The sequence below is a fragment of the Mirounga leonina genome, unplaced genomic scaffold (genome assembly GCF_011800145.1).
Source record: "Mirounga leonina isolate KUSES-001 unplaced genomic scaffold, KU_Mleo_1.0 Mir_101664, whole genome shotgun sequence".
Lineage (NCBI taxonomy): Eukaryota > Metazoa > Chordata > Mammalia > Carnivora > Phocidae > Mirounga > Mirounga leonina.
The window spans coordinates 5,507,567-5,650,353 of NW_023270175.1; the positions used below are offsets into that span (position 1 = coordinate 5,507,567).

General features: G+C 43.5%; 1 protein-coding gene across 4 annotated transcripts; it reads right to left on the minus strand.

Moving 5' to 3' along the window:
* Positions 1–45,901: 45,901 nt before the first annotated feature.
* AMOT (angiomotin) lies at positions 45,902–117,223 on the minus strand. Of its 4 annotated transcripts, XM_035007397.1 has the most exons (15): positions 116,833–117,223; positions 109,100–109,177; positions 108,735–108,741; positions 102,502–102,650; positions 99,577–100,510; positions 92,753–93,233; positions 88,002–88,146; positions 87,043–87,135; positions 84,384–84,529; positions 62,087–62,236; positions 60,927–61,117; positions 52,753–52,875; positions 51,767–51,999; positions 50,044–50,697; positions 45,902–49,680 (listed from the first exon to the last, which is right to left on the minus strand). In XM_035007397.1, exons 5-15 carry the CDS (start codon positions 100,446–100,448, stop codon positions 49,583–49,585), a joined length of 3,186 nt encoding a protein of 1,061 aa, XP_034863288.1. In that variant the 5' UTR covers positions 100,449–100,510; positions 102,502–102,650; positions 108,735–108,741; positions 109,100–109,177; positions 116,833–117,223; the 3' UTR covers positions 45,902–49,582. The 4 variants fall into 4 exon arrangements, with proteins under 4 accessions (XP_034863288.1, XP_034863278.1, XP_034863305.1 ...); XM_035007387.1 differs by lacking the exon at positions 108,735–108,741; XM_035007414.1 differs by lacking the exon at positions 108,735–108,741 and having other exon boundaries at positions 116,751–116,837.
* Between the last annotated feature and the right edge of the window lie 25,564 nt (positions 117,224–142,787).

Sequence of the window (142,787 nt, forward strand, 5' to 3'; positions counted from 1 at the left end):
TGCCATCAGAAAATGGAATAGCATATTTAGAATACTCAAGGAAAGAACATGTGAACCAAAAATTTTATACCTAGGCTGATTTTCACATAAAAAGCCACAAAACAAATTTGTCAACATGTGAGAATTCAGGGAATGTTGTTCCCACAAGTCCCTCCTTATTTTAGAGAATGAGCTTCTAACAACCAAAACACCTGGAGAAATTTCATCAACCTAAAGACTGATGGCATTGATCATTAATAGCAGAAAAAAAGGCAACCAAACGTTACATGCCTCCAAATAGAACACACTACCACCTATGAAGCCAAAAGAAAAAAAATAAATAAACCCAAATCTGATCCTATAGATCAGCCTGTAGAACCAGCTACCCATTTATAGGAAATTCAGGACAGAGCAACATATTAAACTACAACAGAGGATACCACCAAGCAAAATCAAGACTGTGGGAAACTCTAGAGGACAAGATGCCATTTCTTCAACAAATAAATTACAAAGACAAGCAGGAAAGTCTCTAGATTAAAAGAGATATATGGAGAAAGGGAAAGCATAACTAAACTAGTGCTTAGGAAGGAACATTTGAGTGATAAGTTTATAAAGAAAATTAAAAATTCACTACCATAAAGGTCCGTACTGTGATTACTTTTGAGGAGAGAGAAGGCTTTGTGATTAGGATAGGTGGACGGCAAAATTCTTTTAACCTACATTTGTGGTATAAAGCTGTTTGCCTCATAAAAACTGATTAATCTATACATTAATTTTTAAGGGGTTTCTTATAGCTGTTAGATTTTACAATAAAAATTTTTTTAGAAAATACTATGTGTTCTTTTGTATCTGTTATCCTTTTATTTTATAGCAATGAAGCATTAAGACCCAGCCCCAAATACACATAATTTTATATAGTAGGGCAAGTCTAGAATGGTCTAGTTGCTTAGGAAATAAAGAACTACTCAGGGTTTATTCAGATTGCTGCAGTGAAAAAGTAGTAGTAGTAGTAGAAGAAGAAGAAGAAGAGAAGGAGGAGGTGATAAAGAGAGGGAGAGAGAGGGAAAGGGAGGGAGAGGGAAGGAGGGAGGGAGAGGAGATAAACATCATAAAATACATTCCTCTGCTTTTGTCTGTGAGAAGTATCATCACTTCCATTATTTCTATTATAAGTTGTGTTTCCTCATGCTTTCAACAAAGTAATCAACATAGAATTGTTTAAGAGAACATTTATGCACAAAGACTTAACCAAATGTTGGCAGTTGATGCCATTACCTACAGAAGACCAAGTCCAACAAAAGCCATACATAGAAAACTCCTAATATTCTGCTCAAGTTGAAATTTCCCACGTTATAGTCGTACTTATACTGCCAGTTACCACCAGTGCTTATGGAAGACCAAAGCCAACAAAATCAACAACTCTGGACACTTTGTAATATCTTACTAAACTTTAAGTTTGCACTGTAAGGGCTGTACTTTAAAGTTCAATTCATCCATATGAATAACAGGAGAATTTACCTGGAAGCAAGATTTGGGCTAGCCCCAGATATGCTCTAGATGAAATCACTTAAAACTTTGAACCTGTCTCCTCACAGGATGAGTGATACCAAAATTTCCTTGAAGCTCTATATCTTTAATTGTTTAACAAATTGATTTTGAGTAGTGCTATTTTTCTATGGAGCTAGAAAATAACGCCTAAAAGCTCTTCCCAACGAGTTACCTCTAGTTGAAAAATGCTTTAAGAAAAATTAGGTTAGGCTATATTAGCACTTTAAGAAATATTTTAAAGATAAGTTTTAGCTAAATATACAATCGCTGGTATTCTGAGGAGCTACTATTCCTGAGACTTTTCTTCTAGCATAATTTTGGAAATACAAAGAGAGATTTTTCTCTAAAGAGCTGGAAAAGCATTGCCTGGCTATATAATGCAATACTCAACTAAGAAGTGTGTGGAAATAAAAAAGAAGAAGCACTTTAAACCAGGATTCTGTTTCAGATATATTTCAGAGCCAAATTTTTACCCTGATCTTAACCTCTGGAAATGATCATGTTTACACTCAAAATATGGTTAGCATTGTCATTTCTAGAAAAATATTGAATGTGAAAAATGCTTCCTGATAGGAAAAGTAATCTTTGGATTGAAAATGCTTGTTAACCATTAGTTGGGATTATTAGTGCTCCAAACCCATCCTCCTACCACCACGAAAAAAGCCTAGAGTATGGCATGACTGAGCACATTCTGAATGTTGTCCTTTAGCACATTGCAAACTGTCATGTCATAGGACCATGCTCCTCAGAACAATGAGACACAACTCCTAATCCCCTCCAAATACTCACTAAAATCATTGTAATAAAGTCAAATTACTTTCTGATATCTTACCCATGTAGAGAAAGGCTTCAGCTTTCGTTTTTTTGTTGTTGTTGTTTTAATTTTATTATGTTATGTTAGTTGCCATGCAATACATCATTAATTTTTGATGTGGGATCCACGATTCATTGTTTCGTGTAACACCCAGTGCTCCATGCAGTACGTGCCCTCCTTAATACCCATCACCAGGCTAACCCATCCCCTCTAAAACCCTCAGTTTAAGGCTTCAGCTTTCAATTCCAATTCTGATCCTTCTGTGGCTGCTCTTAACTGGGAGTGGGGGTGGAAGGTTCGACAACTCACTGGCACTTCTCTCAAAAGTCCAGCAGTCCAGTTTCCAAGATCTCTGCTTCTATGTTGCTGACCTAGCAGATCATGGTTGGCTGGCCACTCTCTGCACACATCTCTATCCACTTGAAGACCTGATCAATGATTCCTGACTACCTGGGATTCTCTGTCCTCTCCTCTTTGCCCACGTTCCTTTCCACTGTAATATTTCTGGCTGTTCATCCACAGTCGGGATTCCCTGGCTGTGCAGTTGCCCACTTTCCTTTCCACTAAGAAAACAGATTTGCTTTCTACTGTAGTTGGAATTTCCTATCCATTGACAGATTTCTCATCTGCTGCCACTGTAGCTGGAGTTTCCTGCCCATGTTAGCTGTCCACTTTCTTTTCTACCATGACCCAGGACAATGTTGCCACTATTCTAGAGTTCCCTGCCCACTCTGAGATAAGACTTCCACCATGATATGTCTATCATAGCTTGCCTCTACCATGTTCTGGTGTTTTCCTCTTGCTAGGAGACTCTCTCATGCTCCTACCTATTTTTCTTCACCAAAATTACACTTTGGGATAAAAACCAATGCCAGTTACATCCACATAGTCTTTTTGATAAACAAGTGGCATATAATTCAGCTTATCTAGCCATGTATTTGGTGGTGACTTTTGCCCCCCTCTTTCTTTAGATAAGATTTACTTATATGCATCAGGCAAAACTAGTAACTAGTCCAGAAACAAACATCACTGCAATTAATTTGAGATGACACTTTTTCTCCTCTTTCTTCAAATAAGCATTCACTTATATTGATCAGACCCTATGACTAACTTGCCCAGGATCCTAGGTCGCTGGAACCCTTTTTGGTATTAGCATTTGTCTCCCTCCTCTTTCACATAAGCATTTCCTTATAATGATTAGACAACACACATAACTCATCTAGAAACAAACATCACTTCATGTAATTTGGGGAGTGGCTTTTTTCTTTCTCCCTCTTCAGAGAAGGGGTTACTTATATGGATTAGACCCCATGACTAATTCATCCAGAATCCTGTATCACTTGGATTGATTTTGGTGGTGACAGTTTTGCCCCTCCTCCTTCAAATAAGCATTTACTTCTGTGGATCAGACAACATAGTAGAGAAACAAACATTGCTGGATGTTATTTTGGTAATGACTTCTTTACCCCCTCTTGCTTCTGATAATCATTTAAATACATTCTCCAGACCCCACAACTATCTCAGCCAGCCTCAAACATCAGTGGGATTCATTTCAGTGTTCACCTAGAGCCTAAGATTTCCCCTGGATTTTTTCAGCTTCTTTGCCCAGTCCCAGCCTCAAGCCTTGCCCTTTTCCTAGTACTATTCCTATTCTTTTTACACTATTTAGCGCTGTATGTCACTTTTCTTCCCCACAAGAGTAAAAGATTCTCCAACTCGGCATCTCTAAAGTACATGGCTATCTGGTTTAAGGAGTGTCTGAGGCTGACATACTCAAGCCCTGGAATTGGATATCCAGAGTCCATATTTAAAGATAAAAGAGGGAGAAAGGAGGGGCAGAAGAAGATCAAGATTAATACAAAGAAGCTGGTCCCATAATATGACTTATAATCAGAGAGAGCTAGAAAGTGCCAGCTTTGATAAAAAGAAAGAAAAGCTACATAATAAAAGAAGTTGGTCCACTGTCTATTTAGAATCTTGAGAGTCATGATCATATATCATGATCAGTCTCCCTATCCAAAAACAGCCTCTGCTAAGCTCTGCCTTTTATCACATAGCTCTTTTCCAGAAAGTTCTCCCTTCATTCTTCCACCTTCAGAGAAACACCCAGGAGAGGGGGCTTAGTGCAGTGGTTCCTCAACCAAACACATCTGACCTCACACCCCACCATTTGCTTCTTCCAGAATGCGTGTCTTTGGATCTCTGCCCTTGCAGAAATTTCTTGGGAAGGAGTCCTACTCAGCTCTCCTTGAATCAATCCTGAGCCCACCTGTGATATTTTCAACTAGCACTCACAAGCACTCCTGCTCAGTCTTTTCCTTGTCCCATAGTCCAACTTGTCTGGCCTCTCCTTCAGAGCCCTGGGCCCAGACAAGGCCCTGAAGGCATTCTCTCGGGGGCTATAGCAATGGCAACAGAGGGCTGGTTTGGAGCAAGAGGCCTTGTGGATACTGTCTGCCCTGCTACCAACATGCAGTCAGCCCTCCCCTCAGAACACACATGTGGCTAGATATGCAGGTCCTGGGGAGTGAGCCATGGATACAGCTCCTCAGAGGGAGCTGCTGAGAAGAGGCATGCCTGAAGCCTGAGCTCTAGTGACTTTCTTCAGCTTTTCCTCACTTCCCCATCAGTCCAGCTCAAGAGTTCTGCCCACTCATCCAGACCATACACTAGCTTCTTAAATACTACCCTAATGAAATTTATAAATAATGATGAATGGTTTTATCCTCTTCCAGCAAAATAGTCCCATTCCCAGTATGTACAGTGATGGTATTTTCATGAAGCAAAAATAAGGCATGTTTTAGGGCATAAGGACTTCGTGCCAGTCAGAGATTTTGGAATTGAGGCTACCTTGGGGCGATCCAGGGTTCTTGCTTCCTGGGGAGTAGGTATAGACTAGTCTTTTGAAAGAATCTGAAGTCCACTTCACTAAAATGAACATAACTCAGTCAGCTGGACTTTATGAGGTGCTCTTGTGGTCAATGTTGTGTGCTATCAGATCAGACCTTCAACCATTTCTTTCCTCAAGAGAATGACAGAGATTGTTCCAGTTCCAAAATATTAGAAGGGGCACAAGGTTCTCCTTAAACGTGAACATATATAATAGCTGGATCTGCAGGGATTCTGATGGCTGAACAGTGTGAACACCCAGTAAACATGCTCAGAGTGATTATTTATAAGATGTAAGTTTGTTCATATACCACTGACTGACAGTACATATTGCAAATATTTCCAAATAATGCCTTTCACAGGTACATTGATGGGTGACAAGAGCTATGAACCAGTCATCAGAACCCCAGGCATTACCATTCACTAGGTTGTTACCTTAAGCCAGTATAAGTTGCTTGAAGCAGGTTACTTAAAAATCTCTGCCAACAATGGATCAGAGTCTGGACCTTTTCAGTTTTCAGGATCCAAAAGAAAGGAGAATAGTAGCAATTTGGATCAATAAATTCTTGGCTCTGTAGGCTCTCTTCAAGTCTAGGTGTACCTGGAAATTAGCAAAGGCATCTCAAAGGAGGACTAACTCCTCTCTTTCTCCAGACTAAGAAAGATGCTGTGGTCTACATTGCTACATTTGCTCAAACACACTGCTATATTTACTCCAGAATAAGGTTCAGGCATTTCTCTCTTTCATCCAGAACCAGACACGTGCTGATAAATGTGTAACCACTAGCTCTCTAGGGGGAAAGGGGTCTTGATTTGTAGCATCTATGTATTTCTGTGGTATAAAAATCTCCAACTATGGCCTATATCAAGTCACCGAGGTGATGTCACTGAATCATTGAATCAGTGAAGGGAGAGATATACAGAATTAGCTCTGATAAAATGATGTGATTGGCTCCAGTTCTGTGACCAAAAATATAATCCATCCAGAAGAGAAGATCAAATTAAAAGGATAAAGAGCAGAAGCTTCCAGTGGTGAAGGGTTATCATAAAAAATGGTGTTTATTCATGGGCGCCTGGGTGGCTCAGTTGGTTAAGCGACTGCCTTCGGCTCAGGTCATGATCCTGGAGTCCCGGGATCGAGTCCCGCATCGGGCTCCCTGCTCGGCAGGGAGCCTGCTTCTCCCTCTGACCCTCCCCCCCCCTCATGTGCTCTCTGTCTCTCTCATTCTCTCTGTCTCAAATAAATAAATAAAATCTTTAAAAAAAAAAGGTGTTTATTCATTCTTTACTTCAATGGTGCACAAAACAGTGAAACAGTCTATTGCAGGAAGATGAGTAATTGATATAGAACACAGAAATTAGAGCCAATATGGATCCAAATCCTGGTTCTGTCATTACCAACTTGGTCAGTTAATCTTATGAGACTTTAGAATCCTCATCTAGAATAATTCAATATGGTAGTGCTTGCAGGGTTCTAAGAACAATACATGGCATACTCAATAAAATATTAGCTTTCATCAACATAATCATCATCACCACCATTATCTGCAGAGTTGGTATAACAACCAGCCTGCTTTTCTCAAAAAGATATTACAGGGGTGCCTGGGTGGCTCAGTTGGTTAATCTCTGACTTTTGATTTCTGCTCAGGTCATGATCTCATGGTCATGAGATTGAGCCCCACGTCAGGCTCCACTTTGGGCATGGAGCCTGCTTAAGATTCTGTCCCCCTCCCTCTCTAAAAAAAAGGTATTACAAACTGAAATATTGCATGTGAAAATAATTTGTAATCTACAAACACTATTCCAATCATTTCCATGATGATTTGCTGACCTCAGAGATGTAAGTAAACTAAAGGTATTCTTAAGAGAAATGCATGAGTTCTCCAGAAAGCTCTAAAAATAAGAGAATCTCATTGTCTATGAAGAATCCTGTCATAGTCACAGTCACAGGCAATTTCCTTAGACTTTGGCGATCATCTGATCCAACACCCTCATTGTATAGATGTGAAAATAGTTGCTGAAAGTTTAGGAAACTTAACTAAGAGTTAGCATCAGAATTAGGATTAGCATATGGGGCATTTGACTCCATATTCTTGCCACCAAAGGCACATCAATATTGGACCCTTTTGGGAAAGAAACTTCTTAAGAAAGGGAGTTGATTTGAGTCAGACACTGTGCTAAGTCCTGGAGTGAGAACCCAGGGTGATCTGGTTCCATAGGTCAATTAGACTTGCAGGTTCTGCTGTCTAGCCAGCCAAAGAGGGATAATAATTTTTTTTTTTAATTTGACAGAGAGAGACACAGCGAGAGAGGGAACACAAGCAGGGGGAGTGGGAGAGGGAGAAGCAGGCTCCCCGCTGAGCAGGGAGCCTGATGCGGGGCTCGATCCCAGGACCCTGGGATCATGACCTGAGCCGAAGGCAAACGCTTAACGACTGAGCCACCCAGGCACCCCGAGGGATAATAAATTTTTAAAAATTAACCAACATCCTGAGATCAGAAATTAGTGGAAGTTTTGTTACAGGTTATATGTTTAATTTGGTATCAGGTTTGGGATTTACTCTCATTATATTTTCACACAAAGTGGAAAAACTGAAGGATTTAGGTTAATCTAAGTTCTACTTCCAGTTATAGTAGAATTCTGGGGTCACTTTTTGCCTATTCTTTCCAGGCGCAAGAAAAAAAAAACAATCCTGGTCCACTGGGATCCAAAGTGTGATCTTGTCCAAAAAGTGCCATCAGTTCCCTGAGATTCAATGTCTTCAGTTCGTTTGATTAGATAATTATTTTCAGTCTGGGAAACATTTATTGAGTGCCTATTACGTGGCAAATGTTGTGCCAGACTCTGGAGATACAAGGAGGAAGTAGATAAGCCCCTATCCCTATTGACTTTAAGAGTCTAATGGAGGAAACAAAGTATGCTACAGTGTAATTATACTACAATTTGTGTAATAATAGCAATAATATGTACACAGTGCCACGGAAGAGAAAATGACTCCTGGTAATAAGGAAGGCTTCAAACAGAAGGTGATATTTAAGCTAAGTCCTAAAGGATGAGGAGGAGCTTAATAGGTGAAGAACTTAAGGTAGAGCACTCTAAGTGGGAGAAACAGCCTTCACAAAAGTAGAGAAGCATCAAAGTGCCTGGTCAGTTTTGATAACATCAAGAAATTTGGGATGACCAGAAGTGAGTGTCTTATAACAGCATCTAACATGTATTGAGCACATCATATGGACCAGGAGCTCTTCTGGAATCAATATAAAATTACTGATGAGATACTTTGCTTTCTTTTAAATTTGATACGCATTTTATGTCTGCTTACATCTCAGTTCAAACCAGCCACATCTCAGGTGCTCAGGAGCCACTTGTGACTAGCCACTGCTCAGCTCTAAGTGGCTCTGTTTGTTGTGCTGTAGTGTGTAGAGGGGTTTTGTTGTTGTTGCTTTGTTTTTTCTTCTGTTTCAACAATATTGCAGTTCATATGGTCATCCAGGGTGATCCCCTGTAGATCCTGAAAACCTAGAGACTCCCTTAACCAACCTGTTCTGTAGTCTTCAAATTTACGACCCCTTGGTTCAGACCAGTTCATCTTCCTCTGGGCAGCTTTTGTATTCTTGGGCTTGTCCAGTAGCTAAGCGATTGTGCATACCTGTACCTCAGCATAGACTAGACTTATAGCAGGAGGTATGCATGGTGACTTATTCATCAGCACATAATGGGAGTTGAAGCCATGAGAATGAGTGAAGTCAGCCAAGGAAAGTATGTATATTTGGCAGAATGAGAAGACAAGATGGCTGAGGGGCTCAGAAAAGCACCCACACTGAAGGGGAGAGCAAAGGACAAGAAATGGTTTAAAAGTTACAGACAGAGCCAGGGACAGAGTGGTGTTTCAGCAACAAAGGAAGGAGAACCTTTAAGGAAAGGAGTAAGCAAACATATCAACCACTGGAGAGAGGTCACCATAATTAAGGAGCCTGTTGGCTCTACCGTTATATGATTCCATGATCAGTTAACTAGTATGTTTTCAAAGATAACAAAGTTCAATTTTTAATGAAAAGAAAATAAAGATGGCAGAGCCTACATTAAATTGCCTTTATTTTCATTTTAGCTAAAAGCTCCCTCTTGTGTTCAGAATGGGCATTTCCTTGACAGCTCAGGAAAAGGTTTGAAGAACAGCATCTGCTGGCTTATATTTATTTTCCTAATATTCTTCCATAATATTCATTTTTGCCAATCCATATGTATTAATGTTATAATCAAACAGAAACATTATGATAAAAAGAAAAAAACAAGACTATTTTTTCTCTAGATTTAAAGCTGCATTGGAAGGAAAGTCATCATGTAAACACAAAAAATTCCATTGAGTGGTATGCCTTTCTCAAAGGGGTAGAGGGTTCATTGAAATTTAGTAACAGCTGGGCAAGACTGACATGTTTAACAATCAGCTCAGGTGAACCAGATCACTTTGGAATTTGAAAACTATCTCTCTGGGCCCCAAAACTATCACGTCTCCAATAAAAGGAGAAAAGAGGGATAAAAACCTCCCTTTTAGGGACCCAGGAGATCTCTAAGACTCAAGAGTCCAGACACAGGGAATAGAATAGCAGTGGAAGGTGCCAGAAGCAGAGGTCCTAGCCTCATTTGTTCCACTGGTGGATGTGCTGGGGAATTGAGGGAAAAACACTGTTCTAGAAAGCTGGAGGCCTAGGGACTAACATCACAACTCTGCCTCTAAATGGCTGTGTGTGTGTGTGTGTGTGTGTGTGTGTGTGTGTGTCTGTAACTTTGGACTGGCCTTTCCTTTCCTGGACCAGATTTTAGATCCTTCTCTGATGAGACCTTTCCAATCCATGGTCTAAGTAAGTGTCATACCACGAGGGAGGCCAGATTATAAAGCAGGTGATGTTTCCCATCTTCTTCTCTCACCTGTTTTCAGGGCTATTATCCCTCATGAGAGTCCAAGGCCCCAGGACCCTCTATTTCAGCACCTGAGCAAACCAGGAGCACCTTGGACCACCTTCTTCTCCACGGTACAGTTTACCTATCGGACAAGTTAACAGTAGTTTGGCAATGGTTACATTTGCAAGATGAACTGAGGGTTGCTGTGCAAGGAGTAGAGCTTTTGCTGTATACCTTTTGTTAGGCTTGGATTGTTTACCATGTACACACTGTGTGGGTGCAAGTGTGTGTTCCCGTATGTACATTAAGCCACACCCTACTTTGCTGGACAATTGGAATCTGGTTTCCTCATAGCCAAACACATGTGAGAACAGTGGATTCCCAGTGAAAGATTACCGGCACCCTGCAATGATAGAAAAAAACTGTACAGCCCAGGAGTGTTGGCATTGCTGCAGGGGGTACTCCAATAGAAACTTCTTAAGAAAGGGAGTTGATTTGAGTCAGACACTGTGCTAGGTCCTGGAGCGAGGACCCAGGGCAATCTGATTCCAGTGCCTCTCCTCCCTCCATCATATCATGTACTTTGCTTGACCCCACAATAAGGACTGGAAAAGCTGTAGCTCAAAGAAATATTCTTTGTTTAATGAAGTCCTGAGCAGCAAAGGGGGGACAGCCACACGAGCTATGTGTGGAACCTGGAGATAGTTGTTTCAGGGCTTTGCTCTTTTTCCTTTCCTTTCTTTCCACTCCATTCTCCTTTCCCGTTCTTTCCTTTCTTTACCTTACCTGACTTGCCTTTTCTTTTTGTGCCAAAGGCTGCAAAAACACCTCCCTTCTTCTCACCTCCTGGAGACAGAGGTCAATAGAGTGGCAGCAGTGACAAGGACTTGGTGATGGTGAAGGCTGATGTGTTGGGTGTGGTAGCTGTAGCCTGACAAGGGATTAACAAGCCCACTTCGACTGATCAGTGCAAGTCTTGCCTTGGATGAGAGCACAGCTGACCCGTGGAGCAGCAAAGAACAGCAGTTTTGTAGGGGAGGCAGGGAGGAGCAGTCTATTGGAACATTGACTAGGGCTGGGCTTTTTTTTTTTTTTTAACTCAAAACTGTACTAAAAAAAAGGTATGTAGGAAACAAAGGATTCTATCCTCTTCTCATGAAAAAATCAAGGGTTACATTTGGATTGGATTGTTACTACTAGTCACTGGGAAGGAAATAGCTTTGTGGGATTTAGGACACATCTGGGTATTAACCATTACCAATACAAATCACACACAGAAAAGTGGTGCATGTCAGGGGCAATGCATATTCTCTCCTCTCTGTCTCCCCTTCCCTCCTCCTCCTCTTCCCTTTTTCTTTTTCTTCTTTTCTCTCTCTGTGTCTCTCCTCTCTCTGTCTCCCTCTCTCTCTCCCCCTTTCTCTCTCCCTGTCCTCCTCCTCCCCCCTCCCCTTTCCTCTCCTTTCCTTCTCCTTCTTCTTCTTCTTCTTCTTTTCTCTCCCCCTTTCTCTCTCTCTCTCTCGCTCTCTCTCTCCCTCTCCCTCTCCTTCTCCCTCTCTAACGTAATCCAACCAGGGAGTATCTTCAGAGATTTATTACAACTACGTTGAAAGAAAGCAGAGTAGTTTGGTTCTCTCCTATAAAACCCTATGCACAGATGGCAACTCAGTACTCACCAGGGAGTTCTCTAACTTCCCTTCTCCCTTAGGAGGGAGAGGATGTAAGCAGCTAGTCGGGCCCGCCTGCTGAATGGAGGCCAAGTGTGGTGGAAATGACTGAGTGCTACTCCTGTGCTGTCGAACGGAGTTTGCCTTGAGAGCCAAACCCACTAAAATGGGGTCTGGAAGCTATCAGAGAAGAAATCTGATACATGTATGTTTTTACCCACAGTCGTCCATCACCAAGGATTTTTGCATTTGAGGCATGTTGCATACTCAGGCAAGCTGCTGTATATCAACCGTGATCAATTTTTAACATGCTGTAATAATCTAAAGGGAAACAGCCCTTGGAATCTACATACCTTTTTGTTGTTGTTGTTCTTTTACTAATTTGCCCTTTAGTGCCAAAAAAAAAAAAAAATTTAAAACAAAAACCTGAAAGGCAAGATTTTTTTTAAAGATTTTACTTATTTATTTTAGAGAGAGATACAGAGATGGAGAGCACAAGTAGGGGGGGCAGAGGGAGAGGGAGAGAGAGAATCTCAAGCAGACTCCATGCTGGGCACAGAGCCAGACGCAGGGCTTGATCCAAGGACCCTGAGATCATGACCTGAGCTGAAACCAAGAGTTGAATGCTTAACTGACTGAGCCACCCAGTTGCCCCTGCAAGGCAAGATTTAAATTGAGCCATCACTATTTCAGAAAGACCTAACTTACTTGCATGTTTGTAGCTACAGGGTAGAGTGCGCATATTTAGGTAAACGAATTCAGATAATGCCATTTGAATTGTGTTGGCCACCTCCTATGTTTCTAAGCACTGTGTTTGGTGCTGAGTACTTTGCGTAGGTTAAAACAAAGAGGAGGAAACTCTAACTGGGTCAAAAGGGATATGACACTTCAAAGCATTTTAGGTCAATGAAACAAAGAAAATACATTCAATTTTCTGCTTAGAGAGGCTTTCAGGTAAGGAGCTCAGAAACCTTTATTGTGAACATTGTTGCAAAGCAATTTGCAACAATATTCAGAAAAAGGTACTATATGAGAAGTTGAAAATAGGCAGTCCTAAAGTTTGTTAATATCCTCAATTATATAGGCTACAAAACTTTTACAAAGTCCCAAGAAGGAAAGATTGAGGCTACTATATTGGGGTTTCTTACCCAATCCCACAGTCCCTACAATATACAGTCCAGACAAGCACCAACCTTTCCTGGACCCTCTCTGTCTTCCCCTCGAATTGTGATAGTCTTCCAAGTTTTTACCTTTGGCCCTCCTTTGTTCTCACTGTACATCTTCTCTCTAGGTGATCTCATCCTCTCTGGTGATTTTTACCATCATCCATCTGCTGATCCTTTCCAAATCTAAATCTTCCATCTTGACATCTCCCTGGAGCTCTAGACTCATATACTGAAAAACGTCCAGTGAACATCTCCAGTTGGATGCCTCCAAACCATCTGAAACTCAGGATGACCAAAACTAAACTCATCATTTTCTTCCAGATTCTATTCTCTATTCTTTATCTTGGTTGGTGAAACCCAAGTTCACTCATCATTTAGACCATAAATCTGGGAATCCTTCTCAACTCTTTTCCCTTCAACCAGCATATCAAACCAGTCACCAAGTCCTGCCACCTTTATTCCCCTGCCCCTACACCCCATCACTCCACTCCTCTCTGTCACTGCTGCCTGGCCTTAGTCAAGGCCCTCATCATCTCAAGTGTGAACTATTACAGTAGTTTCCTACTAGGTCTTCCTGCTTCTGTTCTTGCCTCTTTCATTCCCTCCTAACCCACCCTTCACTGCCAGTCTAATGGGTGCATCAGTACATCTGGTAAGCCCCTGGTTAGGTGATTTCAGTGACTCCCCTTCACCTACTAAATGAATCCAAACTCTGTGGCCTGGCATAGAAAGTCCCCTAAACTTGGCCTTTGCCTTTCTCCCTAGCCCCATCTCCTACCACTCTCTTGCCCCTTACCCTCGATGATGCACTTTCTACTCCATCAATACTGAAGCACTTGTGGCTCCTCCCACATTCCATGCTGTTGCATACCTCTGCATCTTTGCTTGTGTTAGTCCTGCAACTAGAGTGACAACCCTATTCTGACCTTTTCTTCACTTGGATAACTCTTTTCACCCCTCAAGACTTCATTCCAGAGGCCCCTCTTGTGAGAAGACTTTCCTGAAGCCCCTGCCCCCAAAGCATTGTTCTTTCTCTGTGCTTCTCCAACACCCTGTGTGTGTGTGTGTGTGTGTGTGTGTCACTGAATGTACCACATTGTATTGTAACTGTTGGTTTGCCTTTGATTTGGGGTCTGTCTTCTGCACTGTATTGTCAGCTCCTTGAGGTTAGAGTAGAGGCTGCATTGCAGTTGGACTTATCTCGCCATTGGCATGGCTGCTATGTTAGCGCAGACCCTCACTGTTGCTGGCTTGAACTCTCTCCCTGTATGCAACCTTTCCATGTCCTTGATGATTCTCTAGAGGGTAAAGTCCAAAATCCTTAGTGTGGCATACACAAACCAGTCTCGGCCAACCTCCAGGTCTATTTCCTGGCAATATGTATGCTGCTCACATCTGTAGTCCAACTATGCTCGACTACCATGCATCTGCCTCTGCATACTTTCATCCCTCTTGATGGACCACCTTAGATGTGCCACCCTCTGTGACGCCTTCCTAGATCTCCCCAGGCAGGATTGGACATGTCCATCTTTGTATTGCTATTGAACCTGTCTGTTGTAGCACCTTCTACACTCAATTATAATCATCATTTTAGCTTCTCTCAGCCTCGGTTTCCTCATCTGGAAAATGGAAGATTATTATAACTTCTACTTCATAGAGTAGTTGTAGTAAGTAAAGGAGTAGTTGTAGTAAGTAATGTAAAGCACAAAACACAGAGCCTGGCAAGTCATAAGCACTGAATACATAGTAGCTGACATGGGTTGAGCTCTCAGCCTGTGTGAACTCATTTCATCGTCCTCGTGAGGTACGTATAATTACTGCCTCCACTTTCCAAAAGAGGAGACAGTGACTCAGAGGGGGAAATGACTTGCCTAAGGTCACATGGCTGGCTGGTTAGCGGGAAATCTACTTGAATTCATGTGGCCTGGCACCAGGGCCATGCTCTTAACCATTATACATCTGAGTACACTTTTCTCATTCTGACTCCTCAGAAGAGAGGAACCCCTCTAGGAGAGGAATACTTTTGCTTCCATCCAAATGTCAGACCCACAGTCTCTAACTCTTTCTGGTGTGTTCTCAAGAGGGGATGTGGATGCTGGTGGCCAGCCCTCAACTCTGCTTAGACAACCAGCACTTTGCCTCTGCTCCCTCACTTGCCCCCTGCACTTCAGCCGCATTGCCCTCAAACATCTCTTAAGTGTTTTACATCTCTAGGCCTGTCTCCGGCAGCTGCTTTGCTCCCTCCCACTGCCTCAATGCACTTAATGCATTCCAGATCTACCTGAGGAGCCCGAGTGCACTTCAGGTGAATAGCATAGGGTTCGACGCTGCATAAGGATTTCAATCAATGCTCATTAACTGTTTTATTGAGTATAGTTTTATAATGATTACAAACAGAACTGCAAATGCACCACAGAGGCTGCTATTCTGACTGATACGTCCAGGCCAAAATCTGGGCTCTATATACACCAGCTAAATTCAACAAACATGGTAATCTATCTCAAAGATGTTTAAAAGTTCGTATTGTTGAGCAGTCTTGAAAAAGGGAACAGCTTATAAAGTGAATGGCCAGCAGTAGCTCCAGAATTTCTTTCTTTTTTTTTAATGTTTTATTTATTTATTCATTAGAGTCAAAGAGAGAGAGAGAGGCAGAGGGAGAAGCAGGCTCCCCGCCTAGCAGGGAGCCCGATGCGGGACTCAGTCCCAGGACCCTGGGATCATGACCCGAGCCGAAGGCAGACGCTTAACCATCTGAGCCACCCAGGTGCCCCAGCTCCAGAATTTCTATACGGACATCTGTCCCCATACGTCTTCTACTGTTTGTGTTCACATTCTGTATGTGAGAAGGGGCTTGGGGAGGCTGCAGAAGAGTAAGGGGTTTGCCTTGAAGGTGCATTTGTAGAGCAAGCAAGCACACTTTTTGCAAGCTTATTTGGGGTAACTCGAGGGTGACTAATAGCCTCTTCCCCAAGCCAAGTGACACTGTCACTGAGAATGGCTCACGGTCACCTAGTGAGTCTTGGGTAAAAGACAGAAGTTTCCGCTTCTCGGCTCCAATTGCCGGGTTCCTGAAAACTTAGTTTCACCATCCTTTCCAGACATTTACTAATTTGGGAGAAGATGGAAACCCTTTGCTGGTGAGAAATCCCAATTAGAAAGATAAGAGAGTTGAGCCAGGACAGGAGGGAGTGGGGGGAAAGTGGGACAGGAGCCAGGAAGAAGGAAATCACACCCACACCAGAGTCAAGGCAAGGTTTGTAGTTTCCACTAAGAAACCAAGAAAGCTCGAAACAGGAAGAAAGAGGTGAGGTGCAATCCAAAAAGCAATCAGCTCACTGACATTTTATTTATTTTTACCTGGGGTAAAGGGGTGTGGGGAGGGGGTTGGGGCCCCAAGGCTGACCCAGCAGCTGCAGCTGCCATAAAGGAAGAGGGTGTTGGAGGAGGGGGAGAGGGGACCAGAGCGGGGGGTGGGGGGGGGGGGGGGGGGGGGGGGCAGGGACAGCCTGTTCCTTGCTCCCAACAGAGGCCTAGAGAATCTGAAGGAAAGAACCTGAGACTGTGTGAAGCCCAAGAGACTGAGATCTTTCCAAGCCCTGCAGAAAAGGAAGCTGCTCTCCAAGGATATGGAATTTATCCCAGTCCAGACCTGGAGACCCAGAGGAGACTTCCCTCCCGCATTGTCTTCAGACTGCACTGTTCTGTTCGCCTGGGCCATTTCAAGTCCAGGCGAAGTCAATGGAGGTGCAGAAGGGATGAAGAGAAACTGTGCCAATAAAATATACAAAATTAACTGAAAACAAGACTTTCCTGGGATTTTTCCCCTGGTCTTATAGCATCTGGTTTCATTTCTCTTCCCTGAAGGGAAAAAAGAAAAGAAAAAGAGAAAATGGGTGGGGGGGGGGGTTGGTGACCATCACACATGTGTTTTCAATGGAGTCCCTTTAAACCGTACACACAGGCAGCTGGGAGCTAGAGCCCCTGAGGTGGAGCTCATGTTGCTGTGAAGGCTAACACCACCCCTGCCAGGTGGGGATACAGGACTCTGAGTGGTCCTGAGTGAATCATTTCGCTCTCCATTCCAGCTGCTACCTCACAGAATGGGTAGTGAGACTTCCAAAAGAAGTACCGGAAGAAAACACGGTGAAAAGCACCATAACAATGGCACTAACATTTTCTAGAAGCCTTCTTGTGCTGACCTGCATCTTCTCCTTTAATTCCCACAAAACTCAACGTGATTATTATTCTTATTGTCCCCCTGTATAGGTGAGAAAACTGGATTATACTGAGGTTGACTTGTTAAGGTCAAACAGCCATTAATTAGAGGCATTTGAATCCAGCTCTGACTGACTTCTAAAGCTTTCCACTCCTTGATCATATAAGGTGAGATTTGGGGTATTCTCTCTAAATTGTACACTTCTGCATTTCGATATTTTGTCTGGAGCAAATGTACAATCAGAATAGGATGTTCTTTTTTTTTAAAAAAAGATTTTATTTATTTATTTATTAGAGAGCGAGCGAGAGAGAAACAGCATGAGAGAGGAGAGGGTCAGAGGGAGAAGCAGGCTCCCTGCTGAGCTGGGAGCCTGATGTGGGACTCGATCCCAGGACCCTGGGATCATGACCTGAGCCGAAGGCAGTCACTTAACCAACTGAGCCACCCAGGCGCCCCAGAATAGGATGTTCTTAACCAACTCTGAGAGATGAGGACTGGGGTACTTCTGTCTGGAGAGTGGGAATTGAGAGAAGGGCATTTGATGCCATGACCCAAATTCTGAAGTTATAACTGAAGCAAAGGACACCCCCCCATCAGGCATTCTAGACTCAGTACTGTCAGCCTGAGCTGGTCAAGGAATACTTCTGCTAAGTACTGAAGTCCCCAACCTCTCTGTAATTGTTTTCTCATCTATAAAATGGGGCAATAATAGTACTTAATGACGTCAGATTTTGTGAGAGTTAAGTGGGAAAAAATGCATGTAAAGCACAGGAAAGCTTCTAGAAAATGTTGGGGCTATTAGTGTATGTCTCCTGTCACTCAAGAGCACCATCCAGGAGTTACTTCCAACTGCACCCTCCTAAAATCCAGATCGCATTGGGGAAGGAGCATTTCCACTGGGTATGGAACTGTGGAAAGATCTCTGGAGCTAAGGATGAGATACCTAGGTTCTACCTCTGGCTTTGCTTTTCTCTTGCAGTATAACCATGGGGAAGTCACTTGCCTGTCGGTATATGGGGTTAATCATACTTGTCCAGTCTGCCTCCCAGAGCTGTAGCCTAAAAGAGAGTGAGTCATACAAATAGAGAGTTCTATAGTTGGTTCCATAGGCCATGTAATGACTATGCCTTGTAATATGAGAGACTGAAAAAGCATTCTGAGAAAGTGAAAGCAGCCTTTTCACAAAGTGACCCTATTACTATTCATTGGCATGTCACACCATTTTTTCAATGAAGAGATGAGATTTCGTCTTTGTCCACACTGAACAGGAACGGGCCCCCCTTCACTTCCTAAAGCTTCAACCTATACATGGGTGGCTGGGAGAGGATACGATGATCAGAGGCGGTCAGTAGAGGAGAATGTGACCAGCCAGGAAATCACCCTGGAGAGGAGAAAATACAGCTCTCTTTTCTGGCTATGACTTAGCAAGTAAAGATGAAAAGGGAGTCGGAGAAGTGGGAGACAAAATCCGATAAAGGAACAGAGAGGCAGGAGACAGAGCCGGGAGGCAGAGGGGAGGAAGGCAGGGTGAAGGACAGAGAATTGAAGAAATCCAGATGGGAGTCTTGGGCTTTAACACATCCAGCAGATGCTTGACCCTGGAGCAGACATGGAAGGGTGTATGGATTTTAATTTCCTCTGTGGAAAAAAAAAAATTACAAAAGAAGCCTTTGGCTCACATGAAGATAGCTTGTGATAATTCTTGAGTCACCGATGCTTGCCTGAGCGCAGACACTAAAGAGTGTTTCTGCTGTGAGCTGACTATACTCTTCCTCCAAGTCTTTCCCATTCCCTGAACTTTGGGCCTCTCAGCAAGTACTGGAAGCACTGGGGATGGAAGCAGAGGAGGAGAGAGGGATTCAGAACCGAGGTCAGCAGGATGAGGACGGGCTTCCTGGCCACTACAATGGTTCCCTGTGTGGCCAAGGATGCCAGTATAGTCTGGGCTTGAATCCTGATTCTGCCACGTACCAGATGTGTGTCCTTGAGCTAGTTGCTTCCAGCCTCTGTGCCTCTGTTTTCTCACAGGTAGTGTAAATAGAATACCAACTTCTGTCTTTCATGTAACCATGAGGATTAAGTGAGTTAGGACAAGTAAAGGACAAGTTTTGGGCCTGGCCCGGGGCCCAAAATGCATTTATAGGCACTCAACAAGTGTTTGACATGACCATAAGAATTTGGTACCAAAACAAGTGCCACCTGAGCCGTATTTTGCCGACGTGTCTTGTCTCATTCAGCGGGATTATCAGAACCAGACTAGCCCATAGCCTCCATGCTTTTTCAAAGGCTTTCTCAAAATCCTGAAAAGGTTTTTCTTTTATGGGTCTCTCTCCCGCCTTAGTGCCCTCCCCAGCTCTCTCACGCTCTCTTGTGCTCTCTGCCTCTCTCCCCGCACCCCTCCTCCCCCGCCATCACCAAAGAAGCCCCCAATGCTCCAAACAGATATAAAGATGTGGCGGTACACAGGCCTTGCTTCATTTGAAGCTGGATAGACTTGCCCAAAAGGGATGACAATATTGCTTTTGTTTCTCAGATCCTAGAATCTGCCACAAATCCTTAAGTGGACATTCCAGCGCCTCTTCAATCCACTCCTAGCTACTTCAGCCCAGGCTCTCAGGAATCCAACAGTGCCACCTTTAACGCCTCACTCACAATTCTGACACCTGCATCCTGGCTCCTATAGAAACGTTTTCTCTCTTCTCAATGTATGTGATGTTGAGAAAACTGCAGGATGAATGGGGAAGGCATAATCATAATGTTAATGGGACTTTAGACATGCAAATGTATGTTCTGAGCATGGGTGAGCTGAACAAAGTCGATGTGAGAGGCAGGAATGGACAAGTGCCATCAGAGCCCCAGATGTGCAATGCTGGGAAGAGAGGACCGAGAGATGATGAAAGGAAACACAGGGGTTATTTAGAAAAATAGGACATTTGAAGGACTCAATGAGAGGTGTGTAAATGGACGGACAGCATGAGAAAGTAGGAGAAAGAAGTCTGAGTGTCTGCAAGGAGCACAGATCAGAGAATTCTTGAAAGCCAGGGAGCAGGAGAGGAGGAGCCTGGGTGGGAAACTGCCTGCAGCTGGGGGCTTTGTGCTCAAAGCACTCCAGGATACAAGGCCATGGGAGCCTGTGCGAGCTGTTTCCACCTGGGACCAAAGGACCCACCTAGAAATGAGGCCGCAAGGATCTTGCTTCCCGCTGATGAGTTAAGCTAGACTGCATCTGGACTTTTCTTAGCTCTCTCTCCTTTGCACCTTGCATTTTTTCCCACTGCAATAATGCATTTCAAATGGTGATCCAAAACTCCTGGCTAAGAGAACCAGAAGAGGCCAAGAGGACACAGGGAGGGCCCGCTCTTGTGTCTAGCTCACATCAGTATCCATGCCCTGTTAAACTGCTCTTAAGTATTTTTCAGACTGTCCTCTGAGAGAATGCTGTGTCCTATGAAAACCAGACAAGCAAACAAAACAGAGTATTCTGTCACTAAAAATGAAACAAACTGAACTTTCAATGAAATGGAGGTCTTTCCCCCCAAATTTTTCAAGGAAAAGCAAAACATTGATGGATAGAGTGTTCCCATAAATTCTGTGGACATCCGGCTTCCATGGGCCCATACTAGAACATAAAAGTTAGCATCTGAGTTACTATGGAATTATACAGAGAGAAATTTTATGGTTCAAATATGAATATTTCATGATATCACTGTGATTTCCAGTGCTGTGTCACTGAAACAGGTTTAAAAGCACCAGAATCAAGGATTGGGATCATAATCTTTATCCCGCATGACAATTTTCTCCCTTTCATTTTTGCTCTGTTCCAGTTCATTCTCCATGCAGTGGCAAGAATGATCTTTCTCACATGTCCACCAGATCATGTCATTTCCTGGCTTTAACCTCTTTCCTGGTTTCTGGTCGGAATATCCTTTCTATGTGTGGTAGGCAGAATTTGGGCACCCATGACCTTCACTCCCTGGGGTCACACTCATTGTTATATAACATTACAGGGCAAAATGAATTATTCCAATGTAATTATGATTACTGGCAAAGCTCCCCTTAAGATTGAAAGGTTATCCTGGATGATCCAGATGGGCCCAGTGTGATCTCATGGGCCCTTAGAAGCCGAGAGATGCAGAAAAAAGGAAGTCAAAGAGATTGGAAGCATGAGAAGGACTCGAGTGACTCTTGCTGGCTTGAAGAGGGAGGGGGCCATGCGGAAAGCACGAAAAGGAGAAGAGCCCAGAAGTGGATTCTTTCCCAGAGTCTCCACTAAGGAATGCAGTCTGGCCTCCACCTTGATTTTGGCCTTGAGAGACCTTGAGCAGAGAACCTAGCTGGGCCACACTGTGCCTGGACAACTGACCCATGGAAACTGTGAGACAATAAATCAGTGTTGCTTTCACTGACTAGGTTTGTGGTAGTTTCTTCTAACAGCGATAAAGTACTAACACATCATCCTTCCCATTTCATGGTTATCTCCTCCACATCTTTTGGATCTCAACTGAAATGTCACCACGTCCGAGGGTCCTGTGCTGACCATCCTACTCAAAATGAGTCTACTCTCCCCATTGCCATTATTCTTCTCAGCTCCCATTGTTGGCTTCTTTTATGGCGCTTATCATCTTTTTAGCTGTTTTACTTATTTGACTTTTTTTTTTAACATAACCCCACGAGGACAAGGACTTTTGTTCAGTGCTGTAGTTCTGGAACACAGAAGAATGAATGGCCCAGAGTGGGCATATTTGTTGAATGAATAAATGAATTTTTTAAGATTTATTTATTTATTAGAGAGAGAAAGAGAGAGAGCATGAGCTGGGGGAGGGGCAGAGGGAGAAGCAGACTCCCCACTGAGCAGGGAGCCAGACATGGGACTCGGCCCCAGGACCCAGGGATCATGACCTGGGCCGAAGGCAGACACTTAACTCACTGAGCCACCCAGGTGCCCCTGAATAAATGAATATTTAGTAAGCACCTACTTTGTGCCGAGCACTATGTTCTGCACTGGATCTACCTTATTTCATTGCAACCTCACAATACCAGCTCAAGTTAGGCACTATTATTTTCCCTATTTTATAGATAGATGATGCTCAGAGTGGTGACATACATTGTTGAAGATCACACAGCTATTCAGTGGTGTAGCCAGAATTCAAAGCCGGGTCTTTCTGGCTCCAAAGCCTATTCCTTTCACTGTGTCACACTGACTCCCAAGTATTAACACAAAGGACTACACTCTGGCCCAATAAGAGCTTCACAAGGGGTAAAATTTTTTTTAAAAAATGCACATATGCACAGGTGCATGAAACTTTGCATACGATTGCAGGGAATTCAGAGAATCCACAATCCTCACGTTAATTTATATCCTACCTGCATCAAAGAGTGTTCATACTTTAATAGAGATTAGCTGGGCTGGATCAGATGCATCTCAGATGTCCTTCTAGTTTTTAGACGGGCATTCCTGAAGATGGGGAGAACAAGTTTCAAACCTTGGAAACTTTAAATGTCAATAGTGAGATGACAGGTATGGTGGCAGCTAGTATTTTAGGGACGAGGCTCTCTCTAATATTCTCTACAACTAAAAAACCATGTAAGTGCCCTACTGGTCAGACCCGTGGGGCTGTAGCAGTTCCTCTGATGGAACCTAATATTCCAAGTATTTGTGAAGTCACCAGAGATTTGAGAAGAGCCTAAAACAAAGCAAGTAACAAAAGCTCACCCGTGAGTATTGTGAACTTTGAGGTAGGTCAGGATACCTAACCACCCAGCTCCTGTGGTTCAAGGTCTGGGAGCTGTAACAGTTTCCCTTTCTTCAAAAGCTCCCACCCAGCCCTAGCTCTGAGGAGCTTTCCAATCCCCCTCTGAGCACTATTTCATCGAAACCAAGTATTTATGTTCCCTCTCAGCTTTGTGTAACACTTGAAATTCCTTCCAGATAAACAACAGGACTGTGGCCAAGAAGGAGCCAAGAAAGAAGCGAGAGATAAGACCTCGAGGCTTGATTTATGAAGTTGAGTTTCTGAAAGCTGCTCATAGCCCTCAGTGGCCAGACAGCCACGGGCAGACTTCTCTCTTCCAGCTTCGCGGGCGCTGCCCCGGTGCTTGCTGAGGTCCTTCTGGTGCCCGCAGCCTTGGAATGCTACTCTCCCTTTTCTCCCATCCCCTTCCTCACGGTGAGTCATTATGACAGCCCCACAGTCCCAGGCCGGGCTCCCTGAGTGCAACTGAAACCCCTCCGGGACAGACAGCAAGGAGAGCTTGCGTACAACCAGTTCACACGCAGGGGCTTGCTCATTCTCCATAGATAGGGGCCACCCCCAAACCTGCATTCTCTTAAGAGTCTGGACACTTTCCAGCTATATCCCCTTCACTTGGCTAAATGGCCTCCTCGCTCCCCAGAGGCTCCCCGCCCCGGGGTTTCTGCTTTGAATTTGCAAGGGCATAACATAGTGCTGAAGAGTCCAGGCTCTGGAGCCACACTGTCTAGGTTCGTATCCAGCTCGGCTACTGCTTGCTAGCTGGATTGTGTGGCCTGCAGCCAGTGACCCAACGTCTCTGGGCCTCTTTCCTCCTCAGGAGACTGGAGATAGGAATGATAGCCCTGAACTTGGCCGGGTTCATAGTTAGCACTCAGTGGACATTTTTTTTTTTTTTTTTTTTTACCTATTCTGGAAGGCAAGGGATTCTTTCGTGTATCCATAGCACAAGCGGATTCCTTTCCCGCTGCGTCCAATGCCATTACTACGTACCACCTAGAGCGATGTGTGATGGTTTAACGAGGGACCACGCAATGCCCCACTATGATAATAATAACAGATAGGACTCTTGAGCACTCACTATGTTTCGGGACCTGCCCTGTTAAATGCTCTCAAAGCGCATTTTTTTTATTGAATACTCACTGGAAACCTAAGAGGTGGATGCTGTTGTTTTCTTCATCTACCCCATCAAGGCACAGAGAAATTAAATAACTACGTAATGAAAAATCAAAGTAAGCTTTGCCTAAGGAGTAATTATCATGGGCTCGGGCAGGAAAGAGATGCTCTAGGGAGGAGATAGAACTTTGATTTTGAATCACGTACTAGAATTTGGCTAAGCAGAAGGGAAGAGGAGGGGGAAATTCAAGCAGAGGAAACCATGGAAATGGGAGGTGAAAAGTGAGCCTAATGTGCATGGAGTAAAGGGTGTACACTGTCCTGATTGTTCCAGAGGTCAGTGATGGAGAAAGGCACTAACCCTAACCTCACCTCATGGATGGAGCCTTGTCCGTAGAAAAGCACCACTCAGCACTCCGATCCTGCAGCAACCTTTTGCTCTCCTGCCCTACTCTATCCACTTTAGATCATCATGCTTTCTAGATCATCCCTCTGGGCTCCCCCCAAAATGACCACGTGGTATACCCTCTGTTTCCAAGGCCACAATCCCTCCTTCTTAGCACCCCACAGAGATTTGGCAAGGTGTGTGGGCTGGGTCAGGAGAGCGAGGCTCGTCAGCTCTGAGCTGAAGTTTATCCATTCCCTACCTCAGGATCCCAAAGCAATTTAAGTCCGAGACAGAACCTTGTCACACCCCCCAGACTTGTCCTCATTTAAATTTCTTGTTTCACTGCTGACCCTGACCCTTGGGTTTTGCTCCAGGTGGGGAGAGCCCTTTAGGAAATATAACATTTATTTTTGTTACAAAAGCTTGAGAATCTCTCAGCCATGTCAGACCATTGGTGGAATCCTATTGTATATGAAATCGGGAGAGAAGAGGTAGGGAGAGCTGGATTTCCAAGGAAGGACATAGAGCCAAAACAATTTTTTTCCAGGTTAGAAAGGGTTAATGGCAGCACAGTGTTTTTATATTGCAAGCAAAATACCAATGGGGAAAAAAAAAAAGCCTCTCCCCTTCCTCCCTCCCTCCCTTCTTCTCTCCCTCCCTCTCTTCCTCCCTCCAAACCTCCCTCCCTCTCTCCCTTCCTTCCTTTCCTCCCTCCCTTCACCTTCAAAACTGAGGACATTGCAAACAGGAAGAAAAGAGTGTCCACCTTCCCATCACCCTCTTCCTGCCCCCCCGCCCCCGCCACTTGACAGTTGGAGGTCCAGGCCCTTTGAGTGATGACTCCCATCTTGACAGGAATGAGAGGCCCGGCAGTATGTGAGAATTCTGTCTTCTCCTTGGAGCCTGAAATGCATGCCCAGATGTTGCCATGGTAACTCACTAGTCATCAGGCTCCGATCCACACAAGCATGATGCTTCTCTAGTGACCACCCAGCTCCATAGCTTTTATGTTTGTTTCCTCTTTTCTGGATATCAGGCACATGCTGGAGTCTTAGCAGATCACAGACTAGTCTGGGAAACAATCGTACCACCAGTAAACACAAAAGGAAGAAGAGGAGGCTAAAACTGGTCTGGGAGGTGGAGGACGGTTTTACTTGCAGCTCTGCATCAGAGCTATGCAAGCTAGCAAGACGCTTCACCTCTCCTGATCTCGCATTCCCTTTCTAGTATATAGCAGGGGTGGACTAGCTGATTTCCAAGGGCTCTTCTCTCCCCCCACATGATTCTGTGCATATCTTAAAAGCACACAGAAATGTCAGTGGTATCTGTTGCTAGAGCATCAACTGGGATCCTGAGAATTTTATTTTTTTTAAAGATTTTATTTATTTGTTTGACAGAGAGAACCAGCGAGAGTGGGAACACAAGCAGGGGGAGTGGGAGAGGGAGACACAGGCTTCCCACTGAGCAGGGAGCCCCATACGGGACTCGATTCCAGGACCCCGGGATCAGGACCTGAGCTGAAGGCAGACGCTTAATGACTGAGCCACCCAGTCACCCCGTCCTGAGGATTTTAAAAAGAGGCTATTTAACAAAAAGCCCATGAAGGGAGTGAGGAAAAGGGAATAAATGGGAGTTAGGGGTGGCTGGAAGCAGGAGATAAGCTGTAACGTCATACCCTCCAGTTTGGTGGAAAAACCGTCAGGGTCAAATATAAGTGGGAAATGGAGCCACCCTTCACTCTTCTGTCGCTTGCACCTTCTAGGTAGGTGGGATCCCTCACTTCACTTTGTCTCCCAAGGTCCCGATTACAGGAGCTCATGCTCACTTTCTGGCCTCTAAGTGGACCGACTTCCCCATCTGAACTCCCTATCAGTTCTACCAACCAAATCCAATGTGTGTGCAGAGTCTAGTGTAAGTCCCAGCACCCCCATGCAAGCTCTCCGTAGCTCTCTCAGGCTATAGGGATCACTCAGCTTCCGAAGGCGTGGGGCTCTTGGGATGAGCTCCTCCTAATTCTTACCACAGACAGCTCTCCTATTTGGGCTATTTTTATTTTTATTGCTATAAATGCATTTCTTTTCAAAATTTACTTACTGAATTTCATATCAATTTTCAATATGGAGAGATACAAAGAAGGAAACAAAAATGAGCCATAATCTTCCCCTTTCTAACTCTATTGGGGTTTTTTATATATAAAAGCAATAATACAGGGGTGCCTGGGTGGCCCAGTCAGTTAAGCATCTGCCTTCAGCTCAGGTCGTGATCCCTGGGGTCCTGGGATCGAGCCCCGCATCGGGCACCCTGCTCAGCAGGGAGTCTTCTTCTCCCTCTGCTGCTCCCCCTGCTTGTGCTCTTGCTCTTGTTTTCTCTCTCTCTGTCAAATAAATGAATAAATAAAATCTTCTTTAAAAAAGTAATAATACATCTAAAGGTGAGCAAATTCAAACTATGGAAAGGTACCAAATGAAAAGCAAAAGCATTTCCCTGCCATCCGGAGTCCCTTTCTCAAAGATCACTATAAAATATTTCAGGTGGTATCATCCAGAAAAGAAAGGAAAGTAATATATACTGACATACATATGTGTATCTGTATTCAGGTCATAATTGCTTATCTTAAACCCTTGAGGGCAGAAATATGTTGGAATTCAACGTTTGTAAGATTTTAACATGGTGATGTAGTACCTTTGATATTTCGTATGTCACTCCCTCAGCAGGGTTTGGGACAGCAAAGACATAAATTAAACATGTTCAGTATTAATCAAGCACATTAACATTTATGGAGCAAGGTGAAAATTCACACTACTTGGGATAAATGAAGATTACAAATAGCCACATGTCAGTTAATACCAGGATTTCCCCCAAATGAATCTAGGTCAAATTTGGGGGGGGGGAATGTTCAGTTTTCAGAGCTTTTGGGATTAAGGAAAAGTAGGTAAGGGATCGTCTTTATATTAATGTTCTCTTTCTCTCTCACACACACACATGCATGCACGCACACACACACACACACACAAAGAGGGTATAGTACTGTACCCACAGTTCTACCCTTGCTTCCCTTTCCCCTGAAAAACATATATTCTAGATCTTTTTGTATCAGCCCGTACGGTTCTAACTTATTCTTTTCAAGGCTATCCCCCAACATTCCGATGTATGGCTGTACCAATATCTACCTATTTACTTATTTATTTCTTGAGTCCCCTACTGGTGAATGTTTGGGTAATTTCCAGGTTTTTCATTGTGGTTTTTGTAGTTTGGGTGTGTTTTGGCTTGTTTTACTATTACAAAAGTTGCACTGAATATTTCTTCATACTTCCTGGTGAACTTTAGCAAGTCTACCTGTAAGGGAAATTCTTACCAGTAGAATTTGGTAATGTTTTATGTGTTTGGATAGACAGCAAGTTCCAAAGAACACAGTTTGTATCTTTAAATTCTTTGTATCCACCTGAGTTTTGACATACAATAAGTGGTAGTAAATGTTAAGTGACTAAAAATAATGAAGATTATGAAAAATATGAAGGTAATGAAAACCCTCATGAAGATCTTCATGTAGATCTTAAAATATGTAGCACAAATTTTGTCTATTCTGTAGACAAAAAGATGTAGCAAGAGCTTAAAAATATCATAACATTTGACCATGTAGTTCCACTTCTAGCTATATTTTTCCTAAATAAATCATTTTAAATGTAGAGATTTAAGAACGAAAATAACAGTTGGAGTAGCGTTCCTAATAGCAAAACTTTTGAGAATACCTAAATGCTCAACACTGCTGGGGTGTAGTGTGCATGTTTGCAAAACTTTTTTATGATATGGAGAAAACTTTAAGATCAAGTGGGGGTGGGGAAAATGAGCTAAAAATAACATATACAATTCTCACCTACATAGAGGTGTTTTAAAGGCGCTGGAAGAAAAGTGGACCAAAGCATGAACAGTGGCTGCATCTAGGTGGAAAGTAATAATACTTTTATCTGCTGTTTTACACTTTCCTGTACTATGCTTATTACATTTCCACACTAGGTTGTATTGTTTTGATAATTGGGACCCAGATTTTTTAAGTTAGCTAGAAGGAAAGTGTCATAGTCTATCTGAGCTGCTCTCACAAAATACCATAGATTGGGTGGCTTATAAACAACAGAAATCTATTTCTCACAGTTCTGGAAGATGGGAAGTCCAAGATCAAGGCACCAGTAGGTGTCAGTGTATGGTGAGGGCCTATTTCCCAGTTCATAGCTCCTTCTCTCTGTGTCCTCACATAATGGAGGGGATGAGGGATCTCTCTGGGTCCTCTTTTATAAGTCTTGAATCCTATTCATGAAGGCTCCACCCTCAGGACCTAATCAGCTCACAAAGGTTTTACCTCCTAATGCCATCATCTTGGGGGTTAGGATTTTGACATATGAATTTGGTCGGGGCCGGGCGGGGGATACAAACATTCAATCTATGGCAGAAAAGATTCTTATTTCCATCTCCACATAAAGGTAAGGGGACATCTTTTGGTACTTGCTCATACATTCCCCCACTTGGTACCCTCGTGGATTTTGACAAGTTCCCCAGGATGCATTGCTGCCCATAAGGTGTGCACTGTCATGTACCCATTTTATAAACTCCAGCCCAACTTGAACTACCTTCCTCAGAAAGCCCTTTTCTCCTTGTCCCCAACTCCAGACACAACTACCCTTTGGACCCGTTCTAATTCAGATCAGTCAGGTTGGCTACTTGATCATTTTAACAGCTTTTTCATTCTTGGTATTGTCTCCATAAGAGTTGGCTGGTTTCTCTTTCAGATGCTTGCCTACTTGAAGTCCCCTAAGACCTGGGGAATAGTCATACCATATATCAGAAGGACAAAATCCAAAGAGGTTAACGAGAGAGTCTGCCTGATATGGGTCACTATTTGGCACCAGCTCTCTTCTGCCTGATTGGTTTCAGATGGGTATTTTTTTCTGAGTATTTTCTTTGGGACTTGCATAGAGGGTGGAAGCTGTTTATAAAGCCAGATCTATGTAGTATCCTACCTGTATCCAACCAATATTTTGTCCTCAAGCCAGTCTTGTCTTTATCATAGCCATAACCATGTTTTCCCAACTTATATGCATGATCATATGTCCTAACTGGGGGAAGGTAGCCTCTGATCTACATGCTACCTACCATGTTAAACATATGGATTCTCTAGGCCAAGAATTAGCCAACTGCAGCCTATCAGTCAAATCTGCTCAAGCAGCCTATTTGGGGGGCCTATGAGCTGAGAATGTTTTTAGTTTTTACATTTTTTAATGTTTAAAAAATGAGAAGAGTAATATTTCATGACCATGGAAATTATATGAAATTCCAGTTTCAGAGTCCATATATAAAGTGTTTTGCCAAACCTGGTAGTTTACAGATACGTCTATGTCTGCTATTGCACTACAGTGCCAGGGTTGAGTAGGTGATACACAGACTGCATGCCCCACAAAGCCTATAGTATTTACTATCTGTCCTTGCTCTAGTGCACGCTCATCTATTAATTGCTAGTGTTCTCCCAGAGTCCTGTACTTGGGAAGTGCCAGGCTATTGACATAAATGAGTGAAGCAGCCTGGATATAAAGCACTAGGGAAGGATGTGGCAAACTAAAGAGCACACGTCTATCTAAAGATGACAACCATGACTGTGACCATTCATGGTGTAGGCTCAGCTTCGCCATATTTTCTTATTTTCCAAGAGAGGACAAAAATCCAGACTTTTATGTGAACTCTCCTGAGTTTTTATGTTGGCAAACACTGTTCAGGTCAAATAAATCATGTCTGCCAACTACCAGTTTACAACTCCTTCTCTACAGTTTCTAACAGTGAGGAGCCGGTTCAGGTTGTAAGTCAGAGCCCCACACTGCACCATCTTTGCAAACCAAGGGTGCAAGCAAAGGACAAGTAAGCTCATTATGATAGTCTGTTCTACTGCAAGTGCCACAGTGCTTGGCAGTATGAGCTAGAAATGAAAATGAGGAGAGAAGCCCGTCAGTTTCTTCTGCTGACTTAGCTATGGTGACTTCTCTGGTGGCTTTTCACACTAGTCACCACTCTCTTGAAACTTGCCACACTATGGGATTTTTCTCTTCCCTCTCTAGCTTGTTTTACTCTTTGTTTCTCTGGCTCCTCTTCTGCTCTCATCTATTTTCTGTCTTTGATTAAACTGGGGTCCTCTCTTCCCTATGGCCACTCTTTCAGGCACCAGAATTTTCCCTTGGCTCTGTTGTTCTTGCAGCTTCCTCCAGATCTACCCAGAAAGTGATAGAAGGAGATGGAAGCCCTACTTAGGCCTGTGACCTAAGCTATGTACACCAACCCAACTTTCCTAGAGAGCCATGCCCTGAGTTTTCAGCTTTTCTATTAAGTGATACTTTGTCCCCCAGTTGGCTACTGTTCTTTGCAAATCTTTCCCTAGGGAATCTCATGAGGGCAAAGACCTAATTGGCAGTGAAGGATTTGAACATGCCCAAGTACTGTGGACAAATGCCATCTAAATACTCATAAAATTTCACACCAGATCCCAACAGAAATCTTCCCTCTTTGTTCTCTTCTTTCCTTTCTGACTGTTCCATCCCAGGCTCCATTGCTAACCACTCTTCTTGTGCCCACCCCTTAAATGCTGCTGTGAGCCAGGGTTCTTTCCCTGCCCCTTTCTTTTTGCACTCTGTATACCTATCCTACACAGTCTCAACTGATCCTGTGGTCTTAAATACAACATACAAGTTGATGATTCTAAAGTCTTTATCTTCAGTCTACATCTCTCTCCTGAGCTTCAGATCCATATATTCATCTGTCTACTAGTCATCTCATCTCGGATGTCCCAAAGGCACCTCAAACTCAACATGTCCCAAACTAAATCAACTGTCTCTACTCCGTCCCCTCAAACTTTCTTCTCTTCCTGTGTACTCCTAGTGCATTGCCCCACTATTCCCCAAGACACACAGGCCAGAAACCTGGGAGTCATCTTAAATTCTCTCTCTACTTTCCCCTACCACATTCAATTACTCAGTACGTCCTGTAAATGCCACCTCCTAATTATCTCTGACATCCATCCCTCCTCTCCATTCTCATTGCTTCTGGTCACCCTAGTTTAGGCATTAATTATTACCTATTGAAAAAGGAAAAAAAAAAAAAAAAAACTATGGGAACAAGGTGCCTCAAGTCTGTCCCCTTACAATCCATCCACCAGGGTGCTGCCGAGTGATGCTCTTCCAAATGCAAAGCTGGTCACGTCCCTTTCCTGCTTAAAACTTTCTGTACCTCTGCAAAGGGCCAAGTCTAAAACTTTGTGCATGGCATGTGAGACTATATGACACAACTTCTGTTTGGACACTCTTCTTCAAATATGCCCTGCTCCAGTTGTCTTGAGACCCTTGCAGTCCTCAATTCCAAATACACCATGCTATTTCTGACCTTCATGCCTTTGCCTAGAATACCCTTCTCCATGCCACCTCTACCCCTTCCAAATCTGATAGCACTGCTTATCAGAGCTTTGCTAGCTGACAAGCTAGCTAATATCTCATAGACACTCATACTGAAATGTCTGGTGGCTACTTCTTGTCAGAGAACAATGCTAGTTACAGCCAATACTTACATGGTGCTTATCATGTAACAGGCGTTCTTCCAAGTATTTTCTTATATTAATCCATTTACTCCTGATCATAGCTCTATGAGATAGATACCACTAACATCCTCATTTTATAAATGAAAGCAATGATTCAGGGTCACAACAGCTTGAAAGTTGTAGAGCAAATTTAAACCCAGGCATTCTGGTTCCAGGGTGTGTGCTCTTAACTCCAGGTCTCTTGTTATTATGTTGCCTTGTGTTACCACTTTGTGGAAGGCAATATAGTATAGCAGTTAAGAATCTGGGCTCTAGGGTCACCTGGGTGCCTCAGTCAGTTAAGCATCTGCCATCAGCTCAGGTCATGAGCCTGGGGTCCTGGGATGAAGCCCTGAATCAGACTCTCTGCTCAGTGGGGAGTCTGCTTCTCCCTCTCCCTCTGCTGCTCCCCCTGCTTGTGCTGGCTCTCTCCCCACCACCACCACTGTCAAAAAAATAAATAAAATCTTTTTTAAAAAAAGAATGTGGGCTCTTCAGACAGAACTTGTTTCAAATCAAAGCTTTTTCACTTGCTCACTGTGCAACCTTGAGCAATGAACTAACCTCTTTGATTCTCAGCTTCCTCTTTCTGAAATGAAGATAGTTGTTGTAAAGTTTAAGTGATAAAGTCATATTTGTTAAATGCTTAGTACAGTACCTGATACATAGTAAGATTTTAATAAACATTACCATTGTTGACTGTTATAGTGAATGAAAACAATGACTCTCTGATGGTGGAGATTCCAGATATCAAAGAGAAGGGAATATAAGACAGCGGTTAAGAAAACGACTTTGACCCGTAACTCTGCTTCTTGACAACTTAGGCAAGTTACTTAATCTCTCTGTGTCTCAGTTTCTTCATCTATAAAAAAGGATAATAATAGTACTTATTTCTTGGGGTTATTTCGATGGTGAAATGAATTAATAGATGTAAAACATTTAGAACAGTGCCTGGTACTTAGCAAGTACTACATAACTGTTGGGTTATGGCAGTGAATAGATTTCTTTAAGGCTCTTGTCTCTTCTACCCATGTGTATGGTCTACCCTATAGTCAACTTTGTTTTGGTAACATTTGTGCCAGACAGCTACTGCTTCTTTTTTTTCATCATTAATGTCCTTAAAGGCAGATACTTAACTTCTTCATTGTATCTCCAAAGCCAGCACAGTATCTGGGACATGGTTTGATGAATGAATGAATAAATGAATGAATGGGTGTCAATCAAAACACCAATAAATACACAAAAGAATGAAAAATTTGGTTCAAGTTCTGGAACTGTTATAACCTTAGCAGGTAGGACCAATTTTTCTGACCAAACAGTAGAATGGAAAATTCCTTCCTGCCCACTCTGGGGATTTATTAAATATTTACTAAATGACACTGAAATAGCAATATGCACATGACATATTCCCATTCCATTTAGCTCAATGTGCTACTTCAGAGTTCTTCATTTGAAAGTAAGCACGACAGATCATTCACTTGCCTTACATATCAAGTATCAGCATGAAATAACTGCGTTTTTTCAAACCATGGTGGCCTGAGGGTCTGGAACTGATCTACCTAAGGAAAGCTGAGGTTGGCTCTTCTCCAGTTACATCCACCTCTTAATTTTGGAGACCCTCTAAAGGCAAGGGTTTTCAATCCTGACTATGCATCAGTTTATTCAATAGGTGGATACCCAGGTCTCGTAACCAACCTACCAAACCATATCCTCTGGGAACAGATTCTAGGACCCTGTGTTTTGAGAAATCTGCCCCAATGACTCTAAAGCAGTGCCTTACGGATAGTCAAGATTGGCCAGTAGATGTCACTGAATCCTTCCTAGCCTACATCACCCACCTGTCCTGTTGTCCTAAACCTTACACACTTACTGAGAAAATGGTCTATACCAAGTAGCTCTGACCATATCCCGGATGCATCCATAGCTTAGGTCACATAGACCATGAGAGAGAACAAGGGCCCTGTCATACATAGCATCTGGAAACCAAATGTTTTCCTGGGCATCTTGGTGAAGTAAACTTGGTGCAGCCTTTACAGGAAGCAGTCCTCAAGCTTGTGGGGGTTTTTTTGTTGTTGTTGTTCCATCTTGATGCATTGACTGCTAAGGTGATATAGTCTGAAGGAGCTACTGTTAGCTTTAGATGCCTGGAAATAAACAGATCTGTTAAACGGAGCACAGAATCAGAAGCGGCAATAGCAATACTTAAAAAAAAGAAAAGAAAAATAGTTTAATTTCTACATGGACTTCAATTTTGAATTTACTTCTAGTTCTAAAGAAACAGGGGAAAAAACATAGCAGAAGAAGGTACAGAAATAATCCCATCTGCTACAGAATGCCTCTACAGAACTTGACCACTAAAAAAAGAAACAGACTGTTTCTTGCTTCAGCAACTCAGCTTCTCATGGTTCAGTCGAGCCAGCCTTACTACAGAAGGTTTCAGCAATTTACTCAGAAATGTGGCTTTAGTTTAAAACACAAATGACCCCCTGCTGGAAAACAGTTGTTGATTCCACAAACCTACCACTGACTTTCAGTGATCCTTGTCTGGGAATATAGGCACCACTCATTCACACACCACACACCACTGCTCCCCATGTTTAAGGACCTCAAATCAGCGTGGAGCTTCCATTCCTCTTGATTTGTAGGCTTTTCCTCCACTGCTTCTGTGTACAAGTCTGCATGTGCCCAAAGTGTGATGAGAAGTGTCTTAGTCAGCTAGGGCTGCCATGACAAATACTGTCAACTGTCAGGCCTAAACGACAGGTATTTATTTTCCCTTGTTCTGGAGGCTGGGAAGTCCAAGATCAAGGTCTGGCAGGGTTCGGCTTCTGGTGAGTGCTCTCATCCTGGCTTGCAGACTGCCACCTACTCTTCGGTGTGTTGTGTTTGCATGGCCTTTCCTCATGGCTTGCTCATGGAGAGAAAGAGACATCTCTCTTCCTCTTCTTATAAAACCACAAATCCCATCAGATTAGGACTCCACCCTTATGACTTCATTCTACCACAATTACTTCCTTTTAGCCCCATCTCCTTTTAGTCACATTGGAGGTGAGGGCTCCACCATATGAATTCTGGGGGGCCACGATTTAGACAATAGCAAGAAGGAAATGTAGGAAGACAGAAAATAGACACTTAGCCCAGCTTGCAAACAGCTTCTGGAAAGACCAACCCAAGCAAGAGAAGCACACCACAGACAAAAGAAACAGCTTCCAAAAGGCCAATCAGCACTCGCTAACTCCCATCCTCCACCCCCACACCCACCCTGCTTTCCATCTCCAATGGTTGGATGTGTATGCTCTGCCAAGGAGTGCCTGCTTTAACCCACATTTCAAAAGGGACCCCAGACAGTAGATTTATGCTCCCTACAGCTCAATTTTCCTCCCTCCAAGGAGAAGGGGTAAGGGAAGTTGGATAAATTGGGTACCAGTGATCAGCATAAGTAATAAAAACAAATATTAACTATGTAGCATAAGAGCAAAGACATGAAATGCTTGTACAGAGATGATTACAATTGCATCTGTAGAGCATGTCTTACTTTGACTAAGTGCATTTTAGTCCATTACCCCATTTGGTCCTCAAAGTAAACCAGGAGTCATTGTTCCCGTTTGACAGATGAGGATAGAGATACAAATGAGCTATGACAGTGCCCAAGATCACAAACCAAGCTACTGTTAGAGTCAATACTGAAGTCCTAAGGAATGTCAGTAGTCATCAATAAATAGGGACACACTGGTTCCCTGAGCAGCAGAGGTGCTGTTATGTAGACAGCACTACACATTTAGTACTGAAGTCCTCTCCTATTATTTCACATATATTTATTCATTCTCCTTAGATTGTGAGCTTCTCAAAATCATGGACCTAGGTTTTTATATCATTTGACTGCCCGTGAGGTCTAGCACAGGGCTGGGCCAAGAGGATGAACTCACTAAAAATACTTAAATGTTGGTATAGTACTTCACAGCTTGCAAAGTGCTTTCACATATATTATTTTATTCCATTTTTATGGCAACCACCAGAATAGTGTTTTAGGGAAGGTCATGTTGTCTCCTCATCCTCTTGATGATTATTTTCATTCTTTCACAATGCGCTCATTTTATGAAACATTAACTGAGATCTTGCCATTATTTTTATCATTAATAACTAACACTGATTGAGCACCTACTATGTAGCAGGCATTGAACTAGGCATTATGCCAAATGCTGAGAATACAAACATAAATCTTATGTGTCCCTGCCCTGAAGGAGTCTTGTGAATAATTATGCAGTTTGATGAATACCTGTTAAGTGATCATTTGGCCTCTGGACTGTACTGTTCCAATGATGAGGATCTAATCATCCTCTAAGCAGCTCATTCCATTTTCAGATACTTCTGATAGAAAGATTTTCCTCACCTTGCCTAAATCTTCCTCGCTTTTGCTGCCACTTCTAGCTCCTAGATCTAGCCCTTGGGGCACAGAATGTAAATCTTCCTTTTCATTTGACAACCCTTCAAATATTCAAAGGCAACTATCCTCATCAGCCAGCCCCTCTTCAGCTTCCCTGTCTTTGCCTCTGCCTGTCCCAGCTCCCCACAGCTTGGCCTACTGATCTACCCCAAGGACTGAGTCCAGCCCGTTTCCAGAGCAAGTGAAGCTTGAGGTAGGAGGTGCTCAAGTGGCCACTCTCAGCCTCCTCCATTCCAAATTCCAATCACAGCTCACCCCCTCACCCCACATTAGGGCATTCTCCTTGTTCTTTTAGTTCCTTTGCCTTTGAACACCCGTCTAGCAAGAAGTTGCTGTCCAAGGTCAAAGAGGTTGCTGCCTGAGTTCCCCTCTAGAATTTTGATGGATTCGTGTCTCACATTTAGGTCTTTCAACCATTTTGAGTCTATTTTTGTGTATGGTGTAAGAAAATGGTCCAGTTTCATTCTTCTGCATGTGGCTGTCCAATTTGCCCAACACCATTTGTTGAAGAGACTGTCTTTTTTCCATTGGATATTCTTTCCTGCTTTGTCGAAGATTAGTTGATCATGGAGTTGAGGATCCATTTCTGGGTTCTCTATTCTGTTCCATCGATCTATGTGTCTGGTTTTGTGCCAGTACCGTACTGTCTTGATGATTACAGCTTTGTAATAGAGCTTGAAGTCTGGAATCGTGATGCCAACAGCTTTGGTTTTCTTTTTCAACATTCCTTTGACTATTCAAGGTCTTTTCTGGTTCCGTACAAATTTTAGGATTATTTGTTCCATTTCTTTGAAAAAAGTTGATGGTATTTTGATAGGGATTTCATTGAATGTGTAGATTGCTCTGGATAACATGATAGTCTATGTTGAAAACCCAAAAGACCACCTCAAAATTGCTAGAACTAATACAGAAATTGAGCAAAGTGGCAGGATATAAAATCAATACACAGAAATCAGTTGCATTTCTATACACTAACAATGAGATAGAAGAAAGAGAAATTAAGGAATCGATCCCATTTACAGTTGCACCAGAAACCATAAGACACCTAGGAATAAACCTAACCAAGGAGGTAAAGGATCTGTACTCTGAAAACTATAGAATACTTACAAAAGAAATTGAGGAAGACACAAAGAAGTGGAAAAACATCCCATGCTCATGGACTAGAAGAACAAATATTGTTAAAATGTGTGGAATACTTTCTGAAGGGAACAAGAAACTGGCCAAGGGCAAATACAGAAGTTCCCAGCTGAAATTGAAGCCTCTGAATGTGTAGTGGCACCAATTTATTCATCTTTCTCTAGGAACCACAATAGCTTAGATACAGGAGTGGAGAATGTAGTTTGCTCAATTGGAAAAAAAAAAGTTAGTGAGCAGTTACATTTTTTTTTTTTTTTAAGTAGGCTTCACAGCCAATGCGGTGGAGGGGGGCGGTTCAAACTCACAACCTTGAGATCAAGAGTCAAATGCTCAACCAACTGAGCCACCCAGGCACCCCAGTGAGCACCTACTTTTTAATCACGCACTATTCTAGGCTCTAAGGATATAATAATGAGCAAAAATAGGGTCATTTACAATATTAAAATAGGGCATGTGAGTATTTTCTCGTTCACTCCCTGGGAAATCATGCAAAGGTAACAAGGAGAACAAAAGAAACCTCACAAGCTTCATCTATCCACTAAGACAGATATATACAGGCTCAGAAATAAAATTACAGCTTCCAAAAGTATCTGAGATAGAGGAATAGGAAGAAGGGATGGGAAGTGAAGAACTGAGCATGTAGCAAGCATATAGCAGATCTTAGGAAGCTTCAACAAAAATATACTTCCTGTAACTGACTGGTACATCCTGAGTTGTAAAAGCTATGTCCCTAGTTTGCAGCAACAGGTCCAGGCACTGTGATGAGTAGAGCAGGGGCAGATGTCTTCCTGAACTAGGTTTGGCTCAGAGAGACTGATGACGTGGGACAAGCCAAAGAACCACACAGAGGAGCCACATTTGCAGTAAGATATCTGCCTCTCTGCCTGCAGAGGATAGAGCTTTTGGATAGTGAAGCATGGAAGACTACTCTGCCCCATTTTCCATAGCCAGAATCTTCTGCAAATAGCTGAGACCAGATAATCCAAATCATTCAAGGATGGGTAATAAAAAAGGAACTGACACAGTATTGACAAAAATACTATCTTTTAAAAAGTGGAAAATCGCAACAAAAACAAAACACCATAAAAAATTATACCACCGAGTAGATGAAAATTGTATGCAAATATTCCTCCATATAATTAAATAAATAGTGAGGTAGCCAACTCGGCAATACAAAGCAGACATGAAGAAATTGGAAGAGATGGTGATACAACAGAAGGCTAAACCAGCAGAACTCAGTGGGATCATCAGATTCTGGGTATATTTTGAAGGTGGAACTGATGAGATTTGCTGATGGATTGGATATGGGATGTGAATTGCATGGGCCCATTCCAATGCTGTGGGAGGGTCTCTGCTGTGATCGTTAACTCTGTGTGCCAACTTCACTAGGCTATGGTGCCCAATTGTTTGGCAAATACCACTGGAGGTGTTGCTATGAAGATATTTTTTAGATGCGATTAACATTTAAATCAGTAGCCTGTACAAAGCAGATTACCCTTCATAATATGGGTGGGCCCCATCCAATTAGTTGAATGCCTTAACAGCAAAGACTGAGGTTTCCCAGAGTAAAAGCAATTCTGCCTCAATATTTTGGACTTACCAGTTTCTCTCTCTCTCTCTCTCTCTGTATACATATACATATACATATACATATACATATACATATACATATACATATACATATGTATACTGTTGTCATTTCTCTGGAGAACCCCAATATAACTGCTGTCTCTTTCCACCTGATTTCCATCCATTACATTCTCTCTCATCTTTGAGATCTAACAAAGGGGAAGTTCAGTTGGAGATAGATTTAGTTTGTGTTCAGTGACATGTATTTAGTGGTTTACAGTCAGTCCTGTGTATAGATATATCATTGCTAAACCATCCTGGTAAAAGAATAGCATCCAGAAATACCCACAACTGCTCACTCTGCTGACCTATCCAGCATGGTAATACAAAGGTGCAAAGCCAGAGGTCTTACCACTATAAGAATGTGTCTTATGGTCCTTGACACTGAAAATATGTGGGTACCGAAGTAAGGTTTGAAATGTATGGATCCAAAATCTGATCCATGGAAAATGCCTTTGATCACAAGGGATGCAGAGTATTCAGATCTCACTAATGTATAAAGACAGAGGAAGTTTTCTTCTGTTAGGAATATACTCAATAATGTAGTGTATACAGCTATGCATAGTACTTTTATTCATTCTGTGATGGGAATTGCATACAATACATATTATGGAAACAGCCAAAGTGTCATCAACTGATGAATAGATAAAGAAGAGGGGGTATATATACACAATGGAATATCACTCAGCCATCAAAAGAATGAAAGGATGTGGATGCAACCAGAGGTTATTATGCTAAGTGAAGTAAGTCAGTCAGAGAAAGACAAATACCATATGATTTCACTTATATGTGGAATTTAAGAAACAAAACAAACGATCATAGGGGGAAAGAGAGACAAACCAAGAAACAGACTCTTAACTCTAGGGAACAAACTGATGGTCACCAAAAGGGAGGTGGGTGGGGGGATGGGTGAAACAAGTGGTGAGGATGAAGGAGGGCACTTGTTGTGATGACCATTGGGTGTTGTATGGAAGTGTTGAATCGCTAAATTCTACACCTGAAACTAATATTACACTCTGTTAACTAACTGAAATTTAAATAAAAACTTTAAAAAAATGTGTTGTTTTTCTTATTATCATGTTTGTGATATTTGTCACCTTTTAAAAATTATAATTAGCTGTGATTTCTCTTCCAAAATAAATACTTTAGTATCTAGTGTATGCATAACTTTTTAAGGTCCTTTTTTATTAAGAGGGTCTTCCGAATTGTCTAAACTTCAAGAATCACAGATTAGATCTCCCCCTGGGCGTGAGAGGAAGAAAAGAGTTTTAAAAAATACATGCTTTTAATTTTTTGGATCTTTTAGCTTTGGTCGTTGGGAAGAATACATACTTCTTTTAGATTTATTTATTTAATTGAGAGCGAGAGATAGCGAGAGAGGGCACAAACCGGGGGGGGGGGGGGGGTAGAGGGAGAAGCAGACTCCCCGCTGAGCAGGGAGCCTGATGTGGGGCTCGATCCCAGGACCCTGAGATCATGACCTGAGCTAAAGGCAGACGCTCATCCACTGAGCCACCCAGGTGCCCCGGAAGAATGCATATTTTATGTGTTTGTTGCGCAGCTGGTTTCTAACACCTAACGGGTTACAAAAAAAGTTATTTCCCTTTCCCTAGCCCCACTTAGTCCTATGGATGTAATGGTGGCTCAGCAACCATCATCGTTTTCTTGGCCATCTACTGCAGCGTGACACATGCCTTGATTACTTCCCTTCTACCCTCCCTTGCTTGTGCCACCCAGTCTCCTACAACTGGATAAATGCAAATTACCATTGACTCATGGCTTAAAAGAAATGTAAAGTACCCTGCTTTCCTCCTGTTTTGATCTCAGATTTTCCTGGGAAATTTATTCTTGTGGACATGTCTTCTTTGGAAAATGATAGGCCTAGTAGGAGAATGGAGTAGGTATAGCCAAGACTAAATAAAATGTCAAGCGTGGGCACAACCAGTGGGGAAAAAATTGAAGCTTGGTGAATAGATCTTAGGCCTGTAGAATATTTTCAGTATATTCAGATTTTAAAATGTCTTTTATCTGTGCCGCATAGCCAATTTTGGATGCATGTGAAAGAATTTATGACCTCAGAGGTAGTATTTAGTCTCATGGAATCAAGGAATGTAAGAGCCAGAAGGGACATTAGAGATCATAATCCTGTGACCTCATATTACAGAACGGTCACTGGGGCTAAATGAGCTGGCCAAGATGATAAATATGGTTGTGGTTGTTTCAAAGACTATACACCATGTAAACCCATAACAAAAGTAACCAACAACATGTCTTGTTTGATCAGAGCAGTAAATCCACCTACTTAAGAGTCATATCTGGGGAAGAAAAGACAGCCATTTTGCCATCAGTATTAAGGGTGAATGAAGAAAATAAAATGACTGCCGATTAAAGTAAGGTTATGTGTGATAGCTAATGTCCAAACTGGACTTATTCATTTAACTATGTGCAGCTGGGTGTCAATTATGTAGCAGGGGGACTGAAGAGGGGAAGGGAAGTAAGATATGCCAGGAAATTCTCAGCCAGTGTTCATCCAAGTATGTAGTCTCTGGATGAGCTACGTCAAAATCTCCCAGGAAGCTTGTTATAATGTAAATTCCAGGGGCTTATCCTAGAACTACAGGGTAAACTGCTCTGGGGGTAAGACCACGGGGTGTGCAGTGAATAAACACTTGAGGTGAGTCCAATACAGATGGTTTGGAGATGACTTCAAGATGTACTGTTTTAGGTTAACATCAGAGAAAATAATGACATCATGGCAGTAGTGTCCTATAAGCATGAGAACAGAAGATACTCAGAACAAAGCATGATGATGATCCTGCTGGAATAAGAGTCCAAGATATCTGGGTTTTAGTTTTAAATCTGTCAACAGTGAAACTTTGGGTTAGTTGTTTTACCTTTTGTGGCCCCATTTTATTCACTTTGCAATGGGAAGCTTTCAAAAGATTTTAAGCAGGAGAATGACATGATATGAATATTTGCTGCTGAATAAATATAAACACAAATACAAGTATAAATATAAATATTTGTTGCTTAATAAATATAATAAAGTAGTAGAACAAAAGTGGATGTGGCAAATAAGTTAGCATACTATTAAAATAGGCTAGGTGAGGGATGCCTGGGTGGCTCAGTCAGTTAAGTGTCTGCCTTTGGCTCAGGTCATGATCCCAGGGTCCTGGGATCAACCCCCACATCCCACTTCAGGCTCCCTGCTCAGTGGGGAGTCTGCTTCTCCCTCTCCCTCTGCTCCTCCCCTGGCCCATTGTCTCTCTCTCTCAAATAAATAAATGAATACATCTTTAAAAAAAAGAAAAGAAATAGGCTGGGTAAGAGATAATGGTAGCTTAAAATAGATTGTTGACTATAATTGGATAGTGGATGGATTTTGTTCATTTTGTTAGGATTAATGATAGATTGGATATCAGCCATGAGGAAGAGAGAGGTGTCAAGGATGACCCATGAGGTTCTGGCTTGCAATGAATGGTTGAGATTCTAAAGGCTATGTATGGTTTGAGGGTTCAGGTGATTGAACATGAAGTCCAGATTAAGTAGGTTGGGGCCAAAAGCCTAGGAAGAGATGGGGACATCAAATGATTTCAGGTCTCTTAGAAGTGAAAGGGCAGATAGAGTCAGAATAAGAGAACTGGGAGGATGGATGGGAGCCTGTGGACAGAGGGTGGGGTACTGGTGTATGTAGTTTCCATGGTGGATCAGTTCTACTTGATGACCAGGTCTGGGTTAGGCATGAGCAGAGCAGGCTGAGGTGGAGGGGATGTGGAGGTCAGTGGAGTTGGAAAGGACAGTGAGCTAATAGGCCAGGATGCTGATTGGGTAGTTTGGGCCTGGAGAGGACAACTATGACTTAGGGGCCAAAATCATCAGAGAGCTTGGGATAGTGACCAAATCAGTAGATGATGATAAATAAGGAACAGGTGGGTGACAGGGACTTTAACGAAGCTGGAGCTTTCTATATGAGTGGAGGAAAAATAATAGCTTAGAACCTGCACTGGGGAGCTTTTAAAGACACTGTATTCCCCTTTGATATTTGGATTGTGGGAGAATGAACCCCTCCATTTTTGAGAAAGTAGGTTTTGGTGTAAGGCAGGAGTTGTGGAAACAAAGAAGCTTTGTCAGTGCCAAAACACAAATGTGCTATCGTCTTGTTTGGTTATATATTTTGGTTCCAGGAGTAGCACTTTATACTTTTCATCATCAAAAATTTCATTTTTATGCGTACTGAAATACTTATGGATGCAGTGCTATGACGTCTGGGATGTGCTTCAACATAAGACAGGGCTGATGGGCACAGGTGATAAACGAAGCAAGATTCACCATGCGTTGATAATGCTAAAGCCCAGTAATGGACACATGGAGCTGCCTTGCCTATCTGTTTGGTGCGTGTTTGAATTTTTCTTTATAAAAAGTTACAGAAACCTCATCCTTATAGATTCGGCCCATTGTTTTTGACTGGCACTTTTATGTTCTCATTTTATGAAGCTCTCTTATTCCCTCTCCATGAGGTCCACAAGGACAGATACTTATCCCCATTTTACTGATAACCCTCTCTGATCCTGTTAAGGGACTTATCCAAAGGTAAATATCTGTTTAGCTGCAGATTTAGGACTAGAACTCCCATGTTATTTTGACTACTGGACCAGTACATTCTACCACCTAATCGAGGGAGCTTGTAAGTTTCCATTAAGAGGTGTTAAAATTCAGAGTAATTCTCTCGGGCCTTTGATCTTAGAAACAGTGATCTTCATTTGATTGCAGGTCCACCAAAGGGACATTGCCTTTGCACATGCTATTCCTTCTGCATGGAATGTTCATCCCCATCCCCTAGTTCATCAGTTTAATGCCAATACACCCCTCAAACCTCAACTTAGTCTTCCCCGCCCCCCCCACACACATACTCTGTGCCATCCCATCAATCATTCTGGACACCATGTACAACTCGTGCATGCCTGAAACCATTGGTAGAGGCATTCAGCAAATGAAAAAAACATGGGGGACTAAATAAATACTCTGGATTTAGCCAGTTCATGCATCTGAGGAGTATTTGTGACGTGGTATGAAATTTTGGTGCCGTTTTCTTTTGGGAAACTAAGTCCTGTCCCCTGGGGGTCTTCACTCAAGTATCAGGGTGATTGTCAAGCAAGGTAGAAAGTATTCTAAAACTAAATCACGCATTTTTTTTTTTAAGATTTTGTTTATTTATTTGACAGAGACACTGAGAGAGGAAACACAAGCAGGGGGAGTGAGAGAGGGAGAAGCAGGCTTCCCACGGAGCAGGGAGCTGATGCAGGGCTCGATCCCAGGACCCTGGAACCACAATCTGAGCAGAAGGCAGACGCTTAATGACTGAGCCACCCAGGCACCATCTAAACCACACACTTTTTTCCTTCCATAAAAAACTCCCTGCAGGAGAAGAGGGAGATGAAGAAGGTGGGAAGCAGCAGGTGTTTTTTTTTTTTTTTTTTTTTTTTTTTTTTTTTTTGCAACTGTGTAACTCATATAGCCTCACAGTAGGGGAGGCCCACCACAAGGGGAGATGAAGTGCTCACACAGATGATCAGATAGGTTATAATACCAGCTAATAGCTACAAAGCTCATACAAGGCAATCTCAGTCACTTTTGAAGGAACAGTTTTTCTCTCCCTATAAATGTTCATTAAGAACTGGGCACAATATACTTCTGAAAGAAATGCTTCAGAGAGCTTTGTAAGGTGTGGTTGAGGGCGCCTGCGTGGCTCAGTTGGTTAAGCATCTGCCTTCCGCTCAGGTCCTGATCCCAGGCTCCCGGGATCTAGCCCCACATCGGCCGCCCTGCTCCGCGGGCAGCCTGCTTCTCCCTCTCCCCACCACCCCTCTCTCTCAAATAAATAAATAAATAAATAAATAAATAAAATCTTAAAAAAAGCTGTGGTTGACTTAATGCCATCTTTGTCCTGAAAAAGAGGAGTGGGCTTTCATACCTCGTGTGAGTTTCCAACACACTCATCATACATATGGAGGGAATGTAGGCCGACTTCATCATAACAAATCAAACTTAGAGTTTAATGAAGTCTATCTCCTCTTCCCATCCATTTTGCAACACCCATCCAGCCAATTTCACTGTAAAAAGTGTCATTTCAAAGCCCGTGGGGGGCTCTTACCCTCCCCAGTCAGGGTGGGACCCAGTGGTAAACGGGAGGTGCAGGGAGGGCAGTGTAAAGGCGGCTTTAACATTTTCGGTGAAAAAAAGCCAACTTGTTTGCGGTTTTGATTTGCTTTTAATAACAAGCTCCTTCAACCAAAACTGATGAATTGGCATAAGAACAAGGGTACAAAAGAAACATCAAGGGGGCCTTCCAAATTGCTAACTAAAGGATGAATTCTCTGCTTTGGGTGGCCATCATTTTATCCCTCGGAAACAGGAGATAAAAAGATGCAAAGCTTTTAATATATGCTGCCTGAATATAGAAAGGAACCAATTAGAGCATGTGGCCTGTGGTGTTGTCTTAATACTTTATAATCACATTCCATACTTTAAGCAAATGCAAATTGTCTTGCGCGCTGCCCTTGAAAGGCAATTTCACTGCATACTAAATTTGAAGTAATCACCGATACAGTGTAAATAAAGCCTCTGTTGGGTAAACACCAAAGCATTTTCCACGCGGCACTGCATTTTAAAATAGCTAACTTTATTGTCAGTGAAAAGATAGGCACAAAGTGGATTCAAACCTGCTTAACTTTATTGGAACTAGCTCAGTCGATTACAGAATGGGGTCTCAATCATTACGGAGCCACATACATTCCAAACAGAAGGTGCTTCTTCTCTAGCCATCTGCCAATGCCAGCTATCCATTTTATAAACACATGCCATTAATCACAAGGGAGGCCAGAAGGAGGTTTGATGATTCCATGTAACCCATCGTTGCTACTGGGAAAAAATAAACTCCCACCACTTGTCCTACTGATGATGACTGACACTTGGGAGATCTCTTTCCAAGGATCATGGCGGGCTGAAATGGATGGCAATTAGCCCATAGCTGATGCCTTCCTTTGAAAATATGTTCAGGAAGAATGCACACATTTGAAGTAACCCATTCCATATGTGAAATGAGCAATTGAGATAACAGGAGATTGTATGGCTAACAGACATGAAAATACCATTTATAAAAGTTAGTCCATATGTATGCACTTTAAGCTGCCGCATTATGAGTGTTTAGGCTGTTCATAAAAAGTAGTCTGCACAGTCAGTTTGCTCGTTTTCCAACTGTTGTACCCACCCAACTGTGTAACAAGAGAACACTTGGTGTTTCCTACGGCAGATGATGGCAGATATTTCAGGTTCCTGCTATCCTGTCATCCTGAAACTCGAAAGCAGCATGGAAAATAAATCCTTCATTGAAACAACAATCCAGATACATGATTTTAAAAGAATATTCAAGCTACTTTTATTTAATAAAAAATCATTAATAGGAGTTTTATATCAAGTAAAGTTCATTCTAATGAAGTTTTTCTGTACATGGGACATTGGGGTACAACTGACTTAAAAGGTCCCTAGAGACCACCAGGCAGTACACGTTTAAGACAACAAGGTCACCCTCCTGTCCTGAGGTGCCGGTAAAATGCATAGATAAGTGGGAGTCCAGAAAGATCCCCCAAATGTTTCATATCCACACAACTGTGGAAAGGTGACTAACTTGATGTTCCTCCCATAAACCTGAAATTTTAAAAGGACACCTAGTAGAGATATTCTGAAAAGGCTGAATCTACCTTCTTCGTAAACATAATACACTGACATGGACTTCTTCCATCCCTTAGATGTACGATGTTACTTTAGCAAATTACCTGGGAGTAAAAACTGAGCCAAAAAGGACTGCCTCTGGTATGAGGGGGCAGAGATGCGGCAGAAAGTTCAAGGTAGCACTCAGCCAAGAACTTCCTCCTTTCCCAAAAATACATGAGTCTAAAGAGATGGCTGCCACACAGTGTGGAATGTATGACATTTGTCACCTTACAGAATGTGATTAAAATCATGGCTCCCAGAGCTAGCAAAAATTCTGGCAATGTGTTATAACCACAAAAGGAGTAGATGAAAGGTTTCAATTTATTTGGATTTATTTATTTGGCTAGAAAGCAGCAGTCCCGAAGTTCGCTACTTGTGGCTTCTACTAGTTCAGGACTTTCCCCTTATGACTAAAGGGTAGTATGAACGAGGATTAACACAACTGCGCTTTTAATTTCTATTTGGGATTCACTTGATGACCGAAGACTAATGCGTAGGATGATCACTTCATTACTGAAATGGCAAGACTGGCGGAAAATCACATCACTCTCCCTCTTGTCTCTCCCTCTGCCCCACTGAATGATCCCTCTGGAAGAGAATTAGGAATGGCGCAAAAATACTGTTAAATAGGCCGCCATTCCTGTGGTCACAGAGGAACCCTGTAAGATGATCTGAGGCAGCCAATCCCATAGCAACAGAAGAAGAGAGGTCGATTTCTTCGGGGGGAGTTTCATGTGACTCGGTGTTGAAATGAGGACCAGGACAGGGAAGACCTTGCAAAAGGCACTGCAGGAGAGGCAAGGTAGGAAATCAGAACCCTGGACAAACTATTACTCAAGCCAGGGACGTTTTACAAAATCCGCATGCCCTGGTCCGTGAAGATGCCTTTCCTTAAAACGAGGCTTGCTGTAGATAAGGGTTTCCTGAAAGAAGCATGGTAATTCGGCAAAATGGAAAGCTGTGTTGTGTGATCTTGAAAAAGTCCCGTAACCTCTCTGGGTCTCAGATGCCTCATCACTCAACTGAGGGGGTAGTTCTCTACTGCTACAGCTCCTTCCAGCCACTATGCCTCACAACGTAATATAGCAGGCCTACTCTTCTATTAATCTGGTTTCTAACTAACACATCCCCGAACTTCTACCCCCCACCCTTACCTAACACCCCCCCCACTCCCCTCACCCTCCCATACCCCTGAAACCTGATCTTAATGACATTGTCTGCGGATCTGTCACCTTAATGAAGGGCAGAGAGGTGACACAGAGCAGGGACCCGTGGCAAAAAGCAGTCCTTTTGTGTCCCTGGAGGCAGCCCCATGGCAAAGCTTGGAGCCCTGGCCTCCTTGGTCCCTGTCCACATGTGCATTTCCTGCTGCTCTCCAAAGGTATTCCGAGATGGAGTCACTGGCAGCCAGAAGGGGTAACTAAGGGTACACCTGCAGCGCCCCTCTCCCCCCGGCTGCAGCATAGTACTTTGGGCTTCTGATGCTATTCCCTTGGAGGTGATAGTCAACGATGCCTTTTAAGACGTATGCTAAGAATTGGGGAAAACAAAAGGAGTTACTTCCAAGTAGCCACCAGAAAGTCAAAGCATTCGGCCCGTCACCGAAAATGCTTCCTCGTTTTGCCAACGATTGGAAATTTGAGACTGGTGACACAGCCAGTGAGTTTGTGCTGGAGAAGAAATAAACACTAAGCAGATTGGTCTCAGGAAAGGCAAGCGAGCTGTGTTCGTGGCCACACACAGCACCTCATGCAACTCTCCGTCAAGGCCTCTGATGGTCTAACTCCCTAAGAAAGAGGAAGTTGTCCATCACACAGCTAATTTACTCTCCTAGCATCTGAAAGCAATATATTAATTATCCAAATGCATAAATTACTCCAGAGTATATATATGAATGTATGAACCTCCACGAGGGAACCAAAAGAATCCACTTCCAAAGCACCACTGAAATGAAGATAAACACAATCTCCTGGCACAGGGCAGCTGGGAAATTGGGAAGGAAAATTAGCTCCAGCACCCTTCCACACCCCAATATTCCCTGCCTTTTCTCCAGCTTACACAGCTCCCAAAACTATTATTCCCTTTTGTGAGCCCGAGACGAGAGCTCTCTCTCTCTGGATGCTTGTCTAGATGGTAAGTATACAAAACAGCACACGTGCAAATTCTCTCCGACTTCCCACTTCTGAACTACATGTTACACACTGTCTTCCAAACGTACTGTGCTCTTCAATCAAAATGATCTGGAATATGGAAATGCGAAATAAAATTACGCACGTTGAAAACATTCATGTATATCCAGCTATCAACAGTCCAAGGATTTGTATAAATCCACACAATAACTTTAGAGCACATTCTGATTAATCGGTCTTTAGAGGTACTCTCTAAGTGTGTACCAGAGTAAACTGGAGTTTGTATGGTATTACTTAAGTACTACATCGTTTCAATAAAAAGTCCCTTTAAAAAACATCCCCCCCCAACCCTTGTCCTCACCCTCAAAATAAGAACAAACAAAAGGGAAAAATGATTAAAAGCACTCTCGCTGATAAACTGCAGCTCTCGAGAACGCCGTTTAGATGAGATATTCCACCATCTCCGCATCAGGCTCTTGTCCCAGGATCTGAATGGGAGCTTTTCTTTCCAGAGTATTGGAGTGGAAAACAGGGCCATCTAAATGGAAACAGGGGGTTAGAAAGCACTCAGGCACAAGGTAAAGACGCAGATTCCTAGAAATCGACAGCTTGGGAGCCATGAAGCCGATGGCGGATGGAGACTTGCCCGCCCGCCACCCCCTCCCCTTGTTCACCTGAGCATTTACTTCTGCTGGAAGAATGGCCTTGGCTCATCCCTGTTCCCATCCTGGTGTCCCAAGGAGCCATTGACAGACTCTGCCCTTGTGTCTAGTGATGGCTCCCCTTTAGCACACGACCAGCTCTGGCCAAATGACCAACAGTGTCTACGCAGCAGGGTGCCAACAAACAACCTGTAATTGAGGGCAGAGCCCAAAGCTGCCCCGGCATGGAGAATCATTACCTGTCTTATCCGGACTGCAGGTCAAACTTGGTACAGACAAACGACGCGACCCAGAACCGGCAGCTGGACTTGCAGAAGCCTCAGCCGGAGCCACAGCCGGAGCCGGAGCTGGAGCTGGAGGAGCAGCCGCAGCCGGAGCTGGACTTGGCGCTTGAGTCTGAGCCGGATCAGAAGCCTGAGACGCTGTCGGAGCCGGAGCCGGAGCCGGAGCAGCTGGAGCAACCTGAACAGCCGCGGCGGGAGCAACAGCAGCCGCCGCCGCCGCGGCAACGGCAGAGGCCGCGGCTGGAAGCTGAGCAGCGGCGGCTGGAGAAACGGCAGCAGCGAGAGCAGCAGCAGCAGCAGTTGCCGGAGATGGGGCGGCGGCGGCGGCGGCGGCGGCTGGAGCGGCGGCTCCCATGGTGGTGCTGTTGGTGGCAGCGGCAGCGCTGTTGGCGGCAGCGTTGGCAGTGATGGCGGCGGCGGCGGCCGGCGCGGGAACCGACACTGGAGCGACAGCTGCGGTTTTGCTCGGTTCGGTTCCCCGTTCCGTTTGGGTGCTGCAGTCTCGGCTGCCTGTCTTGGAGTGAGCCGAGAGCAGGGGAGTGGACGGCGGCACCGGCGACGGTGTGGAAGGGACAGACTCAGCGCGGTAGTCTCCACCCAGGAGAATACCTAGGAGGCAGAGAGGGAAAAGAGGTGAGAGAGGTACAGGCTCTTCAAACGCAGACCTCTGGTCGCCTCTTCTTCCTTGCAGGAGGTTCAGGAGAAACTTCCCCGGTGCCTCCAGAGAGCCCAGGAATCGGCTGGGCAGGCACCGTCCCTCCTGGTCCTCGTTCTCTACCCGAGCACAAGCTATGAAACCTTGAAATGTCCTGCGAATCTGTTGTGACTCCTTTTTCCGATGGCGACTGACCTCCAAGGAGCTTTCAGAATGCTTCTACTTGGTTCCACTTATTGCCAACATCATCCGTTACCGGATGGCTGGAAAGGATTGGGGGAAGAAGTCTGTGGTCACGGATGAGTGTCATGGTAATCGTGTAACCTAAGGTTCTAATCAGGACCGTGATCCCCAGAATACCTCCTCTACCCAAAAGGACGCTGCAACTCAGAGGGCCAAGAAAGGTATTAGAAGCAACGAAAAGACCTAAAATTAAAATACAAAGGGGCCTCTCGCAGGCTCTAAAAATGCGCCTCGTGATATCCACGATATTTCTGGGCTTTTGATCCGAGGGGAAGGAATGGACAGGAATGGAATGAAAAAGTACACTCAGTTCTCATCTCAGAACATTCTGGTAACAAAACCCTGCCACCCAGCTCCATTCAGCTCAACTAGAACTCTGAGTCCTCCTATTCTATGGGGGCAAAGAACAGAGAAAAATCTGGAAGTCTGACATTTTGACTGACGTGGAGGTCACGTGGGCTCTGGACAAAGACAAAAGGTCTCACATGGCAAGGCCAGATCTGAGAATTTTTTTTAAAGGAAACTGAAGTTGTCTTCCTTCCCACCCAAACAGAACTCAGAATTCTTATCTTCTGAGGCCTTGGCTTCAACCAGTGTTCTCTCAGTGAGACGTCAAGAGTGTGGAGGAGCTCCTCTCAGGAGGACAGAAACCCAACCTGGTATATCATCCTCTCTCTAGATTCCGGACCCTCACTCCTTTTCCTTGCCGAGTGGGCACATATCTAAGTCGGGGCTCCCTTTAAACACGTCACTCGCATCTTCTTTATTTACTGTCATTACCTAGGCTCCCCTTCCAATTCTTGTCATCCCGCTTCTCCTCCATGATGGGGGTGCCGGTCAGGGCGGAAGAATGTGAGAGCAAGCCTGACCCGGCGTTGGAAATGGACATCAGAGACTTTGCAGGTCGCATGGATGACAGCTGCTCTGTCTTACTCGGCTCCTTCCGGGAACGCTGCTGGAGTACTTTGATCATGGCATCCTTCTCAATGATCTGGGCATGGAGGGTCTTAATCCTAGGAGCCAAAGACAGAGAACGTATAAAAACGTTGTCGCCACCTCCATGTTCTGGTCTCATGGCCTGCTTGGACTTGAGCTTCCAGTATCTTTTCGACTGAGGAGTGGTTTACTTATTTCTGGGGCGTAAAGCAAGGGGCGGTGTGCTACGTTTCTTAAAATGCCTTTCTCCACGCCCAGATGAGTAGAGCAGAGCATCCAGGAGTTGTTGCTTAAACCTCAGGAGGCCAAAGTAAGGTCATGGTGGAAAAGAAGGCTGCAGATGAGAGAGTAGACTGATGTAGTGGGTGCCGAAGTGAGGAATCAGAGTCATTGGAACGACGTATTTAGTGAGAAGATGAGAACTACGAATGGGCCACAACTGCAGCTAATAAGTAAATGATCATGAGTTCATAAGAGGTATCAGGGGCCCTACGTCCAAGTTGGAATGGATATTCTCTTACTGTGCACTCTGCTGTATCACAGGGTTGAAGTCCAATGCTAGAAAGAATACCCCAGAGTGCAAATGCCAGCAATACAGTTCTGGCAGAGGGAAGATGGAAAGCAATTACCAAGGCCAATGGGGAAAGCAAGGTAAAGGTCATTGCATTTCAAATCCCAAGTAACAGGCTGGCAGGGGTGCAGGGGTCGGGGGAAGCTGCATTATCGGGTTTCCCGGTTGTGAATGAAGATGCCGCCTGCCCTTCCCTTCTGACCTATCTGGTCTCGATACCTTCTTCTCAGATCTACCAGGGTCCAGATCGGTATTTTACCTGCCCTCCATGTCAAGGCAGCGCTTGTTGGCCATCAAGATTTCTTCCTCCTCTTTCTGGATGCGAGCTTCCAGGGCCGTGTCATAGCTGGTGTTGGGAGAGTGGCTGATTACTGTTGTGTCCCTGGAAGGAAGATGGCAGTGATGATGATGACAAGGCAGCAAAACCAACGAATCCTATCGTCTCCCTCCCAAGTCAAAGGTATTGCTGGAAGACAGTCAAACTCATTAGGAATGGTTGGTTTCTGGACGACTTATTGAAAAGAACCTCCAAGGGGCGCCTGGGTGGCTCAGTCGTTAGGTGTCTGCCTTCGGCTCGGGTCATAATCCCAGGGTCCTGGGATTGAGCCCCGCATCGGGCTCCCTGCTTAGCGGGGAGTCTGCTTCTCCCTCTCCCCCTGCTTGTGTTCCCTCTCTGGCAATATCTCTATCAAATAAATAAATAAAATCTTTAAAAAAAAAAGAACCTCCAAGATAGGAAGGTGCAGCTTTCAGAGCTAGAAGAGGTTTTTGGCATGAGTACAGTTGCAAAAGTCAACGAGGGATTCTACGAGAGGTGCACAGGCTTGCCTTCAGGACTAGACAGATGGCCTCCCAAAGCCTTCTGGCAGAGTTCCTTCGAGGTTTTAGATCATGGCCAGGTAATAGGAAGATATTTATATTTCCACCTCATATTGTTATTTATATTACACATAAGATAGTATCGATTTCCACTTTATTCTCATGACAGTTATAAACGGGAAAAGGCTAGACTTTGCTGAAAGACAGAGAATGTACTACTAGACAGCTCTTGCTATAGATGTAGAACAACTACACTGACTGCTAGACACAAACTATAGACACGTCAACATCGAAGGTCAGATAGAGCATGCGAGCTGAGTGAGAAGCAGGGCCTTTGAATCAGTGCCACTTCATTCCTATCTGACCTACATCAGAAACATTCTAGTGCCAAATCGAAAAGTCTCTTCCCCAACTACACGACTGTTCTCTTGCCAGAGTCCCAACTGCACGAGGCACCATCCTGTTTCATTTGAAAGTGTCTCAGGCCATTAACTCAAAGACTAATTAATAAGTAGTAAAGTGTGTGTGTGTGTGTGTGTGTGTGTGTGTGTGTGTGAGAGAGAGAGAGAGAGAGAGAGAGAGAGAGAGAGAGAGAAGGAGAAGGAGAGGAGGAGGAGGACATGGTGCTGGGGAGAGGGTCTAGCCCATGGGTGGCTGATGTCTAAACAGCACAAGTCAAAGATATATGGGAATCCTATATCGTCCTGATAAATGAGGTCATGCATCTTTCTTTAGTTTATTTAGAACTAGCGGTAGAAAAAAGAGGGAAAGGAATGAAGAAAACTGGATCTTCCTTGAATCACTTGGAGGGAAAAAAAAGGGATTAGGAAGAATATTGATGTAATTATATGGGTCTTCAAGGAAAGCCAACAATAGACCAAGAAAACAATGAACTGGCACAGCTTCATTATACTTCCTTTGAGAACGAGGATCTGTGGGAGAATTTTCTGCTGGCAGCTAGCTGTGTTCTCTTAGCTTAGAGATTGTGACCAGTGCAGATGGGAAGGAAAGGGCAGGGGAATGAAGAGGCAGAGAATTGGTATTAAAGTTAGGGAAATCGGGTGAGTTTTTACAAAACTACTGTTTCCCCAAATGCTTGCACTTTTATATGCAAGGCTGAAACAATGTATTTGAGTGGTGAAATAATTGGGAGAGCAAGAAGGACGAGGACTGCAGTGGCTCTCATCAGTTGCTAAATTCAAAATATTTTAGCATCTCAGAATTCCACACTTGACTCTGGTGAGTTCACCTGCTTCCGGTCCTACGAGGAATGGCTCTTGTGTTCCAAGGTACCCAAGGGGAAATGGCACTGTGTAATGTCTGACTATAGACCACACCAGGGTCAAATCTCACTTTCCCAAGTACTCTGCCACTAACAAATGCTATGAGCTCAGGAAATCAGTTAACTTCTCTAAAGCTCAGTCTCCTCATATGCAAGATAGAAATCATCATCATAACCTTTATCTCGTGGCATTCTGGGGGGATGATGTAAAAGACACAGTGCCAGGCACTGGCACTGTAAAAACACTCAACAAAGTTACCTGTTATTTAAGAAAGAAAAGTACCTAGGTAGAAGGAGGGTAATAAACAAGAGAGGATGACTTTAGAGAATTCCAGCTCAGGGATTCTATCGTGGAGCCAATTCCTGCAGTGCACAGTTCCAAGGGGAAGGCTGCTTCAGAGCCAGGCCTCTCTAAAGAGTGCACGGTGTCTATGGACACTGGGGACACGAGCGTACGGTTTGTCACTGGGGGAGCCGGGCCACTTTCGTTGCATAAAAGATCATTTCGGGGACTCAGAGCCCTGCCAGCTAATTGACATGGACACTGTGAGCTCCTAAGGAATGGAGACTGAAAATGTGGGGTGCTTAGTGAATTCCTACAGAGCTGCCAGGACGGCCTTCAACATCAATCTTCCTTCTAGAAGACTGGGGCTACTAAGCCAATGGCTCAGGCAAAAGCAAGCAAGCACAGTGTTGGAAGGAGCAACCTGACCTAACTTCCAATATTCCGAGATGACCCTTAGGCACATCTGGAGTGAGCTGCTGGCTTGAAAACACCACCTGTGTACTCCAAAATGTAGATCCCTGAATTTGACATCCTACATCTAAATTCTTAAGTAAAGGAGTTTCTGGCGACTCTCCCCCTCTGGTCATCTCTCTCCTTCCTTTGTCCGATGAAGTTATCCCCATCACACTGCTTACACTGCTTTCTCGAATGTCACCCCTGATTTCCTCATTAAAACATCTAGTGTTTTAAACTTTTAAACTTCAAATCCATCTTTTCCTATCGGTAGCATCTGTTTGTTTATTTAATATGTGAACTCGACCGTGAGTGGAGCACTGTGTTTGAAGTTACTGCGATGCTAAAAAGTGGCTAGACATGCATAAGACTAGTCCCTGATGGCAGGAGACTTGCAAGGCGAGGCACAAAAAAAAAAAAAAAAAAAAGACAGGTAAATAATTAATTATTACAGAAGCAAGTCTGAATTTTATTCCAATAGGCACTGAAAATCATTAGAGCTTTTTGAAGGGAGTGAAATGATCCAAGCTGTGCTTTAGAAAGACAGCATTATCTCTGGCCGAAATACAATGGACTTGGGCAAAGCAGTCAGAATGGTTATTGTAATAATCCCAGCCAGAGATACTGAAATCATGAACCAATGCAACAGCAAGGGGAATGGAACAGGCCATAGGAGGCAACTTGGAGACTGTTTAAATGTGGCTGTTGGAGAGAGGGAAGAATGCATGAGAACTTTGTTGTTTCTAAGTCAAATGACTAGAAAAGATGGCACACCACTCATTTTCTGTGCTAGGAAAGTAAGGAGAGATCTTTGGGAAAGCATTATAATGGGTCTTCATTTTAGTTACATCAGAGTTAACATGTCTTATGAATAGACATATGACAATATCCAAATTGTTGACAAGTCTAACTTTAATCTAAGGGATGTCAGACTTACTATTTGAAGCTGTAACAGAGAACAAGATAACTAAGACAGAAGGTAGAACGAAGAGACAGCTGAGGACGGAAACTGAGGAAAGCCTACCGAGGAGGAACAGGTAGGCATGTATAATGTGTGTGAGCAGCTTCTAACCTCTGCTTTCCCCTTCCTTCCTTCTTTCCCAGATTTACATCACCCAAAATAAAAGCAAAACATTGCACATTTGAAGAAGGGAAATGCAAACTTGTAAATGGCATGGCTGATCGGGTTTGTTACCTTTTTATATCCTTTTGCTGCTATTCAGAAATATATTCACCATTTGTGAACTTCAATCTGCATTGACAAATCCGTTCTTCTAGGATGAACTACTCGGTAATAATTTCCCTCATCTATATTAAGCATCTAGAGAATCTCTAGGAGCACAACAACATGGAGTTGTAATCTGGGCCATATTATTGTAATTATTTATAGTATTTTTTAAAAAAAATTATTTATTTGAGAGAGAGAGAAAGCATGAGAGAGGGGAGGGTCAGAGGGAGAAGCAGACTCCCCGCGGAGCAGGGAGCCCGATGTGGGACTCGATCCTGGGACTCCAGGATCATGACCTGAGCTGAAGGCAATGGCTTAACCAACTGAGCCACCCAGGCGCCCCTATTTATAGTATTTTTAAGAGACTAAATAATAAGCCTCAAATAGTACCTCTTGAACAGTTCATAATCCCTATTACACCATCTTGAAATCATCGTATCTGGGGCGCCTGGGTGGCTCAGTTGTTAAGTGTCTGCCTTCGGCTCAGGTCATGGTCCCGGAGTCCTGGGATCGAGCCCCTCATTGGGCTCCTTGCTCGCTGGGAAGCCTGCTTCTCCCTCTCCCACTCCCCCTGCTTGTGTTCCTGCTCTCGCTGTCTCTCTCTGTCAAATAAATAAAATCTTAAAAAAAAAAAAAAAAGAAAAAAAAAAAGAAATCATCTTATCTGGGAAGCAGCAGAGGATAGTGGTGGAAGTGTCAAAATGTCATTTTCAATCCCAGTTCTTCTTTTTAGTAACTGTGTGTGATCTTGGACAAATTATTTAACCTGTCTTTGCTTCAGTTTCCTCATCTGTACAATAGATAATAATACTTATCTCAAAGAATTATTGTGAGGATAAGCAATAATTGTAAAGTACTTAGCAGAGTACCTTATATAGAAAAGACTACATGTGGGCACCTGGGTGGCTCAGTTGGTTAAGCGACTGCCTTCGGCTCAGGTCATGATCCCCGAGTCCCGCGATCGAGTCCCACATCGGGCTTCCTGCTCCCTGGGGAGTCTGCTTCTCCCTCTGACCCTACCCCCTCTTGTGCTCTCTCTCACTCTCTCTCAAATAAATAAATAAAATCTTAAAAAAAAAAAAAAGAAAAGACTACATGTGATTTCTTGCATTGACCACTTTCCCTTTGACAAGGGGTGCTTCGTAGAATTCAAGTGCTAACAGGGGTAAAAATTGATCACCTAATAGGTTTTCTCACCTGAGAAAAGACAGTTGTCTGTTATTATATTCAAATCTGTATTTTATTATTCACAATGGCCAAAAAAGGGAAACAATCCAAATATCCATCATCAAGTGAATGGATAAGCACCTGTGGTATGACCCAAACTATGGAACACTACTCAGCAGCGAAAAGAAATAAAATACTGATACATGCATCAGCTTGTACAAATCTCAAAATAATGATGCCAGGTGAAGGAAATCAAACATAAAGAGTATACACTAGGGGCACCTGGATGGCTCAGTCATTAAGCGTCTGCCTTCGGCTCAGGTCATGATCCCAGGGTCCTGGGATGGAACCCCGCATCGGGCTCCCTGCTCAGCAGGAAGCCTGCTTCTCCCTCTCCCATTCCCCCTGCTTGTGTTCCCTCTCTTGCTGTGTCTCTCTCTGTCAAATACATAAAAAAAAAAAAAAAGAGTATACACTATATGAGTCCTTTTATACAACATTCTAGAAAAGGCAAAACTATAATGACCAAAAAACAGATGAACTGTTGTCTGGGGCCAGGTGGGGGAGGAAGGGATCAAGTTGAAGGGGCACAAGAGCACTTTAGAATGTGTCCTCTATCTTGACTGTGGTGGCGGCTCCATTATTGTATACACCTGCCAACATGCATCAACCCATACACTTGAACTAGGCGTTTTCTTGGTATGTAAATAATACCTTAATTGAAAAGATTCTACAACTACCATTGATACCACCCAAGCAACATCTCCTAAATGTGCAACCTGTTATCTCCCTATGAGATATTACACTGAGAATATATTAAAGTTTGAGATACTAGCGGAATACACAGGAACCAAGCAGGTCATTAAAATGTGGCACTAGATTTAGGGATTTTGTTATAGAGTTAGCAATCATTTCCCTCTCTTTCACTTCTTCTTTTCTCCTTCCTTCCTTTTTACTTCTTTCTCTCCTTCCTTACTCAAATACATGTTGAGCACATTCTATCTTCAGCCAATACCCTAGGCACTTAAAAATTATTTAGAAAGAAAACAATGTAAAGCTTTTACCACAGAAGGGGGCAAAGAGCAGAACCTTGGTCAAAGTTTTAGGGCTGAGAGGAGACAGAATGGACAGAAAAGGAATGGCAAGAGATGTTGGAAGGGAAGGTGGAAAAGCTCACAGGTTCTGAAAGAAAGTTTTCTGAATGCTCCCTTCCAAATTTGAAATCTCACTGAGGAAGGAGGAAAAGGAAACTAGTCTCTGTGGCCAAGCATAAGAGGCATTGTCTTTGAAAAAAATAGTATAGTCCTGGAAATAGAAGGTTCTAGAGGAATTGCCTAGTCCAATTTTCTCACTTTGCAGGAATTTGAACACAATCTCTCAATTTCTCCTGTGGGCTGGATTAATAGGCATGCAAAAAGTATACAGTCCCGATACACGATGCTTGCCTGAGGAACTAACATAAGGTATTTCTACTAGGTGGAAACTCGCTGCTTTTTATCATATGAAATGATAAGCATGCACATTTTACTAAAAACAGTGATTCCATGGAAACTTTCTACCTGGTGATTTAAAAGAATTTGACTTAAATCTACCTTACGGAAGGCAACAGATGCTGGAAAGAAATCTGTCTGAAAGGGGTTTTCCCCCAATACTCAAAACTTTCCAGGGAGGAAGGAAGAGGGGGTCGTTTCTTTATACAAGGACCCCGGGGACAACATTCTAGCTTTCCTGCCTTTCCTGACCTGAAGTCTATTCTGGAGTTCGTTTTAGCGTCGAACGTCCCAGCACCGAGAACCTTGGCTGTCCACCATTTTCTCACACGGCACACCTTCACGAGCGGTATCTGTCTCGGTTTCTGTGCAATGAGAATAGAAATCGTCCTGCATCTCCTTTACAGATTTAGGGTTGCCTGAATAACCTTTGTGAAATAAGCACAGGCCACAGGTGTTTCTCTTGGGAGGTAGCAGCCAAAATGACGCTTAATTGTGCTTCTAATCTGCCTACAAACTTCCTGACCATCTTCGAGAGCAGCTGGGGCTTCCGCACACTCTGCTACCGCCCTGGCATGTACTGAGCACACCGTTTGCAGAAAACAAAGACAGGTCAGCTTAAGCCCATGAGGACCTCAAAATTGGGGCAGAGGCGATTCCGATCCATTTAAGGTTTATAGAGGATACCTGGAGATGGGCGGAGTGTGTTAGAGAAACGTAAGATGTCTTCCTGGAGAACTGGGAGTAGGTTTTCAAACCACCAGCCCAGCTCTTCAGCACTGCCTTCCCTCTGATTTGGCATGAGAAGGAATCACAGATAAAATGTATTCGCCACCCCCTCCGCACAGCACACACATCCCAGCCTGCACTCTGGCAAGCGTTTCCAGATTCCTCCAGCTTACCATGTTTAGGAGAACATTAAAAACAGCACCGTGGTTCTTAATAACTTTCTGCGTAGAGACTCTATGGCCTCTCTCAGATACCCAACTGCAGACCCAGGCTCTGTCCATCTCTCCAACAAGCAAACATGAAAGGGGCAAGACAGCCAGACAAGGTAAGAGCACAGTTTCCTCCAAAGACCAATGTTTAATGTTTTCACATGAAAGGGGCAAGGAGGCAAAAAAAAAAAAAAAAAAAAAAATCCTCCTGCCACTTTCTCTCCCTGACCAAATGGAATGTGACCGTTTCCATGTGATGCACTCATGGCCGCAGAGAATGTGGCATACCTGGGGTGAGCCAGAGCTATCAAATGGCGGCACCACTCCTGAGTGACATTTAATTTCTGAGTGGCATTTCTCTGGCGAGGCCTCCACTCCAGTCCCGGGGCTCAACAAAGAAAGCTAGACACGTGGCTGCAAGAAGCCGTGGCTCTGGTGAAAAGAGGTGCGCGAACGTTCGGTTGATCCCACCTGCAATGTTTCTGGCTCCCGAGGAAAGCCGAGCTAGGATTCCAGTAAGTTCATAAGTCAACATTAATTTTCAAATTCTTGACCCTCTGCCCTCACAGTCCCTGCTTCACCAGATGAAAGAAAACACATTTAAGCAGAAATTGGGGAGGCGGGGGCGGGGAAGAGCATTACAGGAAAAACAAGAAAAAACACTGAAAAATCTTTTCATCAGTCACCTTTCTGTTTTGCCCCCCCCCCCCCGCGCCCCTCCCCCTACCCCTGGGCCCTTCAAGCAGTGACTCTGGCCGCCAGCTCCTTACCTCTGAGCAGCTACGGTCGCGGCAGCATCTAGAGCGAAATGTCTCATCACGTTCTCCTCCAAATACTTCTGCTCCCACTTAGTCATATCGGCTTCCAGGGCCAGGATCCTCTCCTCCTTCTCACGGAGGAGCTCCATCAACGCCGTGGCATTGTATTCAGAAACGTTGGTGGGCTGAGAGTTGCCCTGGCGCTGGTTGGGGAGATGAGGGAGACCCCTCAGGTTAGTGCAAGAAGCGTGGTGGCCGAGTCCCGTTCGAAGAGCCCCCCATTCTTGGAGAGGATTACTGCCCCAGCCACTTCAGTTTGGATTCTGATTCAGAAGCAAAGGAAATTCAGATTTCCTCCTAAGGCCCGGGACTCTCAACTTTGGGCTTGAATAGGAGACTCCTTTGATCAGGAAAGAAGCTTGTCATATCCAATGGTCATGCTGCTCAGAAAGCGGATCGGTGGCTGAAAAAAAAAATCGCTATCCCTGCCTGCCAGCATGGTACACAACAGAAAGGGACATTAAAAATCTAGGATTTGGGCCCTACCTTGCCCCTAACTTGTTGTGTAGCCTTAAGTGAGTCATGCAACCTTTTCTGAGTCTTGATTTTCTCCCATCTAAAAATGAGGAGGGGTACGGGGTGCCTGGGTGGCTCTGTCGGTTAAGTGGCTACCTTCGGATCAGGTCATGATCCCAGGGTCCTGGGATCGAGCCCCACATCAGGCTCCCTGCTCAGTGGGAGTCTGCTTCTCCCTCTCCCTCTGCCTGCTGCTCCCCCTGCTTGTGCTCTCTCTGTCAAATAGATAAATAAAATCTTTTTAAACAAATAAATAAATACATAAAAATGAGGACAGGCATGGTCAGATGATTCTAAAGACCACATCCAATTCTAAAATGTCTAAGAGTCTATTTGCACAGCATCTTCACTTCTTACAGGGTCTACTGCTCATCTGAAGATAAAAGGCAAGGGATAATAGGCATTAAGGATTTTGCTGGGACAGGAAGCTAAGGAAGCCGACTTCATCTTTACCATGAGGAGGCAGTCTGGAAGTAAGGTCGGGTGGGACGGAAGACCGAAAAGATGAGCCAAAGTGCGGTTTTTGTCTTCACGTCAGACACCAAATGAAGCATAACCAAACCAGGAACGATCTCATTTTCTTAAGTTCTCCATACCTGCTGAATCCTGAGGGACTCCAGTTCCCTCTCTAGCCGTGTCCGGAGACGATGTTCCAACTGCTCGCGTTTTTCACATGCTGCCTGGAGCTGTACGAGGGCTTGCTGCATCTTCTCCACCTTATCCACATACACCTGCTTCTTTTTCAGCTGAAATTCCAGGGTGGGAGAGTTGCAAGATGGAACAAAAGAGAACAACGGGGTCAGTTATGCAGCCCCCAAATCCAGCCTTGTGTTTAGATCTCTTTCTGTCCAGCTCCAAAAAAAAAAAAAAAAGAATGAATGGCAAGAAGGTCCTTCGTGATGAGTGGTATGCTGTCTTGTATTTAGCGTACAGAGAATGTGACAAGGAAGAGGAATTAAGAGCTCCCTTTTATTTTATTATTTTTTTAAAGATTTATTTATTTATTTGAGAGAGTGAGAATGAGAGAGAGTACATGAGAGGGGGGAGGGTCAGAGGGAGAAGCAGGCTCCTCGCTGAGCAGGGAGCCCGATGCGGGACTCGATCCAGGGACTCCAGGATCATGACCTGAGCCGAAGGCAGTCGCCCAACCAACTGAGCCACCCAGGCGCCCCAGGAGCTCCCTTTTATTTTTGCTTCTTTCCCCACCTCTCTGTCTTCCCCAGACCTATTTCCATCAGTGGAGTCTGTCTTAGATGGCAAGCTTTTAAAATTATTAAAACAATAATCCTGATGGGAAGGTCCTCACCTCTGCTCTTCTTCACTCTAAACTGGAATACTCTGGGGGCAGTGATATCTTATTTTGGTCATTAGAGTAGAGAAATTCTAAAAAAAATAAAATGGGGGCTCTCCAGGGAGAAAACCTTAATTTGGTATGGAAGGAAACCGCCCCCCCCCACCACCATATAGGTGTCTCCTCTCCAAGCGACAGAGAATGGGTGCTGAAGGTACAAGGAAGCCAGAATTGTCTTTTTGAAGCCCGTGGTACTTGTAATTACCCAATATGGGCATCGCTGCTCTCTTGGACAGTTTCTGCTTCTCAAAAGTGAAGCTACCATACAATGGTTTTAGAGTTTTTAATCTCCTCACTGACTAGCACTGTCCCACTAGATATTTATTTAAAAAACACAGGTTATTTGCAATTTCTGCCTCAGTCATGAGCCTGAGTGGGTAACAGTGGGCCATAATCTCTCAACTTTATTCTGGGACCTTTAAAGATATCTAAAGACTCGAACTAATGAGTCGAATCTAAGACAAAATGAGTCAAACACGATTCTTCCTCTTTCCAAGCCAATGAGCCATAACTAAAAGCAAAGGGGGAAGCAGGTTGGGACTAAGAAACTGAGTTATTTGTATCCTTGTAATTCATAAGCTAAATCCTCGCTCCCCTGGAATGGAGGAATGAGGAGGATCTCGGGGCTCTTTACAGAAGGCGTACACCGCCCCAACACTTAAGACAGGGTTAAATGCAGCCTTCCCAGTTTGTTAGTCAACAAAGAGGTTCTGCTTTTCATCATATTTGTGGGGTGCCTCTTGCTAATAAAATCAACCCATGGACTCTTTCTCAAGTTCCTCCAAGCCAGTCACATCTGTCACTATCATCTTCATGGAAGCTGAGGTTAGGGATACTTTCACTATTAAGATCCAAATCAAAATATTATTGATAACCTTGTCAAAAGGAAATTGAAGAATTCAGCTCAACTCTAACTTTTCAACAAATTCCCAAGCCCTTGAGCTACCTAGGCAGAGAGTTGCAACGTTAGACGTTACCCAATGTTCCCGTCTTGCTCACCCCCATTTAGCTGGGAACAAGCCAGCAGGACCAACCCGCGACTCCCCCATTGCAGAAACCAGGTAACTTCTTAATGGTAATGAGTCCAAATCACTGCTGTCTAGAAGGTCCAGTCAGACAGCAAAAGCCTGTGCTGAACTGTCCTTGTCTTATATCTGTCTTCTCCCCAAATCAGAATTGCTAAACTTTATCTAGGTTGCAGAAAACCTATCTTATATTTTCCCACCAGACCTGTGGTATGCTTTGCCTAGGTGACTGAGAAAAGAAAACTTAAAAATTTTTTTGCCTATACTTTTTCATTCCAAGACCTAGTTCAATTTAGCCTTGTAAACCGGTTGAGGTGAGTTGGAAGTCTACATGTTTTTATCTACTCGACCTTTCCCTAGGAAATAAAACCAACCATAATCACCATTCTCTTTCTCTCAGTAAGCTTACACTTTTCTTTCCTGGGATGGGTGACTATTTGTAACAACACTGACTAGGGCAATGAAGACTGTTAGGCCATGGATGTCTTTGCCTTCCTATTTGCTAAGCTTTGAATAACTGGAGAGCAGGGAATATTCTCTATCTTCACCTTTTAGGTTCTATAATCCTCATGAGCTATTTAAAGGTGAATGCATTTATTTGTGAATCACTCTGAAAATCCTAAGGGAGCAGTGCAATGTTAATGCAGAGGATGTTAACTATAATTACTCAGGCTTACAGCAGTTATACTTAAAGGCAATTAAAGTGAGCATGCAGTTCTTGCCTTGATGGTAAAGTACTCTGGTGTAAGCACAGAGAACTGAAAAAGCAGCAGTCCAGGGCTAGGTGGATATCTCCATGTCCTCCCTTTCTTGAGAAAGGAAACCTTAACATCTTAGCAAAAGCATCTCCAGCAGCAGGAGTCACTGAGCCAACCCTCTGGAAGGGAAAAGCAACAAAGGCCCAGGAACTTTTCTGAGTTGGCTGAAGATAGGCATGCAGGTCAGACAACATCCACAAAACAGGCCGAGAGAAGTCCAATTATGCTTTGTCACCGGGATGATTATACATAAGGTACCAGGACCACTGCTGCTGGCATAATTCTCCTCCTACGTCTTTTATAAGAAGAATGAGGATAGCCCACCCATAAATGCCAGGGTCACCTAGTAAATGCTTAATTCCTAGATAACTTATGACAGAAAAGGACAACTCGAGGATGTTACCAATGTGAGACCCTATAGATGAAATCAACAGGTCAGCTATATTCTGTTATGTACTCTGTTTTCTAGAGCTCATCTTCCTTCCTTCCTTCCTTCCTTCCTTCCTTCCTTCCTTCCTTCCTTCCTTCCTTCCTTCCTTCCTTCCTTTCTTCTCTCTCTCTCTCTCTCTCTTTCTTTCTTTCTTTCTCTCTCTCTCTTTCTTTCTTTCAGAGAGGGAGGAGAAGGGGCAGAGGGAGAAAGAGAATGTTAAGCAGGATCCATGCCCAGCGAGGAGCCCGACACAGGGCTCGATCTAATGACCCTGAGATCATGACCTGAGCCAAAATCAAGAGTCGGATGCTCAACTGACTGAGCCACCCAGATGCCCCTAGATCTCATCTATATTTAGAAAGGACCAAAGGTCTATATGGTTTATTAATTCCTCTACTATCATTATATGCTTCACTTTTACCTTCCTCATGATAAATCCCCTTTTCTTTTCTGACTCGCCTCTGTATACTTATCTCCTGTGCTAAGCTCCTCAAATGTTAGATTGGTAATGAGGACATTCTGGGTCCCCAGCTTCGCCTTCCAATGTCATCAGAAATGTCAGTGGTTCCTTCTTAGGTAAAGAGAGAGGCCACATACTAAAGTGGTTATGGTTATGAGCTTTGGCCTCAGACTGAGTTCAAATCCTGGTTCTCCCACTCACTAGTTATGCAACCTTAGGTAAGACACAATCTCTCTGAGCTTCCATTTATTCATTCATCAACAACATGGAGATGATGATGTGATATATCTCTATAAAAATCAAATGAGATAACACATGAAGTGCTTAGTAGACCACCCAGGACAAAAAGTACTGTTCTTTTTTTTAAAGAAAAAGTTAATGCCAAATCACACATGCTCTAATCCTTTCAACTTGGAACATTCATGCCAGATAGCCTTGATATGGTTTTCATTATTTCAATCTCTCATTATCACATTAGTGTCTAATTAAGACAAACCAAACAGACAAATAACAACAAAGAGAGAAACAGATTGATAAATACAGAGAACAAACTGGCGGTTGCCAAAGGGGAGAGGAGTGGGGGAATGGGCAAAATGGGTGAAGGGGATTAAGAGGTACAAACTTCCAGTTATAAAATAAATAAGTCATGGGGATGAAAAGCACGGCATAAAGAATGTAGCCAATAATATTGTAATACACTTATCATGGTGAGCATTTTATCATGTACATAATTGTTGAATCACTGTGTTGTACACCTCCAACTAATATTATATGTCAACTATACTTAAAGATAAAAAAACTTAAAGACATTAAAAATACAGCCATTTTCCCCTAGGAAGACGTATAAAACTAAGCCTTGGGGCAGTTGGGTGGCTCAGTCAGTTAAGCATCTGACTGTTGATTTTAGCTGGGGTCATGATCTCATGGTCGTGAGATTGAGCCCCATGTTGGGCTCCACACTGGGCGCTGAGCCTGATTAAGATTCTCTCTCTCTCCCTTTGCTCCCCCCCAAAAAAAAAACTAAGCCTCAAACACTTCATATGACAGAGCTTCAGATATCTTTATAGGACAAGGCCATTCATTGGAGGTACAATTAAAAGCAAGCACTAAGTTGCTGCAAGGACACCATCTTTTCTCCAAATGACCTGATTTTGGGGGCACCTCCACTTTATGAGAAATAAATACTTTACTTATGGTCAACGGTACTGTTGAAAAGAGCCATAGGCAGAGCTCATTCCCCACCACATGCACGCACGCACACCATCAGATATTTCTACTTGACAACAAATGAAAGGTAAAGGAACAAAGTGGTAACCAGGAGACTTGGATTCTAGCCCTAGCTCTGCTACTGATGGTAATTTGCTTCCCTGTTTTCGGCCTCAGAGTCCCCATTTGTTAAAAATGAGGAGGGTTGGGGCGCCTGGGTGGCTCAGTCGTTAAGCGTCTGCCTTCGGCTCAGGTCATGATCCCAGGGTCCTGGGATTGAGCCCCGCATCAGGCTCTCTGCTCAGCAGGAGGCCTGCTTCTCCCTCTCCCAATCCCTCTGCTTGTGTTCCCTCTCTCGCTGTCTGTCAAAAAAAAAAAAAAAAAAATGAGGAGGGTTTTAGGAGTCAGCCAAGCAAACTGGTCAGCAGCAGGCCAAATCCATTCATCCCCATCCACGTATATACTGGTTATAGATGCCTTCTGGCTAGATTGGCAGAGCTGAGCAGGCCTATGGTCTACAAAGCTGAAACTATTTACTATCTGGTCCTTTGTAGATAAAATGCCAGACCCTGGAGTGATTTTCAAACTGTTCTGTGGAGTGCTTCAGAGGCCACTATGGTGGGTACGTTGTATCAGATGGCTTCTCTTTTATGTGTTTTATATATTAGGGTTCTGCGTAAAATTTAATTTCCAAAAAAGATTACTACATTTATACTATATTACCTCACTCCATCATCTTTCATACTTAACTCTTCAGCATGGTTAAATAATTTAAGGTTCCTGAGGACCCCATGGCATTTCACGCCTCATTGCCTTTGGGTGTGGCATTCTCCCTCTTAGGAGAGGACCACTGACCAGTAGGTTTTAAGAAGTTAAAAAAAAAAGCTACATAGGCTAGATAGTCTCAGATGGTCTCTGATAGTCTTTCAATTCACAGGTATTTTATGGATCTGCTCTTCCCCTTTTCACCTCCAACGCTGACCAATAACTAAGATAGGAGGCAAAATGAAATCCTAGAATTCTGTATGGGCACATTCTTGGAGGTAAAAACAAAATAGAAGTTGTGCCTCAGTTTGTGTGTATGTACATGTAAAAGACAGAACATATAACGTGTGTACTCTCCATAGGATCCTAGATGATTTGTTTTTCTGTGTCTTCAGTATTCATGGAAGTGAAAGTTCACTTGAAAAGTTTCTAAAGCCAAGGTGGTGGCTCAGGTCTAGAGATGAGTACCCATGCACCTCCACAAGAAGCCAAGTAAATCCATCATTTAAACCAAATTCCCTCCAGATATTCAGTGAATAGGGGAAATCATTCTATCCATTCAAGTTTTCTTACCAAAGGTCAATTTTCAAAAACTTGTCAAAGCTTCCCTTCCCTTGCTTTTTTTTTTTAATTCTATGTTCTCCTAACATGGTTCCTTAAATCACTCTTACTTTCTGTCTCGATACTTTAGACCCACCTTCCCTTCCAACCCCATCCCTACCTCTTGCTATACCACAAAGGTCTAATCTACGATAGTTTATTCTTTTGCATCTATACCAATGGTTCTTGACCGGGGGCTATTTCTACCCCAGGGATCATGCAGCAATGTGTGGCAACGTTTTTGGTTGTTACAGCTAGGGGTAGGTTGCTACTAGCTTCTTGTAGGTAGAAACCAGGTAGACTGCTAAACATCCCACAGTGCACAAGACAGCCTCCTCTATTACTATCAGTGAAGAATTATCTGGCCCCAAATGCCAATAATATTGAGATCAAGAATCCTTGATCTACACTTCAGGACTACTGGAGATCTCATTCATGCCACACTTTCAACAACTGCTTATATTCACATTTTAATGTTATCATGCTCTCTTTTTTTTTTTTTTTTTTTTTTTTTTTTTTTTTTTTTTTTTTTTTTTAATTTTTTTTTTTATTCTTATGTTAATCCCCTTACATTACAACATTAGTTTTAGATGAAGTGTTCCATGATTCATTGTTTGTGCACAACACCCAGTGCTCCATGCAGAATGTGCCCTCCTAAATACCCACCACCAGGCTAACCCACCCTCCCACCCCCCTCCCCTATAGAACCCTGTTTGTTTTTCAGAGTCCATCATCTCTCATGGTTCGTCTACCCCTCCGATTTCCCCCACTTCATTCTTCCCCTCCCGCTACCTTCTTCTTCTTCTTCTTTTTTTTTTTTTTTTATCATATATTTTATTTTTTGTTTCAGAGGTACAGATCTGAGATTCAACAGTCTTGCACAATTCACAGCGTTTACCAGAGCACATACACTCCCCATTGTCTATCACCCAGTCCCCCCATCCCTCCCATCCCACCCCCCACTCCAACAACACTCAGTTTGTTTCCTGCGATTAAGAATTCCTCATATCAGTGAGATCATATGATACATGTCTTTCTCTGTTTGACTTATTTCACTCAACATAATACCCTCCAGTTCCATCCACGTCGTTGCAAATGGCAAGATCTCATTCCTTTTGATGGCTGCATAATATTCCATTGTATATATATACCACATCTTCTTTATCCATTCATCTGTCGATGGACATCTTGGCTCTTTCCACAGTTTGGCTATTGTGGACATTGCTGCTATAAACATCGGGGTGCACGTACCCCTTCGGATCCCTACTTTTGTATCTTTGGGGTAAATACCCAGTAGTGCAATTGCTGGATCATATGGTAGCTCTATTTTCAACTTTTTGAGGAACCTCCATACAGTTTTCCAGAGTGGCTGCACCAGTTTGCATTCCCACCAACAGTGTAGGAGGGTTCCCCTTTCTCCGCATCCCCGCCAACATCTGTCGTTTCCTGACTTGTTAATTTTAGCCATTCTGACTGGTGTGAGGTGGTATCTCATTGAGGTTTTGATTTGGATTTCCCTGATGCCGAGCGATATTGAGCACTTTTTCATGTGTCTGTTGGCCATTTGGATGTCTTCTTTGGAAAAATGTCTGTTCATGTCTTCTGCCCATTTCTTAATTGGATTCTTTGTTCTTTGGGTGTTGAGTTTGATGAGTTCTTTATAGATTTTGGATACTAGCCCTTTATCTGATATGTCATTTGCAAATATCTTCTCCCATTCTGTCGGTTGTCTTTTGGTTTTGTTGACTGTTTCCTTTGCTTTGCAAAAGCTTTTTATCTTGATGAAGTCCCAATAGTTCATTTTTGCCCTTGCTTCCCTTGCCTTTGGCGATGTTTCTAGGAAGAAGTTGCTTCGGCTGAGGTCAAAGAGGTTGTTGCCTGTGTTCTCCTTTAGGATTTTGATGGACTCCTGTCTCACATTGAGGTCTTTCAACCATTTGGAGTCTATTTTTGTGTGTGGTGTAAGGAAGTGGTCCAGTTTCATTCTTCTGCATGTGTCTATCCAATTTTCCCAACACCATTTGTTGAAGAGACTGTCTTTGTTCCATTGGACATTCTTTCCTGCTTTGTCGAAGATTAGTTGACCATAGAGTTGAGGGTCCATTTCTGGGCTCTCTATTCTGTTCCATTGATCTATGTGTCTGTTTTTGTGCCAGTACCATGCTGTCTTGATGATGACAGCTTTGTAATAGAGCTTGAAGTCCGGAATTGTGATGCCACCGGCTTTGCTTTTCTTTTTCAATATTCCTCTGGCTATGCGGGGTCTTTTCTGGTTCCATACAAATTTTAGGATTATTTGTTCCATTTCTTTGAAAAAAGTGGATGGTATTTTGATGGGGATTGCATTGAATGTGTAGATTGCTCTAGGTAGCATTGACATCTTCACAATATTTGTTCTTCCAATCCATGAGCATGGGACGTTTTTCCATTTCTTTGTGTCTTCCTCAATTTCTTTCATGAGTATTTTATAGTTTTCTGAGTACAGATCCTTTGTCTCTTTGGTTAGATTTATTCCTAGGTATCTTATGGTTTTGGGTGCAATTGTAAATGGGATGGACTCCTTAATTTCTCTTTCTTCTGTCTTGTTGTTGGTGTATAGGAATGCCACTGACTTCTGTGCATTGATTTTATATCCTGCCACTTTACTGAATTCCTGTATGAGTTCTAGCAGTTTTGGGGTGGAGTCTTTTGGGTTTTCCACATAAAGTATCATATCATCTGCAAAGAGTGAGAGTTTGACTTCTTCTTTGCCAATTTGGATGCCTTTGATTTCTTTTTGTTGTCTGATTGCTGTGGCTAGGACTTCCAATACTATGTTGAATAGCAGTGGTGATAGTGGACATCCCTGCCGCGTTCCTGACCTTAGGGGGAAAGCTCTCAGTTTTTCCCCATTGAGAATAATATTTGCTGTAGGTTTTTCATAGATGGCTTTTATGATATTGAGGTATGTACCCTCTATCCCTATACTCTGAAGAGTTTTAATCAAGAAAGGATGCTGTACTTTGTCAAAAGCTTTTTCTGCATCTATTGAGAGGATCATATGATTCTTGTTCTTTCCTTTGTTAATGTACTGTATCACATTGATTGATTTGCGGATGTTGAACCAACCTTGCAGCCCAGGGATAAATCCCACTTGGTCATGGTGAATAATTCTTTTAATGTACTGTTGGATCCTATTGGCTAGTATTTTGGTGAGAATTTTTGCATCCATGTTCATCAGGGATATTGGTCTGTAATTCTCCTTTTTGATGGGGTCTTTGTCTGGTTTGGGGATCAAGGTAATGCTGGCCTCATAAAATGAGTTTGGAAGTTTTCCTTCCATTTCGATTTTTTGGAACAGTTTCAGAAGAATAGGTATTAATTCTTCTTGAAATGTTTGGTAGAATTCCCCTGGGAAGCCATCTGGCCCTGGGCTTTTGTTTTTTGGGAGATTTTTGATGACTGCTTCAATTTCCTTAGTGGTTATAGGTCTGTTCAGGTTTTCTATTTCATCCTGGTTCAGTTTTGGTAGTTGATACATCTCTAGGAATGCATCCATCTCTTCCAGGTTATCTAATTTGCTGGCATAGAGTTGCTCATAATATGTTCTTATAATTGTTTGTATTTCTTTGGTGTTGGTTGTGATCTCTCCTCTTTCATTCATGATTTTGTTGATTTGGGTCATTTCTCTTCTCTTTTTGATAAGTCTGGCCAGGGGTTTATCAATCTTGTTAATTCTTTCAAAGAACCAGCTCCTAGTTTCGTTGATCTGTTCTACTGTTCTTTTAGTTTCTATTTCATTGATTTCTGCTCTGATCTTTATGATTTCTCTTCTCCTGCTGGGTTTAGGCTTTATTTGCTGTTCTTTCTCCAGCTCCTTTAGGTGTAGGGTTAGGTTGTGTACTTGAGACCTTTCTTGTTTCTTGAGAAAGGCTTGTATTGCTATATACTTTCCTCTTAGGACTGCCTTTGCTGCATCCCAAAGATTTTGAACAGTTGTGTTTTCATTTTCATTGGTTTCCATGTATTTTTTTAATTCTTCTTTAATTTCCTGGTTGACCCATTCATTCTTCAGTAGGATGTTCTTTAGCCTCCATGTATTTGAGTTCTTTCCGACTTTCCTCTTGGGATTGAGTTCTAGTTTCAAAGCATTGTGGTCTGAAAATAGGCAGGGAATGATCCCAATCTTTTGGTACCGGTTGAGACCTGATTTATGACCTAGGATGTGGTCGATTCTGGAGAATGTTCCATGGGCAGTAGAGAAGAATGTGTATTCCATTGCTTTGGGGTGGAATGTTCTGAATATGTCTGTGAAGTCCATTTGGTCCAGTGTGTCATTTAAAGTCTTTATTTCCTTGTTGATCTTTTGCTTAGATGATCTGTCCATTTCAGTGAGGGGGATGTTAAAGTCCCCCACTATTATTGTATTGTTGTTGATGTGTTTCTTTGCTTTTGTTATTAATTGCCTTATATAATTGGCTGCTCCCATGTTAGGGGCATAGATATTTACAATTGTTAGATCTTCTTGTTGGATAGATCCTTTAAGTATGATATAGTGTCCTTCCTCATCTCTTATTACAGTCTTTGGTTTAAAATCTAATTTGTCTGATATAAGGATTGCCACCCCAGCTTTCTTTTGGTGTCCATTAGCATGGTAAATGGTTTTCCACCCCCTCACTTTCAATCTGGGGGTGTCTTTGGGTCTAAAATGAGTCTCTTGCAGACAGCATATCGATGGATCTTGTTTTTTAATCCAGTCTGTTAGCCTGTGTCTTTTGATTGGGGCATTTAGCCCATTTACATTCAAGGTAACTATTGAAAGATAGGAATTTAGTGCCATTGTATTGCCTGTAAGGTGACTGTTACCGTATATTGTCTGTGTTCCTTTCTGGTCTATGTTGCTTTTAGGGTCTCTCTTTGCTTAGAGGACCCCTTTCAATATTTCTTGTAGGGCTGGTTTTGTGTTTGCAAATTCCTTTAGTTTTTGTTTGTCCTGGAAGCTTTTTATCTCTCCTTCAATTTTCAATGACAGCCTAGCTGGATAGAGTATTCTTGGCTGCATATTTTTCTCATTTAGTGCTCTGAATATATCCTGCCAGTCCTTTCTGGCCTGCCAGGTCTCTGTGGATAGGTCTGTTGCCAATCTAATGTTTCTACCATTGTAGGTTACATATCTCTTCTCCCGAGCTGCTTTCAGGATTTTCTCTTTGTCTATGAGACTCGTAAGTTTTACTATTAGATGTCGGGGTGTTGACCTATTTTTATTGATTTTGAGAGGGGTTCTCTGTGCTTCCTGGATTTTCATGCCTGTTTCTTTCCCCAAATTAGGGAAGTTCTCTGCTATAATTTGCTCCATTATACCTTCTGCCCCCCTCTCTCTTTCTTCTTCTTCTGGGATCCCAATTATTCTAATGTTGTTTCGTCTTATGGTATCACTTATCTCTCGAATTCTGCCCTCATGATCCAGTAGTTGTTTATCTCTCTTTTTCTCAGCTTCTTTATTTTCCAGCATTTCATCTTCTATATTACTGATTCTCTCTTCTGCCTCATTTATTCTAGCAGTTAGCGCCCCCATTTTTGATTGCACCTCATTAATAGCCTTTTTGATTTCTACTTGGTTGGATTTTAGCTCTTTTACTTCTCCAGAAAGCGTTTCTCTAATAACTTCCATATTTTTTTCAAGCCCAGCTAGTATCTTTAAAGTGATGATTCTGAACTCTAGATCTGACATCGTACTAATGTCCGTATTGAGTAGGTCCCTGGCAGTCGGTACTGCCTCTTGTTCTTTTTGTTGAGGTGATTTTTTTCGTCTCGTCATTTTGTGCAGAGGAGAATAGATTAATGAGAGAACAAAATGCTAGCAGAGTAACCACGTCCCCAGAAAATATACTCTAAACAAATCAGAAAAGACCTGAAGCAGTGGGATAAGAAGGGGAAAGAGAGAAAAAAGAAAAAGAAAAAAAAAGAAAAAGATAAAGATAAAAACAACAACAAACAAAACAAAACAACAACAACAAAAGAAAAACCAGAATGTGATCAAATATGATCTATATGGTATATAGATCAGTGCCACACACTAGATTTGGGGTGTGTTTTGGTCTTTTAGAAGAAAGTGTCTCCCAAAATTTTAAAGAAAGAAAAACTTATATATGTACAAAAATAAGGGTTGATACGATGAAGGGATGGAAAATGACTGTAAAAATGGAAATTATAAAAAATTTTATAAAAGGAATTGATAAGAAGTTGTTTGAAAAAAGAAAGAGGATTTAAAAAAAGAAAAAAGAAAAAGAAAAAAAAAGGGAGAGGATGTGATCAGGCAGGGGAATAGAGAACACCATATACTAGAGATTTAGGGTATATTTTAATCTGTTAGAAGAAACGATCTCAAAATTTTAAAGAGAGAACAACTTATATATATAAGCCAAAAATATGGGTAACTATTATGAAGGGATAGAATATGACTCTAAAAATGAAAAATAAAAATGTTTTTTTTAAAAAAAGGGGATTGATAAGATGTTGTTTGAAAAAGGGAAAAAGAAAAATTCAAAAAGAAAAAGACAAAAAGTTAAAAAAAAAAAATAACTTTAAAAGACTAAGGAATCATGGTAAAAAAGCCATGAATTCTATGTGCAGTAGTCCCTTAGCGCTGGAGTTCTGCTGTTCTCATTGATCGGTAAACTTGGTCTTGGCTGGCTGTTCTTGCTGATCTTCTGGGGAGGGGCCTGTTGCCGTGGTTTCCAAATGTCTCTGATGGAGGCGGAATTGCCCCGCCCTTGCCCCCTCCCGGCCAAGCAATCTGCTCGGGTTTGCTCTCCGGGGCTTTTGTTCCCTGCGAGGTTTCCGTACAGCTTTGGAGGCGGAGAGTGAAAATGGCGGCCTCCCAATCTCCGCCCCGGAGGAGCCGAGAACTCGGGCCCGCTCCTCAGTGAGCCCCCAGAGAAAAGCCGCCAGTCACTCCCGTCCCCGGTCTCCGGCCGCACTCCGTGCTCAACCGGCCTGTGACCGCGCGTTTCTATCTCTGGCACTGGACCCGGTCTGGAGTCTCCAAACCCAGCAGATCCCTGCGGTGCACTCCCGTGCGGCTCCTCCCGGGGGAGGAAGGTGAGTCTCCCCGGATCTGCCGCTTGTTGGGTCCCTGCTGGAGGAGCAGGGGCCCGACTGTGCCGCGGATCACGGTTTATGGCCACCCCGAGCTGAGAGCCCGCGCCTGGGCTCCGCCTCTGCAGCCGGCTTCCCCGCTCCGATACCTGGGAGCTCTGCCACACTTAGGCACCCCCGGTCTTTCTGTGACCCCGAGGGTCCTGAGACCACACTGTCCCGGAGGGTTCCACCCCCCGCTTAGCCACCAGAGTGACGTCCCTCAGCGGAGCCGACTTCTAAAAGTTCCGATTTTGTGCTCCGCGGCTCTATCACTTGCCAGAAGCGGCCCACGGAGGCCCCTCCCCCGCCGTCTATCCTCCCGAATATCGCCTCGGATTCACTTCTCCGCACGTCCTACCTTCCAGAAAGTGGTCGCTTTTCTGATGAGAGAGTTGTTGCTATTCCTTTCTTCGATCTCCTGTTGAGTTTGTAGGTGTTCAGAATGGTTTGATCCCTATCCAGCTGAATTCCTGAGAGGAGATGAAATCCAGGTCTCCTACTCCTCCGCCATCTTGCTCCGCTTATCATGCTCTCTTTAGTCACAGACCCCTAGCTGAGTGCAAGACTTCTCACTCCGACACTTAATGTGTCCCAGACTGCTTTCATCATTCTCCAAAAGGCTATCCTTTTGATAGTGCAGTCATTATCATCACTTACTCTATTTTTCAGTCTCAAAATCTTGAAATTATTGTTCTTCCCTCCTTCCTCTGTCCACCATACCCAATCTCTCACTATTACTATGTGTTAATTTTAACATATCTCATATTCTTTTGTTTCCTTATATTTTCATGGCCTACATAGTTTTTTTCTTTAAAGATTTATTTATTTACTTTAGAGAGAGAGAGCATGAGTGGGAGGGGCAGAAGAAGAGGGAGAGAGAATCTCATGCAGACTCCACGCTGACCATGGAGCCTGACGCCGGGCTTTATCCTACGGCCCTGGGACCACGACCCAAGCCGCAACCAAGAGTCAGATGCTCAACTGACTGTGCCACCCAGGTGCCCCTTTGGCCTACACAGTTTTAAGTCCTAATTTCACAACTAAGTTATTATAATAATAACCTAACAGATCTCCTTACTTTCAGTTGCCCTCTCCCATCTACACATAAGCACATGTACACACAGACACACACGCACCATCAGTCCATCCTATATATGGTGGCTGTAATAGACTTCTTCAAGTAGTACATTATGGCACTGCTTTATTTAAGAACAAAGCAATCTGCTGCTAGCATATCCATTCCAGTAGTATTGATTAGGTACCTACTATATCCAAGGCACCTGTATACCTCCTCTCTCACTTCGTTAGGTCAGAGCTCTTCTCTCTCATCCATATCTCAAGCTACTTGATGCTTTTCATTTCATCTCCAGTCTGCTCTCACACTGTCCCCTGTCCAGTCTAGATATGGCTCTTAAAAATGTTTTTATCAAAATGTTGCTGCCTCCTACTGCCTTAAAATTCAACCAGGCCTACCCTGCAAATACTCAATCTTTGTAGTAATCTGATCACTTCTTTCTTTCTTTCTTTCTCTTTCTTTCTTTCTTTCTTTCTTTCTTTCTTTCTTTCTTTCTTTCTTCTTTCTTTCTTTCTTTCTTTTTCTTTCATCTGATCATTTTTTCATCCCTCCTCACCATATCACTAATCTCTCCAGGAGTTTTTCCTTTACTAATCTTATCTGACCCTGATTGCTGCTTTTCTCAAAAGCCTCTCATAATGTATACTCTACTAGCAGTCATTGTAAAAGATTTTATTCATGTGTGGATTCATTCATTCATTCAACAGATATTTACTGAATGCTTATCATATGTCAGACCCTATTCTACATCGGAGAGCAGTAGCGATATAATGGGAAGCAAGACAAAGTCCCTGCCCCACTGGAGAGCGGTATCCCATAAGCCCCATAAGAGCAGGGACGTTCCACTCCTTTGCATCTCTCTGAGATTCTAGTTCTAGTTCATTGTTCACTACCCTCTTGGTAACCAGCTAATATTAATTAGCTGTCAAATAGAAGAATAAAAATGAGCATAGCATATCTTAGCTATAACACTACAAATATATGAACAATAAACACACATTCATCAATGTATTTACTTTGTCTGGCAAGTCAAGGGTTTCAAATCATTGTGAATCAGAGATAAATTTTTATTTATTTTTTATTTATTTATTAAATTTATTTATTTGACACAGAGAGAGAGATAGGAGAGAGGGAACACAAGCAGGGGAAGTGGGAGAGAGAGAAACAGGCTTCCCGCTGAGCAGGGAGCCTGATGTGGGCCTCTATCCCAGGACCCTGAGATCATGACCTGAGCCGAAGGCAGACGCTTAACGACTGAGCCACCCAGGCGCCCCCAGAGATAAATTTTTAAAGGGGAATCATAAAGTGGGAAGAACAGCAGAAAGGCAATCCCATGAAGAATAAGGCAAATATTCTCGAGCTCAATCAATCATATTTTTCCATTGCTCTTCTGCAATAATTTGAACCCATTCCCAAGCATTTGGCAGATCTCTTAACCCCCTTCTGACTCAGGAAAATCTGATCCCTGCAAATGAATACCACGTGATGGCATCCCTTCCCCTCCCTCCAACAACTGTGGACGTCTTTCAAATTTATTTTTTAAAAGATGGCTATATACAAAATTACTTCTAGGGCCCCTAAAGCTACCCATTTACCTCAGCCATTTGCAAGGAAGTCATTTAATCATTGACCTTTTCCATGTATGCACTGGTGGACAAAGCATAGGGTAGGATATTTTGGAATTAAGAGATCTGGGTTTTGTCCTAGATTTATCACAATCTGTCCGCACTTTAATTTCCTAATCGGTTAAAAGAAGACAAAACGTGCAAGGTTCATGGTGGGAAATACAATAATAGATTTGGAAATGTTCTCAAAAAGTTAAAAAAAAATTACATAGGGGGTAGGGATGAATAAGCAGAACACAGAATTTTTAGGGAGTGGAAATACTCTATATGATACCATAATGGTAGATACATGTCATTATACATTTGTCCAAACCCACAGAGGGTAAAAACACCAAGAGTGAACCCTAATATAAACTATGGACTTCAGATCACTGATGTGTGAACATAAGCTCATCAGTTGTAACAAATATGACCTCTCTGGTGGGGGGTGTTGATAACGGCAGAGGCTATGCAGGTGTGGCAGCAGGGGGTAGATGGAAAATCTCTATACCTTACCTTCTCTTTTCCTGGAAACCTCAAACTGCTCTGAAAAGGTAAAGTCTTAATAAATAAAAAATATGCAGATGGATAGGTGGGGGGGGTAGGCTATTATTACTGGCTATGAGACACTAAAACTAGTTATACAGAGCTAAGTCCAGTGCCATAGAGGACATCCTTCACTGTGTTTGATTTTCATCTTCCTTTCCACTGCCACAACTCCACTCACTATGTCCCAGATGTCACAGTTCCAGTGTACCTTCTTTGGTCCTCTCCTTCATACAACTAGTTCGTATGTTGCTGCCTTGACCCTTCAGTGATTTCTGTGTGATCTGAGTTAGTCTTACTCAGGAGCCCCTGGCTCCAAGTAAGAGTTCCCTCTGAAGCAATTTGGTAACACTACCCTGGTATTAGCAAGCTGCCTCTGTCCATTGCCAAGAGGCTGTGGTCCACTGGTGGATATTAAAAGAACTGAAGAGAAGAAACCACCTCTAGAAACTTGCTACCAAGACAACAGAGTTCATTCTGTTAAGGAGGCTAAAGAAATTATACAAGGCTTCCAACTTGGGAATTTAAAAAGTGAAAATCACAGGAAAAACAGAAAATCAAGCTCTGAGAGGTCACTCCATCTCTTTTTGGGGTGGGGACAGAATTTCTTAACATATTGGGTGGAGCAACACCTACTTCAAAAAAAAAATATGTTGCCAGGGCGCCTCGGTGGCTCAGTAGGTTAAGGGCCTAGCGTGGAGCCTGCTTAAGATTCTCTCTCTCTCTCTACCCCCCTCAGGCTCTCTCTAAAAATAAAATGCTGCCACAAATATGGGGAATGTTATCCTTAGATGAAATGCCCTTCAAATAAGTCAATAATCCATCAGCAGAACACCTTGGAAGATTCCTGGGTAGATAACGTACTTTATCTGAATTCCTATCAACACTCTAAATGCGCACATAATTAGTACCCTCAGACCTCCCAACCACATTTATAATCCATCATAACTATTGTGTGAGTTTTACCTACTCACACAATATGCTATTGTGTGGAGATGATTTTGGATGAGACATAAATGTCTATGCCTAGCACATCTTCCTCTAATATTGGGAAAGGACACTAGTTATGGTACTGTGTGGGTAAGTGTGACAGCAGAAAACTGTCCATCTCCAAAAGCAAAATGACAAATCAAGTAAGTGGCAAGGGAATTAGAAATAAGAAAAACTATCAGCCATAAAAGAATAATGGTGGAGATGGGAGGAAAGCATACGAATTTTGTTTCGAAGAACTGAGTGGAGTGGCAAAAGGACACTGGAAAATTCACTGCCTTCAAGAGTTATCACTGTGATGTCTAAATCATCGCCAGCCACTGCAGTTCAGAAAAGGTTAACACTTGGGCCCCTTTTCCCTGAATCTCTGTGGCTGTCATTCTAGCCTAAAGCCAAAGAACGAGACTCACTGGCTTTTTTTTGTCAGCCCTCCCACATTCCGCTCTCTCCCGTCCAGTGCACTCTGCTCAGTAGGCAGCCCACCCGCAGCATCTTCCCTCTTTGATCCTGCCAGGGCCTTTTTCCCACCATGCCTGAAACAATTACCCAAGCAGTGGCTCAGCTCTGGATCATGATAAGACAGTAGCCAGCCAGAAGCCTGGGCTGCCTTGAGCCTTGTGAGTGGATATGCCAGGCATCTGTCGAAACTCTCCAGTGAGGTCAAATTAGTGGTAGCGGGTGGGGGGGATTGGGGGAGGTCCTTTGCATGGGAGAATGCCACGGTTGCTGTGGGACACAGAGTTCTTTTGACTTGGAGTTTAATGAGCCTCCACTTCAACACGACCTACGTATCCCGAAAGATAAGGGCAAGGATGGAAAGGCACCATTTACCTTGGCTACTACTTGCTGCATAGGCTGCAGATTGGTGGCAAGACCCTGATTATAGTGAATCACCACAAAACCAGGTCTCTCCTTTAGTAAAAGTACTAGCCCCTTCCAGCAAGATACCTCCCCAGATGTCAACAGAGCAGGGTCCCTCCGAGAATCTCTGCTGAGCTTGGAAGAGGAAGAAGTTATGATTGCGGGAGAAAGTTCTCTGTAAGCCTGAGGCACATTTCTGTATAGAGCTTAGAGCACAGTGAAGAGCATCATGGGCAAGAGACTTAATGGCATTAGAAAAATGAGATGAATTTCAGGAAGAGCATCTAAATGAGGACTTTGTACAGAGAAAGACATAAATACATGCAAGGGTCCTCGGACTATTAAACTAGTCATAATATTTCCCTGGCCATCTTCTTTTTAAATGAGATATATGTGACATATAACATTATATCAGTTTCAGGTAAACAACATAATAACTCGATAAATGTATTGACCTGACATTGCATTTAGTAGGCTAAGAAAATACTCCCTAGACCAATGACTTAATTTGGGAAAGTTTCCCTAATTCTCATTTGCTAAGTAGAGTACAGAGGTTTCCCGTGGAAGAACTTCTAAGGAAAATTCATGGTACCATTTGTAAGCCATAACTAAATTCTCTGTTTATACGAGACATAGCAAATGTCTGGCATATCCCTCTGTCTTCAAAAACGATTTTATGTGAGTTATCTCCCAACAGATAGAGGACTACATTTTCTATTCATGAATACCCTTCTCGATTTGGAGATGTTCACTAATTTTGTGAACACTGAAGACTCCTTAGTTCCAGAGCTACCTTCTGTAATGTTCCATACTTAAAAATTTTACCCCAGACAGAAGGAGCCTAATGGGGGTTGAGTTGCAGCAGACGAGGAAAACTTCAATAATCTGTTCTTGTATTGGGGACTAAAGAAAAGGAATGTTTTCCTTTGAATATTATAAAGGAGATAAGGCAAACACCACCCAGGAGCAAACCCAGGTCTGATAGGCTGCTAAGACAGAAAAGAAAAGAAGAATCAGTGGATTTTTCCTGAGACACGGTTTCAAGCCCCTACATGGGCTTGAGAGTCTGGGAGACATTACATGACCTCTGTCTTTTGATGCTATTGGGTAGAAGGCTCCCAGCCCGCTCTCTCCATCAAATATCCCACTGCCTTTAGCAACAGCAACTCAAATCTCCCAACAACTAGACTCTGAGCAGAAGTACAAGTGGGAGGAGGACTAAAAAATTAATAATAATTGATGAACTCATTTAAGATACCTGGACACTAGATGCCATGACTGAATCCTAGCCCAATTTTCAGAACTTCTTTTTTAAATTGTAAACCTATGTGTTTCGGGGGCAGGGCCCTGGAAAATGACTAAAAATCTGGAACGAATGCCCAGAAAAGCCTCAGAAGCCAGAAATATATTTCAGGCAACTGTTGCAGTGAGGGCTGCCCAGTGGGAACTACAAATTAACATCCTCTCCTTAGATGTATATTGTATATTATTTTCATGATTAACAACCAGTTACCACTGAGCCCTAGGACACAGCAAACCAAGAGAGTTGCAGAGTCTTTGTCCCCATTTATCTCCTACCGGATGGGCACCCATCCTGGAGGGGCAGTAGGGCTGTGTCTACACTCCAATCTCAAATCACTCTGGACAAGCTTCTCATGGTCTTGTTGAAAAAGAGGGGCCCAACAGGTGAAGCATTTTTTTTTAAATGAAAAGATGCAGGGGTTACTAAATTTGAACAAGCGCCCACATTTTCTCTTTGGGAATGGAACCAAAGGATGATTCAGACAGGGAGACAGGCAGCAAGGTTTAGGGAATGAAGAGTCATGAGATTCCAGTTTTATTCCTGGCTTTACCCAAGACTTGCCATGTGACCAGCAAGCTACTTCTCAGCCAGTCTCTCAGTTTTCCCTTCTCTAAAAGAACACAGTCTTATCCTTGTCCTGTAATTTACTCTGTGATTTCCTCACAAAAAGGGGAAGGAAAAGCATAGATGAAGTATAGCAAAAGGTTAAAGGGTGTGCTCCTTAGGTCTGGATACCAGACATATACAAGTATTCCTCATGTTCAATAAAGCAACTTAGCAATATTTCTGATGTAGACAACTGATGAAGCTGGACATTAACTTGATTTTATGCAACCTGATGTTTAATGATTAAGCAAATCAGGTCAAGGACATCATAGGTTAGGTGACATTATCTACTGGAAATGTATGAACCCACAAGCATTTTTTTTAAAGATATATTTATTTGAGAGAGCAAGCAGGAGGAGGGCCAGAGGGAGAGGGAAATGGAGAGAATCTCAAGCAGACTCCCCGCTGAGCGTGGAGCCCACTCAGGGCTCGATCTCACAACCCCTGAGGATCATGACCTGAGCCAAAATCAGGAGTCGGACCCTTAGCTGACTGAATCACCTAGGCGCCCCTCCAACAAGCATTTTAATCCCCACCCCAAAAAGCAAAGGATATCTGGAAGTCAAGAGATCTCTAGGAAATAGAACCATTCTTACTGAGGGAGAAGAAGCAGGCAATGAATGAAGGTAGGAAAGACAGCTCATACATACAAAAGCCACAATGCTGAGGGCTTGGTCACTAAACACTTTTTTTTTTGGTCTCAAGTTTATAAAGCTTCTAATGTTACAATGGAGGCTATTTCTTCTCTTAAAACAATTCAAATTTTAGAATAGTGAGTGAGATGTGAAATTTTCTTCACCAAGTTACACTTTGGCATCAATTTTTGCTGGAACACACCCATTCCCTGAAGTACAAAACATTGAAGACTTAGTAGTACTTCAATACAATGACAACTGGTATGCAAGATTAATTAATGACAGGCCAGCAGCAATATTCCCTCTATTTCACATGAACACAGTTCAGTGTTGCAATCGAGTAACATCTACATCAAGACTAATCAGATACATATTTATCATACGCTTAATAGTTTGGGGGCCCCTGTATTTGTCAAAGAAAGACTCTATACTCGCACACACAAAAAAGTGACCATTTCACCCCACCATGTACCTCCATTCCACAAGCTAGCCAGGAAGAGCCAGGGCACAGCTCCTGGCCTGCCACAAACTGTAAATTGTCCCTGGGTCCCATCCTGTTCAAGATTGCTTCTATTTGAGGGGCGCCTGGGTGGCTCAGTCATTAAGCGTCTGCCTTCGGCTCAGGTCATGATCCCAGGGTCCTGGGATCGAGCCCCGCATCGGGCTCCCTGCTCTGCGGGAAGCCTGCTTCTCCCTCTCCCACTCCCCCTGCTTGTGTTCCCTCTCTCGCTGTGTCTCTCTGTCAAATAAATAAATAAAATCTTTTTTTTTTTTTTTTTTAAAGACTGCTTCTATTTGAAAACCAGTCTGCAAAATAAATCCTAGGATAAGGGGCATAGCCATCAAGATTCATTTATTTTAGTTTAGCTTTTTACCTAAGGGGACCAACTTCCCACTGAGTATGGGGAGACAAGGACCATTTTGATGTTAAGATCCTTGGAGTACTTTAAAATATCTGGAATCATTTTTTTAGCCCTTCTAAAAAAAAAAGCTTTAAAGCCCTATAACGGCAGGAATTAAAAAGTATATATCTGTCACAGGCTTAAGGCAGGGCTAGGTCCACAGTAAGAACTTGGAGGGGGGTGGCTAGCTTATTACATGAATGAGCAAATGGAAATTGCTCCTTGACCTTGGTGATTTTCTATTCGGGAACCAAAGGAAGGAACTTGCAGAGAAGAGAAAAGAAATCAAAGTGCACTCACATCAGCGCAGCTATGACTAGAAGTAGCAGAGGGCGGGGCTCAGTCACTTAAGTGTCCGACTCATGATTTTGGCTCAGGTAGTGAGATGGATCCACAAGTCAGGCTGCGTGCCCCGTGGGGAGCCTGCTTGGGATTCTCTCTCTCCCTCTGCCCCTCCCTCCGCTTGTGTTCTCACTCTTGCACTCTCAAATAAATAAATAAATCTTTAAAAAAAAAAAAGTAGCAGATGGTACCTTCCTACTGGGGGATTGTGTAGCTGCCAGTTCACCAAACTGGGGAGTCCCCAGTGCCCTTGATCCCTTGATTTCCCAGCCCTTCCCCACCTCAGGCTCATATACCTAAGGAAACTACACATACCTCTTCTTCCAGCTTGACCACCTTGGCCTGGGCATTGCTCAGGGCCTGGTCTCGGATTTCGATGTGTCGCCGTTGGTCCTCATTGGTAGAACGGGCAGTGGCCAGCTCGGCCTCCAGCTTCTCCTTCTCCCTCTGGCTTTCCTTATCTATCAAGACATGAATCATCATTACTGCCATTCTGGGGCTGGCTCAAAACCTTACCTGGGTAAAACTGACAATCATACCCATTATTAAACATTGTCTAACACACAGCCAAAAGAACCAGCACACCCAAGATCTGGACTCTCTTGCTGGCTCTGCCACCAACTTGCTATGTAAATTCAGAAAAGTCACTTAACAATGGTTGTTGTGCAGAAGCAATGTGAAAGTAGATGTAAAGAGTGTGATGAAAAGTATGATGCAAAGAATACACACACATCAGAAGAACAGGTAGGTTTGTCTCTTCAATTTTATTTCTTCAAGTGGTTTTGTATTCACAAAAGAGCCACTGAGTCCCCCAGAGTTTACCCTATTATCTTGTGACAGTATATTAAATCAATCTCAAAATGGTATTTCACAGAATGTATAAAACTCAAAATCCTACTCTTTACTAACATTATTTTCCAACTGAAATAAGTCCAGGATTGCATTGTAGGTACAGAAGACCAAGACACGTGTAATCATCCCTCGGCCTTTCTAGGACCCTCCCCTTTTACCTAGGACAGCCCTCATGCCAGAAACTCAAAGGAGCAGTTCTGATTCTCATTTGGAGGTAGAGTGCCCTTCCTCTGGAGACCATGATACTTAAGTTTGTAAGAGAAACTTTAATAGGGCAGCCTCGCCTTCCTTCCCACTCTGATGTTACTTATCTATTCAGCTGTACCTTGGAAAAGAAATGAGCATCTGTCGAATACTTATTGCCTACCAAGTATTGTGCTAACTTAGTCCTCAGAAGGACTCCCCTGCAAGGAAAAGTGTTATTCTCTTCTCCATTTTGTATATGAAAAGACAGAGACCCAGAGGGCTTGAGTAACTTGTACGAGGTCTCATAATTAGTAAATGAGTACACGGCGGAGCCCATACTTAAGGGCAGGCTGTTCTAAACTCCTTCTAACCAGACTGCCTTCTCCTGGGGTTGCATTAGGTTTGGCCTCTCGAGGGTAAGTGGAACACATTCCCCAGGGAGGCTTTTCAAGAGGGCTTTCTTGCCGCTTGCCACAGTTCCAACCACGCAGCACCCTGTCGATGTCCAAAGGCAAAAAGAACTAAGAGGCCACAAATCATGCCCTCGCCTCTGCTTGCTAAGTGGAGTCCATTTTTCCCTTCTAGAACCATGAGACAGCCTTTCCCCCTGCTGTTAATACACTTTTTATCTATTAAGTTCCCACATTTTATAAACCAGTAGCCGAGCTCCCAGGACCCCTGAAATACCATCGCCACACAGGGAGGAAGGAGTATGAACTAGCAGATCCGGGGCAAGAACCCATACATTTTCTCTTTTGTTTTGTTTTGTCCTGGGGGGCCACCACCTTCTCCACCAGGGAACCTACTTCCAGGGTCACCGTGACACCCCAAAAGCAACAATTTACACCAGGTACTGAGGACACCAGAACAACTGCATTCTTCCCTCTGAGACAGACTGACAAAGGAACAGGAGGCTCAGGGAAATGAGGAAGAAAAAAAGCCCCACTTCTAAGGCCAGTGCACAACAGAGCAACCCAGGGAGGGAGGGGGATATTGTAAGTGAAGATCAAACAAACTTGTAAAAGCTGACTGGAAGCTGCATGGAATGACTTGAAAGAGGCATGTGGAGGCCCCGTGAAGATGGGGCCTGACAAGTCCCCACCGTGCGCTACTCCAGCTGGGAGCCGCAGGGAGGGGGGCAGGGGGTAGGCAGCACCAATCACGGGCATCTGCAGAGTGAGGGTAGTTCATCTGTTTCCCCCTATGGGCTCAACCCACTGCAGAGTTTTTATTGCTGGTTTTATTGTGGCAATTGGAAAGAATGAGGCATTGTCTAGCTGGGTGGAGTCTATTAGGGACCGATAAAGAAGAGGATTAGTTCATTGTCACGGTCCTTGGAGTATTTCCAGACAAAGGAAACACTATTATGAGGAAGATGTAGTTCTGCCCTCCCCCACATCCTCCAACTCTGTGACCAGAGTCAGTAGCTCAGGCCATGGCAGTGGTCCTCCTCTAGCTCCCTTTGCCCTCAGCCAATATGGAATGATATGATGTAATACGGGGTGTTTAACTAAGGGAGCCACAGGTGCCGATTAGGTATTCCAAACGCTAATCATCGATTTCGCATGTTAATCCTGTCTCTACCACAGCCAGCCCATGGAGCCTTCAACAATAAATCCCTCCAACATGCAGAGACCCCATGTTCACTAAGGTCCTTTTCAGCTAGCCGTGACAAAAGCAGGGATTTCGAGGGGCTTCTATGGTCTAATACAGAAGGAGCCATGTTGATGTGGCTAAATGTGGCAAGCAGCCTTCGTGGCCTCGAAGGAAAAAAGAACAAGAATCCCAATTTTATGCTTGAACAGGAAAAAGAATCCCTAGATGGCATTTGCTCTGTCCCAGCTATTCTAGAAGGATATGCAGAACTGTGTAACCTTTTTACACATCTGGCTCCCAACCACACATTAATACCTGCTGCCGGAGCTTTCAGACTTACTTTTTGCAAAGAGCTGAGAGATGGTTTTTCTGGTATCCTCTGATCCCTCATATTCCTTCTCCGCAAGCTGCTTGTTGGCAGTCTCTAGACGCTCTGTGGAATTCAGAGACAATCAACAGGGCCTCATATACAAACTTCCAAGCACATGGTGTTTGCCCTCTAAATACTGATCTTGGGCAAAACAAGCCTGCTTCTTCTTGTTACTCAGGAATAGGTGACACAGACATAGATTTACAAATGTGGAGCCCCAAACAAAACTAAACCATGGTTGGGAAGGAGGAGGTGAGCACTTAACACTTTCACCCCTCCCTGACAAAACCAAAGTGCCAAATTCTTAATTCCGATGAAGGAATCTATCCCTGAATATATGACATCTTTCATTTGCCAGGAAAAAGAGCATCAAAGTTATTATGAAGTCTTTAAAATCATGTAACATCAAAGCTAGAAGGGGACCATGGGCAGTGTCTAGTTCAGTTGTCTCATTTTATCAGTAAGACAATCAAAGTCCAAAGACAGAAAATAATATCCCCAAGGTCATCAGTTTTGAAGGTGTTGAAGGTGGTCATTTCCCCCCATCTTCAATATTATCGTGTTAAGGTAAAAATAAAAGGAGGGAGTCCCAGAAACAAGGGAGGACATCACTATCTCAAGCTTGCACAGCCCATAGACAGACCTCTGCAAAACCTATAAAGGAGAAAGGCAGCATGGATTGTGGGGCAGGCCAGGCGGGTCCAGGAGTCCCGGGGGGGATACTGTCTGATAAACACCTGAGCTCATCCCACTCTGATTAAGCAAGCTTGGGACCAAGTTCTGTTGCAGTCCCCAAAACCTAGCTCGGTCTATGCCCTGCAATTTACTGGCCATACTAGTGGGCTGGACAAGCCCTGAGAGCCTCAATGTATACTCCTCAGCCCTTCCCTTCGCCATCTTGGCCAATGCTTCAGAAGTGACTCCCTCACCTCTCAGATCCCTGTTGAAGTCATGCATCCTTCGAATTTCACCCTCAAGCTTGTTTCTCATGGCTTTCTCCAGGGCCTCTCTTTTGGAGGATGATTTTACAAGGTTCTCATATGCCTCTGAGACACGCTGGATTTCTGTCTCCACCTGAAAAAAAAAAAAAAAAGAGGAAAGATAGTGGGGATGGTAGGAGCTTAATGGGATAGATGGTCTGAAAGCATATATGCAAATCCTTAGTGACAGCTTCTCCCAGGGCTTTACAGATGGCTAGGAGGCCAGCATAACACAGTCAGATAAGAAAAGTTTCCCAGAAGGATTTCTTAAAAAAAAAAAAAAAAAAAAAAAAAAAAAGATTTATTTATTTGAGAGAGAGATCTGGAGTGCATGGGCAGGGTCGGGGGAGGGGCAGAGGGAGAGGGAGAATAAATCTCAAGGAGACTCTGCACTGAACACGGAGCCCTACATGGGGCTCAATCCCAGAACCCTGAGATCACGACCCGAGCCGAAACCAAGAGTCGGACGCTTAACGGACTGAACCCCCAAGTGCCCCCCAGAAGGATTTCTAAAGTCAACGTTCAGCTCAGCAACTAATTCACAGGGTCATGAGATTCCCTCAGGTTAAAAACAAATACAGTTTCTGCCTTCAGAGAAGGTGGTAGGAGAGAATAAATTTCATAAGTATAGTTATAAATGATTTTCATTTCTGTGTAAGAATTTTCTTAATTTTGGCGTGCCTGGGTGGCTCAGTCATTGGGCATCTGCCTTCGGCTCAGGTCATGATCCTAGAGTCCTGGGATCGAGCCCTGCATCAGGTTCCCTGCTCTGCGGGAGGCCTGCTTCTCCCTCTCCCACTCCCCTGCTTGTGTTCCCTCTCTTGCTGTGTCTCTCTCTGTCAAATGGATAAATAAAATCTTTTTTTAAAAAAAGAATTTTCTTAATTTTGAAAGTACTATTGACACTATATATAGTATGTAGATAATATTATTTCAGAGTCCAGAGGACTTTCACATGTTTATTTCTATTTGCCCTGCTATCCACCTTTATTTACAAGGACACCTCTCCCCCGTCGTAGCAGAGGGAAAAGTGAAATTGACCTTTCTGAGATCAAGTCAGTGGCAGAGTCGAATCCTAAAAACTCTAAGCCTCAGCCCTTATGCAGTAGTTCAATTCACTCTAACAAACCTTCACCATGGGCCAAATAGTTACAGAGCTCTTTAAAATGTTCACAATAGCCAAACTATGGAAAGAGCCTAGATGTCCATCAACAGATGAATGGAGAAAGAAGATGTGGTAGATATATGTACAATGGAATATTATGCAGCCATCAAAAAATGAAATCTTGCCATTTGCAAGGATGTGGATGGAACTAGAAGGTACTATGCTAAGCGAAATAAGTCAATCAGAGAACGACAAGTATCCTATGATCTCACTGATATGAGGAATTAGAGAAATAAGACAGAGGATCATAGAGGAAGGGAGGGAAAAATGAAACAAGACGAAACCAGAGAGGGAGACAAACCATAAGAGACTTAATCTCAGGAAACAAACTGAGGGTTGCTGGAGTGGAGGCGGGTTGGAGGGATGGGGTGGCTGGGTGATGGACATTGGGGAGGGTAAGTACTATCGTGAGCGCTGTGAACTGTGTAAGACTGATGAATCACAGACCTGTACCCCTGAAACAAATAATACATTATATGTTCATAAAAAAAAATTTAAAAAAAGATAATTAGAAAAAAAAAAAAGGAAAATAAAAGTAAAAAATAAAATACCCGTGGGGTGTGTAGGTATGAATGAGGACATTATTGTTTCCCTTCAAGGAGCTTTCGATGTAATCAAATAAAAGAATAAAGAGAAGGATGCCTTATTCAGAGCAGTAGAAGTAAGTGCTACAAAAGCGCAGGAAAGGAAAAGGTTATTCCTGATTGGGGTGAAGGGAGAGGAGACCAATTTCAGGCAGGCGGTGGCATATCGAGTCAGATCCTAAAAGCTAGGTCAGATTTCAATGAGCAGAGGTGAGGGGAAGGGTGTTCTATTCTGAGTGAGTGAATGCATTCCCAGAATGACCAGTAGTCTCATTTGGCTGGACACTGTGGGGTACACGGAGGGAAGCTGGTGAGATCTGGCTGTAAAGATAGACTGGAGTCAGATCATAAAAGGGCTTAAATGCCAGGTATTTGGACTTTATCCCGTAGTCAGTGGGAAACCAGTACAGATTTTTGAACAGAAATTCATGATCGGAGTTATGTTTTATGACACCACTGCAAATCTTGTAAAATGGGGGAAAAAAAAGAAACCATACACACACAACCTCGAAGAGAAAGGGTCTTGCCCCAAATCAGCGCCAATCGGGAAGAAACTAAGAAATTAGACTCCAGAGTCTTTCTGTAACCAGTAGAGCTTCATTGCACATGAAATAACCACAGAGATATTTGCATATAATTTGTATAAGATAAATAAACCCCGTGGCCTATGAGGCAATTTGCAAATTAAATTTGACTCCTGCAACCATTCTGCATTCCTTCTCAGTTTCCCACTATCCTCCTTAACAAAGCTTAGGGTATTTTATGGGGAGAAATATCAGGCCCCCAGTGGGATACTGGGGGAAAGGTGGGGTTACCAAACAACTCAGATTCCACTTGCCCCAGCTCCAAAATTATGCCTGAGGCAGGACTGCCTGCAAACAAATGAGGCTTACACCACAGAAAAGAGCAGGCTCCAGAATGTTTTTCTCCTCGCAGATGGCACCAAGATAGCAGCACAGAAGGTGAAAACTGGTGGTGAATGGCATTTAGAGACAAGATCTGCAAGGCCTGGGCCTGATCAAGCTTTTGCATGAAATTCAAGTGCGGGGTACAGAAAATAAACATTTCCATTTGAAAGAGCAGGCTTGGTCTTAGTCTGCACTGGGCAGCCTTTAGAGGGCAAGGCTTTCCAGTTCCCCACAGAATGCCACACCTGGAAGGCAGGCCCTTTACTCACGTTGTTCAGAGTACTATTTCGAGATCTGGTACCAATCTTTCTCTTCCCCCCCTCACCCCGCCCTGCCCCGTGTAGATACTCCAAATGGGCGAGTTTTACATCCGTCAACAGGACCTTCCAGGAAAGAAGTCACAGAAGGGCAGACCCACTGGTTTGGTCGGGGATGGTGGGGGCAAGGAAGAGGGAGGTGGTGGTGGGTTTCTGTCTCATTATTTCCCTCATGAGCCTCGGGCCTCTGTATTTTTTTCTAGCACCAGCTGCTATCTCCCATACTCTTCCCACTTTCCTTTTCCTCTTCTACCCCACTTAGGCCTCTAATCCACTGCAGCATCGGGTCAGCCTTCACTTCCCCCAGCACTCAATTACACTTGGTTGAGGCATCTTGCCCCTCGCTGGGGAAAAAGCAAACAACAATGCCACAAATCCTATTTGGCTCCTCTTCCCTGTCACCCACCTTCCCAATTACTGCATCAAAGGTGGAGCCGGGGCCACCCTGAATAGAGAGTTTGGGGAGGGGTGTCAACAGTTAAACCCAATCAGCCAAACAGGGCCAGTCTGCTTTTAGTGCGTGAATAGGATTAATTTGTTGCACCGATATGATTTGGGGGGGCGGGGGTTGGCGTATAGTTAAATGAGAGGAGGCAGAAAATGGAAAATTGGGGGCAAAGCCAGGGAGAAACAGTTCTCACTGAACCCCAACAAACCCCACCCAGATTTTGGGACACTGTGAGGGGGGTGTTTCTGTTACATAAAAATACTCGGCTGACAGTAAGCCCTCCTCTACTTTAGGACCCAGATCTGGTGTTTACAAATTCTCAGATTCATTCGGGCCCCTAAAATTTCCACTCCTGGGTGTCTCCTAAGGACAGAGTTGCTGAACAAAACCGGGCAATGTCCCCTCCCTCCCACACCTTCACCCTCACCTCCCTGAACAGTTCACATTGTCGGGAGATCAAACCACATGAGCTCCACAATGACAAAAGCTGCAAAGAGGCTGCCAAAGGTATAACCCTATTCACCGACAGCCGCTGGAAGCCAAGAGCTAAGGTTCTTAGCTTAGGGCACTTGAGAGCTAAAGTCCCAGCTGGAGGAGACAGGAGGGGCCCAGGGAAGAATGTGAACTCTATGGGACATACGCTGCTTTTTCTACTTCCTCAGCCTAGGGCTGTCACCTGTCACCCAGCTGTGGTGCTAAGCCCCTCCTGCCCCCCCTTCCCCAACATACACACCAGAGAAAGCCAGCAGATGTTGAATGTGAGCTGCAGGGAAAAGCCAAAGCAAAGAGGAGGCAAAGGACGAGGTGTTGAAAAAGAGTTCCTATGAGAACTCCCACTCAGAAAAGTGTTCTAAGCCCCTTCCAGAATGAGGCAGGGCACGATCTAACTTCAGTGGTGAGATGTTTGTGGGAATTATGGTTTTACATTTAAGATCCAAATCCAGTTATTTGGGAAAATATACTCAAGACACAAGGTCTTTAGGCATATACAGGCATCTCCAGTGTTCTTGACCTTATGAGGAAGTTTCTCGGCCTTCCAGAATTCGAAAACAATCAATTAAGTTTTCATTAGGGCTACGGTATCTGGGAAAACTGTACGAATATGTTCTTTTCTCCCCACATAAGTGTCAAATGTGACTCCTCCTAGAAAGACAGGCAGAAGGCTTTTTGCAAAGTTGGGTCCATATCTACCCTTCAGATACGAGAATCTAGAAGGCCCGCACCTAACACATGAGGAGATCGAAGGAAGACTCAGCTACCCTGAAACGGACGCCTCACCTTCTGCAGTCTCGCCACCTTCTCGTAGCATCCTTCCAGTTCCTGCCGCAAGTTCCGGTTCTCATCCGACAGGATCTCAACCATCTGCTGGGCTCTGGAAACAATGGCAAACGGGTCCGCTGGCATTGGCTGATAGGAAGCGGAGGACTGCTGAGCCCGGGGCATAGCTGAATAGGCTTCACCCGGCTGGGGCTGCTGGTGGTGGTGGTGGTGGTGCGGCTGCGGCGGGCTCAGGCCGGGCTGAGGTGGCCGGTAATGATCGCTCTGGTGAGCCGGGGTCGGGAGGAAATGCTGCTGTGGCCTAGGCAGGTGAGCTGAGTGGTCTCCTTGGCTTGGCACCAAGGGGTGTTGGGCAGGAGACAATCTCGTGGCTGGCGGAGACTGCAGCAAGGACAAGGAACCCCCAGACGTGAGGGAAGAAGTAGGACTATGAGGCCGTGAGCTCCGGGCCGACAGTGGCAATGAGATGTCCTGCGCTGGCCTGGAAAACATGGTTTACACGCTCAGGTTAAGCTTTCTCCCACGGCACTGGGGCACAAGGGTGCGAGAAAGTGAGATGAGGGGGCTTGCGGTGCCCCCTCCCTCAAGGAGACCCACAAACTGAGCAGCAGGCAGGGTTAGACCCAGAAATCTCGGCACAGAGCTCCACAGCCCTTTCCAGGCCTGACCTGTGAGTGCCTGACGGAGGTGTGATCCCATGGAGGACGGAACCAGGTGACCTCCAGGGTCGCTTGGTGAAAATCTAAGTGACGTGTACCTGTGCTCTTCTTGCTCAAATGTAAGCATTTTAAGTGAGTCTTCCAGAAGGTAATTTTCATGTCATTATTTTAAACGAAACCTTCTCTGACATTCTCTATGTGGTCAGCACATGTAAAGAGTCAAATTCAGAAAATGTGTTCCACTTGCCCACAAGGAAATGGCAAACTGCAGTCAAAATCAGTCCTCTTCTCGCTATTGGCAACTCTCTTAATTCCTATATTCACAAAACATTACTGGAGGATGTGTAGATCCTTATTATGTTAGAGACACCAAATCATTATTGTTGATACAGTTAATAACTGAATGAGGCCCATTAGCAGCGATGATACCAAGGTTTGGAGGGGATGACAGGCAACACTGTCATACTATTTTTGATGAACTGAATCACAAAACGTAAGGACTGGAAAAGCCTTCAAGAAATAATTTAATCCGCTCTGTCACTGGACAGACGGGGAAACTGAAGTCCAAGAGAGAGGAAGCAATCTGTCAGATATTACAGAATGACTTATTGGTAGTGCCAGGGTAGAACCCCTATGTCCAAATTCCCTTTTTCTGCTCCTTCCACTACCATAATACATTGACTTCCACACAATGATGTTCAGATCCCAGATCGATTTCTTATAGAAAGTTCCACAAAGAGAACTTCGGTACATGGTTTAATGTGGCTCTCCCATTTTTGTACCTACTACCGGACTGTTAGCCATTAAGGGAAATAAGGACAGTATGTAAATGGATCACTTCCACCATCTCCACTACCAGCAAGAATATCTGTAAGTATACACTGAAGATGAAAAGCTTGTTCATCCCCCAGCCCATGCCCAACTAACCTCATATACTCCCACATCCTGTGGATGCTTGTCCTACAGTTGATATTTCTCAATCCAGAGAAGACAGATGGCTAAGAGCATGGGATTTGGATCCCAACAGAATTTGGAGACCTTTTCTACTGCCTACTGGCTGTGTAACCTTGCTCATGTTACTTAATCTGCATGAGCCTGTTTTGTTCCTGAGGTCACAAATGAATTACAAAAATACTGGGCTCTTCTCATTTTTGAGCTCGACAGTAATTACAAAGAGTCTCTTATCTACCTCCCAGTGAGATAGGTTGACCCTGTTAGGGATTTTACTTATGGGATATCCATTTAATCTTTGCACTAAATTGCATAAAATTCATGGTGGAACTGGGACAAATCACTAGGAGCAATTAACTTTTAACTGGCATTCCAGATGCTAAAGCACATCCCTCCCACATACATTTCAGTTATCATTATTGTTCACGTATCTATCCCTACAAGAGATCCTCACTGTAAGGGCTTTTTTATGGCTGCAAAGTTATTCCAAACACTTGCTAATGGATACCCAATAACCCAGATGCTTGCCAGAGCCCTCAAACCTGCTCAAGCCCTGGGTTCTGTATCTCAGCCCCATCGATGCTCTTGTTGTACTGACGTTCTTCCAATTCCATACATACGGCACTATCAGTAATTGCTGAATACTGAAGAGGGGACAGAAGAATTTACATGGTTCCCATTATTACACCTGGAAAGTTGCTACCGTACATTACCTTTCTTTGGAAATGCTCAAAACACTCGTCCTATCAAAAGCCTTGGAGCTATTTATAAATTTATTTGGGGAAGAGTCTTTCCTCTTTTCTGTACCATGGATCTTCGGGTTCCTTAGGAGTAAAATGGACTCTGTGCACTCCCTCTTCTTTGAGTAAGAGCTATTATAATTTTTATACATCCCTAGAGTCAAAATATTATGTACTGGGATTTGTTAGGGCTTTTGGATCTCCTGGGCAGAAGAGAGGGGCTTAAATTTCATGTTCTCCAATCCAGCTCTCGTAATTTAAGGGAAAAATGACAAAATTAATCTTCATCCTTGTTGCCAGGATTTGGAAACCCCAGGCCTGGGAGGCGTTCTCTTTTAAAGACTGAATGCCCAGTTCAGAAGTGGGCTTCCTCCCCCCAGCTCCTCTGGGCCCCATTGGCAGTCCAGGCCTCTTTCTCAAACAGACCGGCCACTGGCCTCCCTCCTGCCTGGAGGCTGAAAGGCCCCTCCATGCCCTGGACAGTACATGGCCTCCCAGGGACCTCAGGAAGGAGGAGACCACAAGGTCTCCGGAAAGAGGTCTCTGGAGTCAGATAAGCCCAGGACAGCAACGGCTCTGGCCTTGACTCTGAGCTCTACTTAGAAATAACGGAGACAAGGTAGCTGCCCCTCTCGGGCTCCCCAGGCTGGAAAAGGAAGCAGATTTCAGTGCACCATGATGTTGGGAAAACCAAGGCAGTCCGTCCCTGGCAGGTTTGCAAACATGAAGCAAGGCTTGGGCAGTCACAAAAGGAGAGAAAGCCCTCCAGCCAACGAACTCCATCTGGGCATCCACCCACCACAAAAAAAAAAAAAAAAACAGGACTGTATTAACACTCCGGTGAAGTTCCCCCTGAGAGAAGGGGACTGAGGCATGACAGGGATGGGGAAGAGGCCGGGGGAGGGGGGGATGTCAGAGGAAGCAAAAGTACATTCAGGATGAAATAACAAGAGTAATAGTAAGGACCGTAATAATACAGGTGGCAGCTGGGCCAGCACACTCCCCAAGTGCTTCTAAGGCACAGCAGTGTGAATGGCTTCCCGCTGACATATTAACCAGGAACAACAAGTTGCCGGCAGACAATAGAATCACATGATCCCGTGTAAGCCCTGACCTGCCTCCCTACCCCTTCCCTCCCTTCATCCAGCTCTCTCCTAAGACAACCTGGGCCCCTGGGGCTCGGTGGAAAAGGGGAGGACGAGGCATACACACAGGGCAGAGACCAGTGACCAAAATCACCATCCTTCCCCAAAGCCAGGGTGGGGGTGGGGGGGACTCCTTCCCGAAGACGGCTTCTGAGGACACAAAGGGAAAGCAAAAGCCTGTCCATGGAGCTGACACAGCACCTTCCACCCTGCCACCTCACTGGGAGCCCCCGCCCTCCTCAGTCACATACACACACACACACACACACACACACACATGCCTCCTCCCCACACACCCACACACCACACCACTCCTAGCCCACACGTGTGCAAACCCACACATGCTCACTCTCACCAGAGCAGGTGCCACCAACAGCCTGGAACCCAATTTATTCTCCCCACAGAAACTGCCTTTCCCAGGCTCTGTGACGGTGGATCTGTGAATCCTGGAGGGGCCTGCAGATTCTCGATTGTTTCTCTTGCACAACCAGCTCTGCTCTGAACTACAGCGTTAGGTCACCCTTAGATTCCACTAAACAAGGATTTCAAGAAACCTCAGATCTGGGCATGATTTCAACAATTGAAAGGAGGTGGCTGCTTCACAAACAGAAAGGTTTTCATTTTTAAAAAAGCACTTGATAAATGTGTAAACCCCAGACGCAGAAAAGGCTCAGCACTTAGAAAGACAAAGATTCAGAAATTTTTTAATTCTTCAGATGGCTTGGCCTTGTTTCCCATCTGGAGTTCTGGGCATGCGGGATATTTATTTTTCAAGTGGGGAGGAGGGCACAGGGAAGATGAAGTAATAAAAAAAAATTGTTTATAACATTTTGTTAATTCGAACAGCCAATCTCTAGCCTTTCACTGCACCTCTAAAAGCAAACAAAGGTTTTCTGAACAGCAATTTGTTCAAAGAGCTTGCTGTTCATTCTTGATCTGTAATTTATGGATTAAGAACTAAGAATTTTGTCATCTAATTGGTGCTAGCAGCAGTTACTTGGAAAGGTACTCACAAAGTGTCTAGCAAGTTGGTTCAAGGAAATAAAGGAGGAAAAATGTGTCACCACCTAAAAGCAGTCCATTTCTGGAAAGCGGTTCGACTACCTCCCCTTGCCAGTAATTTGTCAACAGGTGCCACTCCCTCACCCCAGGCCCTGAAGAAATTTTATTGCCAGAATTTGTCTAATGCAGACCCAAACTTCACACAGAGCATCTTCCGATGAAGACCGTTTTAGGTTTGATTATTCACCGAGCATATCAAGTACCTTGTTCCTCTCCCATAGAGGGAAAAAAAACCTATATAACTAACCTGTGTATTAAAATTCTGCTCAAGAGAGGGGGATCAGCATGGGCTCTACTGCTTCTGGGGATAGGGAGAGAGCTCCACAGATAACACAGGAGGAAAGAGAAACTACAAGTATCTTCCTGTAAAATATATGCAGCTAAATTTCTCTGGTGGCTTAATCAGTATGGGAAGAAAAAAAATCCCTCTTTGGGCTCCTTATTATTTATTTAGGCAGATCAAAGGGCTTTTCCATCTAGCTTCAAACACTGTGGGAGTCATTTCAGATCACAAACAATACTGGTGAATGAGTTCTGAAAATAGCTTTCCTGGGAAGGCGGGCCTTATGCTAAGCGGGGCTTTGGATTCTGCTCCACACCCCAGCCAACATGCTCCCCTCCCACAAAGCAACAGACGTCAGCCCATCCACATAAGGGACAGAGTCCCACAGACTCTTCCATGCTGATGGCAAGCGCAAAACAAAAATCCCCAGCTTCACTGACATTTTGCTGGCTTGGATGGGTTTCCACTAAGCTAAGCAGTCCGACTGACCAACCCCTCCCTGGGTCTTCCGTTTCATTGGGCAGATGGGAATCGGGTTCTTGCTCTCATTTAAACCGGAAGGGCCCTGTCCGTTACCCCATATCCTGTTCTGAGGCACTTATCAGAACTTAGGCTCCTGCCCTTTGAGAGCTGCATAGAAGAGGTTGAAAAAGGTTAGGAAATCAACCTGGGTTACAGCGAAAAAAAAAATCCTAAACTGGCCAAGTTACGGCTGGAGCTCAAAGTGAATTGCTTCTGGCTATAAAAAAGGACCTGGAGGGGGAAAAAACAACAACGAAATACCAGGAAATGCCAGGTGCGTTCTCTTACCTTCACCCTACTCCACCCCCTGACTGCCTTCTCTCCTGGGTCACCCAATGAACTTCAAGCCAAGCGGTTCTTTCCCAAATAAGTGAGAAGGAGACAGGAGGTGAAGAGTCAGACATTGAAGAGATCACAGGCCTAATCTGGGAAAAGGCTCCCCCCCCAGGTCCAGGGACTTCAAACCTCACGGTCACCCATAATTACCCATGGTAACAGGGCAGGAGTGCCACACAAAATTGCCATCGTTGTTGGCCATGGTCAAAACCTTCCCCTCTGCCCCATATGCTGAACTCCTACCGATCAGAGACATGGCCCCAACAGTAACAATAGGTACAACAAAGAGAATCATGGCATCATAAGGTCCGGTTGATACAGCAGTGGGACAATGGGCCTCTGAATAATGCAAAAGTACATTTAGGAGTAACTGGACAATATGAAATAGTCCTCCTGAACTAATGACACGTGGTAAAGGAGTCGTGGGGCTATGATTCTTTCTGCATTTTAGCATCTGACCAAAAGTTCTATGTGACATGATGTGAGTTTAACTTAGATGGTTCAAAAACGTGACAGGCAACTAACACTCTGCAGAAGAAAGATGAAGCAGTGCAGAGTTCATGAACTGCCAGGACATCCAAGGCAAGTGACATTCTGAACGTGCACATATCCCCCCCGCCACAGTAATATCTAGGTATCTAATTTTTAGTGTCCAAAAAGAATCATAGGAATTCTGTAGCAAGATTCGTTCCTAAAAAAGTGATGAGAGTTCTGTGGAAGGGAATAACTGAAAGTGACCAGATTAAAGTCCAGGAAAACTTGCTTCTGCTCCTCCAGGAAGGGCTTAATAACTCACAAGAAGAGGCACACTGACCCTTCCTTCACAATCCCAGGAGACAGGACAGCGTGTAGCTGTAGAAATCAAGACTTGAGTTCCTGTTCATCCACTAGGCATTTGGGGCCATGCTCAACCTATAAAGTCAAGGGAATGTTAATACAGCACTAATTACGGCTGAAGAGGCTAGAAATTCAGGTTGGCAGGAAATTTACTAAGCCAGGGGCCAGCCATGCATTGCAGAGTTTGTTATACCAAACACCTGCCCATTCCTTCCCTTCAGATTCCCAACACACAGCAGAAGCTGGTTGGGTATGAGGCCAGGAAATGACAGAAAGGGAACTCTCTTACCTGGCTGCTCCATACTCAGGGGGATGCTGATACCTCATCAGTTGCCCCTCTGTTCTCCCTGGCTGGTTCAGACGATGCTCACTATAGAAGTGCCCTGGCTCTTGGGGCTTGCACACTACAGACTGGGGTGGCATGCCCTTGAAGGGATACTCTGGTGGGGGGCCTCGGTGTTCCATGCCCTTCAGGCTATGCTGGCTGGGAGGTGGCCCCTGGGCCTTGTAGAATTCACTGGAACTTGTGGGAGTCTTGTAGAGGTCACTGGGTTGTGGTGGGGAGAGGGGAGCGCTGGTGACAGGTGGATGGGCCTTAACTCCACTGGTGGCCAGTGACATCTGCATTAGTCGTTCACTTAAGGAGCGGACATGTCCTTGCTTAAGGTCTCTGAGTCCTTCATCCTGGTGCATCTTCCCAGGATTGAGCCGCTGCACCGATGGGCGTCCCTCGGTCCTCATCTTCTGGTTGGTGACTCCAGTGACATAGAAGGCAGCTCCAACACTGGCATGCTGTTGGCCCCGAAAGTACTGGGATTGGACCTTGGCTTCTTCATAAGTTGGGAGTTCTTCGTTATTCTGCATTCTAGGGGAGAGCTGCTTCTCCATGATGATGTTTTCTGCCTGGATTTCCTGCCCCTGGGGTTCTTGTCGAGCAGCATGAGCCACAAGCTGTTGGTGGTGGTCTTGGGGACTCAACACATCATTCTGAGGGCCTGGATTCCCACTGCTACTGGGGAAAGGAGGGCCATTCCCTGTGGCTTGCTGGTGTATGGCAAGCAGGTTGCGATTCTCATTAGGATTGCCATAGCGAAGCTGCTCTTGTAGCAGACGCTGCAACACTGTGGTTCCTCCACTTGGCTGTTCTTCAGAATTTCTCATCTCTATTGCTGGTGGTGCCTTGTGAAGAGAGAGAGAAATTGGGCACCTGGGCTGCCCTTGACCTGGGAAGGGGAAACAGGAAGCTTAACACCCAGTTGATGGATAAATCATTCCTCTAAAGGGGAAGAAAGTGGGTATTTGGGGGTGAGGATTCCACTCCAGAGACAAAGGAGAGAATTGAATCTAGAATTAATAGGTTAATTGTTGGTGACTCCTGGCTCTAGCATTGATATGAGGAACTTGGGGGCATAAGAGCTCACTGTTTCCTCTTTCGCTTTTAGCATGGGTTAAATATCCAATCTTGACTTAACTTCTAAAAGAACTGGGGAGACCTGGAACAGTCAGGTAGGATGACCAGAGAGGGCAATTCTCCTAGGTCCTTACTCAGAAGGTTCGTCTCTCTGTATTCTATTTAAATGAAAAATCCAACTCTGATGGCCGTGACACTGGGGGCAGGCCAGTAGGGGGAATTTACCCCACAGGCAGGATCTGTAAAGCAGGTCATCATGTGAAGGGAGCTACAAAATGCCAAATAATAACTAAAATAAATAAGAGGTGAAGAGAGCTTGGCTTGCACTGAGTAGAAATGATCCCCACTTGACGCAAATCGTTTTCTCTGATCTCATAAAACTCTAAAACATAGCTTTTTCTTAAAAAAAAAAAATCCTTTTTGTATTGTCCATTTTGGATTCTCCTTGGCTTAATAAGAGAAGGGCTTGAGATAACTGCTATTGACAAAATTTCTCTTTCAGCCATCCAGGAATAGTCATTGAGGTTTTTTTTGTTTTTTTTGTTTTTTTTTTTTTTTGGTGTTGTTGTTGGCTAGGAGGAGCTTAAATGGGAAGCCCTCTTTCATTTGAAGTGTGCCTCTGACAGCATTTAGAAATTGAAAAAGAAAAAAGGTCATCCTTCTAGAAAGGGTACGATTACCGTATCCCTCCCCCTCCACCACCACCACCACTAATTCTTCTTAAGGAAGAAATATGGGTTGAGTGAAACAGGTATTGGTAGTAAGACAACTCAAGATTCAAATTCTAATCATGATAATGGATTTATAGGGTAACCTAAGCAACTGATTCCTCTTTTCTTGTCTTCTATTTTCTCACCTGAGAAACTAGTAGTAGGTGACATCTCTATTTCTCTCTCTCTCTCTCTGCAGGGTATAGGACACACAAATTCATCAGAGGCTCATAAACTCTTTGGACAGAATCTGTCATGTGAAGTACTGCAATTCAACACTCATGTTCAGTAATGAAAGTTTTACTCTAAGGATCTTAAGTGGTGTTGGAGCATGGGCATGATGTCACAGAAAAAGTCACAGTAAAGGTCAACCTAACCAGCCTCAGGTTCTTAGATGAGAACTCTGGAATCCTGGTTCCCAGGCTCTGATTTCTATGATATCAAACAGCCTCCAATCTCTCTGGAAACATGATCCCTTTCCTTTAGTTGTGCAGGGAATGGCCAGAAGATGTGTATGGTGGATAGAAAATGGTCATCTTCTCTTCTTTTTTGCACTTCTTGCATGATTACTGCTACCTGGTTTCCAATTGTTCTAAGGAGCAGTTTGACCCCACAGTTAACCTTCCAAAGGCCCTTTTTAAATCCCATTCATCATATTCTCTGGGGAAAGGGTGCACCAAAGGGCCGAGCAGCCTGCCCTTTCCCTCCCTCCCTCCCAGTGACCATCTGGGACTCCTGGATTTAAACTGTCAGACTGGGATTTTCTGATAGGCTGACAAACATAACATGTAAATCTCTTTTGGTGCCTTTAAACTGGGAAGATGACTACCAAACTACCTTTCCTCTCTCAGAAAATGGAAACGGGAGCATGTATGGTTAAACAAAATCACTTGCAAACCCATCCTACAAGGCAGGGAAACCCAGACATTGAGCGGCCCCGGACCCTGAAAGTACACCACCCCCTCCCAGTCCACACCCGCCCCACCCTGCACACACACATACGCTCACACGCACACACAGGCGTGCACGTGTGTGTGCGTGCACGCGCGCACACACACACGCTCACACACACACACACACAGATGGTGCATACCTATTTCTGCTTTCTTTTAGGCTTAAAGCCTTGATCAGGATAGGGAATTCTTGCTTATGAGCAGCTCCAGAAACCGCAACGGCAGATTCCCTCTCCCCTAACACTCAGGTTCAGGGTAAGCGCCGCCAAGAGTCCAACCACTGGTCACTCTGAAATGTTCAGGAGGGGGAGGGAGGAAGAAATAAAAACGTCGTTTCTATTTTGCCACCAATGGCCAAAAGTTCACCAAACCAGTCCTTCCAAGGGAATGACTTCTCCTCCCGTATGTTTGCCTTTTATGTGAGTGGCAGAATCCATTTCCATTAGGACAAAAAGAAACCTCACTACCAGCAGCTGTGTTCAGGAGGTCAGCCATTTTCCAGAGGATGGAAATGTTCAGGTCTGGGACTGGAAAAGATTGCTCTGTTCTAGCCTCATGGCCCCCAAAAGCTGCTGCTTCCACTCTGAGTTGGAATGGTGGCTGAGGACAAAAGACAGACCCAACGTCACCTGTAGGGTGTGACCTTGAAACTGCTATCAGCAGGGGGGCACATGAGTGAGGCTCATGGCCCCACATCCCAGGAGGGAAGGCAGTCATCAGAAGGCAGGTTTTTGATTTAAAAAAAGGGGGGGGGATACTCTGTGAAGCTCCCAATTTAACTGCCACAGCCTTAGATGGGCAGAGGAAAACCAAAACTTCTTTTCCACCAAATCATTAAGTAGTTATTGCATGCTGGCTATTCCAGACGTTTGCCAGCCTCGTGCCAGACACAAGGAAGGATACAAAAGACACACATCTGGTTCCTACCCTCACAGAGCTTACAATCTGATTGCCGGCCGGTCCATTCTTACTGGAGTAGCAAAGGTGATCGCTCTTCTCAACACACAGCAGCAACTCTTCTCCAAGGACAAGATGCCTCCCTCCACTTGCTTTCTCAGCACTTCCATGGCCCCGGCATCTCCCCAGAAGTAAACTCCTAGGCTCACATTATAAGGGCTAGATGCAAATGCCCACCACGTATGGATTTGAGATAGTCCTCATTTTTAATTACTGCGTTGGCCCTCTGATAAGCCCTGCAGGGCCAACCAAAATGATTATGAAACTGAGGAGGTTGTGTTTAGGTGAGATGCACATGATCCACATTCCTATTTTCTGTCCCAGCCTAGCCATGACTCACTCATGTCACTTGAAAGAAAGGCTTTAATCCACATCAGAGATGCCATTTGAAGAGCAAGGCAATGCAAAGGAAGCGCACAGCGTCTCTGTATTTTGGGAGCCTGTCCAAAACATCCAAGTTAAAAAAAAATCCACAAAACCACACAGTGATTAATTTAACATTATTTCCTTGCAATGTTGCCAAAAATAAAGTGAAGAGATACAGAGTGAGCAAACACGGAAATCTGTCTTTCAATCTTGTTTGGGCCCAACATATAATCACAATCAAAAGCAAAATCATCTCCAATCTGCAAGGTAATTATTTTAGGGGGTCTTCCCTAATTTCAAAGCAGAGGAACAACTTCTAGTTGGAATCAAAGCTGAACTATTAACAGAGTGTGGTAAATAACCACCGTGCTTCTATTGTGCGATTCTGAACAAAACAGTTGTCTTTTTTTTTTTTTTTTCAACCAAAACATGCAGAAAACAGCCTGAGGCCTTTAAACTTGAGCCCCTGGCGAGAAAGCACCATACAATTATTTTCCAGGACGATTTCGATTCTTCATGCCGATTTTGACTGGCTTGCTCCTCATACCTAGCTTCTCACAAAGAAAACTTTCCTTGTCCAAAATCTTACTCTCTTCCCTTAATTTTGTCCCCTCTCGTCCATATCCTTTTCAAAACCCAAATCACTTTATGTCAACCGGACACAGATTGTCCCTCCCCACCACCCCGCCCCCTGGCCTTTTTTGTTTCTGTCTAAAAGAGGAAAAGAAATCAGCCTAAGAAAAAAAGCTGTGCTGATTCCTCTCCAGTGTACTGATTTTTTTTTTCTTCAAGAACTTATGTTCGTCTACATGTTAAGAGTCACATAAGAAGGAAAACACTACTCCATTTATTTATTAGAGAAAGGAAGGGAAAAGATTCCTTGTCTCATGCGCAAGAACTAAAATAGTATGAACTCTGCAACCTTCAATCTGCCCGCAGCTTTAATCACGCCACTGCCAGGGTTCTGACGTCATCTTCAATCAATAAAATAACTTTGTTTCTCCTGGACAAACAGACTGTCCCCGAGGATATTTGATATGGGAAGAAAGGCTTTCCAATGGTTCTCTCTTTAAAAATACAATTTGAATCTATATATTCAACTCTGCTGTTAACAACAACAGGGCAGCAAGGCCAAGCTAAATTCTTACTGTATCTGCAGTCATCGGCCTCTCCCAGTATACCTCGGTCAAACCCAGTTCTGGTTGAACCAAAACACATGAGTGAGAGTCCAGATGTTTCTCAAGCCACGTCCCAGAAAAAGCAACATTACAAGGTGGCCAGGGTAGACCAAATTCCTACCCTTCAAATAAATTTTGAAATATGCCTGTAAGATTTTCTTTCTATCCCTTCTACCTCCTCTTCCTATTCTTCCCCCAACCTTCACTCCACCAACCAAGATGAAGAACCTAAGTCTAGGAAACCTGTGTCTCTGCTAAATCTCAGTCAACTTGTTCTGGACAGTTCTACTTTGAGCTAAATGTAAAGGAGCCAGTTCAAAGTTTCCCCTATGTCTACATATCTACGTGCATATATTTGTGCAGAAAACACACACACCACACATGCGCGCGCACACACACACACACACACGCAAAACCTCCCACACAAAGAGAGAGGCAAAAAAGCCCTCTAAATTCTCTCGTGTCTCCTCAGGTTGGTCCAGGTTTTGGCCTGAAGTGTCCTAGAGAACACCTTGCCCAACAGTCTTGCAACCCAGGATACTAATTCATTTCCTCTGGGAGGTAAGAAATAATAATCCCTTTGCAGGTTATCTCTAACCTTTCAGTGCATGACGGGCAGAGAGTATAAACGCTATGGTTAAGGGCCTGGGTCTAGATTCACACTGCTTAAGTTCAAATCCTGGATCTATGGCTTATTAGCTGGCCTCATACATTTCTTCTGACCTCCTTAAATCTCATTTCATCATTTTCAAGATAGGGATAGCAGTGCCCATACCTCACAATGTTGTTATAAAGATTAAGGGAGGTAACTCATGTAAAGTGCTAAGCACAGAGCCTGGCACAAAGTAAAGGCTCAATAAAATCTATTAATATTATTATTTCAAAGTGGCTTTTTTTTCCCTAGAAGACTACAGCAAATTTATGAATTAAGGTTTTCTTTAAAACCTTTATCTACAACTCAGTCTTTGTGCAGGGGTTCTCAGATCAGCGAAGGCCAGAACTAGAAAGACTCTAAGGAGACCATCTAGTGGTCCAACCCCGTCTTTCTGTATATGAAGGTACAAGAGCTTAACAAGGGTCAGAGCCTGGGCCAGAATGCAGGTTTTACGACTCCCAGGGCAATAGTCCTTCCACTCTAATATATTATCTAGCATATTAGTGTAACATAGAAGATGCTTAATAAACATTTATTGAATTGAACTGACTCTGGTTTTAATAGACTATAAACCTGGCTCAATGTTACCACCAATTTTCCAATTCCATCCGAAGTCAAATGTTAACAGCAGGAGGAAAAATTCAAAGAGGTGAGAGAGAGAGATGTGTGTAGGTAGAAGCATGGCAGAAGGCCCTTGCAAAATCTTTCTTCTTTAGGTCAAGATTTGTAGGTGGGATGGAGAGTAACATGAACCTCCACTGATCAATGTCTCCAGGCCCATGTTCTTGGTCCTGCCAACATCAAACCAACTTGGAACTTGCCCTTATGTAAGTCCAGTGCTAAGAAAAGGCTTTGAGTTGGTCCCACCTCTTTGCTTCTAGCTCTACCTCTATCTAGATTATGTTGGAAGATTATTTTAAGAACCACAGCAAGGCCTTGGCATTTCCAAATCTTACTGACAATCAGTGTCAGGTATCAGTTTCTGAGATGGTTAACTCAAAGGTGTGGCCAACTGGATCCCAGTTCTACTTTTCTGTACTCTAAAGCAATTAACTTGAACATGTTAATAGGCAACAAAGGTGATTAACCCTGAAGTGTACATGAACAGTGACATACTGAGTAACAAGAAGAATCCTGTTGCCACCACCACACCACCTCCCTCCACACACACCCATTCCAAGGGAGGAAGAGGGCATGTCATGACATCCCATTTCTCCTTACCTCAGAAAAAGGAAAAGCAGTCCATGAAATCAGACTGAGCATAACCTGAGAAAACTTTAGGAATATACCTAGAAGATGCCTGCTTTACCAATTTCCTATCTTCGATGCCATACTACTTACTTTTATTTTTGTTTCTACTTTTACAAATAATATAAACACAACGTGCAAATATTTATAATGAAGAGGAAAAAAATCGCTCAAGGTCCCAGCACCTCAACCTAAACGTTGTTACCAATAAAGAATATTTCCTTCAGTTGTTTCTATGTGTATTTGTGTTTTTACAAAGCCATGAAATATTGACATATGTACAATTTTGGATCCTATGTTTCACTTCCTCATAAGCACTTTCTCCATGGTATAGACTGTGGTGTAGACTTCATAACAAACATTGCAATGACTGTGTCATAGTCCGTGACAGGAGTGTATCAAGACTCACTTACCCATTCTCCAATTATTAAGACATTTAAATTGCTTTCAATTTTGTGCTAGTCTAAATAATGTTACAAAAACATCTTTAAGACTTAGCCCTTTTCGATATTTTGGATTGTTTCCTAATGATAGAATCCCACAAGTGAAATCAATGGGTCAAGGTGCACGAATGTTTTTAGACGGCCCACTAAAAAAATAAAAGTAGCAAAACACCAAAGCCCCATGAAATCTCTCCTTCATTTAATGAAGAGTTCTCCTCTCCCATTTTTCCACCAGGGCAGAGCAGGACTCCTGGGAGGGAAAAAAGCCAAGAGAAGCAGTGTAGTATCCCAGCGACTTGTGAAATGGCAGAGTGGAATGTGGGCTCCCCTGTGAATCCAGCTTGCATGCACTTGCCCCAAATTGCCACCCGGCCAAGAAGCTAATTAGTAAAAGCATCAGGTGGGTGAGAACAGGTTCATGGCCTGTAATGGCTTATATCATGTTTCATTTTTGCCCTTGGAAAGATCTGACAGTCAGCTTGAAGACATTCAGTTCTAGTGACCCAGCATGCTACAGTCTGAGAATTAAATTTGTTAGTTTTCAGATACCAATCTTCCCTATATCTTAAAGGGTATCTTTCTGTTTAGAACTAAGCATACATGACCAATGAGCCTCTGTTTTCAGCCACAGGTAAGGTGGCACATTTAAGGTCAGCCCTGTTTAATGTTATATGACTAAGTGGCACCTGTCTGAAATGGTCAATGTGTTATAGACAGAGGTTTATTTGCAGACCCAGCTGTAAAAGTCATCCAGTCCTAAGCAGAGAAGGCAACAGGCCAGAGATGCCCTGGCTTAGCAAGAGCAGACCCAACAGGCATTTCTTTCCTGGGCTGCTTAGTCAGAGCCCTCAGAAGAGGCCAGGTCCACATGCCACCTTCCCCTTGAAGGTTTTTCTCTAATCCTCCTCCATCTTCCCTCTGCCCCCAACTCAGCCCAATATGGAAAACTAATTGTCTCTTGTTGGTGTTGCCACTGGACTTTGTACACAGCTCGACTGCAGGACTGTCACACACACACGATGTAGTTTCCACAAACTTTTACTGAGCGTTTGCTGTAGCCAGGCATTGGCTAGGCCCTAGGGTGGATAAAAAAGAGAAATAAACCACAGTCCAGTCCTCATGAAGCTCCCAGTCGAGCAGAATGGGGACAATCCAATGGGAAGCTCTGGCAATGCAGAGGACCCTGCCAAAAACTCTGGGCCACCTGAGCAAAGCTTCCCAGAGGAAAAGGCCATTAAGCTGAATAGGAGACATCTGATAACCAACTTGATGTTGGGGAAGTTGGAAAGGGAGGAGCCTAAGATAGGATGAGATAGATCTTTGGGAGTCATTAGCATACGGATAACAGGTAAGGTCAAAGAGTGGGCTAGAACATGTAGGGCGGGAGCAGAACAGAACCAAGGATGAAACTAAGGACGGACCCTCGGGAGAAACCATCATTCAAGGGTCAGGTACTTTGCAAATGTGGTAATGAGAGAGAACTTTCTTTATTTACCCCAGTGCCTTGCCCACCCCGCCTCCCATACCTTCAATCTAGATGTTGGAATACATGCTCCAGGGACAGAAGTCCGCAGTTACAATGCAGAGAGGAAGACGGAGAGAGAGAAAGAGAGAAGTTAATTTTGTATCCTAAGCTTCTAAGTACCAAGGCAGAAATCGCTCTAATAGTTTGAGCCAGAAATGGAAGATCTTAGAGATCACCGGCTGGGTGCATGATTTCCCTCTGTATCCTTCCCAACACCTACAACGTTAACTGGCACCTGAAATACCCAGAAGAACTGCATATTGCATGTTGAGTAAATCACAACTCCCCAAAGACTTTGCTGGAGGCAACAGAAAGAGAAGACAAGGCATGAAAGACATGGAATAGCAAGAACAATAATTCTGTTACCTTTAGTTTCTCAGCTTTTCTTCTAAGGAGACAAAACCTCTTTCACTTCTGTTATCCTACTTGTCCTTCTCCACCGCTCTGTGAGGAAATAAAGGCAGATGTGATTGATTCCATTTCACAACTGGAGAAGGCTTTAAGCCCAGAACAGATAGCTAATGATAACTCATTTGACCAAGGTTTCACCGTGGCTTACTTGTGGGGCCAGGATCAGAACCTAGGTCTGATGACTTCCTGCCCTCTGCAGGGTCACCAGACACAAACCTCTGTGGACCTGACTCTCCATTTTTTAAGAGGACAGTTCACAAGAGAAACTCGTTAGGAACGCGAAATTCTCTCTGGACTCTACCGTATCTTGAGCAAGCCAGTGCGCTGCACCCTTAAGAAAAAACCTAAGACGTTTTCCCGTATCGACACTGGAGCGGTGAGGTGTAATTTGCAGTGATGCTGCGCTAACATAATTGGGAGTTCCCTGTGCTGCTCTACCCCTTTTGAAGGGAGCCCCATCTGCCTTCAGTCTGGTTTTTGTGTCTGAGTGGGGCTCAGGTGCTGACTGCAGGTGTGGCATCCAGCAGGTGCATGGACGGGAGCCAGAGTTTCATATCTTCATACCAAAGGGTTTGAGTCACTCCCCAAAGGCAGCCCCTCCTCCTCACACTGACTTGCAAGCCCCAGGAACCTGTCTTGACCGAGTTGCCATTGCAAAACTAAATCTAGACTCTGCCTTCCCAGGAAGGCCTAGGGTAAAATCAGTTAAAGTACAAATCTTATAACCCAGCCAACTTTCCCACTCTCTGAAACTAGGGTAGGCATATGCTGCAGGCATAGCATCAGGGGATATATGTACAGAACGACTGTTCCCTACTAGCTATGGAGAAAAGGGGGACCACAGCAGGCCCATATTATGTGTTTAGTACTTATTCTATTGCAGATGGCCCTGAAACCTCATGTGTAAGTATTCATTCCTCTAAAAAACACAGAGTACAGTAGAAAGAACGCACTAGGAATCCTGGACTCCAGTTGCCATCGTGACCAGTCTCCTCCAGGCTGCCAAGAGACAACCACTTAGCCTAGTCACAAAAAGTACCAGGTCAAAAAAGTCATCACATTGCCCTCATGGAAGCCCAACTGAGAGCCTGGGGCAGAAAGAATGCTCTTTGGGGATAGAGGGGGTCATCCAAATTTCCTTAGCTGCAAAACTTGTTTGCTTTTAAAAAAACAATTTGCCCCCCACCAAAGACATACACACACACACACACACGCACACACGCACACACATACACACGAGCAAAGAGAAACTAATTGCAGGGAAAAAAAAAACAAATGTTACCTTAATAAAATGGCTTATTGTCATTCATCATATTTTTCCAGTTCATATGGAAGACTCAAATTAATAAGCTTTGGTTTACAGCCGGTGATCCCAAAAGTAAAACTGGTTACTAAACTAAAATGTGATCACTGTATATAAACAGAGTGAAACAAAATTCTGAAGTGAAAACCTAAATGTAATAAAGAGGAAATTAGACTTCTTCAAAATAGGCTATCTAATAATTTTCCCCATCTGTGAATTTTATCTTAGTTTGCTGTCACATGGAAAGAAATGCCATTAAGTCAATGCAAATCCTGCCCCTTGAAAACAACCAAAATGAGTAAGTGATGTACTAATTAGCTTCCTAATGGGGAAGGTTTTAATTGAACTATTCTATAACAACCTTCATCAAAGTTTCCAGGGCAACTTCATAAAAGGATGTCAAACCTGGCCCATATTTTTATCCCCTTAAAAATAATTCTTGATGCACAGAAACACAGAAAGCTTATTTCTCTTCAATGCTGTTAACACTCAGGCCACTACATTTTCTGATGTCAGCAATCCCCTTCCCACAAATATTCCAAGTATGCACCACCGTCATTCTCCTTTCAATTATGTGGTTTCTCTGCTCCTTTACTGATTGAGTCCAGGCCTCTCAGATAATGAGAAGCATGTGCAGGGAAAATATGCTCTTAAAAAACACATACATCAGTTTCATCTGCATTATTGGGGGGGAGATCATTTGTCCATATCAAAAAGATCAAAATGTGAAGTTTGCTATGGGATATATAAAGGAAAAAAAAAGATCAGCACCAATGCCTAAAGTTGGGGGGCAGTTATGGTGATCTGAAGCAACACCAGTAAGAATAAGGGAGACCCCCCAAAATCCACCCTTTCTAGCTTGGCCACATGTATATTTAATGTTATCTTAATGTTGCTTTGGGGGGTATTTGAGTTCTGACATACACATGGAAATGAGCCACGAATTGTACAGCAAGCATAAATATTCCATCATTAATAAAAACCAGCTGTGTATAAAACACTACAACGGCTGGGTTTCAGTGACTGGCTATCATCAGTATGTGTCACAAGCAAATATTACTCAAACCTTTCTCCCTTAAAACACACACACACATTCACATACACAGACACACGCAGAAATTTGTTGTACTCTTTTTAATCTTTTGGAAGAGCTTTGAAGAACTCACTGATCTCTATGGCACATTTCAACTAATGTCTCTTTTCGAAGTAATTTTTCATCACCCTGGAAGATGCTAGAGTCCTCTTATTAGAACTTCAGCTTACCACATAGAATGAAAATGTTTAATTGTTTTTTAAGAGCCAAGAGGGTCAATAATACAAATGTTGGGATGATCAGTTATAGTCAGTAAGGCAATGGGGCACCAAAGGGCGCTGCAGGCTATAAGAGAGCAAAGCTCATTAAAAGCAAACACCTGCTCAGGACCTTATAATAAACCTGCTCTGCCATCATGCAAACACCTTTCATCCAATGACCTCGAAGCATGTGTCCAATATGAAGCATGCCCAACCACCTCTGTGAAGTATTAATATCTCTGCTTCCCAGAAGGGTAACTGAAGCTCAGAGCAGCTAATTCATTTATGCTTGGTCACATGGCAAGTCAAACAGGGTTGGGCACAGAAACCCAGATCCTGGCTTCAAGTCACACAGTCTAACGATATTTCATGGAGTTGGGGCAATAATGAAAGTGACTTTACAAACATCAAGAGCAGCCTATAGCGTTAAAAAAAAAAAAAAGGAGATTTTCAAAAACTATCTTCGGAGGTATTAGCAAATATATCCATCTGCATTTTCCCCATGAATACATATCATAAAAAATGTACTTAACTTGGAGCTTTCTAAGGACTAAAAACCCATACTTCACTTTCCTATTCTGGTTAAAGAAATTTAATCTAATTTACGATGAGCCACTGGTTTCCAGGAATGAATTCATCCAAAATGGAGATCATATGTATATTATACCTTCTCTTTTTCAAAGGAAAATTAAAAGACCGGGTAACTGAACTCCCACTGTACAGGGAAGGCCTCAAATGAAGAACCCATTATGTGTGGGTCATTCTGCCACACCTATACCTCTTTAATTGTCTCAAATCCTTAGTTTCCTTACTATTTTTTAGTCTAATTTTCAACATTATTTTCAAAGCCATGAAACAGAACATTTGTGCTTTCCCGCTTTTCCTTTCTCATTGGGGAAATTTTATAGTCTACTCAAACTTGTACTTTCTTGATGGGATATCATGATACAGTGATTTAAGAATCCATTGCTAATGGTTTAGACAAAGTAAACAGTGGAACCTAGTTTTCTTTTTTGCTTAAATAGAATGGGGGAGGGGTAACAGGAGGTCAAGGGAGTGGACTGAACAGCCTTGCTAGATACATGAACACCCTTAAATCACAGAAAGCGTTAGGGATTACTTACTAAATCTAGAGACTAATTAAATATTAGTCTCTCTTGGCATTCGAGGAACATACATACATGATTCTTCATGCATACTCAGTCAGGTTCTCATTTCATTCTTCCCCACAGGTTTACAAAGCTAAGTCTTAGGTGAGCACTTAGTTAAAAGAAACTTTGTAAATTTCTGTGACCCACCCCCAACTATGTAAAGGAACTAGGAAAAATGAAAGTGGGTGATCCGTTAGAACGATGGGATTCTTGATGAAGTTTTGGGCAGGATCCTAGCTTTTTAATTTGATATGTTGTTAAAACACAAAACAATGCATTTATATTGATATATCTTTTTAGGCTTTTTTTTTTTTTTTACATCCAGATTATTACATGATTGTATTTCTAACAATTGTTGTACCTCATTCTAGTAGGAATCATTCACATTCACATCACAAGTAGAGGTCTAGGAAGGGAACCATAAACTTTTGAGAAATGGTTCTCAAAATCACCCTGTCCAATTTCTCACCATTTACAGAGGAGGACCTGCCAAGGGTGGTAAACTAAGTTAGAGGTGGGCCTAGAGCCCAGGTCCCATTCACCAATAGGCTCACTAGGAAAGCTTATTATAGATTCTTCTACTAAAAATGGCATTAGTTGCTGTTATTTACCAGAAACAATTTTCTGGATCCTGGGATTATTCAAATACAATAACTAGAATTAAATTTTGTAACCTATGTGGGGTAGACAGTCCCATCCTTAGACTTATCAAAATCTGTGAAGTCTGATTTATCTCCAGAAAGTCATACTAGCTCCCTTCTACAAGTGGTTGTAGGCTGGAGCTAAACGTGGCCAGCATTATTACAAGCCAGAATGATTTAGACAATTAACTCCATCCCATATAACAAAAAGATTTCAAAGGCCAAATAATGGCCTCACTTAATTCAAGCTATAATCATTACAACAAAATTCTAATGTCTTCCTTTATGCAATAAATATGTTTCTGAGAAGGCCCAGTTATAGTGAATTTTTATATATCAAGTCATAGCTCAAAGGCACGAACTAGGAAAGCTAGTTTTTCCAAAGAAACCTGTAGTGGGTTCTTTTAGAAAGCAAGTGACCTCCTTATTTTCCTTTTTTTTTTTTTCAGTTCAGATTTTGTGTGTTGTGTGAGGAAGGGGCAACTTCCCTCCTTTCTCTGGGTTCAAGGGGGTCAGAAGCTGACCATGGAGGAGAGTGGTGCAGGGTGGGCAGCCTGTTTTAATGCCCCCTTAGGTCCTGGGACCAAATTCTAACCTTTGACTTGGGGGTGGGACCCTAGATTTTGGACCAAAGTCCACAAAAGCCAGCAAGGAACGAAGAAGTAAGCAAGACTGAGGACAACACGTCATAGAAAACCACCAACAAAAATTCCTGGGGACAGGAAATCAATGGAGCACAATTCTGAACAAATTGGTTTAGTCCCAAGCTAATTAATTTGTCAAGCAGATCTCCAAACCCACTGAATCCATGGGGGAAAGAGGTGATGTAATAGGAGATTGGGGAACATTTACCCATTTACCATCTTAAAAGGCTCAGCCACGACCACACACACCTCTCTCCACCCCTTTCAGTGGGTTTTAGCTGCACTTAATGGGTGCAAAGGACAATTTCTTCCAGACAGTCCCTAAGAATAGACTGTTCTCATGCATTCCAAATGCTCAGTCTCCATGGAGGAGGCTACCTGGTCACAAGCATTTCCCAAGAGGGAATATATCCTCTACTTCGCCTCACTGGTAACATCCCCTCCACCCCAACAAAACAAAACAACTTCTAACCATCCTGAGAACTTCGAGGGACTTTTTGGGGGTAAAGGAAAAGAAACCTTAAGAGGGGCGTAGAAGAGTGTGAGAAACTCCTCTTGTCTCCAAATGGAAAAAAAGGCCTTAAAAAGCTGGATCAAAGGAAGAAAGGGGGATGGGGGAGACAGGCTGCTTAATTACAAAGACACCCTTTTAAAGAAGGCACAGGCCCTGGGAGAGGGCTCTTAGGATAGGCACAGAAGCAGATGTACCCACTTAGCATTCTGGCACTCAATGGGACCTCAAGGTCATAGCATCCATCCCTCTGCGTTCTGAATAGAAAGTTTTTAAGGGCATTCTAGAAAGAGTCTCATTCGCTCTTTACAAAACTTCAGAAAAAGCAACTCCACAAAATGCCTTGGGTATGCATCTGTCTAATAATTCCTACTTCACAAACCAGAAATGAGCTTTCAATTTCCAAATCCAAAATAGTATTGAAAAATAATTTTAAAATTTCCTTCTAAAATCTTTTAAAATAGGTAAGCAGATCCACAACTTGCACGTAAAAGTTACTCTACACACAAGCATGGCCAGCGGTTTTACTGCGTATCTAGACCATGAAGTTAGAAAAAGCACTTTCAATTTTACAGAGCCACACAGTTTTCCAAAGAAAGAAGTATCTTAAAATGAAGTATGATGTAGTGACAGAAAGTGTCTGTAAATGACACCGGATATACCCATACAGAATAACTGGAACCTGAGTTATCATCTGTAAATACTCTACAACCACCTGGCTATTAAAATGTCCCAGGCCAGTTATAAAATGTAGTTTGGTCAGGCCAACTTTTCCCTCCCAGCTGATCTGAAAGACGATAGCCTTTAAAATTGTCGCCCTGGCCGGTTCCTTCTCTCCCTTCCTGCTTTCCTTTCCCCCGTTAAAATCAACCAACACAACTATTTAAAAATGTAAGTAAATAATTTGTTCCCAAATAAGCAATGGGTTGGTGACATCTTGATAACAGGTCTTTGAGTACCACCACCCTTCTCATTTTGCCATGCTCGCCCAGTTGGAGATAGGTGGGAGATGGGTGAAAATTTATCCCGCATCCGAAATGGTATTGCAAAGTACTCTTAGCTACTAAATGAGGGTGCGGAAAGGTCTAACCGAGAAGGCTTCACAAAGGCTGGCCCGAGAAAGGGCTTTTCACAAAACCTAGTTCAAGGAGACTTAAATAACCTTAGCCCTCCATTATTGAAGATTATGGTGACTAATTATCTTCCTCTCTGAATAGAAGAGGGTTATATTCAAAAAAAGTTTTAAATGCCTCCCAACTTCTAGTCTTAACGTGGGGGTGGGGGACGGGAGGAGGTTAGGAGAACTACATCAGAAACAACTCTCCAGTCTAAACTACATGCTAGAGATTGAAAATGCTGTTTCTCACAAACATCCCCTTTCCTCTCTCATTTAATTGTATCTAGTCCCTTGCTGCAGATTATTATTACACTACTATTAGTGGCAATTTACCAGACTACAAAGACTGTCACTCTCCCTCTCACTTTTCCTTTTCTTTGTTTTCATGTATCGATAAAATCCATCTTGCTGTTGAAGCACCAGTATACAGTGACCCAGGCTTGGGACCCTCAAGACACCTGCATGATCTTGCAAAACTGGTCACTAACATCTATAAAGCAGATACTGGGCAATCCCGTCCTCACCACATACACACACACATAGACCCAAAAAAAGTGTAGCATTGTAGATTACTCCCAGACTTTAGGACTTCAAGAATTCACAGCCCCCGGGGGAGGGCAGTGTGAGCCCCCACCCCAACTCTAAGCATTCAGGAGGACCGTATCTAGCAATCTGAGATAAGCGCAGACATTCCTTCTAGGTAAATGTAGACCTGAAGTTCCCTCGCTCCTTTTGTGCTTAATTACCTAGAGACCTACAAGGACCCCAGGAGGCAAGGAAGTAGAAGTACCATCAAGTAGTGGTACCCACTAGCATCTCTGTAGGACGGGAAAGGAGCGCACACTCTTTAACCGATTTAAGTTGCTGCTCATCCCGGAAAACTCACGGCCAGCTGCAAAGAAAGTAGAACACACGGGCATCCCCACACGCATCTAGATCGACTCACTCACGCCGAGGGCACGATCAAGTTCATGCCACCATGGATTCCTGCCCCAGTTCCCCGCGAAAAGTAACCATGCGTCTCCTACCCCTGAAGGCACCGAAGACAAGGTGACGACTCTCTGCTCGCTCAAGTGGCTTCAGTCCCGGGCCGGAGGCCAGGGATGGGCAGGGGGAAGCCCCAACTCCCCGCTGCTCCGCTCCTCGCCGCTCCGTCCGGGCTCTCCTTGGTGGCAGTGGACAGGCAGGATACCGGGCCGGAGGGTGGAGCAGCGGATGGTCGGAGGCAAGACAGGCTGGAGGTGGGGGTGGAGGGGGCGGTGAGAACTAAGCGAAGATGAGGCGAAAGAGAGCGGAGATGGAGGAATAAATCAGGGGGTCTACCAGCTTGGGCAGCCAGAAAGCTCCTCGGAAGGAAGGGGCGTGACTGCGATGAAGGCAGCTCCTGGGCAAAGGATGGGAGGTAGGGGAGGGGGACGAATGGGTGGCTTTTCTTCTTGCGGTGAGCGGCTAGGACCGCCCCGGAGCGGGGGGTGGACTAGAGAGTGGGGCGGAGTAGAGGGCGGGGAACGGAGGGAGGGAGCCGGCCCGGACCCTGAGCGGGGGGGGGGGGGGGGGGGGGGGGGAAGGGGGGGGGGGCCGGGGGGCGGGGAAGTTTCAAACAATTGAACGGCGGGGTCCAGCCACTCTGGCGAAAGCGGGGGGTCCTAGCTCTAGTCCTCCCGCTAACGTGGCTTAACGCGCTCACTGCGGTCCTGAGAGGCTACGCAAGCACTGGCTGGGGGGAAGGAAAGGGTTCTGCAAAGACTACAATCATAATCTACGACATGAGCGGAGCGGAGGCGCGTGGGAGAGCCCTGCCGCTCCCCACCCAACAGCGGGAGGAAAAAACACAAATAATAGAAATGCTGAAAAGCAGCTTCTCGCAAAGCCTGCTCAAAATAATGCAGGAAGGAGCAGCGCTCCTTCTTTTTCCTTCCCCTCTTGCTTCCTATTACCAGCAGGCCCCCACCCAGGTCGCAGCTCTGCGCGACACCCTTCTTTCTTCCTCCGCTCCCCCTAGCCTCCCCCTTCCATCTCACCCCCGCGTCCCCGCCCCCCTTCCCTTTGGCGGGCCGCGCTGGGGGTGGGGGTGGCGTGGGCGGAGCTTCGCGGAGTCTCCGCCTCTTGGGAGGGCTGGCCTGGGCGGAGCAGGCCGCGAAGAGTAAGTCCCACCCACCAATCTTTTCCTGCTACCGGTTGGCGAATCCTGGCCCCGGCTTCGCTCGCGATTGGTCACTTGAGTCCTCGATCTGATCTTTTTGTCCCACCCGCCCTGAAAATTAATAAAACTGAACAAGAGACTATTGTCTAGCTCTCCGTTCTCCCCCAGCTACTGCTGAGAAGAGAAAGAAGAGACGCTTGGTTTCTCAGTCTCCTGAGAGAGTGCGACGGTGTGTCGGCTGGCTCCCGTACACCTTTGTGGCACTGTCCGGCCCTCTGGGAATAGGTAACTTTTCTTCCCCCTTAATTCATTAGGCCAGGAGGGGGAAAAAGTACGTGAAGTGTCAATGTGGTGTTCACGTTTCCCGGCTGCCAAAAAAAAATGATACTGTCTGAGAACACAGAGGGTTGAGAACGGCATCCTGGGACACTGAAAATCTCCCATTTTACATCTGGGGAACAAAAGCACAAAGAAAACAGTGTAAGGATAGCAGAATAACATGGAATTTGGAACTAAAGGAAGAACTCATTTTGGACTATAGCACTTAACAGCTAGTTGTGCGACTTTTGTTGAGTCGCTTAACTTCTCTGAGCCTTGATCTTTCTATCTGTAAGTAAAGGCTGTAAGACATTCCCTATTAACTTGACACTGATATATGAAAATAAAATGAATTGTGTGTGAAAACTCTGTAAACCACAGAGCACTCCACACATATGTGTCTTCCTCCTTGCATATGTCCCATGGTGGAGAGTCTTGCATGTGTCCAGGAATCAAATATTCTGCTCCTGTGTTTTAAGCATCTACATCCAAGGTGTGTAGGTTTTGTGGCTTTATTTTTAAAAAGTCAACTCTTTTCCTACAGTTTTGAGGGTGGATATGAAGTCAGATCCCTGCAGTTAGAATAATAAATTGTCCCTTTTCTAACCAGGGTGGGTGAGATTTCTCTTTTAAACAGTTCTGAAGTGGCGCCACAACCTACATCTATTGTGGTGCTGCTACTGAAAGAGGAAATCATGCTGTGTATCTCCGAAGTGAACTTGAGAAAACAAACATGAGGGAACACTTACCATGGAAATCACCATTCTCCACAGATCCATATTTCCTAGAAAATGTTACAAGGTGGAAATGAGTCTAATTGTAAAGGTCTTGACAATGCAGAGCTATTATAATGATCTCATGCCAATAAAAAAGTGACATCCAATTCAAGCCCCTCCCCCCCCAAAGGGAGCCTTCTGAGAGGCCATGGATCAAGGCACACAAGGAAACACTATCTCACTGTGAACGGGGTCCCAGAATATAACGGGGTCCAGGAAGAGTAATAGGCTGGTGGCATGCTGTGGGGTAGCCTGGATGTGCAGGTTGCTCTGCTAGGGCTGCTCAAAGATTCAGAAGCAGGAACAAGTGCAAAGTAGATTCTTGGTGTGATTCAGGTTACAGGTGAGGTGAAGTTATTTGGGTGATTTTCAATGGGGAAAGTAAGATTTTGAGAGTTCAAGACATGGGCACGTGGCTTGTGAGGCAAGGGAAGATTATCCCAGCCTTATTTGGAGGGGTGGACAGCAGAGCTAGATTGGGTAGGTATATGCTGCAGACTACTACTGATCACAATGGCAACAGGATACTTTTTAAAATGAACAATGCTGGTAAAATGGAAAAAGTAACATATGCACATGGTAAAATCAAAACTGTAATGAAAGGAGTAAAAAGTTCCTCTCTGCCACTGTTCTCATAGTCCCTTTCTCCCCTTCTCTCCCTGCCTTTGCACAATCTTCAAAATATATTATTTACTTATAGATGTTCCATTTTGGCATCATCAATCACAGCACACCTTGCATTTCTTTACTCAACAATGTCTCCTACTACTCTTCCATCTCAGGATAACTTCCGTTACTTCATTCTTTTTCATGATAGCTCAGTGTTCCATTGCACAAATGTGCCAAAATTCCTTTATGCATTCCCCTATTGAGAGGCCACGGAGGCTAGTTCCCATCTTTTGCCGTTACAGAAAACACTGGGAAGCAAATCCTAGTAGCAAAGGCATGGTGGCTCTTTGTCGGCTGTCTGTCCCTGGCTTTGAAGTTGCCCTCAAAAGACTTTTCCAGCCTGTCTTCCCTACAGCTACAGGGGCCTTCATGCAATGGAAACCCCTAAAACACTTAAATCCTTTAATACCCCCTCCTCAGATCCCGCCTGGGGCATTGCTGTTCTTCTCCAAATGTGACTTTTGATGGAGTAGAGTCAGCAAGAGCTCTGAATTTAATGGTGGATTCAGGCTGTGCATGAGTCACTTCTCACGCCTGTGGCAAACAACAGGTTTTGTGGTACCTGGGCTTGGCCCAGGTCTTCAAGCGTCTTAGGTGTTCCTTCTCTCCCGCCACGCAAGACTTCCTTTTGTTTTTACCCTGAAAACCCTTCAGTTTGTTTAAACTGGGCTTGAATTTAAAGTTATGCTTTGCCAGCTCTACTTAAAAGGAAGGGGGAGGGGGAGGCCAACATCAACAAACATTGATCAAGCTGCTATTATGGACAGGACTGAAAAAACAAAGAGGGATGAGACTTGGCTCCTGCCTTCAAGGGTATATACAGAAAAAGACAACTAACAAGCATATGCTAAGTGCTAAATGAATGGGATTGACAGTAAAAGCTGTGGAAGTTGAGAGCAGGGAGCGAAAACTAGTTCCAGAGAGTGAGTTTATACAGCAAAGTATGCCACACACATTTAACTAATCCCCAGAGCATCCCTGTGTCTTCATATCCTGACTATAAAATATGGAGAGGCCTCTGGGGGATACCAGAAGAATTAACCACTAACTGTAAAACACCTGTGTAAAGACACTGGGTTGCCTAAGAACATTAAGACCCTCCGTATATTAATAATGGATATAATGATCATTTTAAGCTTATAAATAAAGAGCCTCTACACAAAACCACCTGTCCTGTTTGGCCTTTTTTTCTCTAACAAAATAAAACTCCTCCTTTAACATGCAATAAAAATCAGTGTCTATGCTCTTAAAAAAAAAAAAAAAGGCACCTTAAAAAATCAGTTTCTCCCTTAAAAGAAATTATGCTAAGTGAAAGAAGCCAGACACAAAGGGACAAATGTACGGTTCCACTTACATGAGGTGCCTAGAATAGGCAAATTCATAGAGACAGAAAGTAGCATAGTGGTAAAAAAAAAAAAAAAAAAAGAAAGTAGCATAGTGGTGATCAGGGCCCAAGGGGAGGGTGGAATGGGGAGTTACTGTTTAATGACCACAGTTTCTGTTTGGAATGATGAAAAAGTTCTGGAAATAGATTGTGGTGATGGTTGTACAACATTTGGAATGTATTTAATGCCACTGAATTGTATGCTTAAAAATGGCTAAAATGTTAAATTTTATGTGCATTTTACTGCAATAAAAATTTTTTTTTAAAGGTAACAACTCTCAGGCTAAGTGTCAGGAGACAAGACTGATGATGAGGCTACCTTCTTCTTGGCAGCAAAGGGAGCATGTAAAGGGGACAGCTTGGTTAACACCATGGGAAATGCAGGCCCAATGTGTCCAGGACTTCTGAAAGAGAAACCAGAAGTGAAATGTTTTAATGTAAAATTTCCTGGTTTTTAATTTTGGCAATTAAGAAATGTTCAAACTTTTAAAAATCTGCCCTTTGCATGCAAAATTTTGCCCAGCGTACAGGCAAAGTAGGAAGGAGAACGTGGCTTACTGTAATCTATTCCTCAATCCCTGGCTAGGTTCTTCTAGAGGAAAAGACCACAAAACCATAGTGCTTTGTATTGAGTGGCATTCTCCTCCACCCACCAAGTCAACTGGGAGTGTGAAATGAGCACATCTTCCTCTAATTGCCTGGTGAACCACTAAATCATTTAAATGCATTTAGAAACAAAAGCAGAGGCAAGCACGTACACCAGGGAAAATAAATCCTAAGGATTTATGGCTCCACATAACTCTCCCCTCCCCCTCCAAAAAAGCACCCTACAAAATACATTGGCCAAACACTGGAAAGGAAAAGTAGCCTTCTTGAGGACATCTCCTAAACTCACTCCTGTTTATTCACAAGGATACTGGCCCTGCACATGCAGAAGCCAGCTGATCAGAATATAGCACAGCTTTATCTGAACGGGAAAGGAACAAAGGGACACATATACAATATAAACTCTTCGTTTTGGATTCCTTCTCCCCCCTCTCCACCCTTTGCAAGCATATAAACACCACACACACACACACACACACACACACACACACACACGAGTGCGTGCGTGCGCACGCACACGCACGTGCCTATGCTCACAAACGGTCCAGACACAGGAAGTTTGAAGCCCGATCCATGTGTGGAAAACAGCAATGTGGGAATTCAGGAAACAACACCACAACTGTGCTCTAAGGCCAAGACCTGCTCCAGCATCTGGGAGCCAAGTTACTCCTGGGGTACTTGTGGGCCCCAGCATTTTGGAAGTAAATCGGCTGTAGAAAAATAAAGCTGCCTGCAAGACTATTCCCCAAGCACTTCCTAGGGTCCTGTTTGAGTAACCCGGGTTCGCCTCTTTATGATTTATGCAGGGCTTCACTTCAGCTTAACTAAATACCATATCTCCTTCAGCAGCTTGAGTTTCTGGAAAGGCCCAGGCTGTCCATACTTCTCAGTAGGGTTTGTTTGCAAAGCCCTAAGTTAGCTGGAGCAAGAGGGAGGTGACAAGACCTAGGAACACACATCGAAGTCTGCACTCCAAAAGGTAGGTGGTGGGATGAGAGAAAGAATATGATTTAGTCAATGATAAAAACAAATCCCTGACAGCAAATCAGAGGGAAATCAAATTTCCTGAGCCAGTAAGCTCTTTAACTGTACAGAGTTAGCAGGATTTAAAGGAAGTCCGTCCTCTGACATTACCCTTTACAAATAAACTCTTGATTGATTCGGCTCTCTGTTTCTATAGTTGCCAGAGTGTCTGAGAGCTGTTATCCCAGTTGGAGGAGAAGAAGCCTGGGACAGGAGTGGAGATTTATCTTCCCTGGCACACTGCCCCACTTTAGGAACTACAGGAAGAAGGTAGGTCAATGCCATTCCGGTGTGATTTAAGACAGGCCCACCCTGCCGTCACCAATCAGCCTTCCTTCCCAGTCCGCCATGGTTCTGTGAGATTCACACAGGAAAGACCCTTGTTAAAGTGCAAATATGTAACCAGGGAAGGGTTAAATATTAAGCCATCTTTGGTGTGCTCTGATGGAAAGGGTATAGACTTCTTGGAGTCACTAGAGCCTGGATTCCGGTCACAGCCCCAGTACTTACCAAAGAGATAAATAGCTTAACCACCCTGGGCCACGGTTCCCTCATGTGTAAATGGGGGATAATATTTTTTCCCCCACGAGGAGTTGCTGTGAGGATTAAATGAAATAACACATTTAGGGTTATCTATCATGATGCCTGGCATTTAGTAGCTAGTTAACACAGTTTAGTTCCTCTTGCCCCTCCATTCAGTCTTAGGGAATTCCAGGGGGTAGGACAACAGGTTTGCTTAAGGCCCTCATAATCACTCTTCCCTAGGAACCCTGCTCAGAAGTACAGTGTGGTACTAAGTATATGGGCTTTAGCACCAAAGGGACTTAGTGTCATAGTCTTTGTTCTGTTGCTCACTAGCTGTGTGACTTTGGGTACATTTGGAGCCTGTTACCTCATTCGTAAAGTAAGAGTAACAATAGCACCTATTTCAAAAGGTGGTGGTGAAGATCAAATATATAAATATTAGCTGATTTTGTTATTTGTAGTTTATACGATGTGCTGACTAGTTTACTTTTTATACCAGGCAGTTTCTAATCTAAATCAGTGGATGGTTTTAAGCAAGCGTGTTGAAAATCCTTAAGCAATGAGAGCTATGTGTTCCTGGCTTCCTGGTCTCGGCTAAGGAATTTGGGGGTGATGCTGGAGCAGCTGTGGACATCTCAGTTCCAGGCTGTTGGCCCTCCTCCCCCAAGATTTTCAGTGTTTGGGCAGGATGTGAGCAAAAAGGGACTCGGAGGAGGAGCTGCAAGAGATCCTGGGATAATTGAATATTCTCACTGTGGAGTGTGGGCCTGGGGCACTCAGACCTCCTGCTCTTCAAATCCTGCATTTTTTCTCTGTCCTAGAACTCTTCTTGTACATGTTATTCTTCCTGCCAAGGACACTACACACACCTCCCTCCACTCTACTCTCTTCCCACTCTTCCCGATGCTAACTGAATCTTATTCATTAGGCCTCAACTCAAATATCACTTCTTCAGGGAAATATTCCCTGAGCAGTCACCTCTACCTCAGTCTCCTGTTTATCTTTAAACATTAGTGTGAATTAGGTATTTCCTGCGATAAACTATATCAGAAGTGGTTTAAACATAAAAATAATATTTATTCAGTAGGTGAATTATTCAGCTTTGTCTCCCAATTTAGAAAATTATTGGTCCAGGAAGAAGCCTCAGGCTTATCCTGGAGTTTTGTGTACACCCTGGTGCTCTTTTGCCTACCCCCTTAGTGATGTTCGTGGGCTGGCCCAAGTTAGTTGTTTTTTAGAATTATTCCTGCTCTAGGTGGGGACATTGAACTAGATGATGTGTGGGGTTCCTTGCAACTCTGTACTGCTGACAGTTGTCAGAGCAGTGACAAGTTTTCTGAATGCTGGAGTGAGGAGCTGTATCAGAAGTGTCATCTACATCCTCCTTCCTCCCAGTGCCTTGATCTTGGTGTATAATGGGGAGTTTTGAAGAGTGGTGTGGAAATGTAGGTGTGAACTGTTTCGGCAGAAGGTGGTATGTTTATTTGGTGCCTAGCAAATGAATGCTTCGAGATCAGAAGAAAGGCAGCATAGGCATGAGTGCTGGAGAGTAGATGAATTAGAAAGGCATCAGTGCCTTTGATGGCCAAGAAGATGGTTCCAGATGACTTTATGGACGGTGTCACTTCCTATGCCCCCATCACAACCGTAAACCAGGAATAGATTTTACCAAAAGGCAGCCTAGTATAGTGGAAGAAACAAAGAGATTTTCATTCAGATAGAAGTGGGTTAAGATCGCCACATTCATTTGGCTATGTGACCATGGATAAATCACTTAACCTCTCAAGTCTCAATTTTATAATCTATTGGCTATGTATTGAGAATCCACTATGTCTTCAACACTGTTCTAAGCACTTGGGATGCACTGGTAAACAAAACAGGCAAATGCCTGCCCTTACGAAGACTACATGTTTCAGGGATGTGGGAAGAGTGGGTAGACCTTTAAATCTGTGAAGCTTCATGATGTTGTCCACACAGTCCTGGAACATGGTTGAGTACTCAATAAATGGTAGTTATTATTATTATTTAATAAAGCAATCACCATCTTGTGAAAACAGGTAATTTCAACACAAGCTTAAATTTCTATACAAAGGATTGTCAAAAAGAAACAAAGAAGAAAACTCAGGTGTAGCCAAGTAGTTTCTGTATAAGAGACAAATAGATGGCTTGAACAAAGCACTTGGGATTCTTGCAATATGGTAGTAGCAGGAGGCTTGTATGAGTTTTTCCGTCCTAAGTGGCAATATTTTTTCTACTATGGTTTCCTCAGCAGCAGTTCCATTTGTGGCAAAATTTAGCCTAGGGTGGCCCTAAGCGGTAGGTTGAACCTCCAGCTGAATAAACTTTCCTTCTTCATTACCTCCAGGTGATCAAAGAGCATAAATCTGGGATCATAACATTACCCTACAAGCACTCCAGTCGTGCTCCTACCCAGGTGACATTAACCAACCAAAAAAGTTCGGTGTTCCAGCCTTCTAGTCCCATAGCCTCCTTTCTAGAAGCATCGTGTCAGAAGGGGGAAAAGAATGGAATACTGCTCATAGGTTTTCATGGTTCATAGTTTCTAACTTGATAAAAAAAGTGCAGTTTTTACCTTGTTATAGAACAATAGGACCATGACTTAGGTTTCACAATTTATGTAGTTCATTTCACGAGGCGTCATGTTTCACGTACTATCACATTTCTGCTCCCCTCCTGCGCGGGCGTGGGACAGGCATTGGGTCAGGGTGTTAGGGAAGCATGGTGCACAGTGGACTTCCTCCCCCTTACCCTAGGCTTCAGGTCTCATCCTAGTTCCTCTCTCTATCAGATTACTTATCACATTGTTTTGTAGCTATTTATTCTCTGGATTCCCAACTAGACTTTAGGTTCCCTTGAGGTCACGGACAGTGTCTTATTCGCTGCTGTATCCCCAACACCTAGCATTTATGACCCTTTTCAATTCCCCCATCCTACTTTGTGTTTAAATCCAAAATCAAAGTTGTTTTTCTCAGCATCTGTGATCAACCGAGCAGGTAAAGTCATTGCTCTAGTGTAACCCTCTGCCCCAGGTGAAGACCCTGGGAAAGCCAATCTTTGTGGCTTTCCCAGGTTACCCTCAACATTTTAAAAACTCATCTCCCCATTTCCTTGGAATGCAGACTCTGGCTTCAGAATGGTTTCCATTTAAAAGCCTTTAAAGGGGCTCCTGGGTGCCTCAGTGGGTGGAGCATCGGACTCGGTTTCAGCTCAGGTCATGATCTTAGGGTCCTGTGATGGAACCCAGTGTCAGTCTCCATGCTCAGCGGGGAGTCTACCTGAGATTTTCCTCTCTCCCTCTCCCACTGCCCCTCCCCCCAGCTCTTGTGCACATGCGCAAGCACTCTCTCTTACTCTCTCTCTCAAATAAATAAATAAATCTTTAAGAGCCTTTTCAATTCCCAGCCTTCGGAAAGCCTTACATTTCTACACAACTATATCATCCTCACCTTCTAATTGTTCATTTCCATCCTACCCTCTCCAGCTGCCAAGTGGGTCACCTCTCCCAGGGATGTACTTCTTGGCCAGCCATTTCCCACCTTGGTGTTTTCTCACTAAGAACACGGGCAGTACTATAAAAGGGAGCATTGCATTTGGAATCTTGAGAGATTTGAGTGTGTCGCTGTTGCTTGAAAGCTGTGCGAAATTGGGCACGGAGCTCAACCCTTTGGAACCTCAGTTTCTTTACCTTGTAAAACTTGGGAAAATAATCTCTGTCCCATCTTAGGATCACACTGGCTTGTGAGCTTCAGATCAAACAACGGTTGTGAAAACACCTTGGAAACTGAAATATATGGTTATTTTTAGGACACCTGTGGTAAGTGTGGTTACCACCCACACTAACCCGTCCTCCTCCCAATTAGGCACTGAGCATTTATTCAGTCTTGAACACTCTAGCCCTGGGCTATAGCTGGGTGGGGGAAGCATTGTTCTTCCTATCTTCCTGACAAGTTGATCTCAGTTTAAGACTTGCTGCCCTTGGGTCTTTTCAGTCAGCATTTGTTGGGGGGAGCCCCTCCCTTGGTTTCTCAAAAGCATTTCTGTCAGGTGTGCTTTAGATACCCTGTAGTTTCTACCTTCTGGCCTGCTTTGTGCTCCCTAGTGCAGAGTGGTTCCTGTGGGGGAAGGGGAAAGGGAACATTTCTAACCTCTTCCTCTCTTGCACCAGAACTCCCAGTGTCCCCAGACTCCAATTTTTCAGGCATAATTTCTTTACATCCATCAGGGTGTACCCCGTAAGGTATTTTAGACTGATCCCAGGCAGGTAAGTTACATTATGCAGAAATTTCACTTATTCCCAAAGTGCAGTCTCAGCGGCTTGGTAATTACAAAGCCCAGGACTTCCCCTTGCCTTTGTGGTCAAAAAAACACCCTCAGCGTTTGCCTCGCCTTGACCCCAGCTTCCAGACTGCGTTTGGGTCTGTTCTGAAAGCTCCTGGGGGAGTTCCCCAGCTTTAATTTGGCCAGATGCTCAGTGTCCTGCTCAAATCACACTCACCGATTTTTTCCCCCACTTTGAATGGCTTTTTTCAGACCCTTAGATTCACCCAAACCTGCTCCCGTCCTCCAGCTAGAGCTCAATGTTGAGAGTACGTGCTCTATTTGCTGGCTGAGGATCCCTGATTAGACATCCTGGGGTTTTAGTGGTTCCCTCATTCAAAATCCTCTTCACGTTTACCCTAGAGGGTTTCCACTGCTGATTCTGCAGTTAATCTTACCACAAGAAAATACTTTTTCAAGTTGAAATCTAATTGAAATTTACACACATGCCATCTTTTAGAGCAAAGGTGGACAAACGGCTGCTACATTTTTTTTAAAGGGTCGTTAAGGAGCATGTGCCACTGAGACTATAGGTTTGTAGCTTGTAAAGCCTAAAACATTTACTATCTGGCCCTTTATAGAAAACGTTTGCTGACTCCCAGAGTTTCTCTGGATATCCAAAAACAGTGTGAACCAGTTTGACCCTATCGCCTTCTCTCCCAAGGTTACAGGAAATTTCTGACTTATTTATTGTCGCATTTTACCATCTCATCTATCTCTTCCATTCGGTTTCTAGTCTAGCCGTGAAGAGTTTAAAGGGTTTCTGTTCTACCTTCCAAACTCACATTTCATTTCTTTCCCAGGGAATAAACTAACTTCCTTCGGTGAGACCAGCTTCTTGCTCCCTCCCCTCCTGCCTCTAGTTAATGTCCCTTTGGCTTTGGTGGACACTTTGGAAAGTGAGAGCTCCTTGCTCATTTTCACAGAGTCTTAGAAAAATGCCGAGGTAATTTGAAGACGGAGCAGATGTTAAATATGGGGAGATTTTTCTGGAGGACTAAAACCATGGAGACACTTAAAATCCCCCTGCAAACGAAGACTAACTCTGTTTCACCCACAAGGTGATTTATTTCCGTAGCTCTTTGGAAGGAGGCAGGATCAGTTTACTAGGGCTCAGTTTACTCAGCAGAAGGGCTAATCTCCTCTGTTAAAATGTATTTTCTGCCGAATTTAATCTACTCTCATTGGTTTTCCTTGTGCACTACCTTCATAGCTAGCGGGTGGGCCACGCCTAAAGAATGTTGCCAAACTCAAACAAAGAACATCAGCGACTAGTCCTAACACAAATACTTACTGAAAAACTATTACATACCTACCATGTGATTGGTGCCATGTGGGATACAAAGAAGTCCAAACTTGGTATTCAGCCTCCAAAACCTCCAGGGTAGCTGGAGAGACAAAATGCTAAAATAACAATGTGAGGGGTTCTCTGATACAATTCAGATGAGTGAATAGACGCAATTTTAAATAGCCTCTCCTTGATTGTCCCAGAGCACACATATATTTGCCAAATTGTCATTTGATCCTGAATATATAGTTGCTGTAACCATGCTCATTGTAAAAGGGAGGAGAAGGGAGAGAGAGCAGAATGAACTTTGATTGGCAAAGAAGGTACATAGTATGTGTTCAGTGAAGAGTCAATGTAGGTAGAGAAGCTGGTAGACAGTATTCCAAGTTCATGGAATAATAGCATTAACAAGGGTTTACAATCTGAAAATCTCTGGTTTGTTTTCAGTACAAGTGAGTAGACAGTTTGTGTAGAGGCTAGGAAAGGTTTAGTTCAGCTATGTAAGGTAGGACCAGAATTTTGAGGAACTTGAATGCGAACTAGAACAATTGGAAATTGTTCTTTTGGAGGTTTGGGGGACTGATGAAAGTGGTGTTTTATGAACAGTAACCTGGTGGTATACAGAATGGCTTGGAGGGTATACCAACTGGAGGCCAGGAAGACTTTACAAAGCATTAAGAACAAAGAAAGCCAAAGCCAAAAATGTACCAACCCCTTATTCATTCTATCCAGTTCTCCTTGATGCATAAATGCTATCTAGTGAGGGAAACAAGACTGACAGACCCCATGTTGGACTTTCTAGGGTCTCTTATCACTCTCTGAAGAATATCTTAACCACTGCATAAGCCACACTTCACAACCAAAGTCCACACACCTATCCTGGGTCAAAAGCAGCTAGATTGAGCTGGGAGAGCTCAGGCCAGCTAGTGGCCAAGACCATGAAAGTGTTTCAAGGATACCTGGAAGTTTCTATCCCTTTAAAAATGTCTCACCCACCTGCTGTTGAAGATTCAGAAGCCAAAGACGTATTATGACCTCACAGAACAACGAAGAAACATGTTGACTGATGATTCCAGAATCAATACCACCTGCCACATCTCTTATACGATCCACGTATCAAACTGCCTCCTGAAATCCCCTGAATGCTACATAGGCATCCTATGAAACCAAATATATCTTCTGCCTCCATCCCTATCCATCATTCTCATCTGCCTCTTCCTATATCCCTCATCTCCATGAGTGACACCACTGTCTACCTCATTGCCTAGTTACCCAAGGCAGAATCACAGGAGACATACAAAAATTTAAAAAATATGACAGAGTACAGGATTCCTGCCCCAAAGGATTGATCCACTGCATGCCAGTCCATCATTAAAGCTATATTTCTTTTGGTTTTGAGAGCTTTTTGATCCCTAAGGTAGGCCCCTTTAAGAATAAAATACTTCTGTGAGGGGTCATACCTCAAGCTGACCCCTTGCTATCAGTTACTACCTTAGCAGGCAAAATTAAGACAGCGAAAGCAAGAATGTGGCAAGGACACAAGTCAGGGCACCTTACTGAGAGTAGGCAGAGAAGGTGGAACATTATGGAAAATGGCGTCTCTAACCATGAATACCGGAGTAAAATAAAGACAAATACTGCCCACTTCATCAATTTGCCAAGGGCTTACTATGGGAGCACCAAGGTTCAAGAGATAAGGCCTGGGCTCTGTTACTGAGGTTGACATTTAATTGGTCTTAGATATGCACTCTCCCCTCCCCACACCATAAACCCTGAAGTGAAGGCCTCATATTGTCACATAAAATGAACTGTGTATTTTATTAAATTTTAAGAATGAAACAGTGCCACATTGTGGTCCCTGCATAGTGTTTCATAAAATGTGTGAAGAGCTCCTCATTTTAGAGCACAAGAAATGTCATTGGGAAGATGGATACAGCAGGAAAGATACGGGCAGGAAATGTAAAGAAAGATGTCCTAGAACCTTCCCCACTCTTCTCTCATGGCCACCCCACGGAGAGGGAGCTGTGTAACTGTGTCCCTGGATAAATTGAATACACCAAGATGCCAGGAGAAACCTGGTTTTTAGAGTACTTAAGTACTGTACATACATGAGAAAATAAGACAAAAAAACAGTTCCCTGGTGCCTAACACAGTGCCTGGCACATGGTTCTTATTCAGTAAATGTCTCATTGATGTCCAAATAAGGGCGTGTATTAGTTTCCTAGGGCTGCTGTAACAAAGTGCCACAAATTGAATGGCTTAAAAGAACAGAAATTTACTCTCTCACAGTTCCAGAGACCAGAAGTCCAAAATCAAGGTGTTAACAGGGCCCTGCTCCCTCTGAAGGTGTGAGGGGAACCCCAGGTGTCACTTGACTTCTGGCAGCATAGTAACTCCAATCTCTGCCTCCATCTTCACATGACCATCTTTCTTCCATGTGTCTCTGTATCTCCACATAGTTCTTTCCTCTGTATGTGTCTGTCCCTTTTCCTCTTGCAAGAACACCAGTCTGGAGCGCCTGGATCACTTGGTCATTAAAGCGTCCAACTCTTGATTTCAGCTTAGGTCATGATCTCAGGGTCATGAGATGGAGCCCCATGTGGGGCTCCGAGCTCAGTGTGGAGTTTGCTCATCCCTCTCCTTCTGCTCCTACCCCCCAACTCAAATAAATAAATAAATAAATAAATAAATAAATAAATAAATAAATAAATAAATAAATAAATAAATAAAATCTTTAAGAACACCGGTCATACTGGATTAGGGCACACCCTAATGGCTTTATCTTAACTTGATTACATCTGCAAAGACCCTATTTCTTTCTTATTCTTTTTTATTTTTTAACAATTTTTATTTATTTAAGTAATCTCTACACCCAGTATGGGGCTGGAATTCACAACCCCGAGATCAAGAGTCACATATGAGCCAGCCAGGTACCCCTGCAAAGACCCTATTTCTAATGGTTACATTCACAAGTACTGTGGGCTGGGATTTCAACATGTCTCTTTGGGGTCAGAGTTCAACCCACAACAGGACCCAAATGAGCCCAGGTTCCTAATAGCATTTCCTGCTTATTAAGTTTGGAGAACATGGTCTTTCTCCAAACCTAGCTTTAGGCTTGATCTCCATCATGGTCAAGCTCTCTCTCTCCCAAACATTATTTTTCAGGGAAAAATATATGTATAATCTTTTTTGAATGGTCATGCTTTTAATATCTTAATTTACTTGAACAAATGGTATGCCCATCCCCATTGTGTTAGGTTTGCTTACTTTCTCTTTTAAAGTGCTCTTTGTTCAAATTCTTTCAGTGTGACAATATGTTTATTTTCTCTAGCTTGCAAATATTGGAGGTGGGGAAAGGAGGGCTCTTGAGGAAGCAGGAAGAACTGAGATACTGATGAAGCAAATGGAAAATGTTTCAGTCCTACCCCATCCTATAGAGGACCTTATTGGGCCAATTGACAAAGCTTGGATAAAATATCGTGCCAATGTTATTATCACTGAAGTTGTTAAGTGGACTGTGGTATGTCAGACAATATCCTTATACCTAGGAAATGTACACCATAGCATTAGGGGCAAAAGGTCATGATGCATGCAACTTATCCTCAAATGATTCAAGAATGTAGATAGATTGGATAGATAGATAAAAGAAAATGGGGTAAAATGCTAATAATAGGTGAATCTGGGTAAAGGGTATGTGGGTGTTCTTTGTGCCATTTTATTCTTGCAACTTCTGTAACTTAGAAATTTTTTTAAAGATTTTATTTATTTATTTGAGAGGGAGAGTGAGTGAAAGAGAGAGCACGAGTTGGGGGGAGGTGTAGAGGGAGAGGGAGAAGCAGACTCCCCGCTGAGCAGGAAGCCCGGGGCTCGATCCCAGGACCCTGGGATCATGACCTGAGCCGAAGGCAGATGCTTAACGACTGAGCCACTCAGGCACCCCAATTAGAAATTATTACCAAATAAAAAGCAGTTAAAAAATCTATGGAACATTAACTGGGGAACTGGATGTCTCCCCTTTGTTAAAGTATTTGCATTTTATGCTCAATAAGCAAATAACATATTTTAGCATTATTATTCAAATATGGTAACATTTATTGAGTACCTCCTGTGTGCTAGGGATAGTTACACATATTTTCTTATTTATTAATCCCCCAAACACTATGCTATTTATTACTAATCCTCTTTCATGGATGAAGAAACTGAGGTCCATAGAGGGCCAGCGTTTAACTTAAAATCACAGGACAATTATGCGACAGAGCTGGGATGTGAACCCAGCTCCTCTGGCCCCAGGTCTAGTGCTTTTTACACTACACCACAGCTACCTCCAACTACAAATGGCCCATTTCAACATTTCTGAACATAGAAATCTTTAACTATTTTCAGCTTAACTTTCTAACCCAGTGGTCAGGAGGTCAGTGGGAGGGTTTTCTCCCTTCTCTGGCTCCATAGGGATTATAGCCTTGGACCCTGAGGAGCCAGAAAGGGAGGCCCAGCCTAAAGAAACAATGTTTCTGTCCTTGTTTGATAAATGGAATTAGCATTCCCACAGGAACAGGAAATGTTGAATTGTTAATAGCCTCCCTTGGGTTTATTATATACAGTATATCTACATGCCTTAGCTATATACCCAGGAGGTATTCAAGATAAGCCGTCCCATCTGAAAGTAATGTTGTCCTGTTTTTTGTCAGTCTGTCTACTGACAAGAGTAGAGATTAAGCATACTGCTTAATTTTATAATATTACAACACAGCACAAACATATAAAGTTAGTTCCATGTTGATTGAAACATTTTTTTATGATAGGTTGGACATAAACCAGCCAGCTTATTTATTGAATGTCCATAATGTACATAGCACTGGACTAAGTACAGTGGGGGGTGTAACGTAGATAGAGACTATGTCCTCAGGACTTAGAAACTAAGTAGGAAAATGAGACATAAAAGCAGAGAATGTTAACCAATACAAGGTGATATGGGCCAAACTGCTAGAGGTGCCCAGGGGGTAGATAATCACTGTGGTCTGGATTCCTTAGGGAAAGCTTCTTCTTGGATAGACAGGACCTTGAAGGATGAGTGAGATTTGGATAGGCAGAGAAGAGGTGTTCAGCAGATGGTCATGGAGGTGGGAAGGCATAGGTTTCATGAGATTGAATTGAGTCAGATTGTGAGGAGCCTTGATGTTGGTCAGTGGAGGCTGATTAAAGGTTTTGAGCCAGTAACTTACATAATGAAAGCAGTGTTGGTAGAATTCCTGGCAGTAGTGAATGGAATGGAATAAGCTTTAATTCACACACAGCGTTGGATGTACATTAAAATCAACCGGCAGCTTTACAAAAATACTGATACCAGAGTCCTAACCCCAGAGATTCTGACTTAATGGTGTGAGATGTAGCCTGGGCCTTAGGATTTTAAAAAGATCCCCACCTATTACTAATATGCAGCAAAATTTGAGAACCTCTGTCATGGAGGAAGGAGAGATACTAGCATGGAAGCTGGCAAGGAGGCAATTATAATACAAGCTTAAAACCATGAGTCCTGGGACTGCTGGAGTGGGTGGCAAAGGGAAGAGAGAGGGTTTGGGTATGGGTGACATTTCACAAGAAGAACTGACTGAGCCTCTGGATAGGCTGAAGACAGGGAATGAGAGGGAAGATTTAAAGATGCCCACATGATTTCTGGGCTCCATGTCTTGTTCATGGTAGGCACCCAATTAATAATTATTGAAATAAGATTAACTTACTGAACTTATTGGAGACTCATGCTCCATTAGCAAGAATCTGTATGTCAGGGAGGAAAAGTCAGTTTGCAAAGAAGAGGGGGATTTTGTTCCCAGGCCAAGTTATGAGATGACAGCCAGTCATCCAGGTCATCAGTCCCTTTTGAGAGGTAGCATTAGAATTCTGAGGCAAAATCAGAGCTGGAGACCACCAGTAAGAAATCATCTTCATGGTTAATAGTTGAAATCCTGAGACTGGATGATATCACCTAGGGAAAAGAATATAGTAAGAAGAGCAGCAGATTGAAGAGAAAACCTTACAGAAGGCAGACTTACTATGTTTTTGTTGTTTTTACCAATCAGAGGATCCTGTGCATGTTGGTAAGCAAAGAAGATCAAGGTAAAATATCTACCAGGAAGGGCGCCTGGGTGGCTCAGTTGGTTAAGCGTCTGCCTTCGGCTCAGGTCATGATCCCGGAGTCCTAGGATTGAGCCCACTTCTCCCTCTGACCCTCCCCCATCTCGTGCTCCCTCTCTCTCGCTCTCAAATAAATAAATAAAATCTTTTAAAAAAATATCTACCACAAGCAGGAAGAGAAGAGATGCCCAGCACTGCATAGCCAACCTAAGAAGTAGAAGTCAAGGTCCCTCTCTTCAGATAGATTATAATCCAGTTAAGTAGACAAGTTGTGGTACTGGCTGTATTAGTCAGTAGAGCTGTCCATGCTAAATGTGACACTCAGTACTAAAAATGTTCATAGGAAAGGCTGGAAGGTTGAGCTTGGACAATGATTGAGTATACAACTTGTGTTGAAGTTAGAGAGAGGAATGAAAAGATGAATTCAGAGATAGATAAAAGCAGAGGTAGAGAGAACAAGTTGACCCCTCTGAAAAAGTAGGGCCCCTATCTTTTCTGTCACCTTCCCTGAACACTTCAGCCCATTACCTACTCCTCCCCTCCATAGGACCCATCCTTAATATATGGCTTCTTTTGAAATCAGCCTTGCCCTAAGTTCACAGACAAGCAAGCAGATCAATCCCCTTAATTTGCCTTAGCCTAAGATGTCCCCAGCAGAACATTTTTTAAAAATATTGCACGTCTGAGTACATGGTTCCTTTAAGTGAGTATGAATCAGATGGTTAAAATAGGACAAAATCAGGTGATTTTAGTACATCTCAGAAAGATCTGAGAGTCTTTCCTTAGGGTTCATTCATTGAAGTGTTTAATGAATGAATGTGTTCTACGTGTTCAGAACCGTGTATCAAGATGAGATGTGGGAGGGTGGCCCAGACAATTCCTCAACTTCACAGGACAAGCCTGACTGTGCCTCTCAGAAGAATTTCAAGTTGCCAACCTCTGGTGTAGGCACAACCTGAGACACTCCACAGGTTACTGAATCAGCTCATTATTTGTTTAGTGCCCTACCATTTGTTTGACATTATGTAGACACAAGGCTCTATTGAATGAGGAGAGTGTGTTCCCTGGTAGGGTCATAACTGGGGCCTTGGGATTGCAATCCAAACAACCTGTCACACATTTCAGTCACACATAGCAGCAATATAATTCTGTTGCTTTGGAAATAGTTAAAAGCTAGTTTTACAATAAGAAGACAAGCTCTTGAAAACAGGGAGGGGTGGGGTTGGGGTGTGATTGACAGACTGTCATTAGTATTTGACAGATATCCATGATTGTTTTTTCTAACAGGAAAATGGTGATTCTTAAAAGCAGTTTTAAATTCCTGCTTCTATTTTTTTTTTTTTTAAAGAAGAAAGCCTCTTTCTTCAACTTTTCTGTGTAGTGTCAGTAAATGAACTGTTTCCTCTCAAATCATGCATATTGCCTTGCAGCCTTCAACTGCATAGTAATATATCACAAACATTTGGATGTGGGAAGGAGAATGGCCAGAAATAACCAGTTAGGTCATGAGGGCTTGCAAATGCATCTGTTTACGCACAGAGGGTCCCTACAGAAGACTGTTTTATTTCAGGGAATATTTTACCCTGATGACAAACTGTAAGTCAGTGAGTCATTTTCATGGCCTGACATTTTGCTGTAAAAATGCTTGAAAGAGGGTGCGTCACTTTTGCAGCCTGCTTGTGTCCTGAAGCAAAGTTGCAGGCATCTTATAGGACACTCATTGGTTATGTTGGATGGTAGACTTTTGTGAGATGGGGTTAAAATGGAAACTTGCATTTTTCTTTTTTTTTTTTTTAAAGATTTTATTTATTTATTTGACAGAGAGAGACACAGCAAGAGAGGGAACACGAGCAGGGAGAGTGGGAGAGGGAGAAGCAGGCTCCCCGCTGAGCAGGGAGCCTGATGCGGGACTCGATCCCAAGACCCTGGGATCATGACCTGAGCTGAAGGCAGACGCTCAACAACTGAGCCACCCAGGCGCCCCAAGGAAACTTGCATTTTTCAGCTTTATTTCGATTACCTTGTTATGGAATACGATACTAGTTGCAATAACGTGTAATTCAAGAACTACAGAATAGAATTGGTATACAATCTAGTCATAATACCTGTAATGTGACCATTAAATATAGCCATCATTGCTTTCTCCTGATTAAAACCCTCCATTTTCATGTATCTCTAGATTTCCATTGATATACTCACAGTACTTTCTAAAAGAATTCCGGAAGTCACCAACTTAAGTTCCAAAGGTTTGTTTTTTTGAACTCAGAAACAATTTTCCCATATAAACAATGTTATAAATTATGGGCATACTCCCAAACCAGTTCACCCAAGGCTACTTAACCCATAATATGCTTGAAGTAAAGTAGTGGGTACATCATCTATAATAGCATTTCTCGGAAACACAGAGTTCAGCTCCAACGTGGGAAAACCAGAATACATTTCCCTTCCCTTCAGGGAGTCCCCTCCAGTGCTGCTCCCTACCCCAACTATGACTCCTTTATTAGTCAGACAGTGTGAAAGGGAAACATTCTTGGTTCCAAGCCTGATGTGGTTTCTTTAGGGGCAGAAAAGAAGAAAGAAGGCAGAGACTTCTAGGCATTTGAGGTTGGCTACTCTTTTTCTTTTCCATCACCGGCTATCGGTCTACCTGCTGCCCTGACAACAGAGAGTCTCTTTAAGGGTTGTGTTTTTGGATTTTTATTGATAGTAATGGTGGAAACCGGGATAAAAATGAACAGATCTGTGCTGCCACTTCTCTCTATTCATTCGCTCACTCAACAATGCATTAATCAATTCCTATGTAGCAAGCACTGAGCTCTAAACCCTGGGGATACGAACATGAATGAGCCCTTGAGGTCCTCCCAGTCTAGTGACAGGCACAGACATATAAACACTGCAGTGCTAGAGTGCCATATTAGGTAGAGTGGTGGCACAAAAGAGGTAGTGTTCTGCTTGGCCTGGGGGGGGGGGGTGTCAAAGAAGGCTCCACGGAGCAGACACCAAACCTTGCCTTGAAGGATGAGGTGTTTGTCAGGCAGATAAGGGAGTCTGAAAAGGCATTTTATTTTATTTTAAAGATTTTATTTATTTGAGAAAGAGAGAGAGAGCGAGAGCGAGAGAGAGAACATGAGTGGGGGCGGGGGAGAGGGAGAAGCAGATTCCCTGCTGAGTAGGGAGCCCGACAACGTGGGGCTCGATCCCAGGACCCTGAGATCGCGACCTGAGCCGAAGGCAGACGCTCAATTGACTGAGCCGCCCAGGCGCCCCTGAAAAGGCAATTTAGGCAGACAACAAGTCATGAAATACCACATTTGGAAAAATACGAGCAAACTGGTATGGTTTGACCAGAGATACAAAATAGGGCAGTGTTAGGAAATGAGGCTAAGTAGGGGCTTTAGGCTAAGAGCCTTGCATGTCAGGCTGAAGACTGCATTTTATCTCATAGTGGTTAATAGGGAGGATTGTGATCAGACTCACAGTTCTAGTGGCAGTATGGAAAATTGGTTGAACGGGAGACTAAAAGGAGGCAGAGATCTTTTTTTTTTTTTTTTAAAGATTTTATTTATTTATTTGAGAGAGAGAATGAGAGACAGAGAGCAGGAGAGGGAGGAGGGTCAGAGGGAGAAGCAGACTCCCTGCTGAGCAGGGAGCCCGATGCGGGACTCGATCCCAGGACTCTGGGATCATGACCTGAGCCGAAGGCAGTCGCTTAACCAACTGAGCCACCCAGGCGCCCATGGAGGCAGAGATCTTTTAAGGAGAAGAGGGAGAGGGAGAAAGATTTTTGTTTAGTTATATTTTTAACTTTAATTGAAAAAATTAAATTGTGGTAAAATGCACCTAACACAAAATTTACTATCTTAACCATTTTTTAAGCATACAGTTCAGTGACATTAAGTACATTCACACTGTTGTGAACACCATCAATCTCCAGAAATTTTTCATCTTCCCAAACTGAAACTCCCTACCCATTAGTAACTCCCCATTCCCCCCTCCCCCACAGCCCCTGGCCACCACCCTTCTACTTTCTTTTTCTATGAATTTGACTACTCTAGGTACCTAATATAAATGGAATCATACAGTACTTGTGTTTTGGGGACTGGCTTCTGTAGTTGTTTTAATTTTTAAAATAAAGGTGATTCATGTTTGTGCTTTAAAAAAAGTCCAAATAATATCAAAATGTGCACAAATGAAAAGTAAAAGCATTGAATGGATGGTAGAGATTTTGTTAAAGAGATTTTCAAGACCCATTTGGGAACTAACATTTGCTGAGTGAATGCCATATGACACTGTCTCCAGTGCTTTACATATGTAATTTAATTTAGCTCTTAAGACATATGTGATTTGGGCGCCTGGGTGGCTCAGTTGTTAAGCGTCTGCCTTCGGCTCAGGTCAAAATCCAGGAGTCCTGGGATCGAGCCCCCTGTCAGGCTCCCTGCTCGGCGGAGAGCCTGCTTCTCCCTCTCCCACTCCCCCTGCTTGTGTTCCTTCTCTCGCTGTGTCTCTCTCTGTCAAATAAATAAATAAAATCTTAAGAAAAAGACATATGTGATTTTATTTACTCATCAGAGTCAATCATTTAATCATCTATAGTCGCCAGAGAGGGGGATGACAAGAACTAGGCAAACAGTCAGGGTTAATGCCATAATGACTGAGATGTGGAGAAGAGCTTCCCTGCCAGTGAGAAAAGTGCAATATACTCCTAGAACCAAGAAAGCCCAGCCTTCAACACTGAACAGAGCAGAGCAAGGCAGGGGGATGGTATACAGCCCAGGTGGGCCTGGAGCTCATAGGACCCTCCTCAGATACACTGACTTCTGAGTTTGAAAGACTAGTCAGACATGTTGCCTGGTGGGGATGGTGTTCATATGGAGCTGTCTCTGGGTTGACTCGAGAACTTTTAGATTGGCTTCCAGAAACTTCTGCCACCATCTTGATCCTCTTGTGTAGATACAGTGGGTATACGTCATACATATTATTGCAACACTAGCCTAGACTAGTATTCCTTAAACTATTTCAAGCGAAACCCTGGTCAAATACATTTGGAACACTGTTCTTACTAGATGCTTCTCCTAAAGATTCATAACATATACCTCTAAGATGTCCCATAATGAATAATAAACCTGTGGAAAATTTAACCACTATTTCCCAAACATTTTGACCCCATAGTTTTATTTTATTTTATTTTATTTTATTTTATTTTAATTTTACTTTATTTTACTTCTTTCCCTAGAAACATCAATATATATGTGGTAGGACCCTAGTGTTCTATGGAGCCCAGAAGCGCAGTGAGTAGGTAGCAACTATCCAGGAATTGACAAAGGCCGCCCTGAGGAAGCATCCCAGATATGTAGGAATCAGAACTGGGCTTAATAAGCAAGACGCCAAGGCAATATCTTCAAGTGTGATTAGACTATCGCCAAAATGCCTGGGGTGATAACTTCTGCCAAGAGGTTTAGCTAAGTTATAAATCCATAAGTTCAAAGGTTTTAAAAACTGCTTACAAAGAGCTAGCCTAACCACATCCCATTCCCACTCTAGTTTTATAACTATTATTGAGGCTTCAGTGCCTTCACTGTCCAAGGGTGAGGACTGAAACCTCTTAGGCTACATTTACTTTAGCCTAGGTTTCTGGAAGACAAACAAGTTGATATGAATTTGGAAGGAAGGTAAGGAGAAATCCACTTTCCAACTGAATGTAGACAATGTGAATACCAGATCACTTTCCTCTGTGTAACAACCCTGACGTCTCCCAGAGACTTATGAACATGATATTTCATTATGCACTAGAACAGTGTGGGATTTCAGTCTACTTTAGCAATAATGTGATATACACCAATAATATGATGTACTCTAATATCCTTGCTTGAGTGAATAGAACACCTCCTTCTGGACGGATCTAGTGGCATCATTAACTCTATGAAAAATGGCAGAAATGTCAAGCCAGCCTTCTAAACATCAGATTTCTCATCCTATAAGGGATAAAGGTGCTAACTACCAAAGTCTCCACCATGCTCTAAACATCAAAAATAGACCATAAATTGCCTGGTCATCATGGGTTTCATGGGATATCATCAGCATTCTGTGGGATGTAGCATAATGGTAAGAACACACACCTTGGAGTCAGATCTGCTAGATTTAAATTCCAACTCTGCAAAGAACATTTCCGTTATCTTTGCAAATTGTTTAAATACCTATTAAATAGGGTTATCATCACGTATTGTACATATTGTATGGGCATAATGCCATGCCCATAGTAATAGTAATAATAGAACCATTGACTGAATACCTAATATGTGCTCATTGTGTTAATACTTTATATGCATTATATAATTTAGTATAGCTAACACTATTTTGTGCATGGACCTTCATAATTTGATTATGGGTGTGTCACAACTTTGGAGTTATGATGCCATCCATTGTTTTGAAACTGGATTTTCTCAAAAATATGTGCAAATATATGCATCTTTGGGCAAACATCCTGCTCCCTATCTTTCTTTGACCATTACATCTCCAATTATGGCCCAGATTCATCTCCTGATCTATAGGGTTCTTTTTTTTTTTTTTTTAGATTTTATTTATTTATTTGACAGAGAGAGACACAGCGAGAGAGGGAACACAAGCAGGGGGAGAGGGAGAGGGAGAAGCAGGCTTCCCTCAGAGCAGGGAGCCCAATGCGGGACTGGATCCCAGGACCCTGGGATCATGACCTGCCGAAGGCAGACACTTTAACGACTGAGCCACCCAGGTGCCTGGTTCATGTTTGACACCTTACTCATTACATTACACTTCTCTTCTGTACATCATCTCCAGATTTTTGAGCAATGACTCCATTTCTATACCCGTTATAGCAAAATATGCAGGTTGCCTTACAACCCTCCCTGGACTTCTTATAAGATTACATATCTTACAGATTACATATCGATTGAGAATCTTCCATGCTACACCAAATGTGACTTCACCTTTATATCTTTCAATTCCAGCCATGCCCACTGCTATCTTAATTAGACATGACTGCCTGATAAAGATTCTAACACTACAAATATTCTTCAACTAGCAACATCCTAGAACAAATTTAGTTCCAATCTGTGTCCAACCCCTGGATAATATCTGAGTAGAGGTCCAAGTGTTGACTTTTCTCAGAAAATTAGATTATAGGTTCTTGGACCTTGTGCTGGTTATATCTTGGTTTTTCTGTCTAGCATCCCCACTTCCTTTGGGGAAATGTTTCTCCTATCCAATCAAGTGATTCTGGTGAGGTAGCTGCTAATCATAGTGCCCTCACTGGTCACAGGGGTGGGCTTCTGACCCAGGCCCCTCCAAATATAAAACTTCATTCCTCTAACCACACTGATGGTTCTGGGTTGAGCATGTAACTAAGCTTAGCCAATCTGAGTCCTTCCTTGAGGTTTTCAATTTTGAGCTAGAGAACCATGGCCTTGCTTTCTATGTCATAAATCTAGAAAGAGTCATCATCCCTGCATAAGGAAAAACCTAACTTATTAGAAGAGAATGAGGCCAACAAACAAAGAAAGCAAAGGCAAAAGATGGACAGAGATATTCCTGGTGGTATCACTTGAGTGTCTGGTCCAGATGTTTCAGATGTACTTTAGATTTCGATTTAGAGCCAATAATTTTCTTTTCTTTTCTTTTCTTTTCTTTTCTTTTCTTTTCTTTTCTTTTCTTTTCTTTTCTTTTCTTCTTTCCTTTCCTTTCCTTTCCTTTCCTTTCCTCTCCTCTCCTCTCCTCTCCTCTCCTCTCCTCTCCTCTCCTCTCCTCTA

Excerpts from the sequence above, each read along its gene's own strand:
- AMOT (XM_035007405.1), bottom strand. The coding sequence starts at position 100,448 with ATGAGAAATTCTGAAGAACAGCCAAGTGGAGGAACCACAGTGTTGCAG. Across the intron at positions 84,530-87,042 it reads CTCTCAGCTCTTTGCAAAAA|ATAAGGAAAGCCAGAGGGAG; the intron begins GTAAGTCTGAAA and ends ATGTCTTGATAG. Across the intron at positions 61,118-62,086 it reads AGTCCCTCAGGATTCAGCAG|CGCCAGGGCAACTCTCAGCC; the intron begins GTATGGAGAACT and ends CTCCCCAACCAG.